The sequence below is a fragment of the Symphalangus syndactylus genome, chromosome 11 (assembly GCF_028878055.3).
Source record: "Symphalangus syndactylus isolate Jambi chromosome 11, NHGRI_mSymSyn1-v2.1_pri, whole genome shotgun sequence".
NCBI classification, from domain to species: Eukaryota; Metazoa; Chordata; class Mammalia; order Primates; family Hylobatidae; genus Symphalangus; species Symphalangus syndactylus.
In genome coordinates, this window is record NC_072433.2 from 54,258,893 (window position 1) to 54,361,419 (window position 102,527).

Here is a 102,527-nt window from a genome sequence, read left to right on the forward strand (position 1 = left end):
CCACTAGGGGGCAGCAGAGCATTCTTTCCCTGGGAACTGGCTCCTGGGCAGGAAGAATCGAGTCCCGGCCCCTGCAAGCTGGGTCCCTGGAGCCAAGCCCTCTGCTGGGACTCAGGGCTGCTCGGGCTGGGGGCAGACAGAGTCCTCTGGGGTTCTGTGAAGCGGAAACGTATCTGGTGGCAGTTAGGGTCTCCGGGGGGAAATTTAACTCATATTCTGATCTCAAAACCTTCAAATACCCTCAGAATAAAAGCCAGACTCCCTGTGTGGCCTGCCAACTACCCCCACTCATCCACACTACAGCATGACCAAACCACCCACCCTCACTGCTGCAGTGCACTACTCACTCGTCTGAGCCTCTATAAGGGCCATTTCTGGCTGGATGCAGTGGCTCACACCTATAATCCCAGCACTTTGGGAGGCTGAGGTGGGAGGATCACCTGAACTCAGAAGTTTGAGACCAGTCTGGCCAACATGGCAAAACCCTAACTCTACTGAAAATACAAAAAATTAGCCGGGCGTGGTGGCACATGCCTGTAATCCCAGCTTCTTGGAAGGCTGAAGCAGGAGAACCACTTGAACCCGGGAGGTGGAGCTTGCAGTGAGCCGAGATCGTGCCACTGCACTCCAGCCTGGGCAACAGAGCGAAACTCTGTCTCAAAACAAAACAAAAAAAATTAGCCAGGTGTAGTGGTGCATGCCTGTAGTCCCAGCTACTCGGGAGGCTGAGGTGGGAGGATCACCTGAGCCCAGGGAAGTCAAGGTTGCAGTGAGCTGTACTGCACTCCAGCTTGGGTGACTGAATGAGACCCTGTCTCAAACAATAACAACAATAATAATAAAAGAGCCATTTCCTCTGCCTGGGTGCATCACCCCACTTCCGACCCCAGACTCCTACTAGTCTCACATAAGCCATCCTTTTACTAACTTTGAGACCTGTGGCCAGTTATCAAACTGCCCTGGGCCTCAGTCTCCTCATCTGTAAAATGGAATAAATGCTACCGACATCATAGAATTGAGGTGCTTAGAACAGTGCCTGGCACACAGAAAATGCTAGGCAAGGGTTACCTATAGTTACTGTTGCTGTTGAACTAACCTGACCTTTCCCCGACCTCTAAATATGAGTTAAGTTCCCACTTCTAGGCTTCATCTTGTACCTGCAGCCATCACATGGGATTCTAACTGTGTGGTTACCCTTCAGTCTAACATCAAGCTCCACAGGGGATCCAAGGACGAAGTTTAATCTCCTGCACCCAGCAGGAAGGCTGGGACAGTAGGCATGACTTTTGTATGATGGAAGCCCAGGCAGTGGGGCAGAAGGATGGGCCAATCCTGAGGTTTTAGATCTGAGATTCTGGGAAAAGTAGGGGCAAGATCCCTGGCTTCTATCTGAGGGAGGCTGGGCCTGGACCAGGTTTGGGGACAGTGGGCCCCAGGGTGTGTGTGACACATACCTCCTTGTTGTCCATGGGGATCTTGAGTTTCACCACCTCATACTTCTCCTCACCCTCATCCTCCTCACCCTTCACCAGCAGCACCATCTCCTCCTGCATCTCTTCCTCCTCCTCTTCCTCTGCCTGCTGTTCACCGGGCATCTTGGTGTCCTGAGGCGGGGAGCTGGATCAGAAGCTCAGGACCCGCCCCCCCACCCCCCCACCGTGGCCCTGGCCCAGCAAGGCGGTGCAGCCGTGGCTTCTCCCGCCCTGCCCTGGTCTCCAAACTTGGTCCTCTCCCGTCCACGCCAGCCCGGCCCCACGCTCTGGCACAGCCCCGCAACCAGCTCCGAGGGCTCCCGTTCACCCCACTCATCCCGGCATTCAAGGCCTTGAACAGTTCGAATCTCCAGCCCCCGCAAGTCGCCACCATCCTTACGCTGAGTCACTCCCCAGCGCCCGGGTCGGCGACCTGGAGCTCTGGGGCACGGGCTGGAGGCGGGATCGGGGCGGAAACCCCGGGGAGGGGGTGCGCACTCACCAGCAGAAGGTTCGGCGCTCGCGGTGCCCCAGGCCTGGGCACCGGGCGGTTGGGCACTCAGCGAGGCCGCGGCTCCGGGGGCGGGGAGGGGGCGGGGCCGCAGGCACGGCCGGTCATTGGTCCGAACATATAGCCCCACCCCCCGGGGCGGAGCCCGAAGGACCCAGGCGTCCGGCCCAAACGGCTCGGAGAGGGCGGCGAGCTCAGACCTGGCGTCCTCCGGAGTCCCCCCGACTCCCAAGCACCTGGAGCCGCCCCAGCCCGGCGTTCAAGGTCCTTGCAGCTGAGTTCCGACCTACCCTCGCGGCCCGTCTCCTGGGGCCGGCGCGGAGGTCTCCGCTGCGCCCAGTGCCTCTGCTCCGCCCGAAATAGGCCACGTGCGCTCCCGCCCCGGCCTGGGCCTCTCGCTGGCGCCCCGCCTGGAGGGCGGACCCTGTTGCCTCCTCACTTCTTCCATTCCTTCTTTATCTCCTCTGCCGTCTTTTCTCTTTCTTTCTTGGCGTCGCCTATTCCGCTGGCCTCTGGGATATCTTGCTTCTTGAATACATCCTAACCAATTCAACATCCACCCAAGCTACCGCTGTCGCGTCATGCGTGGGGTGCTTACCATGCGCCAGCGCTGTTCAGCGTCTGGGTCCTGATCCATTTTACAGATGAGCTCACTAAAGTTCAGGGAGGTAAACTGATTTGCCTAAGTTACACAATAAGGATGTCATAGCATCCCTGACAACCAGTAGCCTAGGTGAACAACAGCCCAAAGCTAAATCCAGTCCACAGGGGTACCTTGTTTGGCCCGTAGGGTATTTTTACTTTTAAAAAATCGTTTCGGACGGGCGCGGTGGCTCACGCCTGTAATCCCAACACTTCAGGAGGCCGAGGCGGGCCGATCACGAGGTCAGGAGATACAGACCATCCTGGCTAACACGGTGAAACCTCGTCTCTACTAAACAAAATACAAAAAATTACCTGGGCGTGGTGGCGGGCGCCTGTAGTGCCAGCTACTCGGGAGGCTGAGGCAGGAGAATGACGTGAACCCGGGAGGCGGATCTTGCAGTGAGCCGAGATCGCGCCACTGCGCTCCAGCCTGGGCGACAGAGCGAGACTCGTCTCAAAAAAAAAAAAAAAAAAAAAAATCGTTTCAAAGCCGGGCGCAGTGGCTTATGCCTGTAATCCCAGCACTTTGAGAGGCGGAGGCCGGTGAATCACTTGAGGTCAGGATTTCGAGACCAGCCTGACCAACATGGTGAAACCCCGTCTCTACTAAAAATACAAAAATTATTCAAGCGTGGTGGTGCACGCCTGTAATCCCAGCTACTCGAGAAGCTGAGGCACGAGAATTGCTGGAACTCGGGAGGCAGTGGTTGCAGTGGGCCGAGATCATGCCATTGCTCTCCAGCCTGGGCAACAAGAGCAAAACTCCATCTCAAGAAAAAAAAAAAATTAAATTGGGATATTTCATATAAAAATAGATTTTTTTAGTGGAATATACAAATGCCACTTCCTTTGAAAAATAGCCGCCTCCCTTGAAAAAGCAGATATCTAATTTTCCCATTTTATGAATGGGGCAACTAAGATTCAGAAATCATGAAGGAAAAGAGAAATAACATTCAGTAAGTGCTTACAAGTCCTATGTTGTCTCTTTACAACAGCCTGTTGGACCAATAATACCTCCATTGGACAAAAGAGGAAACGGAAGCTTAGAGAAGTTAAGTAATTTGCTCCAAGTCACACAGCTGGCAAGCAGCAGATTCAAAGCTTGTGCTCTTCTATTGCACCAAATTACCTCTCAGGAATGAAGTTATAAAATTGGCTCTTTCCCAGAGCTGGGAGAAGGGGTCAAATGCCTGGATACTCACACACAGGATCCCCAAAAGCCACTTTGCATTCATTCTCTGAGGGCTTTTTTTTTTTTTTTTTTTTGAGATAGAGTCTTGCTCTGTCACCCAGGTTGGAGTGCAATGGCGCAGTCTAGGCTCACTGCAACCTCTGCTTCCCATGTTCAAGTGATTCTCCTGCCTCAGCCTCCCAAGTAGCTGGGATTACAGGCACACACCACCACACCTGGCTATTTTTGTATTTTTTGTAGAGACAGGGTTTCACCATGTTGGCCAGGCTGGTCTCAAACCCCTGACCTTGTGATCCACCCACCTTGGCCTCCCAAAGTGCTGGAATTACAGGCTTGAGCCACCATGCCCGGCCTCTCTGGGTATTTATTGAGTCCTATATACCTGTCACCATTCTAGGTATGGGAGATGTAGTAGTGAACAAAACAAATAAAAATATTGGCTCTTGTGGCACTACTAAGGGTGCAAAAAAATGTACACATGTAAAAAGGAAGATAATATCAGATAATGATAGGTGCAACGAGGGAAATCTGACAAGATGATCCAACAGGGAGCAGCTATGGTAACAGGGGCTTCTTTAATGCAGGCAGAGAAGGGGTCTCAGGATATAATTTCTTTTTTTTTTTTTTTCTGAGATGGAGTCTCACTCTATCAACCAGGCTGGAGTGCACTGGCACAATCTTGGCTCACTGCAACCTTCACCTCCTGGGTTCAAGGGATTCTCCTGCCTCATCCTCCTGAGTAGCTGAGATTACAGGTGCGCACCACCACATTCAGCTAATTTTTTTTTTTTTGAGGCGGAGTCTCACTCCGTCTCCCAGGCTGGAGTGCAGTGGCGCGATCTTGGCTCACTGCAAGCTCTGCCTCCCGGGTTCACACCATTCTCCTGCCTCAGCCTCCCGAGTAGCTGGGATTACAGGCGCCCGCCACCACGCCCAGCTAATTTTTTTTGTATTTTTAGTAGAGACAGGGTTTCACCGTGTTAGCCAGGCTGGTCTTGAACTCCTGACCTCAAGTGATCTGCCTGCCTTGGCCTCCCAAAGTGCTGGGATCACAGGCATGAGCCACCATGCCCAGCCTGGATACAATATTTTGTTTGTTTGTTTGTTTGTTTGAGACAGAGTCTCCAACTGTCGCCCTGGCTGGTGGACGGTGGCGCAATCTTGGCTCGTTGCAACCTCTGCCTTCTGGGTTCAATTCTCCAGCCTCAGCCTCCCAAGTAGCTAGGATTACAGGCGCCTGCCACCATGCCTGGCTAATTTTTTGTATTGTCAGCAGAGAAGGGGGTTTCACTATGTGAGCCAGGCTGGTCTGGAACTCCTGACCTCAAGTGATCCACCCGCTTCGGCCTCCCAAAGTGCTGGGATTATAGGCGTGAGCCACCGCGCCCGGCCTGGATACAATATTTGAGATGAACCTTGAATGATGAGAAAGGGTTAACCATTTGAAAATCTGGAAGAAGAGTGTTTGAGACTGAACTGCAGAGGCCTTGAGGCAGAAGCTTGGTGTGTTTGAGGAATAGGAAGAAGACTTGTGTTGCTGGACCTGAGCATCCAAGGGAGTGAACAAGGGGAAATGTAGCAGGGGAGATGGAGGAGAGGTAGGCAGAGGGTAAACTTGGCCAGAACCCAACCTCTAGCGAAAGCAAGGCATCTCGCTCTGATTAAGAGAGAATCAATGAGGAGACTCAGCCAGGAGCCTGTCTCTGGCAGTGAAAGTCCCTACTGGAAGGAGCCTCCTGCTGTTTTAAACAGGAACTTGGAAAAAGAAGGTAAAGGGCTCCATCGATTTGCCCTGCAACCATGTACAGGTGTCTACTTGCAATACAATCTAGTTCATGTTCTTGAGGATCTCATAGTCTAGTAAAGAAGTTTTTGGGCCATGCGCAGTGGTCACGCCTATAATCACAGCACTTTGGGAGGCTGAGGCAGGTGGATCACCTGAGGTCAGGAGTTTGAGACCATCCTGGCCAACACCCCGTCTCTACTAAAAATACAAAAATTAGCCGAGTGTGGTGGCACATGTCTGTAGTCCCAGCTACTTGGGAGGCTGAGGCAGGAGAATCGCTTAAACTCTGTCTCAAAAAAAAAAAAAAAAAAAGAAGTTTTTGGGGCCAGGGGCAAGGGCCCATACCTGTAATACCAACACTTTGGGAGTCCGAAGCGGGTAGTCACTTGAGGTCAGGAGTTCAAGACCAGTCTGGCCAACATGGCGAAACCCTGTCTTTAGTAAAAATACAAAAATTAGCTGGGCATGGTGGCATACGCCTGTAATCCCAGCTACTTGGGAGGCTGAGGCATGAGAATCGCTTTAACCCAGGAGGTGGAGGTTGCAGTAAGCTGAGATCGCGCCACTGAACTCCAGCCTGGGCAATAGAGCAAGACCCTTTCTTAAAAAAAAAAAAAAAAAAGAAGAAGAAGCAGAAGAAGAAGAAGCTTGTGGGCTGGGCGTGGTGGCTCTCACCTGTAATCCTAGCACCTTGGGAGGGTGAGGCAGGTGGACTGCTTGAGCTCAGGAGTTGGAGACGAGCCTGGGAAACGTAGTGAAACCCCGTCTCTACAGAAATCACCAAAAAAAAAAAAAATTAGCTGAGCATAATAGTGCACGTGCCTGTAGTCCCAGATACTTGTGTGGCTGAGGCAGGAGGAGCACTTGAACCTGAGAGGTCGAGGCTGCAGTGAGCCAATATTGCATGCTGGACTCCAGCCTGGGTGACAAAGTGAGACTCTGTCTCAAAAAAAAAAAAGAAGCTTCTAATTTAAAATATATCTCTAAATATACAGTATGAGTGATATACAAAAAGGACAATAGGGTGTTCTGGCAGGAGAAGTGTGGGGTAAGTGAACAACTCTTTCGGGGGTATTAGGTATTTGGTGCTGGTCTCACTGAGAAGGTAACTGTGAAGGACCTTGAAAGATGAGTGGGTGTCAGTTGTGGTGATGCACACCTATGGTCCCAGCTACTTAGGAAGCTGAGGCAGGAGGACTGCTGGAGCCCAGGGGTTCAAGGCTATAGTGCACTATGTGCCTGTGAATAGCTACTGTATTCCAGCCTGGGCAATATAGTGAGACCTCATCTCTAAAAAAACAAACAAAAACTAAAAATGAGTGGGAGTTTGCCAGATTGGCAAGGAGGCAGTAATTTCTGGAAATATATATATATATATCTATATATATAAAATTTTTTTTTTGAGACAGGGTCTCACTCTGTCCCCCAGGCTGGAGTGCAGTGTGCAGTCACAGCTCACTGCAACCTCGACTTCCCAGGCGCAAGCAATCCTCCTGCCTCAAGCCTCCTGAATAGCTGGGACTACAGTATTTTCTGGTGGTGGCGGGGGTTGTTTTTGCTTTTTGGAGACAGGATCTCGCTCTTTTGCCCAGGATGGAGTGCAGTGGCGTGATCATGGCTCACTGCAGCCTCAACTTCCTGGGCCCAAGCGATCCTCCCACGTCAGCCTCCTGAGTTGCTGGGACTACAGGTGCGTTCCACCTAATTTTTGTATTTTTTGTAGAGAGGTCTCACTATGTTGCCCAGGCTGGTCTCGAACTCCTGGCCTCCTGGCCTCCTGCCTCAACCTCCCAAAATGCTGATGACAGGCCTGAGCCACATCTGGCCTGGAAAGGCCTTCAGATCACAGAGGATTCTCTCCCGCCCATAGGTTTGCTGGACGTTTCTCACCTCACTTGTAATTATTTGTTCAATGTCTATCTCCCGCATAAAAACAGGTCAGGGACTTTGTCTTGTTTATCTTTCTATCCCAGTACGTAGCACACAATAGGTGCAGCTGTTGAGTGAGTAACTGTCCTCAAGAAGCTCTTCATGTTTTAGGTGCTCAGAGAGGGGTTGCTTAGAGAAGGGGATTCTAATTAACCCAGGCTGGAGGGTCAGAGTAGGCTTCTTGGAGGAAGTAGTGCTTGAGGTGTTTTGACAGAGGAGATTAACAAGGGGTGGGTAGTGGTGGAGGAGCATTCCAAGTAAAAGAAACGACATTTAAGGAGCCCAGGGCTGAAACTACACAAGTGGGAGGGCTTGAGTGCCAGTGAAAGTTAGGCTTTACGGACAGCATGTGGAGATCCAGTGGGGTTTCAATGGGGGAGTGACATGGCCAGATGTAATTTTAGAAAGCAGGCCAGGCACGATGGCTCATGCCTATAAATCCCAGCACTTTGGGAGGCTGAGGCGGGCAGATCACCTAAGGTCAGGAGTTCGAGACTAGCCTGGCCAACATAGTGAAACCCCTTCTCTACTAAAAATAAAAAAATTGGGCCGGGCGCGGTGGCTCACGCCTGTAATCCCAGCACTTTGGGAGGCCGAGGCGGGCGGATCACGAGGTCAGGATCGAGACCATCCTGGCTAACAGGTGAAACCCCGTCTCTACTAAAAATACAGAAAAATTAGCCGGGCGTAGTGGCGGGCGCCTGTAGTCCCAGCTACTTGGGAGGCTGAGGCAGGAGAATGGCGTGAACCTGGGAGGCGGAGCTTGCAGTGAGCCGAGATGGCGCCACTGCACTCCAGCCTGGGCGACAGAGCGAGACTCCGTCTCAAAAAAAAAAAAAAAAAAAATTAGCCGAGCGCAGTGGCAGACGCCTGTAATCCCAGCTACTAGGGAGGCTGAGGCAGGAGAATCGCTTGAACCCAAGCGGAGGTTGCAGTGAGCCGAAGATCCTGCCACTGCACTCCAGCCTGGGCGACAGAGTGAGACCTTGTCTTGAGAAAAAAAGAAAAAGAAAGAAATCAAGAAAAGAAAGTGGCCAGGCGCGGTGGCTCACGCCTGTAATCCCAGCACTTTGGAAGGCTGAGGCGGGCGGATCACGAAGTCAGGAGTTCGAGACCAGCCTGATAAACACGATGAAACTCCGTCTCTACTAAAAATACAAAAATTAGCCGGGCGTGGTAGCGCGCGCCTGTAATCCCAGCTACTCAGGAGGCTGAGGCAGGAGAATCGCTTGAACCCGGGAGGCGGAGGTTGCAGTGAGCCGAGATCGCGCCACTGCACTCCAGCCTGGGCGACAGAGCGAGACTCCGTCTCAGAAAAAAGAAAAGCAAGTTCACTGCAGGTCGGCTTGAACGGCACACTGGTAGGGAAGGGAGGTAGGAAAACCAGCAAGAAGGAACTTCCAGAAGCCCCAAAGGGCTCCGCTCAGGCCATCAAGAGCCCCAGCCCTGAACGCAGGGTTCTAGGGTTTTGAGAGGGCATTAATTTGGAAGGGGCGGGCGGAGCGGGAGGAGCCGCACCGCAGCCAGCCCTGGTCGGTTTCTAGGGAAGCCAGGCCAGTGCTTAAGATCTCGCGAGAACCCGTCCAGGGATTCTTCCCGCACGGAGATCCGGGAGAGCCGGGGGCGGGAACTTGCGACCCTGTACTTCGTTGCCTTCATTGCTTAGCGGGGAGAACCGCCCTGGACTTCTTTTTTCTTTAATCCCTGGCTGATCAGGCCAGTGGTTGTGAAAACGCTAGGGATTGCAGACCTGCTTCCCAGGCCCCGCGGGGCGCCGGGAAATCCGGCGGGCTTTTCTGGGGGTGAAGGAGCACCCTGTTTGCCCTCCTTTTGGGCCGTGCAGCCGAATGACTCATTTCCCGACGCATAAAAAGGGTCTCGGGTGTCGGGTTTCCCAGGTCCCGGTGGGCGGCGCGCCGGCGTCCGGGCTTTCCACGCCGGTTCCAGACCTGTGGGCCGCCTCCCGCCGACAGCCGTCGCTATAGCAACAGCACCCCCCGCAGGCCCCCTCTTCCTCCTCCTTGCTGCCTTCCCTCTGCAGCGCCGCGCGGTTTTCCTTTTAAGGGTTGCGCTGGATGCTGTGGCGTAGGTGGTGCCTGCGGGCAGCCAGACCTCAGGCCTGGGGCATCGGCTGATGGAGCTGGCGGCCGTTTTTGAACCAGACGTCGGAGCTAGAAAGCCGCTGACTACGCCTAGACAACCTCTTTATTTAACGGGCTCAGAGAGCAAGGGAACCACACAAAATTTACAGTTTGAGTTTTGCCCGCAGAGACCCCTCTCCTCCTTTTTCATGCCTCTGTGTACACACACACACAGTCCAAGCCTCAGACGAGAAGCCGTTTATTGGTAAAGAGACACATGGAAATGTGGCTGCCAGGCCTCAGAGCGTCCTGCCCTTTTCCCAAACAGCTGGCCTCTGCTATCCACCAGGACTTGGGCTTGGCATCCAGGCTGGATACCATGAGAGCACCTTCTGTCTCTGGTCTATTCTGCCAGTGTCTCCGTGTCAGGGTGGGTTGGCTCCCTCCAGGGCACAAAGGTCTGGGCTCTGTCCAAGAGTGCCCCTCCATAGGGGTGGGTACAACCATGCCACACAGCAGCATTTGCCCCATCCAGATGATCAAGATACCCCTGCCTCATCCCGTTACCTTAAATTCCAGAAGCCCCATCACTGCAGCTCAGAAGGTAAACAAACCCTGGTTCAGGCATTGGTCTCCCAGTGCAAGGTTGGGAGGCATCAGTGGTGCAATCAGCTCACTGCAGCCTCAAACTTTTGGGCTCAAGTGATTCTCCCACCTCAGCCTCCCAAAGTGCTGGGATTACAGGTGTGTACTACCTGCCCAGCAAGGGGAAAGTGTCAGTTCTTAACAGATGAGGCAGCAGGAATTTAGGGTTCTTTGAGTCCTCAGGTGAAAGCCAGTTTATTTATTCAACAAATATTGAATGCCTACTGTGTGCTAGGCAGTCTTCTAGAAGCCAGAGGTACAGCCCGTCCTGGCAAGGTCCTGACCAAGCCCAGCCAGGACAGTTTCCTGAGCTTCAAGGTTACTGTCTCCAATCCCTATTTCTATCTATTCTTCCTCCCCTTTCTTCCCTTCCTTCTCCCTCCCACCACCTCCCAGGCCCTTTCTTCTCTGCTAAGCAGCAGAGCCCCTCCCTTTGGTCTCCTGGGCCTCCATCCTCCCTGGACCACGTCATTCCAGTCCTGTTGGTGCCTCCTGCTTGAGGGGCCTTGCCCTACCATCTCCTATCCCAAAGGGCCTCAGGACCAGGTGCCCACGCTGGTGCTTGATGCGGGCAGAACTGTCACCAAAACCCTTGCCACATTCTGCACACTTGTATGGCTTCTCCCCCGTGTGTGTGCGCCTGTGTTTGACCAGATCTGAGCTCCGGGGGAACTCCTTCCCACAGAAGCCACACACGTGGGGCTGGCTGGGTCCAGAAGGCTGGGCCCGAACTCGGGGTCGAGGGGCCATGGGTACTGGGCCAGGTGGGTTATGTGGCCGCAGGAGAGTGGATGGTGGTGGTGGCGGGGCCCGTTCACCACGGTGGGTGCGGAGGTGCTTGACTCGGGCTGAGCTGTCAGCAAAACCCTTGCCGCATTCAGGACAGAGGTAGGGTTTCTCCCCTGTGTGCACACGATGGTGTTTCACCAGGTCAGAGCTTCGGCGGAAGCCCTTGCCACACTCAGGGCACTTGTGGGGCTTGTCTCCCGCCAGTGGTGGGGGTGGCTCCCCAGCCTGTGGGCCCCCAGGCTCTGGCTCCAAGCCAGGCAGGCCAAAAGGCTCACCTGAGTGTGAGGGACTTCGAGGCGTCAGCGGGGGGCTGGTGCCCAGAGGTGGGGGTGGGCTGGGGATCAGAGCGGGTAGGGGATAGCCTGGGAAGCTGAAGTCCTGGGGCTCCATGTGAGTGAGGCGGTGGCGAAGAAGGGTGGAGCTGAGGCTGAAGGTACGGTCGCATTCCGGGCAGGCATGGGGCCTCTCACCACTGTGGGTGCGGAGGTGTTTGACTCGGGCGGAGCTGTCTGCGAAACCCTTGCCGCACTCTGGGCAGAGGTAGGGCTTCTCACCCGTGTGCACCCGCAGGTGCTTCACCAGGTCGGATCCCCGGGCAAACTCCTTTCCACACACATCACAGCCAAAGGGCTTGGGCCCCAAGTGACTGCGCTGGTGACTCAGGAGGCTGCAGCTGAGCACAAACCTCTTGCCGCAATCAGTGCAGATATATGGCTTGTCCTGGGCCTTCGGTCCCTGGGTAGGTGCTGTGGCTGCCCGAGATGGCTGCCGTCGGGACATCACTGGTCGGGGGGGCTGCTCCCCACGGTGTGTCCGCTGGTGCTTGATGCGGGCGGAACTGTCGCCAAAGCCCTTGCCACATATGCCACACTTGTAGGGCTTCTCACCAGTGTGTGTCCGCTGGTGTTTCACCAGGTCAGAACTCTGCCGGAAGCTCTTGCCACATTCACCACAGATAGTGGGGCGCTCACCAGCAGGGATCCGGGACCGAGGAATCTTTGGGGGACCCTGGGCTGGTGGCCGGGCTCTGTAGGGCTTCTCCCCACTATGAGTCCGCTGGTGTTTGATCCGGGCAGAGCTATCCCCAAAGCCCTTGCCACAGACCCCACACTTGTAGGGTTTCTCCCCAGTGTGGGTCCGCTGGTGTTTCACCAGATCTGACATCTGCCTGAAGCTCTTGCCACACTCACCACACACAGCGGCCCGATCACTACTAGCCTGGCCCCAGCGTGGTTCACCCAGGAGCTGGGGGCCTCTGTCCCGAGGCTGAGGCTTTCCTAGACCCTCTCTCTGGACCCATAAGTCATCCCAGTTGTGGATGCCTTCAGGTTTGAGAGAGGCATTTCCTACTTCATGATCTGGAGCCAAATCTTCTTCTTCCTTGAACCCCAAGTCATCTTCCTGTGGGGTATGTTCAAACTCATTCGGCTGAGAAATCACGTTCTCACTCCCTAGACCTGAGGAAAGAAAAGGAAGTTGTAGACCCTCCCCTTTGGCTCAATACTTATCTTTGACAGCAACCTCTCCAGGAAGACTCCCTTGACAATCTGTGGTCACAGGAACCCCATTCTCTCTGTCCTCTCAACCTCTGGTGCACTTACTATCTGTGCCTCTCAATAAAAACTTTTTACTGTGCCCTTAATGTATGTCATTCACCGAACTCAGCATTAGTATTAAATGCTTGCAAACAATACTATAAAACTATGACTATTCCCATATTACAGGCATGGAAAGACTCAGAGAATTTAAGTCCTTTTGCTGGAGGTTATAAAGGTTAGAAAGTAGCAAAGCCAGGCCAGCAAGGTGGCTCACACCAGTAATCCTAGCACTTTGGGAGGCCGAGGTGGGTGGATCACTTAAGCCCAGGAGTTAGAAACCAGCCTGGGCAACATGGTGAGACCCCATCTTTATTAAAAAAATACAAAAATTAGCTGGGCATGGTGGTGCACACCCATGGTCCCAGCTACTGGGAGGCTGAGGTAGGAGGATCACTTGAGCCCAGGAGGTGGAGACTGCAGTGAGCTGTGATTGTGCCACTCTAGCCTGGGTGACACAGTGAGACCCTGTTGCCAAAAAAAAAAAAAAAGTAGCAAAGCCTGGTGTCTAACTAAGGTCTGTCTGACACTCAAGCCCATGTTAATCCCTACATTATATTGTCTATTTGGAAAACCTGGTATTTGCTATTATTATTGTATCTTATTGTATTAGCCCATTCGGTAATTTGTTACATCAGTTATCCTGTGTGTACCTGAGAGGACCCAGGCACACATCCCTTCCTCAAGAAGCTTAGGGTGGGAGGAGAGATAAGATGAAATATCAATGGTTATAATTGTGGGTTCAGAATAACTATGTTGTCACAAGAGAGACAGTAGATAAGGAAATAGGAACCGGCATTACGGCAGAGCGAAGAGAAAATAATGGAGTGGAATGGAAGATAAGGTGTCAAAGGATGTTGGGACTAGCCTGAGCACGCACGGTTTGGATTGGACACTAGCTAAGGCTTTTAATTAGGAGACAGGGGGACGATAGGAAAGGTTTTCCAGAAAAGACACAGGATTATATCTCGACTTAGATCAATCTGGCGGCAGAATGCATCAGTGGAGAGAAAGGGGCAGAGAGGAGGCTACTGCAATTGCCAGAATAAAACAGAATGAAGCCTGAAGTAGGGCAGAGGCAGTGAGGACGAGGAAGGCCGTGAGGGAGGGGACAGAGGCCGTGAAGAGCCCCTCCCGGCCTGGCGCACGGTAGGTGCTCCGAAAGCTCCGCTCCCTCCCTCGGGGTTTGCTCCCCCCCCCATCTCCCCAGAGGCACAGCTCACGTCCGATCTTCCTGGATCTCGGCCGGCCACAGCCAAGCATCGCAGTCCCCACCGGCCGTTACCTGTCCGTGGCGGCGCACGGCCAAGGCCCTCACCTGTGCGGGCGCCTCTCAGTGGCTCCCTCTCCTCCGGGCCGTGGAGATCCGGGCCCCAAGGCTCTACCGCGCGCTCCATCGCCGGCACGCTGCCCTGAGCAAGGGGACAGACAGCATCCCGCGGTCACACAGCCATGTGTGGCCCGCGGCGCCCTGCCGCTGCCCTCTGCCGGCCAGCGCAGGCACCGGGCGGCGTCGGGTCCCAGGTACGGGCGCGGCTCCCGGTGCCCCCCCGCCCACGCCGCCAGCCGCCCCTGCACCTGCTGCTCCTCCCGGAGCGCAGCCGCCGCTCTCACCTTGCCGGCCGCCTCCGGCTCCGCCACCCCGGCGCCCTCCGGAGCTCCTCAGCGGGGTGCAGGCGCCCGAGCCGCCAGCGGCTCCGGGATGCAGGCTCCGCGCCAATCCGGGAGGGGGCTCGGACCCAGGCGTCCCGGGGGCGGCCGCCGGGGGCGGGGACGGGAAGCGGAAGCGCGGGGCGCACGGAGCCGCTCTAGGACCTTGGAGGAGCTGTGCGCCTGTGGGGGTCGCCCGCGTCGGCTGGAGCTCTGTGGCCGGCGGGCGGCAGCGTGCGGCTCAGGGGCTACTCTAAGCCAAGGCCGGCGGCCCGAACTCGGTGGTATTAACCGTGTGCCTCCTGGGCTGCAGCTGGGTGATGAGGCCCGAGGCTCTTCGTAATTGTGGCTGTGTGTCTCCGGCCACCCGCGCCGACCTCCCGGGCCGGCCGACAGCGCCAGCCACTCCAGCCTGCGAGAGACAAAGAAAGAGGGATCCAAAGACGGACCCGGGGAAAGGGGTGGGGGAGAGACCGAGGCAGACAAAGGGCGGCGGAGACCCCAGACGGGGCGGGGCGGGGCGCCGAGACATGGGAAACAAAGCGGGGCTGGTCCGAGAGGCCGAGGGCCCGGGGTGGGGGTGGGGGTGGAATGGGGGCTGGGCTGGGGAGACCGAGGCAGGAGCAGAGGCTAGAGGCAGACACCAGGTAAACGCTGCTGGAGAGATGGAATCAGACCTGGGGCCCGGAACAAAGACCCTGAGCCAGAGACTCACATCAGAGCCCTGAGTCACAGAGGACGCAAGGGCAGAGAGAGACCGAGGGACAGCAGCTGACCAAAAATACGGGGAGCCAAAGATTGGCCGCTAGAGACAAAGAGACGTAGAAACGGATAAGAGATAAAGTCATTGACGCAGAGTCCGAGGAGCAGTAAGAAGAGGCTGGGAGCCTGGAGAGGAACAGGCCCAGGAGCAGAGGAACAAAAGACGACAGTCAGCGAAACGGGCAGAGACAAAGAGAAAGAGACACAAAGAAAGAGGCGGCCAGAACGACTCCGGATAGGTCGGCAGCCCTACAGAGGCCAGGCTCAGGGAGAGGCTGAAGAACAAGCCCTGTTTCCCATCCTGGTGGGGCCCTGGCTGGAGCTGTGTTTCCAGGTTGCCAGGCCCTAGGAGCAAGATCCCAGTATCCGCCCTTTGGGCGTGCTTGGTTTTGGGGTGGAGAGAGTGTCTGGAGGTGTCTTCAGCCCCTCTGCCAATGATGGTGGGGGTAACTGGTTTATGTATTAATTCACATTTATTAGCATCTTAGTGCTAAGCCAAGAGTTGGGGATAAAGAGTTGAAACACCTGCAAGATTTGTCCTTGGAGAGCTACCAGTCCAAAGGAGCAAGTACACAAATCACTGAAATTAGAGAATTTAGCTGGGCCTGGTGGCCTGCCCCTGTAATCCCAGCTGGGAGGATTCCCTGAACCTGGGCATTCAAGATGCAGTGAGCCATGATCGTGCCACTGTACTCCATGCTGGGCAACAGAACGAGACCCTGTCCCTAAAAAAAAAAAAAAAGAGAGAGAGAGTGGGCTGGGCCCAGTGGCTCATGCCTGTAATCCCAGCACTTTGGGAGGCCAAGGTGGGAGGATCACTTGAGGCCAGTAGTTCAAAACCAGCCTAGGCAAAAAAGTGGACCTTGTCTCTACAAAAAAACAAAAATTTGGCAGTGCATGGTAGCACATATCTGTGGTCATGGCTACGCTGGAGACTGAGGCAGGAGGAGCACCTGAGCCTAGGAGGTTGAGGCTGCAGTAAACCATATTTGTGACACTGCCCTTCAGCCTGGGCAATAGAGTGAGACCCCATCTAAAAAAAAAAGAGAAAGAAAGACTTAAGGTAGTTATATGGACCCGGCCAGGTGCAGTGGCTCACACCTGTAATCTCAACACTTTGGGAGGCCGAGGCAGGTGAATCATATGAGGTCAGGAGTTTGGTACCAGTCTGGCCAACATGGTGAAACCCCGTCTCTACTAAAAATACAAAACTTAGCAGGGCGTGGTGGCACGGGCCTGTAATCCCAGCTACTCAGGAGGCTGAGGCAGGAGTATCACTTGAACCTAGGAGGCGGAGGTTGCAAAGAGCCGAGATCACACCACTGCATTCCAGCCTGGGCGACAGAGACAGACTCCCTCTCAAAAAAAGTAATTAATTAATTAAATTAAAAAGACCGGGTGTGATGCCTCACACCTATAATCCCACACTTTGGGAGCCCGAGGCAGGCAGATCACTTGAGGTCAGGAGTTCCAGACCAGCCTGGCCAACATGGTGAAACCCCATCTCTACTAAAAATACAAAAATTAGCAGGGCGTGGTGGCAGGCGCCTGTAATCCCAGCTACTCGGGAGGCTGAGGCAGGAGAATCACTTGAACCCTGGAGGCGGAGTTTGCAGTGAGCTGAGATTGCGCCATTGCACTCCAGCCTGGGGGACAAGAGCGAGACTTCGTCTCAAGAAAAAAAAAAAAGAGTTATATGGACCAATTCACAATAGTGTGGGAGAACAGGAAGGGTTCTAGTTTGTAGTAATGAATCTCTGTGTGCCTGGCATGCATGGATGTTAACACTGACAGAAACAGGGACCACAAATCAACACATACCTACTGATCACCAGCTAATACCTAAACACTGTCCTAGGCCCTGGAAATAAACTCTTCAGGAAGCTCTTGGCCCAATAGGATATGGAGTTGTCAGATGGTGTGACAGGTTCTATATTGACTGTATGGACAAAATTTTATAGGAGTGTAGCACAGAGAGATACCTTCTGTAGAGTTCAGTGGCTGCAGATACTGTCTTTAAAGCCATTTATGCAGAGTATGGTTCTTGGCCTTGTCACTTAATTGCTACTTGACTTTAGGGAAGTTACTTAAGCTTGTTTCCCAAACTGTAAAACAGGGATGATAACAGCTAACTTTGATGGTTGAGGACGAATATGTGTAAAAGCACTTAGCAAAAGTATCAGCTATTACTCTAATTGGTTTGATTTCAGCAAAGTCCAGACTCTGCCTGGAGTGGGGGCTGAATGAACAACTCCAGGCAGTGGGGGCTGAATGAACAGTGGGCCACACACCACCTGAAAACCTAATATGGGCCAGACATGGTGGCTCACACCTGTAATCCCAACACCTTGGGAGGCTGAGGTGGGCAGGTCTCTTGAGTCCAGCAGTTTGAGACCAGCCTGGCCAACATGGCGAAACCCCGTCTCTAAAAAGATACAGGGCCGGAGGCGGTGGCTTACTCCTGTAATCCCAGCACTTTGGGATGCCGAGGTAGGCGGATCACAAGGTCAGGAGATCAAGACCATCCTGGCTAACATGGTGAAACCCCGTCTCTACTAAAAATACAAAAAAATTAGATGAGTGTTGTGGTGGGCGCCTGTAGTCTCAGATACTCAGGAGGCTGAGGCAAGAGAATGGTGTGAACCTGGGAGGCAGAACTTCCAGTGAGCCGAGATCGCGCCACTGCGCTCCAGCCTGGGCAACAGAGCGAGACTCCGCCTCAGGAAAAAATAAAATAAAACAAATAAAAAGATACAAAAAAGTTAGCTGGGAGTGGTGGTACACACCTGTAGTCCCAGCTACTTGGGAGGCTGAGGTGAGAGGATCACTTGGGCCCGGGAGGTGAAAGTTGCAGGGAGCTGAGATCATGCCAGTGCACTCTAGCCTGGGTGACAGAGCAAGACCCTATCCCACCCCCGCCCGGCCAAAAAAAAAAAGAGAAAGAAAAGGAAAGAAAACCTTAGGCTGGAATCAGTGGCTCACGCCTATAATCCCCACACTTTGGGAGGCTGAGGCAGGTGAATCACCTGAGGTCAGGAGTTCGAGACCAGTTTGCCCAACATGGTGAAACCCCATCTCTACTAAAAAATACAAAAATGGCCGGGCGCAGTGGCTCACGCTTGTAATCCCAGCACTTTGGGAGGCTGAGGTGGGCAGATCATGAGGTCAGGAGATCGAGACCACGGTGAAACCCCGTCTCTACTAAAAATACAAAAAATTAGCCGGGCGTGGTGGCGGGCGCCTGTAGTCCCAGCTACTCGGAGAGGCTGAGGCAGGAGAATGGCGTGAACCCGGGAGGCGGAGCTTGCAGTGAGCCAAGATCACGCCACTGCACTCCAACCTGGGTGACAGAGCAAGACTCCATCTCAAAAAAAAAAAAAATACAAAAATTAGCCAGGTGTGGTGGTACACGCCTGTAATCCTAGCTACTTGGGAGGCTGAGGCAGGAGAATCGCTTGAACTCGGGAGCTGGAGGTTGCAGTGAGCTGAGATCACACTACTGCATTTCATTCTGGGCAACAGAACAAAACTCTGTTTAAAAAAAAAAAAAAGAAAAAAGAAAAGAAAAGAAAAAAAACGCCAGGAGCGGTGGCTCACGCCTGTAATCCCAGCACTTTGGTAGGCTGAGGCGGGCGGATCATGAGGTCAGGGGTTTGAGACCAGCCTGACCAACATGGTGAAACCCCGTCTCTACTAAAATTTAAAAAATTAGCTGGGCGTGGTGGCGCTCACCTGTAATCCTAGCTACTCAGGAGGCTGAGGCAGGAGAATCATTTGAACCTGGAGGCAGAGGTTGCAGTGAGCAGAGATCACTGCACTCCAGCCTGGGCGACAGAGTGAGACTCCATCTCAAAAAATAAAAATAAAAGAAAACCTAATGTATGCTAGAAGCTTGAGATCCAAAGATGACTATGGATTATAACCTATCTTCAGAGAGGAAAATAGAGAATAGTTCTGTTTTAATGTGTCGTGAGTTTACATATTAGGAAAGCAGTGAAAGATGAAGATAGAATGTAAGTTTATTCGGCCGGGCAGCTGTAATCCCAGCACTTTGGGAGGTCAAGGTGGGCAGATCACGAGGTCAGGAGATCGAGACCATCCTGGCTAGCACGTTGAAACCCCATCTGTGGCCGGGCGCAGTGGCTCACGCCTGTAATCCCAGCACTTTGGGAGGCTGAGGTGGGCTGATCATGAGGTCAGGAGATCGAGACCATCCTGGCTAACATGGTGAAACCCCGTCTCTACTAAAAATATTTTAAAAAAAATTAGCTGGGGGTGATGGCGGGCGCCTGTAGTCCCAGCTACTTAGGAGGCTGAGGCAGGAGAATGGCATGAACCCAGGAGGCGGAGCTTGCAGCAAGCCGAGATCACACCACTGCACTCCAGCCTGGGCGACAGAGCAAGACTCCATCTCAAAAAAAAAAAAAAAGAAACCCCATCTCTACTAAAAATACAAAAAATTAGCTGGGCATGGTGGCAGGCACCTATAGTCCCAGCTACTCAGGAGGCTGAGGCAGGAGAATCACGTGAACCTGGGAGGGGATGTTGCAGTGAGTCCAGATCGCACCACTGCACTCCAGCCTGGGCGACAGAGAGAGACTCCGACTCAAAAAAAAAAAAAAAAAATGTAAGTTTATTCATTTGTTCCACAAACATTTCCTGGGTATCCATCAGGCACTGGGCATTTGTGCTGGGAAATAGAAGAGGGTATAAATCGTCAGCATGCCTGCCATATTCATTTGCAGAGCTGCCTAACTCTGACTTTGAGAGGACAAATCCTATAGTTATTAGATCTGAACTTGAATCCATGTCTAAAGATATAGAAGTCCCTCCAGGGATGCAAGGGGGAGGGGAAGAGGTAACTATGAAGACATGATGGCAAGATGAAGAAGAACTAATCCAGGCTGGGCATAATGGCTCACACCTGGAATCCCAGTGCTTTGGGAGGCCGAGGCAGGAGAATCATTTGAGGTCAGGAGTTTGGGACCAGCCTGGCCAACATAGTGACCCCATCTCTAAAAAGAAAAAATAATTAGCCAGGGATGGTGGTGCAAAGCTATAGTCCCAGCTACTTGGGAGGCAGAAGTGAGCCCAGGTGTTCAAGGCTGCAATAAGCTATGATAGCACTACTACATTCCAGCCTGGGCAACAGAACAAGACCCTGTTTCTAAAAAAAAAAAAAAAAGAAGAATTAGTCCAAATTACTAAATAATTACTAAATGGGAAGAGAGCTGTCCACTACACACTGCCCTATATGAAACTCAAGGTACTGCCTTCCTTTGTCGAAGCAAACAAGCCCCAAATATCATGTGAATGATTTGCCATAATTAGTTGGAACTAATAAGCACGTAAATGGACTATGGTGTCACTGTTAATTCATATAAACACTACATTTAACACAATGACCAAGCAAGAGTCTTTTTTTTTTTTTTTTTTTGAGACAGAGTCTCACTCTGTTGCCCAGGTTGGAGTGCAGTGGCACGATCTTGGCTCACCACAACCACCGCCTCCCGGGTTGAAGCAATTCTCCTGCCTCAGCCTCCCAAGTAGCTGGGGTTACAGGTGCGCACCACCATGCCCAGCTAATTTTTGTATTATTATTATTATTATTTTTTGAGATGGAGTCTCGCTCTGTTGCCTAGGCTGGGGTGCAGTGGCACAATCTTGGCTCACTGCAAGCTACACCTCCTGGGTTCATGCCATTCTCCTGCCTCAGCCTCCCGAGTAGCTGGGACTACAGGCGCCCACCACCATGCCCAGCTAACTTTTTGTATTTTTAGTAGAGACGGGTTTCACCATGTCAGCCAGGATGATCTTGATCTCCTGACCTCGTGATCCGCCCGCCTCAGTCTCCCAAAGTGCTGGGATTACAGGCATGAACCACCGCGCCCGGCCAATTTTTGTATTTTTAGTAGAGATGGAGTTTCACTTTGTTGGCCAGGCTAGTCTCGAACTTCTGATCTCATGATACACCTCCCTCAGCTTCCCAAAGTGCCGGGATTACAGGCGTGAGGCACCATGCCCGGCCTCAAGAGCCTTTTGTGAGGGGTTGTTTTCTTTTTGTTGTTGTTGTTTTTGTTTTTAATTTAATTTATTTTTATTTTTAATTTTCTTTTGAGATAGAGTCTTACTCTGTCGCCCAGGCTGGAGTGCAGTGGCGCAGTCTCGGCTCACTGCAACCTCTGCCTCCCGAGTTCAAGCAATTCTTCTGCCTCAGCCTCCTGAGTAGCTGAGATTACAGGTGTGTGGCACCACGCCTGGCTAATTTTTGTATTTTTTTTAGTAGAGATGAGGTGTCGCCATGTTGGCCAGGCTGGTCTTGAACTCCTGACCTCAGGTGATCCACCCACGTTGATCTCCCAAAGTGCTGGGATTACAGGCGTGAGCCACTGCGCCCGGACTGTGGTTGCTTTTTTGAGACAGGGTCTCGCTCTGTTGCCACTGCACCTGGCCTGGCATTAATATGTACAAATGCTTAAAATATATAACTTCCTGTGCCAGGTGCAGCAGCTGTAATCCCAGGACTTTGGGAGACCAAGAAGGGAGGATTGTGTGAGTTCAGGAGTTCAAGACCAGCCAGGGCAACATAGCAAGATCTTGTCTTTACTAAAAATCAAAAAGCTTAACTGGGTGTAGTGGTGCACACCTGTAGTCCCAGCTAAAACAAACACAAAAACTAAAACGAAAACAGATAATGTACATGTGCATGTATCATAGAAAGATGTAGAGAACAGGCCTGGCGCGGTGGCTCACACCTGTAATCCCAGCACTTTGGGAGGCTGAGGTGGGTGGATCACCTGAGATTGGGAATTCGAGACCAGCCTGACCAACATTGAGAAACCCCATCTCTACTAAAAATACAAAAAAAAATTAGCCAAGCGTGGTGGTGCATGCCTGTAATCAATCCCAGCTACTTGGGAGGCTGAGGTAGGAGAATCGCTTGAACCCAGGAGGCGGAGGTTGTGGTGAGCCAAGATCGTGCCATTGCACTCTAGCCTGGGCAACAAGAGCAAAACTCCCTCTCGAAAAAAAAAAAAAAGATGTAGAGAACACATGAAGTGACAAAAGCATGTTTCCAAAGTTACAATGTGACCCTATTTTTATAAATATAAACAGTGTGTATACATATATATAGGCGTACAAGAAGGATAAATACTAAAATTGGGTTATAGAAAGATAGTGATTGGGAGGCCAAGATGGGCAGAGCACCTGAGGTCAGAAGTTCGAGATCAGTCTGGACAACATGGTGAAACCCTGTCTCTACTAAAAATACAAAAATTAGTCAGGTATGGTGCCAGGCACCTGTAATCCCAGCTAGTTGGGAGGCTGAGGCAGAAGAATCGCTTGAACCCGGGAGGTGGAGGTTGCGGTGAGCTGAGATCGCGCCATTGTACTCCAGCCTGGGTGACAAGAGCAAAACTGTCTTTTTTTTGTTTTGTTTTGGAGACGAAGTCTTACTCTTGCCCCCCAGGCTGGAGTGCGATGGTGCGATCTCCACTCACTGCAACCTCCGCCTCCCGGGTTCAAGTGATTCTCCTCCTGCCTCAGCCTCCCGAGTAGCTGGGATTACAGGCATGCGCCACCATGCCTGGCTAATTTTTGTATTTTTAATAGAGACAGGATTTCAACATGTTGACCAGGCTGGTCTTGAACTCCTGACCTCAGATGAACCGCCCGCCTCGGCCTCCCAAAGTGCTGGGATTACAGGAGTGAGCCATGACGCCCCGCCGAAACACTGTCTAAAAAAAAAAAAAAAAAAAAAGGCCAGGCGCAGTGGCTCATGCCTGTAATCCCAGCACTTCGGGAGGCCGAGGCGGGTGGATCACGAGGTCAAGAAATTGAGACCATCTTGGCTAACACAGTGAAACCCCGTCTCTACTAAAAATACAAAAAAATTAGCCGGGCGTGGTGGTGGGCACCTGTAGTCCCAGCTACTCAGGAGGCTGAGGCAGGAGAATGGCATGAACCCAGGAGGCGGAGCTTGCAGTGAGCCAAGATCGCGCCACTGCACTCCAGCCTGGGCAACAGAGCAAGACTCTGTCTTGGCCGGGCGCGGTGGCTCACGCTTGTAATCCCAGCACTTTGGGAGGCCGAGGCGGGCGGATCACGAGGTCAGGAGATCGAGACCACTGTGAAACCCCGTCTCTATAGAAAAAATACAAAAAAAAATTAGCCGGGCGTGGTGGCGGGCGCCTGTAGTCCCAGCTACTCGGAGAGGCTGAGGCAGGAGAATGGCGTGAACCCAGGAGGCGGAGCTCGCAGTGAGCCGAGATCGCGCCACTGCACTCCAGCCTGGGCGACAGAGGAGACTCCGTCTCAAAAAAAAAAAAAGACTCTGTCTCAAAAAAAAAAAAGAAAGGCCAGGTGCGGTGGCTCACACCTGTAATCCCAGCACTTTGGAATGCCGGGAGTTCGAGACCAGTCTGACCAACGTGGTGGAACCCCATCTCTACTAAAAATACAAAAATTACGTGGGCGTGGTGGCACATGCCTGTAATCCAAGCCACTCCGGAGGCTGAGGCAGGAAAATCGCTTGAACCCGGGAGGCAGAGGTTGCGGTGAGCCGAGATCACACCATTGCACTCCAGCTTGGACAACAAGAGCGAAACTACAAGAGCGAAACTCCGTCTCAAAAAAAAAAAAAATGGTGATATCACATTAAAAAAAATTTTTTTTTGAGGTAGGGTCTGGCTCTGTCACACAGACTGGACGATCCTCCCACCTCAGCCTTCTGAGTAGCTGGGACCACAGGTGCATGCCACCATGCCCAGATAATTTTTGTATTTTTTGTAGACATGGGGTTTCACCATGTTCCCCAGGCTGGTCTCGAATTCCTGAGCTTAAGCCATCCTCCTGCCTCGGCCTCCCAAAGTGCTGGGATTACAGGCATGAGCCACCACTCCCGGCCCACATTTAAATGTTTATATTTCAATTGCATTTTATAATTTTTCTATGAGACCATGTGTTGGTTGTACAATAAATAGATAAATATATGTCATCTTAAACTTTGTATTTTTTTTGAGACAGGGTCACACTCTGTCACCCATGCTAAAGTGTAGTGACACCACAATGACTCATTGCAGCCTCAAATTCCTGGGCTCAAGTGATCCTCCCGCCTCAACCTCCCAACTAGCTGGGACAACAACAATTGTGCACCACGATGCCCAGCTAATTTTTTTTTTTTTTAAATTTGTAAAGACAGGATCTCACTGTGTTGCTCAGGCTGGTCTCAAAATCCTGGCCTCAAGTGATCCTCCCACCTTGGCCTCCCAAAGTGCTGGGATTACAGACATGAGCCACTGCCTGGCCTACATGTTATCCACTTTTTTATTTATTTTTTTAATACAGATCGGGTCTTGCTATGTTGACCAGACTGGTCTTGAACTCCTAGCCTCAAGCAATCCTCCCACCTCAGCCTCCCAAAGCACTGGGATTACAGGCATGAGCCACCACGCCCAACCTTTTTTTTTTTTTTCCTTTAAACATGTTATTCTGTCAAAGGCTGTTGAATAACTCAGAGAAGAGTTGATCAGGGTCTGAACCCAAAGCAGGTTAATGGTATGGAGAGTGTGGAGAAAACGGAACCAATTTTTCTGAAGGATAGGTGGGAATTGGAAACTCACTGGAAACACTTGTGGGGAATGAGGGTGAGAGGAGTTCAGAATATTTTTTTCCCTTTTTTTTGAGACAGAGTCTTGCTCTGTCGCCAGGCTGGAGTGCAATGGTGCGATCTTGGCTCACTGCAACCTGCGCCTCCTGGGTTCAAGTGATTCTTGTGCCTCAGCCTCCCAAGTAGCTGGGATTACAGGCACATGCCACCACACCCAACTAATTTTTGTATTTTTAGTAGAGACGGGGTTTCACCATGTTGGCCAGGATGGTCTCGATCTCCTGACCTCCTGATCTGCCTGCCTTGGCCTCCCCAAGTCCTGGGATTACAGGCGTGAACCACCATGCCCAGCTGATTTCAGAATTTTAACTAAGACCATAGAGATGCTCAGCCTGGTGAGAGATGCAGGAGGAAGGCCGGTGGTGGAGTGCTGAGAGGTAACATGATCCCTGCCCCTTGCTTATTTATTTATTTATATTATTATTATTATTAGAGAAAGAGTTTTGCTCTTGTCGCCCAGATTGGAGTGCAATGGCACGATCTCAGCTCACCGCAACCTTCGCCTCCCAGGTTCAAGTGATTCTCCTGCTTCAGCTGCCGTGTAGCTGGGATTACAGGCATGCGCCACCACGCCCTGCTAATTTTGTATTTTTAGTAGAGCCAGGGTTTCTCCATGTTGGTCAGGCTGGTCTCGAACTCCTGACCACGGGTGATCCGCCTGACTCGGCCTCCCAAAGTGCTGGGATTACAGGCATGAGCCACGGCGCCCGGCCTATTTATTTATTTTTTTGAGATGGAGTCTCGCCCTGTCGCCCAGGCTGGAGTGCAGTGGCAGGATCTTGGCGCACTGCAACCTATGCCTCTCAGGTTCTAGCAGTTCTCCTGCCTCAGCCTCCCTAGTAGCTGTGATTACAGGCATGCACCACCATGCCTGGCTAATTTTTGTATTCTTAGTAGAGACAGGGTTTTCACCATGTTGGCCAGGCTGGTCTCGAACTCCTGACCTCAAGTGATCCGCCTGCCCCGTCCTCCCAAAGTGCTGGAATTACAGGCATGAGCCACCGCACCCAGCCACCCTTTCCAGATTCTTAACAGTCCCTTGATGGTATTAAGTAGCATTTTTGTTTGTTTGTTTTTTGTTTTTTGAGACAGAGTCTTGCTCTGTCACCAGGTTGGAGTGCAGTGGCGCGATCTTGGCTCACTGCAACCTCCACCTCCTGGGTTCAAGCAATTCTCCTGCTTTAGCCTCCTGAGTAGCTGGGACTACAGGCACATGGCACCAGGCCCAGCTAATTTTTTGTATTTTTAGTAGAGATGGGGTTTCACCACGTTGGCCAAGATGGTCTCAATCTCTTGACCTCGTGATCTGCCCAACTCAGGCTCCCAAAGTGCTGGGATTACAGGTATGAGCCACTGCAGCCGTCCTGAGGTAGATTTGTTTGTTCGTTTGTTTGAGATAGGGTCTTGCTCTGTTGCCCAAGATGGAGTGTAGCGGTGCAATCTTGGCTCACTGCAATCTCCACCTCCTGGGCTCAAGCAATTCTCTTGCCTCAGATTCCCAAGTAGCTGGAATTAAAGGCACGCACCACCACGCCTGGCTAATTTTTGTATTTTTGCTAGACAGGGTCTCGCCATGTTGGCCAGGCTGGTCTTGAACTCCTGGCCTCAAGTGATCCACCCACCTCGCCCTCCCAAAGTGCTGGGATTACAGGCGTGAGCCACCACGCCAGCCAGGTGCTGGGAATCTGAAGGAGGGACAATGACCTTGCCTAGGGTAGGTGGAGAGATCGCATAGAGGCAGAGTCTTTGGAAAGAAACACTTGAAGGATGGGGAAGAGTCTAACTGATTCAGAAAAAGGAAAAGCTCAATGTGAGTAGAGAGCCAAGGATGTTTGGAAGAGTGAGAGATGCGGTGATGAGGTCAGCTGAGGGAGGCTTTGGCGGTCAGGCCAGAATTCAGACTTGACTCTGAGTTACTGGGGAGTTCTTGAAGGATTTTGAGCAGTGGAGTTCCTTGGCCAGGATTCTTAAGGAAAATCTCTCGGGCAGTGGTGTCCAAAGACCTGGAGTCCTTTTATGAATCCATTGTCTGAGCTGGAAAATGGATGGCTTCACCCACTCCCAATCCCATCATGGCTTCTGGTCTACTTAAACCATGAGAACTTTTTTCTTTTTCTTTTTTTGAAACAGGGTTGGCCCCGGCGCAGTGGCTCACGCCTGTAATCCCAGCAGTTGGGGAGGCAGAGGCGGGCGGATCACGAGGTCAGGAGATCGAAACTATCCTGGCTAACACGGGGAAATCCCGTCTCTACTAAAAATCCAGGCGCGGTAGTGGGTGCCTGTAGTCCCAGCTACTCAGGGGGCTGAGGCAGGAGAATGGCAAGAACCCGGGAGGCGGAGCTTGCAGTGAGCCGAGATGGCGCCACTACACTACAGCCTGGGCGACAGAGCGAGACTCTGTCTCAAAAAAAAAAAAAAAAAAAAAAAAAAGAAACAGGGTTTTGCTGTGTTGCTCAGGCTGGAGTGTAGTGGTGTGATCACAGCTCACTGCAGTCTTGATCTTCTGGGCTCATGCAATCCTCCCACCTCAGCCTCCCCAGTAGCTGGGACTACAGGATTGTACCATCATGTCTGGCTAATTTTTTTATGTTTTGTAGAGATGGTAGAGGGGCATGTCCCTCTGTTGCCCAGGCTGGTCTAGAGCTCCTTGACTCAAGCTGTCCTCCCTCCTCCGCCTCCCAGAGTGCTGAGATTACATCCTGGGAACTGTTTTTTAATCAGTTCATCAAAACCTTCATCACCCCTGCTAACAAAGGGAGCCACTTCCTTCCTCTCTGCACATACCCCATGTCTCACCACGATGATGGAGCTACAGTGGGACTTGGAATCCAGATGTGTGAAGGATGCAGGAGTTGAAGATGTGTAGAGAGGTGATGGGCAAAGGGGTCCAGGAGGTGGTAACCCCAGGTGTTCTTGGCCTTGGCCTTCCCCACCTTTCTGGGACTGGGCCAGTTTGAGCATCTCAGCTGCCTCTTCTGCCCGCCCCCTTGTTAGCCACACTCAGCTTCCTGCCCCACCAGAGGAAGTGGGGAGAGACGGCAGGTGCAGTGATGGCTGGCGGAGTCATGGTGAGTCCTTACACCCAGAAACCCGGGCATCTCGGCCCCAGCCCCCATGCCTAGGGTTCCCAGACCCCACTGACTCTTCCTAGCCTGGGAACTCAAGTGATCCTGGGGACCCTGCCTCCCATTGCCAGCAGCCTCATATTGTCCACCCCCATCCACAGGACAAGGAGTACGTGGGTTTTGCTGCCCTCCCCAACCAGCTGCACCGCAAGTCTGTCAAGAAGGGGTTTGACTTCACACTAATGGTGGCAGGTCTGGGGGTTTTGGAGAGGGAACTGCAGAGGGGATGTCCTTAGGAGACCCTGGCTGTCCCCTCCCCTGACCAGTTGGGCCTGTTCTGTCCACAGGGGAGTCAGGCCTAGGGAAATCCACCCTCATCAACAGCCTCTTCCTCACCAACCTCTATGAGGATCGCCAGGTGCCAGAGGCCAGTGGTAAGACCCTCCTCACCCTCTCCAGGCAGTAGCCCCTGTCCCCAGGTTACACCCTTGTTTTTTCCATCTGGGGACTCAGGTAGTTGACTGCTTCTTTCTGAGACTTTCCTCCCCTGGGAAATGGGTGCAGGCAACTGTGATGTTGACAAAGGAAATTAATTCTGCCTCAGAGCCTCCCCGGATCCCTGACCTCTCCCCCATCCCACAGCTCGCTTGACACAGACCCTGGCCATTGAGCGCCGGGGCGTAGAGATCGAGGAAGGGGGTGTGAAAGTGAAGCTGACCCTTGTGGACACACCTGGCTTTGGGGACTCAGTGGACTGCTCTGACTGGTGAGGAAGAGGAAAGGGGACAGAGGCTCAGCCTCTCACAGTGGCGACTCCCTGGAGAGTTACAGGGCTGGTTTGTGCTGGCTCCCTATCCCAAAAGGTGGTGTCTGTTTCAGAGGGTCCCTGTGCTTCTTGATGACTCACCTAGGCCCCCACCAGTTCCCTTAATGTCTTTGGAGGGAGCCAAAGAAATGACGTTCTACTCCCACAGTCCTGGCTAACCTTGCCCCCTGCCCTCTGGCCTTTGATCTCTGACCTCACATCCTCTCTCCACACCCAGCTGGCTTCCGGTGGTGAAATTCATCGAGGAGCAATTTGAGCAGTACCTTAGGGATGAGAGTGGCCTGAACCGGAAGAACATCCAGGACTCCCGAGTCCACTGCTGCCTCTACTTCATCTCACCCTTCGGCCGGGGGTCTGGTGGGGGGATCCTGGGGGCTGGGGCATTTAGGGAGGGCTGGGGGGTCTCTGCCTCCTGAGGCTGGGCAATGACCAATCCCTGGGTGCAGGCTCCGGCCCCTAGATGTGGCCTTCCTCCGGGCAGTACATGAGAAAGTCAACATCATCCCAGTCATTGGCAAAGCGGATGCCCTGATGCCCCAGGAAACCCAGGCCCTCAAGCAGAAGGTGTGAGTGATGACCTCTGACCTTTGACCCCAAGTGAGGCCAAACCTGATTTCAGCTTAGACTTCTTTGATCTTGAAGTGGCCTTTTTGGAGCATGGTGCGTCAGGCTAGATTGTAGGAGAAGCTTCTGAGGAAGGTGGGTGGTAAGCCGCCAGCGTAGCCATGTCTCTGAAGGCTCAAAATAGGCTAGATATGCAGCCCTTGGGCTAGATGCCTGGCTAAGGCCTATTTCAGGGCAGGAGCATAGACGTGAGAACATAGTGACTTCCCTCTGGCCCCCACCCTGTGTCTTCAGAGCCCTTTCCCACTGTTTCTGCTTATATCTCTCTCAGCCTCTCTTTCTCTCTCTTTTTCTTTTTTTATTTTTTTAGATAGAGTCTCAATCTGTGGCCCAGGCTGGAGTACAGTGGCAAGATCATAGCTCACTGCAGCCTCAAACTTGTAGGCACAAGTGATCCTCCTGCCTCATTCTCTTGAGTAGCAGGGCCTACAGATGAATACCACCATGCCTGGCTAACTTAAAAAAATATTTTTTTGGCTGGGCTTGGTGGCAGACACCTGTTAATCCCAGCACTTTGGGAGGCTGAGGTCAGTGGATTGCTTGAGCTGAAGTTTAAGACAAGCCACGGCAACATGGCAAAACCCCATCTCTACAAAAAGTACAAAAATTAGCCAGGTGTGGTGGCGTGCACTTGTAGTCCCAGCTACTCAGGAGGCTGAGATGGGAGGATCACCTGAGCCTGAGAGGTTGAGGCTGCAGTGAACCAAGATAGAGCTACTAGACTCCAGCCTGGGTGATAGAGTGAAATCTTGTTTCAAAATAGATATATATATTTTGTAGAGATGGGATCTAGCTATATTGCCCAGGCTTCTCCTGGTCTCTTAATGTCTGCACCATCTTAGAATCTTGTTTCTCACCATCTATGTCTCTGAGATTTTGTTTTTGTCTTCCTGTACGTCCATCTCTCCCCATCTCTGTCTTTCATGTCTTTCTCTCTGTCTCTGACCACCCAGTATCTCTGTGTCTCACTGTCTCTGGTCATGAAATGTCTGTCATTGTGGCCTGTTTCACACTGTCTCTGTATCTGTTTCCCCTGAGATCCGGGATCAGTTGAAGGAAGAGGAGATCCACATCTACCAGTTCCCCGAATGTGACTCTGACGAAGATGAAGACTTCAAGAGGCAGGATGCAGAGATGAAGGTGTGGGAGACAAAGAAGGAAGGCAGGCCGGGCACGGTGGCTCACGTCTGCAATCCCAGCACTTTGGGAGGCTGAGATGGGCAGATCCCCTGAGGTCAGGAGTTCGAGGCCAGCCTGGGCAACACGGCGAGACCCCGCCTCTACTAAAAATACACAAATTAGCCAGGTGTGGTGGTGGGCGCCTGTAATTCCAGCTACTCGGGAGGCTGAGGCAGGAAAATCACTTGAACACCCCAGCCTGGGCAATGGAGTTAGACCCTGTCTCAAAAAAAAAAAAAAAAAAGAGGAAGGGGCAGGAAGCAGAGGAGGCAGGTGTGGAGATTGAAGCTGGGAAAGAGAAAGTTTCTGCCGTGTGAGCCAGTGGTGACCCTGCCCCTGCCCTCCAGGAAAGCATCCCTTTTGCAGTCGTGGGATCATGCGAGGTGGTGAGGGATGGCGGGAACCGACCGGTGAGGGGACGCCGCTACTCCTGGGGGACCGTGGAGGGTGAGTGAGGCTAGGCAGGGGTCCTAAGGCCAGCAGGGAGCCCGGGGCCTCTGGGTCAGGCGCACTCAACATGTGAAGTTGGGGTGGGCTTTGGTCCCAGGGGATCCTAGGAGGAAAGGGGGGTCGCTGGGCTGCAGACCGCGGACCCTCCGCTACAGTGGCAGCAGGGCTTTCCTGTAGACCCGACCCTACGGGTGGGCTGGACCCGAAACTCCCTGACGTTCGCTGGTCCGCGCCGCGCCCCCTCCAGTGGAGAACCCACATCACTGCGATTTCCTGAACCTGCGACGGATGCTGGTGCAGACACACCTGCAGGACCTGAAAGAGGTGACGCACGATCTGCTCTACGAGGGCTACCGGGCCCGCTGCCTACAGAGCCTGGCCCGGCCTGGGGCTCGCGATCGAGCCAGCCGCAGGTGAGACCCAGTGCCGACAGTCTCCGAGCCTCCAAGGTCCCGCCTCACCCATGACCCCGCCCTGAGGCCCCGTCCCCACCACCTGTGACTCCGCCTTCACCACTCAGACCCCTCTCTCCCTCCTTCTCTCTCCCTCTCTCCCTCCTTCTCTCTCCCTCTCTCCCCACCCTCTTTGCCTCCGGCCCTAACCTCAAGGACCTGGCTCCGCCTCCTAGACCCCAACCTCGCCCCAGGCCCTGCCTCCTGGGCCTCACCCATAACCTCAGGCCCCGCTCCTAATGCCTGTCCCCTTCCCACTGTCCGGCAGTAAGCTTTCCCGCCAGAGCGCCACGGAGATCCCGCTGCCCATGCTGCCTCTGGCGGACACCGAGAAGCTGATCCGCGAGAAAGACGAAGAGGTGAGCACGCACCTCGCTTCCCCCCGACCGATGCCCCAGGTCCCCCTCTGGCCTCGCCATGTCACCGCCTGCAATCTCGCCCTGCACAGCTGCGCCGCATGCAAGAGATGCTGGAGAAGATGCAGGCCCAGATGCAGCAGAGCCAGGCCCAGGGCGAGCAGTCAGACGCCCTCTGAGGCCACGCCCCACCCGGCCTTACCTCGGCTCCGCCTTCAGTCGGCCTCTTGTCCAATCCCCGCGCCCCACACTGCCCAGCGCCCCCCCCCCCCCCCCCGACCTCCGCGGGTGCCGCCCTCGCGCGGGCTAGGGGGAGGTTCTCCCAGCCTGGGCCCGTAGCCCCGCCCGGGCGCTGGTCCTGCCCACCCAGACACCGCCCACTTCCCGGCCCGGGGCCCGCACAGTCTCCGACCGCATCACTGTCTTCCAGGGTCCCCCCTCTTCTCCCAGGCTCTGTCTTCAATAAAAACTGAGCTTCCCGCGGCCACGCGAGCCTTCTCCTTCCTTGCGGAAAAAGGCGGCAGGCGTAGATTGTGGGGCCGCCCCCCGCAGGCCTCCAGGCCGCATCCATTCATTTGTGGGGCGCTCCCACCTGAGGCCCTCGCGCAGACACTCTGAAGGCGCCGCCCATAAGAAACAAAGACCAGTGAAATTTTATTGGGAGCCGGGGTGGAGGTCGGGCCAAACAGAAGCGTCGGCCAGCGGAGGCCCGCGGGGGCCCCTACTCCTGGTCCTTGGCGTCGCCGTGCGTGATGACGTAGCAGATATTTTTGTAGTCGACGTTGCCGCTCACGTCGGGGGGGAAGGCCGCCCACATGTTCTTGATCTGGGGAAAGACGTAGGGGCGTCTCGCACAGGCCCTTAGGCTTCCCGGCCCCAGCCCCTTTGCTGCTCCGGCCCCGCCCCGATCCCCACTCACCTCTTCCTGGGAGAAGCGGTCACACTGCGTGGTCAGCAGCTCCTCCAGGCTGGAGAGAGGTGACACAAGGGGAGTTGCGATTGGGTTCCTGGTTCCTTTCCACTCCCTCGCACCTCATCCCCGTTGCCAGCCCCAGCCGCCCCCGAAAACCCAGGTCACTCTACTTCCTTTATTGGCCTCCCAGACACTCGCTTTTGCCCTCTCCGCCCACATTTGCTGTGAAAATGCAATCTTACCGCCCATTACCACAATCTTAACTACTCCCTTACCTCTGGCAGTGCCTAACCCTTCGTAGGAATTTTTGGGTTTTTGTTCCTTTTGAGACAGGGTCTCGCCCTGTCGCCCAGGCTGGAATGCAGTGGTTTGATCATGGCTCACTGCAAACTGGAACTCCTGGGCTCAAGGGATCTTCCTGCCTCAGCCTCCGGAGTAGCTGGAACTATAGGTGTTTGCCACCACTCCCGCGAATTTTTTTTTTTTTTGGAGACGGAGTTTTGCTATTGTCGCCCAGATTGGAGGGCAGTGGCGTGATCTCGGCTCACTGCAACCTCCGCCTCCAGGGTTCAAGCGATTCTCATGTCCCAGTCTCCCGAGTAGCTGGGACTACAGGTGCCCGCCACCACGCCCAGCTAGTTTTTGTATTTTTAGTAGAGACGGGGTTTCACCGTGTTGGCCAGGCTGGTCTTGAACTCCTGACCTCACATGATCCACCCGCCTTGGCCTCCCAAAGTGCTGGGATTACAGGCATGAGCCACTGCGCCCGGCCAGCCCATGAATTTTTTAGTTAAGTTTTTAGAAACAGGGTCATGCTATGTTACACAGGCTGATCTCAAACTCCTGTCCTCAAGCAAATCCTCCTGCCTCTGCCTCCCAAAGCACTGGGATTATAGGCCTGAGCCACAGGGCCCAGCCTTGGTAGGAATTTAAGGAGGCTGTCAGTGTGGGAGCAGCTGGTGGAGTGGGGGAAGGGTCGGAAGGGTGGGGGAGCCGATGCTTACAACTTCTTCTTGATGGTGCCCTTTCCCTCAGGGTCCAGGACCTTGAAGGCTCCAGTGATCACATCCTCAGGGTCAGCACCTGTGGGAGTCACAGGGCACATGAAGCTGATGGGTCCCTGAAGGGTCTGGGAAAAGGCAGCTGGGGCCTTGGACCCAGGACACTCCACTCACCCTTGAGCTTCTCCCCGAACATGTTCAGGAAGACGGTGAAGTTGATGGGACCGCTGGCTTCCTTCATCATGGCGTCCAACTCCTCATTCTTCACATTGAGGCGGCCTGGAGGGGGTTGGGGGAAGCATGGGCTGGAGCGGGCTCCTGGGGCCGGGCCTGCGCTTCCTACTAATTCAGCTAATCCCATCCGTTTTTCAGCTGGGTAGACTGAGGCCCAAGGTGGAGCTGACAGGGCTGGAACCCAAGGCCACTGAATTTCCTAGACTCTGCATCCTTGAATATTCCCACCTGGGGGTAGGGGACTCACCCATGGCTGCGAAGGTGTCCCGAAGGTCCTCCTTGTCTATAATACCATCACGGTTCTGGTCGATCACGGTGAAGGCCTGGGGAGGTCCGTGGGGGGGAGGGTTAGGTCCCCCATGGCCCAGCCTCAGCATCCCTACCCCAGGCGGATCAGATACTGGCTCTCAGCCAACTGTCCTCTTCTACCCCAAGCAGAGAGGGGAGGAGGGAATTCTAAACCTTTCCCCTCCTTCAAACAGGTGCACATTCCAGGGAGAGGGTTGGGGAGAAGGCCAGCAGGGCTGCTTTTGGTCAGCCTTCCAGTTTCCCCGTCCCCTCACCCACCTCCTTGAACTCCTGGATCTGAGTCTGGTCGAACATGGAGAAGACGCTGGAGCTTCCGCCCTCTACTGTCCTTCTCTTGGCCCTCTTGGGTGCCTGGAGGGTGAGGGTTGAACAAAGGGGCCCATGGACCAGTCCCTCCACCTCTCCAGGGGCAGTGGATTAGATTAAGAATTCTTTGAGTCCCTGTTCCTAAAGCATCCCTTTGCCCTGAAGTCTCCCCTTCCTTGGGACCTCTTTGCTGAGGGGGCTTGCTTTGATTGCATTCCCCAAATTCCCATCTGTGGCTCCTGGGTCTCCAACTCTCCATTCCCCACAATGGGTGGAAGCTTCCTTATCTTCTCAGTGCCCTGAGCCTAGCTCCTCTGAGCCCCAGACTTGCTGTGTGACCCCAGCCACTCATTTGCCCTGTTTGAGCCTCTATTTTTCTTTTTCTTTTTTTTTTTTTTTTGAGACAGAGTCTTGCTCTGTCACCCAGGCTGGAGTGCAGTGCTGCGATCTCGGCTTACCGCAACCTCTGCCTCCCGGGTTCAAGAGATTCTCATGCCCCAGCCAACAGAGTAGCTGGGATTACAGGCATGCACCACCACGCCCAGTTAATTTTTGTATTTTTAGTAGAGACGGGGTTTTGCCATGTTGGCCAGTTGGTCTCGAACTCCTGGCTTCAAGTGATCCAACCACCTTGGCCTCCCAAAGTGCTGGGATTACAGGCGTGAACCACAGCACCTGGCCTGAGCCTCTACTTTCTCATTTGTAAAATGGGATGGGAGTTATTGCCTGGCTGGTGCCAGAGGGCCTTAGGAAGATGGAGTACAGGAACGAATGGATCAGGCTTTGAGAGGGACTGGGCCCCTGTGAGTTGAATGTCTGGGTGGATTATCATTGATTGAATCCTTTAGGCCATCACACAGTCTGTTTTCCATCAGTGATGCCGAGAAAGAGATGAGCATTCTTTTAACTTTTTGTTGGACTGGGAACCAGCTACTTTCTTTCAAAGGGTGAGGCTGCCCTGAGGTCTAAGGGATCTGGGCAGGGGTTGGAGGATTCTCACTCACCATGTCTTCAGTCTCTGGGGGGCAAGGCAGAGGCTCCGGCTGGAAAGAAGCAGGGAGTCAGCATGGAGCAGTCCCTCTGGGGTTATATAGTCCTGCCCCAGGGAGCCCTTAACATACCAAGGTAACCTTAGCCCTGCGGGTGCCCACCCCAGATACCAAAATAGCCCAACTCAGGGCCTCTCCTTTCTTGGAGGGCCGGCAGCAGCTGGAGCCCAGGGGGGAGGAAGGGGGGAGCAGGTCTTGCAATGCATGTCTCACTAGGGCCTGGGCAAGAAGGGATGTTCTTTCTCCCAAAGAGGGGCTAGAATGTGCCAGAGTTTAGAGGGGACCCAACCCAAGGCATCATTCTGGGAGATAAATGAACCAGATCCTGTACCCCGAGTGGGGTGGGCTCAGATTTAAATCCAGTAAACGTCCGGGTGCAGTGGTTCACACCTGTAATCCCAGCACTTTGGGAAGCTGAGGCGGAAGGATTGCTTGAGGCCAGGAGTTCAGGACCAGCCTGGGCAACATAGTGAGACCCCTGTCTCTATTTTTATTTTATTTTATTTTATTTCATTTTATTTTTATTTTTTTTTTTTGAGACGGAGTCTCGCTCTGTCACCCAGGCTGGAGTGCAGTGGCGCAATCTCGGCTCACTGCAAGCTCCGCCTCCCGGGTTCACGCCATTCTCCTGCCTCAGCCTCTCCGAGTAGCTAGGACTACAGGCGCCCGCCACCACGCCCGGCTAATTTTTTGTATTTTTAGTAGAGACGGGGTTTCACCGTGGTCTCGATCTCCTGACCTCGTGATCCGCCTGCCTCGGCCTCCCAAAGTGCTGGGATTACAAGCGTGAGCCACCGCGCCCGGCTTTTTTTTTTTTTTTTTAAGACAGTCTCGCTCTGTCTCCCAGGCTGGAGTGCAGTAGCGTGATCTCGGTTCACTGCAACCTCCACCTCCCCGGTACAAGTGATTCTCCTATCTCGGCCTCCCGAGTAGCTGGGATTATAGGTGTGCCACGAAGTCAGGCTAATTTTTTTTTGTATTTTTAGTAGAGACGGGGTTTCACCATGTCGGCCAGAGTGGTCTCAACTTTCTGACCTCGTGATCCATCCACTTTGGCCTCCCAAAGTGCTGGGATTACAGGTGTGAGCCACTGCGCCTGGCCCCCATCTCTATTTTAAATTAATAAAATAAACCCAGTAAACATGTATTGAACACACACAGTGTGCCACGTGCTAGGCTGGGCTTTGTGGGTGCACTTTGGCAGACACAATCCCTCCACCCCCACATGGTGGAGTTCATAGTCAAGTGTGTGTAAGTGTGAGGGTGGTGAGAAAGAGCCATCTGTGGAAGCTGAGGGATCAGGTGGGTCTCCTACCTCCCTTCAAGGAGAGGGGAATTTTTTTTTTTTTTTGAGATGGAGTCTTGCTCTTGTCGCCCAGGCTGGAGTGCAATGGTGCGATCTCGGCTTATGGTAACCTCTGCCTGCTGGGTTCAAGCGATACTTCTGCCTCAGCCTCCTGAGTAGCTGGAATTCCAGGCACCCGCCACCACGCCCAGCTACTTTTTTTTTTTTTTTTGAGATAAAGTCTCGTTTTGTTACCCAGGCTGGAGTGCAGTGGCGTGATCTTGGCTCACTGCAACCTCCTCCTCCCGGGTTCAAGTGATTCTCCTGCTTCAGCCTCCCGAGTAACTGAGACTACAGGCGCGTGTCACCACGCCCGCCTAATTTTTTTGTATTTTCAGTAGAGATGGGGTTTCCCTCTGTTAGCCAAGATGGTCTCGATATCCTGACCTTGTGATCCGCCTGCCTCGGCCTCCCAAAGTGCTGAGATTACAGGTCTGAGCCAACGCGCCCGGCATCTAATTTTTTGTATTTTTAGTAGAGATGGGGTTTCACCATGTTGGCCAGGCTGGTCTCGAACACTGACTTCAGATGATCCACCCGTCTCGGCCTCCCAAAGTGCTCAAAGTGGCGGATTACAGGCATGAGCCACCGTGCCTAGCCGAGAGGGATTTTTTGAGGTGAGATGCTTTGTGGTCTCAGATTTTGTGCTGGGCCTTGATGTCCCCTCTGTAAAAGGGAGATGTAGTTCCCATCCCACAGAACTTGCCTTATAACTAATAATTATCCCTGCCCTGGTGGAACTTACAGTCTAGCCATAGAGACAGGAATGAATGCAGAAACTGACATAACAGGGCTGGTCAGGAGCGCAGAAGTGGAGGGCGTGGCAGCCCTGTCAAGGTGTATGGGAGTGGCTTCACAAGGGCCAGGAAGTCAGGTGCAGGTGGAGGAGCAGGTGTGCTGGGCGGAGGGCATGGCCTGAGCAAAGGCCTGGAGAGTGGAAGATCAGAGGTGTTCAGGTTGCCAGAATTGTGATGGGGCTGGTGACCAGCCCCTGAGGGGCCTTCAAGACCAGGCACAGGACGGAGACCCTGGGGAACCTTGGAAAGGTTTCATGCAGAAGAAGGACATGATCTAGTATGAGTCTAGAATATTTTCTCTGGGTACTGGTGTGGAGGCTGGAACTCAGGAGGGGAGGCAAAGACCCTAAGAGGATAGCCAGCTGGTCACTTTCTGTGAGGTGCCTTGATGGCCAGTGGCAGCTCACTTCATTCTGGCCAAGAGCCAGCTTGGCTGATTGTGTGACTTTGATGTACCCTCTCTTCTCCCTCTGGGCCTCAGTGACCCAGTCCCCTCCATGCAGCAGAAGTCTGGAAAAATAGTGGCTGAGGAAGCCCCGAGTTGGCAAGGACAACCATCTCCTTCTCCTCCTGCTCCCTCTAGGACCCGACGACGTCCTGAGGAAGATGCCTCTCCCTCCCCCCTCCCCCCTCCTCCAGGCCCATGCCGATACCTCTAAGACATTTTCTTTTCTGGGCACTGAGGCCCAGCCACCTGTTGTCTCTAAGAGAGAAGGAGCCACCCTAAACTTAGCAGCTGCCCTTAGCCTCCCACACCAGCCCCTCCCTGCCTCAGACGGCAGCTGCCTCGCCTTATAGGGTTACCATGGGGGTCCAGGCCAGGGAGGAGCCCACTTATTACTGGGTTTTGGGAGAGGAGGAGGACTCCAAAAAGGGGAATGGGAGGAGTGCTCAGGAAGCTTGGGTCAAATGGGAGATGGGGAAGGTGAGGAGAAGGAGATCAGATACTGAATGGGAATTGACAGGACTTGGGGCTGAGTTGGGAGTGAAGGACCTTAGAGAACTCAGAAACCAAGGAGGAGCTGAGAAGTCGGGAGCTAGGTCTCAGTGGAATTCCAGGATGGTGGATGCTATATGGAAATCGGAATATGGGGGTCAGAGAAAGAAAAGGGTATTTAGAAGTTGGAAGGTTGGAGCTCATAACGTCAGGTCTTTATGCTTGTGATCTAAGGACAACCTGGGGCGCTCATGAGATTGAGGTCGGGGTTCTCAGTGGAACATGAGGAGCACAGAGGGATGTGGCAGTGAGGGGAGAGGAGTTGACGGGACTGGGGCCTTGGATCCCCAAAAGAATAGTAACACACATATGGGGAGTTCATGGTATTGGAGATTCATGGATTTGGGGTTTGAGATCCCCACTAGAAGAAATGGTGCGGGTAATCAGAGGGATAAGGTCTGAGGAATTGGAGCCTGGGTTCTGGGGAGGAGCTCAGATAGATGGGAACTGAGGAGAGGGACTTGGAGGTTGGGATTCCCGCAGGAAATGGGTGAAGCAGAGATATGGGTTGCTTATAGGATCTGGGGGCTCTGGCTATTGCCACCCGGGCCTGGAATGTTGGGGTTAGTTGGGGGCCGGGATCGGAGAATTAGAGTAAAGGCTGAGAGTACTGGGTCAGGGCACTGGATCTGTGGTGGGGTTTAGGGTCCCACAGACCCCCAGAGTGGGGGGCTCAGGAGCTGAACGAAGAATAGGGACCTGGAAAGGACTCGAGAAGGGCAGCGCGGCACTCATTGTTTGAGGGCTGCACTAATGCCCCCGCCCCTTCTCCGTGCTGTCCCCAGCTGTCACCCTCCTGTAAGGCTTGTCTCCGGTTGTCACCGACTATCCCTGGGCAGGCACCGCCTGCTGGCAGCATCTTTGCCCTTTGGATGCTCCCATTGGCTGAGACAGCTATTTTCCTGTCCTGTGGCCAAAGTGGGAGAACACGATCATTGGCTGACGAGGCGAATTAATCTCTAGCTTGCCCCGCCTCCTTCTCGCTGTCATTCCTTACTGACCATTTTGGGAGACCTAAAGAATTCCTCAGCCCTTCCTATTGACTGCGGATGCTGTCTGTCACCGCCTAAACAGACATCACTGCCTGTCAATTTGACCACCACCTACTCCCCTTTTCATTGGCTCCCTTTTTACCGTTCCTATTGGTCAAGAAGCCTCCAGGCCCCACTTCTTACTCGCACAGCCCCTGCCTCCTCCTCCGCCCTTCCGCGGTCGTTCACTCTTCAGTCATATTCATTGGCCAGGAGGTTCAGGCAACTGCGTTTCTATTGGTTATTCCTTTCGTCCCACCTCCCCCTGCCTTTCCTCGTCCTCTGACTGGTCTTACAGCCCTACGCCTTCTCCGTTTCCTCTTTGCAGATGATGACCCACCCCCTTTTCGCCTCGAGCCTCGCCCACGATTCCAACGATTGGCAGAAGCCCAGGTCTCTCTCTCCCACTATTCGTCCAAATCCTCTGACTAGGCGGGAGAAAAAAGGAGCGCGATGGGCCAGTCCGCGCGCAGGCGTGGAACGCCGAGACGCTAGCCGCGGAGCCGGCTCTGCGGCGTGTGCGCAGGCGCGAGGTCGGCGGCTCGCCCCAAGCGGGAGGGAGGGGGCGGTGGCGAGAGCGCGCGAGGGGGGTGAGAGGGTACGAGAGAGACCCCGGCGCGCGGCGCCCCCCGACCCCTGCCCCGCCTCTGCGCGCCCAGCGGCCGCCCCGCCCCCGGCGCGCGCCGAGCCGCGCCCTTCGCCCTCTCCCCTTTCTCGGCTTGCCTCGCCGGGAGGCCCGAGGGGCGGCGCCTTCTGCGGCCTCCCCGGCGGGGGGATGTGAGGGGCGGCCCGCGGCCATGGAGACGGGCCCGGCGCCCCTGGTGGCCCCGCCGCGCCGTCATGGCGCCCCCGCGGCCCCCTCGCCGCCGCCCCGGGGTTCCCGGGCCGGGCCCGTAGTGGTGGTGGCTCCGGGACCTCCAGTGACTACGGCCACTTCGGCCCCCGTCACCCTGGTGGCCCCCGGGGAGGCGCGGCCCGCCTGGGTCCCGGGGTCGGCCCAGACCTCTGCTCCGGCTCCGGCCCCAGCCCCGGCTGTCACGGGCAGCACGGTGGTGGTGCTGACCCTGGAGGCCTCGCCCGAAGCCCCAAAGCCGCAGGTCCCCTCCGGCCCGGAACCCCCAGAGCCCGCGGCGGTGGCTGGAGTTGAGACGTCGAGGGCTCTGGCCGCAGGGGCAGACTCTCCGAAGACAGAGGAGGCTCGACCCTCACCCGCCCCAGGACCAGGGACCCCTACCAGGACCCCTTCCAGAACGGCTTCTGGGGCCCTGACCGCCAAGCCCCCGCTTGCCCCCAAGCCGGGAACCACAGTGGCCTCAGGAGTGACTGCACAGAGTGCATCAGGACAAGTGACAGGTGGGCATGGAGCTGCCGCAGCAACGTCAGCATCAGCAGGACAGGCTCCTGAGGACCCCTCAGGCCCTGGCACAGGCCCCTCTGGGACTTGTGAGGCTCCGGTAGCTGTCGTGACCGTGACCCCAGCTCCGGAACCTGCTGAAAACTCTCAAGACCTGGGCTCCACGTCCAGCCTGGGACCTGGCATCTCTGGGCCTCGAGGGCAGGCCCCGGACACGCTGAGTTACTTGGACTCCGTGAGCCTCATGTCTGGGACCTTGGAGTCCTTGGCAGATGATGTGAGCTCCATGGGCTCAGACTCAGAGATAAACGGGCTGGCCCTGCGCAAGACGGACAAGTATGGCTTCCTTGGGGGCAGCCAGTACTCGGGCAGCCTGTGAGTACCAGTGGGCACCCAGCGGGACTGCCTCGGGGAAGCAGAGGTTGGGGGAGGGCGAAACGATACACTTTGCCCAGACTCTGGCAGCCCAGCCTCCTCTGAGGATCCATGGGGTGATCAGCGCGAGCTGCCGTGTCTTGAGCATCCTGAGGTGCCTGTGACATTGGCATGTTAGTGGAGTTTCAGACCAGGGGTCAAGAGGTCTGGGTTTAAGCCTTGCCTTTGATGGGTTGTGTGCCCTTGAGCTAGTGGCTTCCCCATTTCCGTGCCTCAGTTTCTTCCTCTATAAAGTGGATTGAATGAGATGATACCTGAGGTCATCCCAGCTCTTTGATGGGGAACTCCAGCTACATGCCGGATATTCTGGAGGGTTGGTTGGGCGAGGGTTCTGGTAGAGACCCTTGGTCCCTTAGGGGTGGATAGCTTGGGAGGGGTGCAGGCACCTCCCTTCCCCCATAGCCCTAGGTTCCAGGGATGGAATAGAGAGGTGGAGAAGTCTGGCTGATGGGAGACCGTGCAGTCAGGACCCCGCTGTGAAACAGGGCAGTCTCGTTTCTGCACTGAAGTAAATGGGGTGGGAGAGGCCTCTTCCCCATTTCCTCATCTCCCCAGCTGGGCTGACTCTTTCCCAGTTCTCTCCGGGGCCTGAGTCACTCCTGAGGTAGGGGGTGATTGCCTCTGACTTCTTCCTTCCCCCTCTCTGGATCCTGCCCGTTGTTCCTGTGCCCCTTTGACCTGCTGGGCCAGTCAGCCTACAGCATCGCCTGGGCCCCCAGGTGTCAGGTCCCAGGTGCTAAGGATAAAATAGTCCTTTCAAGGAGCCAATCATCTGGAGAGAAAAACAAGTACTTAAACAGTTGGTTTCAGTAGAAGACCTCGGGTTTAGCGTAGAGATCCCCAGAGGGTTTCCTGAGCGCACCTAGAGCAGGGAGTCAGCTGAACCTGCCCTGAATCCTGGAGAGTAAGTAGGATTGATTTAGTCTTGGCTATGTGTGCAGGGATGGGGGAAAGCCCTGTGGAAGAGTTTTCCAGGAGGGTTCATGAGCCAACCAAAATCAGAAAGCCTTTGATTGGGTACCAACATTCAGGGTCTTACACGGGAAAGCAACTGAGGTTTGACCCTGGTGCTTTCTAGGCACGAGGACTCGGTTTGTAGATGAAGAAACAATTAATGCAGTTGAGTGAATTGTCCCCCTCAAATAATCTGGGTCTGTGTGACCAGTGGCTCTCTCCTCAATAGCAGGCTGTCCTGTGGAACTCAGGCTGAATTCAGTTTGGGGGAGTCCCTCTTGTGTGCCAGGCGCTGTGCCGGGTGCTGTTTCTCTGCTTTGTAGCTTTGTCCCTCTAAGATCAGCTTCCATGCCAGAGAACTCTACCTCTTGGGCAAGACTGACTGTAATCCACGTTACTTTCGCAGCGTTCAGCGGCTCGCTGCTGTCCACAGGATGAAGTTCAGGCTCTTTGGCCTGCGCACAGCCTTTCTGGTCACCTTTGCCACCTCTCCTCACCGGGTGCTTTGCGCTGTGGTCCTGCTGAACTAGTTGTAGTCCTTTCCCCTTCATATTCAGGCTGTGCACCTGCCAGGAGGGCTCTTCTCCCCTTTCTTTGCCTGCTAAGTTCTACTCATTTCTTCATGGCTTACCTCAGATGTCTCCTCCTCCAGGAAGCCTTCCCTGATACCCACTGCCCCCACTCAAATTAGATGTGTCTTTGGTGCATCTTTGTCATTGCATTTCCCATACTGTATTACAGTTATCGCTCCTCTTAGGCCATAACCTTCTTGAGGGCCAGAATGTATCTTACTCTTCCCAGCCCTTGGTAGAGTTTGTAACTGACTTATGATAGAAATTAATGAGAGATAGTCTCTCTGTTTAAGACGCTTCTAGAACAAAGGTAACTAACATTTAATGAGTCCCTTCTATTTAACAGTTGTTTATATGCAGTTTCTCAATAGTCGTCTCATAACTTTGTGATGTAGGTGGTGGTGGTGGTTTTTTTTTTGAGACGGAGTTTTGCTCTTGTTGCCCAGGCTGGAGTGCAATAGTGCGATCTTGGCTTACTGCAACCTCCGCCTCCCAGGTTCAAGCGATTCTCCTGCCTCAGCCTCCTGAGTATCTGGGATTGAAGGCATGTGCCACCATACCTGGCTGAGTTTGTATTTTTAGCAGAGACAGGGTTTCACCATGTTGGCCAGGCTGGTCTTGAACTCTCGACCTCAGGTGATCCGCTTCTCACTTCTGACACCTGGGCCTCCCAAAGTGCTGGGATTACAGGCATGAGCCACCATGCCCGGCCTGGTGGTGTCTTTTTATAATTGAGTAAGGGACTCAGGTCATCCCTTGCCAAGGCTCCCCATTGTCTCAGAGACAGAACTGAAATTTGAACTTAGGTGGGTTTGATTCTTAAGACCCGAGCTTTCTTCTGTTCCACTCACCTCCTAGTACTGGCTCCTACAAGTAACTGTTTGAAGAATGATGGGGGCACCATGAGTATGAACCTCTGACAGAACAGTGAGTAAATAGGGCAGGGAGTCCTTTATTTGCCTGGGGTGATTTCAGGGAGGAGGAGGTAGAGTAAATTGCAGGTGACCCAAGGGATCGCAAACGTTTGATAGGACAAAACTCAGATGGTTGCGTCTAAAGAGACAGAAGTACATTTGTTCCGTATTTTATTTTATTATTATTATTTTTTGAGATGGAGTCTCGCTCTGTCATCCAGACTGGAGTGCAGTGGCACAATCTCGACTCACTGCACCCTCTGTCTCCCGGGTTCAAGCGATTCTCATGCCTCAGCTTCGCGAATAGCTGGGATTTCAAGCACGTGCCACCATGCCTGGCTAATTTTTGTATTTATAGTAGAGACAGGGTTTTACCATGTTGTCCAGGCTGGTCTCAAACTCCTGACCTCAAGTCATCCGCCTGCCTCGGCCTCCCAAAGTGCTGGGATTACAGGCGGGAGCCACCATGCCCGGCCTATTTTATTATTTTATTTTTATTTTTTGTAGAGACAGAATCTTGTTATGTTGCCCAGGCTGGCCTTGAACTCCTGGCCTCAAGTGATCCTCCTGCCTCTGCTTCCCAAAGTGCTGGGATTACAGGCCTGGCCCTCTAGGGTATTTTATTTTATGGATAGTAAGGTATTACTTAATGGGCACTTCGCTGTGTGTTATTTCGTATAAACTCTCAACAGACCCCCTCGGGTAGATATTGTTACTTTCTCCACCTTACAGATGAGGAAATTGGGCTTAGCAAAATTAAGTGATTTGCCCAAGGTCACACAATGAATAAATGGTAAAGCTATTTTATAGATCCATTTATATAAATGGATCCAGATCTAATGCAAAATGTGGCTTTAAAATACTCCATACTCTCTCCCCAGATTTGGATGTGTCAGAAGTGAGATTTAAATATGACTTCTGAATAGAGATGCATTAGGGAAGGAAGCCCTTTCAGTGTGCCTTGGGATGCCCAAGTGGCCAGACATCCTGATGTTTGGTAGCTCACAGACTATCCAGTTTCTTGTTTGAGCTTGGGGAGGTGGCTTGCCTCAGTTCCCCCTGCAATGCAGGTTTTACACTATTGCTACTGACCCCTTCCGTGCTCCCCCCACCCTGCAGAGAGAGCTCCATTCCCGTGGACGTGGCTCGGCAGCGGGAGCTCAAATGGCTGGACATGTTCAGTAACTGGGATAAGTGGCTGTCACGGCGATTCCAGAAGGTTTGAGGGCTGAATGGTGGGGCAGGGCAATGCACAAGTTGGGAGGGGCAGCATGTGCTCCAGGGAAGCCCAGGAAGCCGATAATATCTGCCCTCTGGACCACACTGGGGATAGATGGGCCCTGGCGGGGGAATGGCTTTAAAAATAGAAGTCCAGGCCAGGTCCAGTGGAATCAAGCCTATGGGATGTGGGGGGAGTATCCAGGGAGTTTGTGGACTGCTGGGGAAAGCTTGGAGGCTGTGCCGGCCCTTGAAGCTGTCCTCCTCCTGCCACTTTGCCTTAGGTGAAGCTGCGCTGCCGGAAGGGGATCCCCTCCTCTCTCAGAGCCAAGGCCTGGCAGTACCTGTCTAATAGCAAGGAACTTCTGGAGCAGAACCCAGGAAAGTTTGAGGTGCGTGCAGCTCCAAGGTGTGGGGACATGTGGCCCTGTCTGTGCAAGGGGTATCAGTTCCCCCAGATGCTGAGGTAATCCCCACTGTCCCACTGCAGGAGCTGGAACGGGCTCCTGGGGACCCCAAGTGGCTGGATGTGATTGAGAAGGACCTGCACCGCCAGTTCCCTTTCCACGAGATGTTTGCTGCTCGAGGGGGGCATGGGTAAGGTGGCCAGACCATGGGGATCAGTCAGCAAACATTGGCTGGAGGATCCACCTTTTATCTAGGTGGATACAAGACTGAGTTGAAAGTGGTTTTTGCCCTTCAGGACTTGTAGAAGAGCGATCTGTAATGGACTAAGTGTCAAGCCATGTCAAAGGAACTGTCCTGGGAAGGAGACTTGACTCGGGTTGTGTGTGGGGGCACATCCCAGGCTCCTTTGAAGAGCTTGCATTTGGGCTGGGTTTTGGAGGGGTGGGAACTACAGCAGTGGGGCAGGGTTTTCCTGCCTGGGCGTTATGGAAAAGATCACCAGGGACCCTTAAATGCTATGCCAAAGCATTTGGAATTTTGTTCTATAGACCAAGCTTCCTCCAGATGTCAGTATATACTGTTCCCTAGTAGTATACAAGATGATCATCTTAGGGAGTTCTCTGATGGACTTTTTTTTGTTTTGTTTTTTGAGATGGAGGCTCCGTTTGTTGCCCAGGCTGGAATGCAGTGGTGTGATCTCAGCCCACTGCAACCTCTGCCTCCCAGGTTCAAGCAATTCTCATGCCTCAGCCTCCTGAGTAGCTGGGATTATAGGTGCACACCATCGTGCCCGGCTCATTTTTGTGTTTTTAGCAGAGACGGGGTTTCACCATGTTGGCCAGACTGGTCTTGAACTCCCGAACTCAAGTGATCTGCTTGCCTCGGCCTCCCAAAATGCTGGGATTACAGGTGTGAGCCACTATGCCTGGCCAGATGGATTTTTTATTCTTTTTTTTTTTTTTTTTGAGATGGAATTTTGCTCTTGTCGCCAAGGTAGGAGTACAGTGGCATGATCTTGGCTCACTGCAACCTCTGCCTCCTGGATTCAGGTGATTCTCCTGCCTCAGCCTCCCAAGTAGCTGGGATTACAGGTGCGCGCCACCACACCCAGCTAATTTTTATATTATTAGTAGAGACAGGGTTTCACCATGTTGGCCAGGCTGGTCTCGAACTCCTGCCCTTAGGTGATCCACCTGCCTCGGCCTCCCAAAGTGCTAGGATTATAGGCGTGAGCCACCACGGTCAGCCGGACAATTTTTTTAATCAATAATTCATCCTTTAGCAAATATTTATTGAGCATCTGTTATCTGCCAGGCACGGTCTAGTCACAAATGATTGCAGTGAACAAAAAACCAAAAACTCCTCTCATGGTGTTTATATTTTAGTAGGGACAAACAATAAATCAGGGAAAGGAAAGTATGTTGTATGTGAAATGATGGTAAGCATTAAAGAGGAGGTTATTTTTATTTTTACTTTTATTTGTTTTTTTGATAGAGATGGGTTTTCATCATGTTGCCCAAGCTGGTCTTGAACTCCTGGGCTCAAGCGATCCGCCCGCCTCAGCCTCCTTAAGTGCTGGGATTACAGGCGTGAGCCACTGTGCCTGGGCCTAAAGAGGAGTTTAAAGCAAGAGGGAAATAGAGAATGTGAGTGGGGATGGGGTTACAAATGACTTGATCCTGCTTATGTTTTAAAAGGGTCATTCTGGCTACCATGCTGAGAACAGACTATAGGGAGACAAGGACAGAAATGGACCAGTTAGGAGACTTCCTGTAATCCAGGAAAGGGGTAAGAGCTAGACCAGCATGGTAGCAGCGGGAGTATGGGGAGAAGTGGTTGGATTCTAGATATATTTTGAAGGTTGAGTCAAAGGGATTTGCCAATGGATTAGACATGCAGTGTGAGAGGAGAGAGGGGAGTAGGGTTTTTGGCCTGAGAAATGAGAAGAATGGAGTTGCTGTTTACTAACACAGATGGGCTAAAGGTAGCTGTGGGGGGCATATCAGGAGCTCAGTTTTGGAACGTTTATTTTTTATTTTTATTTTTTGAGGCAGAGTCTCGCTCTGTCGCCCAGACTGGAATGCAGTGGCACCACCTCGGGTCACTGCAACCTCCGCCTCGTGGGTTCAAGCAATTCTCCTGCCTCAGGCTCCTGAGTAGCTGGAATTACAGGCGCCCGCTACCATGCCCAGCTAAGTTTTGTATTTTTAGTAGAGATGGGTTTTGCCATGTTGGCCAGGCTGGTCTTGAACTCCTGACCTCAAGTGACCTGCTCACCTCGGCCTCCCAAAGTGCTGGGATTACATGTATGAGTCTCCATGCCCGGCAGGGAACATTAAGTTTAAAATGCTTATTGGACTTCTAGATGGAGATGTAAGTTCAGTGTACAGTATACATAAACCTGGATTTCAGGGCAGACGTTTAAACTGGAGATAAATTGGAAATTAAGAGTCGTCAACTTATAGAGGGACTAAATCTTACCCACGAGACTGGATGAAGTCACAAAGGCAACAAATGTAGATACAAAAGGAATTGATGCGAAATGTCCAACAATTGAGCCCTGCAGCTCCAATAGTTTGAGAATGGGAAGATGAGAAAGAGCTGGTAAAGGAGACTGGAATGAGAAGCTAGAGGTAGGAGGAGGACCAGGAGCATGTGACTGGGAGCAAAGTGAAGCGAGGTTTCAAGCATCAGCTGTGTGAAATGCTGCTGAAGGGTCCAATAAAGTCCAGCCCGAAAATTGACCTCTGGATTAAACACTGGAGAAGTCATTAGTGACCATGTTAAAAACAGTTTTGTGGCTAGGTGCAGTGGCTCATGCCTATAATCCCAGCACTTTGGGAGGCCAAGGCGGACAGATCATCTGAGGTTAGGAGTTCAAGACCAGCCTGGCCAACATGGTGAAACCCCATCTCTACCAAAAATATTTTTAAAAGGCCAGGCGTGGTGGCTCACACCTGTAATCCCAGCACTTTGGGAGGCTGAGGCGGGCAGATCATGAGGTCAGGAGTTCGAGACCATCCTGGCTAACACGGTGAAACCCCCGTCTCTACTAAAAAAATACAAAAAATTAGCCAGGCATGGTGGCGGGCGCCTATAGTCCCAGCTACTTGGGAGGCTGAGGCAGGAGAATGGTGTGAACCTGGGAGGCAGAGCTTGCAGTGAGCCGAAATCGCGCCACTGCAGTCCAGCTTGGGTGACAGAGGAGATTCTGTCTCAAAAAAAAGAAAAAAATTAGCTTGGTGTGGTGGCAGGTGCCTGTAATCCCAGTTACTCGGGAGGCTGAGGCAGAGGTTTCAGTGAGCCGAGATCGTGCCATTGCACTCCAGCCTGGGCAACAAGAGCGAAACTCCGTCTCAAAGGGGAAAAAAAAAAGTTTTGTGGCTGGGCGCGGTGGCTCACGCCTGTAATCCCAGCACTTTGGGAGGCTGAGGCAGGCGGATCACCTGAGGTCAGGAGTTCGAGACCAGCCTGACAAACATGGAGAAACCCCGTCTCTACTAAAAATACAAAATTAACTGGGCATGGTCGGGAGGCTGAGGCAGGAGAATTGCGTGACTGGGAGACAGAGGTTGCGGTGGGCCGAGATCACACCATTGCACTCCAGCCTGGGCAATGAGAGTGAAACTCCGTCTCAAACAAAAACAGTTTTGTGTGGAGCAGTGGGTGAAACCCTGACTGGAGAATGGGAGGAAAGAAATTGAAGACAGTGAGTCTATAGGTAAGGAAAGAAACAGTGTGGTATTTGGAGGGAAGAGAGGAGTAAAGAGACCTTTTTTTTTTTTTTTTTTTTTTTTTTTTTGAGACAGAGCTGGACTGTCGCCCAGGCTAGAGTGCAGTGGTGTGATCTTGGCTCACTGCAATCTCTGCCTCCCAGATTCCCAGATTCGAGTGTTTCTCCACCTCAGCCTCCCAAGTACCTGGGATCACAGGTGCCCACCACCACACCTGGCTAATTTTTGTATTTTTAGTAGAGACGGGGTTTTGCCATGTTGGCCAGGCTGATCTCGAACTCCTGACCTCAGGTGATCCGCCCACCTTGGCCTCCCAAAGTGCTAGGATTATAGGCGTGAGCTACTGCGCCTGGTGAAGAGACTTTTTTTTTTTTTGAAACTCAAATAAATAACAGCATGTGGGTATGCTTGTGGGAATGGTGGAGAGAGAAATTGATAGTGCAGGAGGAAGGGGAGGGTTGTTGGAGTGGTGGCCTGTACACGCGAGAGGGGATGGGATCCTGGGCCCGAGTGGAAAGGAAGTGCTTGCCAGGATCACACTCTTCACCCATAGCAACAGGGAGAAGGCAGGGACACGGAATCAGGCAGGTGGGTGATGGGCGTGGGTGCTTGTGGAAGTTACATATTTATTTTAATATGCATTAGGTAAAATAACCATATCAAACCTGTCATTTCGTGGATGGTTTTGCAAAGTGGAGAAAAAATGTCAAGTAAATAATAGTAGGGTGGTATGCAGATAAAATACAGATGAAGATCACACTTGAATGCCTGGAGTTTTGGGAAAAGCTATTCTGGGAAGTGGTCAGGAGGAGGATGTGTCAGACTGGAGGCAGGGAGAGGATCTGGGAGGTCATTTTTTATGGGCAAGAAATGGAGGTCTGAATTGCAAATGGCTGTGGAGGTGGAGAGGAGCAGGCAGGAATGGAGTTCAGGGTGCAGCGCTGCTTAGGCTTGGAGGAAGGAGCTCTTTTCTGATGTGGGGCTAAGTGAATAGAAGTCCTGGACACAGCAGTGGGGCACCCTCAAGAGGAGCAGGTCTAGGGTACAGATTTTATTCTTTTGGATGCAGAGACAAAAGAAAGGGCTGAGGCACAGCTGGCTTGCAAACTTTCCCCAAGAACCATGAAATCCAGTGAGACTGATAAGGCAGGCCCTGCCCTGGGGAGCTCCTGCTTTGGGGTGACAAAGACATTTAGTGCTAGAGGAGGGCTGATGCTGCGGCTGTGGAAACCTTCCTGGAGAAAATGACCTGGAAGGTTTCTGGGATGTGGCAGAGGAAGGAGGGCGAGGGTGCAGCCTGTGCTGGGATGGCCTGGAGCATGTGGAATATGTAGCCAAAGGCGGAGCCCTGGGGCCTGGAGTGCTCTGCTGTGGGCTGAGCCTTTAGCTGAAGCTCACTCAGCAGGACTGGGCAGATGGATGGAGGAGCCTGGTGGTAAAGTTCTGGGACGAATCTGGAACTGGGTTTGGGGACAGAGCTCTCAGCCCCTGTGACTGCCCTCACAGTCTTCCCCAACCCCCACAGGCAACAGGACCTGTACCGAATCCTGAAGGCCTACACCATCTACCGGCCTGACGAGGGTTACTGCCAGGCCCAGGCCCCTGTGGCCGCGGTCCTGCTCATGCACATGCCTGCGGAGGTCAGCGCCCTGGTCCTGGGCCGGGAGGGGCAGGGGGGATCTCAGCCTACAGTGGTGATGGGGGAGCTCCCTGCTTCTCAGGCCCCACCCCTCCTCCTTGTTCTTGCTCTTCTCAGCAAGCCTTTTGGTGCCTGGTGCAGATCTGCGACAAGTACCTCCCAGGTTACTACAGTGCAGGGCTGGTGAGTGTCTGGAGGCTGGGTGCATCTGGGGCTGTGGCATTTCCTCCAGGCTGCAGGGAGGTCCCTGCCTTGCCCCACCCTGGCCTTCCCGGCCTCTGCCCACAGGGCTGGCCAGTTCTCCCCTGATGGGGGCACAGCTGACTTGGCCCTCTTCTCATGGCTTGTCCCACCTGCAGGAGGCCATTCAGCTGGACGGGGAGATCTTTTTTGCGCTCCTGCGCCGGGCCTCCCCCCTGGCACATCGCCACCTGCGGCGGCAGCGCATCGACCCTGTGCTCTACATGACGGAGTGGTTCATGTGCATCTTTGCCCGCACCCTGCCCTGGGCGTCAGTGCTGCGTGTCTGGGACATGTTTTTCTGTGAAGGTACTTCTGTGGCCCTCCAGGCCATGCGGGGCTGGGGTTTCTATGGTGGCTACCAGGGATTCTGTCGTATTTCTGGTGGTCCATGGACAAAAGGTACTTGTTGGGTGGAAGTTTCACCATAAGCAGTTGAGGGCTGGAGAAACAGGCCTGATTTTAGTTCTGCCATCAACCTAGAGCCTGCTCTCCCTGCCAAGATACTGAGACTGATAGCAGCTCTTGTCCTTTCACAGGGCCTCAGTTTCCTCATCTGAGATTGGCAGTAGATGGGGATGGGGGCTGTGAGTCTGTCCTGATCAGGACAGGCTGAGATCCTGGGTCTGACCACCCCATGCTCTCTACTCTCCACCCCTGCAGGCGTTAAGATCATCTTCCGGGTGGCCCTGGTCCTGCTGCGCCACACGCTGGGCTCAGTGGAGAAGCTGCGCTCCTGCCAAGGCATGTATGAGACCATGGAGCAGCTGCGTAACCTGCCCCAGCAGTGCATGCAGGAGGACTTCCTGGTGCATGAGGTAGGCCTGTGCCCTCAACACAGCCCCTGCCTGCCTCAGCCCGCTCCCACCCTCAGCTCCGTTCTGGTACGCATTTCCTCTCTGTCCAGGTGACCAATCTGCCGGTGACAGAAGCACTGATTGAGCGGGAGAATGCAGCCCAGCTCAAGAAGTGGCGGGAAACGCGGGGGGAGCTGCAGTATCGGCCCTCACGGCGACTGCATGGGTCCCGGGCCATCCACGAGGAGCGCCGGCGGCAGCAGCCACCCCTGGGCCCCTCCTCCAGCCTCCTCAGCCTCCCTGGCCTCAAGAGCCGAGGCTCCCGGGCAGCTGGAGGGGCTCCATCCCCGCCGCCCCCCGTCCGCAGAGCCAGTGCTGGGCCTGCCCCAGGGCCTGTGGTCACTGCTGAGGGACTGCATCCATCCCTTCCCTCACCCACTGGCAATAGCACCCCCTTGGGTTCCAGCAAGGAGACCCGGAAGCAGGAGAAGGAGCGGCAGAAACAGGAGAAGGAGCGGCAGAAACAGGAGAAGGAGCGGGAGAAGGAGCGGCAGAAGCAGGAGAAAGAGCGAGAGAAGCAGGAAAAGGAGCGAGAGAAGCAGGAGAAGGAGCGGCAGAAGCAGGAGAAGAAGGCTCAAGGCCGGAAGCTTTCGCTGCGTCGAAAGGCAGATGGGCCCCCAGGCCCCCAAGATGGTGGGGACAGGCCCTCAGCAGCCGAGGCCCGGCAGGACGCTTACTTCTGACCTCTGCCCTGGGGCTGGACTGCATGGCCCCCCTCTTTCCCTCAGCCAAGAACAGGCCTGGCCCGAGGTGCCACCCCCTAGCCCCTTGTCAGGCTGTCCCTCGCTGGGGAAAGTGGCTTGGTTCCCCATCTCCTCGCCAGCTGCTGATCCCTACACGGGCAGGACAGATGGGCAGCTGCAAATGAGTCTGGAGCCTCTCACCTCCCATGAGCCTCAGCTGGGGTCTCTGCCGCTCCTGCCCCAGTTCCCTCTGGGTCCCCTCCTAGGTGCTGTCCTGAATGGCCCGTTGTCATCCCAGGGGTGACTCCTGGTGATGGGAGTCAGCAGTTTCAGATTCTTACACTCCATGGCTCCCCTTACGATGAGGTGGAGCTGGCTTCCTTTTCCCTGTCTTCAGCCCTCCCTGTCTCGCCCCCTTCCTGGCCAGGGCTCTCCTTCTGGACCTTTCTGTGTTGTAATTATGTACAGAGGATGGGGTTGGCCTGGGGTGGGGGTGCTCGCTTTGTCTTCTGTCCTTTGGTTCTCCTTCTATAATGCTCCTGTACCCAGTTTATTTAAGGGGACATGCACTGGAATAGGAAATGTCCCCCATCTCTCTTCCTGCACCCTGCTGTGCTCCCTCCAAACCCACCTTGCTCTGTGTTCTCAGGCCCCCCTGCTTTGTCTCACCAGGACCCATACCTTTCACCTTGTTCCCTTCCACCCTCCAGTTAGTCCCTATCTGGGTAAGGGTCTTCCCTTGAGCTCCAGGGGGTGGAACCCAATGTTTACATTCTCTTCTGTCTCTGCCCCCACCCCACGCAGCGCTTTGAGGAATCGGAAAAGAACCTGCTGTTGTACCTGGGCCTGTCTCCTACCTTGTTATTTGATGAGGGGGGGATGGGGTAAGGACGAGGGAGGGAGGGACAGAGCCAGGACCTGGGTCTCTGTTGAAGCAGTCTGCTGTCTTGGCAAGTAGGTACCTCTTGGCTTTGGGTCCATCTCTTAATCACTCATCAGACACTGGTTGAGCTCCTACTCCATCTTTGCTTGGGATCTGCTGTCTCCATTGTCACTGGCTGCCTGGAGCTCTCTGTACCACCTGCAGCACCCGGATCTCCTTCCCAAAGTGCTCATGCAACTCCTGGAAGCTGGAGGGGGTACTCACAGTGGCTAGAAAGCCACTGTCCTCTGGGGATGAGATGGGCTCTTGGCCAGCTGCCTGGCACAGCTCCCAGTATTGGGTCTTGGTTGGGCGGGGGCAGCAGCCCAGCCAGCCACCTCCAGCTCACGCCAGCCAGTGCCCACAGCCAAGTCTCCAGCTCTTCCTGGGTTTCTGCAGCCAGCTTGTAGGCCCGCCCACCTGTGCCCTCCACACCAGGGGTCAGGATGGTAAAGGCATAGGGTTCTGCGGCCTTAAGGTGTGGCTCCACCTGGCAGTTCTCTTAACAGGATGAGGCCCAGGGGTGCATGGTCGGTCTAGTAGGTAGAAGAGGAGGTTTTCTCAGAGGATGAACCATCGGCGCTGGTAGCTGCGGTTTCGGGTCCCCTTCTTTAGCAAGGTACCTTCCTGGTCTGGGGCTTGTGTTCTGTAACCATGGAAGAAACTGAGCACGGACTTTCTGTGCGGTTTCATCATGATCTAATATGGGAGGAAACCCCTAGGGGGAGAGAATTGGCCCATCTAGTTGCCTGGGGGAAGAGTAGGGGAACTCATGCTATCCTCGTCTGGCTCCAGCAGGTGCTGCCTGGGCACAGTCTTGGCTTAGGGGGATGCAGCCTCCGAGTGTCAAGAGCTAGGGGTCCCAGCGCAAGGGCTGACCCCCACTACCTCCCCAATTCCCCCTTCTGCTTGGGCCACATTCCGTTACTTGGGCAGGAGTTGCTAGGCCGTATTTGCTCAGGGGGGCTTCATGCTGCAGAGAGGCACTGTTGCCCTTTTCCAGGCCTACCTGAGAGCAGGGCATAAGGGGCTTCTGGCCTGGGTACTGGTGCCAATGCCACCTCTCCAGTGATGGCTCTGCCACCTCTCCAGTGATGGCTCTACCACCTCAGAAACCAGGAACTCGCCCAGGGTATGGGCGTGGGACAAATTACTTCCCCTGGGTCCTAAAGGGAGCTGTGTTCAGAAAGTGCCCCGAGAGCCGTCCAGGGGCTCCAGGCTGGCCATCGGGAGAGCCAGGCTTCTCCTCGGGGAGGGCAAGGCTGCACCTCTCAGACTAGGAGGGCTGACCACTGGACCATAGGAGTGGGAAGTCAGGATTTCTAACGAGACGGTAGGGGCGTTGAGCCCTTAGCCCTGGGGTAAGGGTGACTTGAACCCAGGACAGGAAAACGGGGCAGCAACCCGCTGGCCCTGCTCGGACTTTGCCCCTCCATCCTGACCCGGGGCGGCCCTTTAAGCAGATGCGCTCCAGTTTTTCTCCAGAGCTTCTACTGCTTGAATGAGGGAATGGAAGCTACTTCCGGCCATTTCTCACGCCCGGTCAGAGTCTAGGCATTCTTAGGTTCCCTCTTCTCACCATTGTCCTCCCACGCGACTGACGTCACTTCTGGCGGGAGAGAGGGTGGAGGCGTCTTCCCTCGCTCATCGCGTACTTCCGCCCGCTCTTCCAGTTAGTTCCCTAACCCGAGTGAAGCCACTTCCGGGCTTCCCGAGCGCCTTCTGCAGTCCTCTTCCGGGTGATGGCGGCCGGGTGCCCCGGATGTAGCCCTGGCGCAAGCATCTCTTCTTTTCTCCACCTCGCCTCCTGCGGGTTCACAGGTGAGCGCGCGAGGGTGGGACCGCCGGAATCCCCGTGGCCCTCTAAGTTGTACACAGCCCGGGACAGTTGGGGCACACCACACGGAATTGGGAGTTCGGAGCAGGGAGGAACGGGGTGGCGAGAGCGCCAGGTCCTGGGTCTGCCTGGGCCCGGCGAGCTCCGAGAGAGCCAGGGTAGAGGGCGGGGGTCAGCCCGTGGAGCCGGTGGCGCGCAGACTGCGGGGGCTGGAGTTGGGGGCGGTGACGTGGTGAAGCCTGTCTCATTTCGGCCAGGGTCCGGGGATCTAGAGGGTCCGCCCCTTCGTCCCCGCCCCATTTAACTCGCGGATGCTAGACCCAAGTTTTGGAGGCCTCCTGGCTGCCAGCTTCCTTTCGGCCCCTGCTTTTGTGCTCCCTCCGCTCCCAAACTGTACCGGTCACAGACCAGGAAAAATGTTTGCTATGCTGGGTCCTCTGGCGGCGAGTCCCCTCCTCACCCCGTTCCCTTCCTCTGCATCCTTTCCTCAGCTTGAGAAACACCTGTTTGCCCCGTCATGCCAAAGAGGAAAGTGACCTTCCAAGGTGTGGGAGATGAGGAGGATGAGGATGAAATCATTGTCCCCAAGAAGAAGGTGAGGGGGCCAGACTGCTTTGTGTGGGGGAAAGAGGAGCTAGAAGCCTGAGGAGGAAGAAAGCTGGCGGGAGCGGGGCGGGGCGGGGCGGGCAGGCAGAGAAAAGCCTAGTTTTTTCAGGTTCTCTGAGGAATGGGTTGGGAGTGTCTTCAGTGTGGGTCCTGAAATATTTGGGGAAGTAGTCGAGATCCTGAAATATTTGGGGAATATTTGGGTCCAGATTCGGAAGTATTTGGGGAGGTAGCCAGTAACCTGCATTTCTCGACTTCCTGGCTCCTGCTCACAGCTGGTGGACCCTGTGGCTGGGTCAGGGGGTCCTGGGAGCCGCTTCAAAGGCAAACACTCTTTGGATAGCGATGAGGAGGATGATGATGATGATGGGGGGTCCAGCAAATATGACATCTTGGCCTCAGAGGATGTAGAAGGTAAGCTGTACCCAAGAATACACTCTGCTAGAGAAACAAGTAGGGGCCTCTGGTGGTGTGGAGCGAGGGAGGCTCCGGTCTCTTTTTTCCATGCCTAGAAAAGGGCACCTGTGTCTTTGGTGCAGGTCAGGAGGCAGCCACACTCCCCAGCGAGGGGGGTGTTCGGATCACACCCTTTAACCTGCAGGAGGAGATGGAGGAAGGCCACTTTGATGCCGATGGCAACTACTTCCTGAACCGGGATGCTCAGATCCGAGACAGCTGGCTGGACAACATTGACTGGGTGCGGCCCAGGGGCTGGCGTGGCTGGGGACTGGGAGTGGCAGATGCCGGGCCTGCTCCCATGGCAGTTGGTGGGAAATCACTCCATCTTCCCATTACAGGTGAAGATCCGGGAGCGGCCACCTGGCCAGCACCAGGCCTCAGACTCGGAGGAGGAGGACAGCTTGGGCCAGACCCCAATGAGTGCCCAAGCCCTCTTGGAGGGACTTTTGGAGCTCCTATTGCCTAGAGAGACAGTGGCTGGGGCACTGAGGCGTCTGGGGGCCCGAGGAGGAGGCAAAGGGAGCAAGGGGCCTGGGCGACCCAGTTCCCCTCAGCGCCTGGACCGGCTCTCCGGGTTGGCCGACCAGATGGTGGCCCGGGGCAACCTTGGCGTGTACCAGGAAACGAGGGAACGGTTGGCTATGCGTCTGAAGGGTTTGGGGTGTCAGACGCTGGGACCCCACAATCCCACACCCCCACCCTCCCTGGACATGTTTGCTGAGGAGGTGGCGGAGGAGGAACTGGAGACCCCAACCCCTACCCAGAGAGGAGGTGAGCTTGGAGGACAGAGGAGGGGGCAGTGGGTAGGAAGTGAGACACTGGAGGCCAAATGGCTTTGCCTGTTATTTTAGAAGCAGAGTCGTTGGGAGATGGTCTGGTGGACGTGATGTGGGAATATAAGTGGGAGAACACGGGGGATGCCGAGCTGTATGGGCCCTTCACCAGCGCCCAGATGCAGGTGAGCTGCTTTCTCCCTCCTTCTGCCTTGTCCCTTCTTCCCCCGACCCTGTCAGTTCCCCAGCTCTGCCCTCTCCTTGCAGACCTGGGTGAGTGAAGGCTACTTCCCGGACGGTGTTTATTGCCGGAAGCTGGACTCCGCTGGTGGTCAGTTCTACAACTCTAAACGCATTGACTTTGATCTCTACACCTGAGCTTGCTGGGGGCCCAGTTTGGTAGGCCCGTCTTTCGTGGACTTTGTGGAGGAGGCACCAAGTGTCTCAGGCAGTGAGGAAATTGGAGGCCATTTTTCAGTCAATTTCCCTTTCCCAATAAAAGCCTTTAGTTGTGTACTGGGGCCTTGGCTGTGCTGATGGCCAGAAGCCCAGGGGCCTTCTCCACAGTCCCTTTGGACTTGTCTTGGTCCCTGAGTGCTCCCATGAAGATCCTCCTTGGAGGTGCCTGTCAGGTGTCCTGTGGCCTCCCTGCCTGGACTCTGCTTGCGGTGTAAACACCCCCAACTGCGCTACTCTGTGCTCCTCTCCCAGGTTTCTTATTCAGTTCCTCTTAGGTCTTTGGCTTTCAGGACCTCAGATTCTTTGTCCTTGCAGCCACCAGAGGATAGAGCCCCAGAAGTGGAGCTTTTATGCCCGGAAGGACCAGGGCATCGATAAGACATTGGGACCCTGTTGGGGGTGAGCATGGAACCCTCTTACTCTTGCTCCACCCTCTCAAGCTCCTTAGATGCTGGGCAGAAGTGGGATGAGTGGCTCAAGACCGAGATCCCTAAGGTTCTGAGAGCCAGTGTCTTCCCTAATCTGGCTTTCCTCTATCCTTGCCATCGTTCCCACAGCCCTTTAGTGAAGTGCAAACTCAATGGTCAAGTGTGGGCCAAGCGTGCATTGTACTGGCACAGAGAGGGGCAGTGACTCACTGGAGGTCACAGGAATCAAAGGGCTGGCCCAGACCCAGTGGGTTCCTTTCCCAGACCTTTCTTGGCACGAAGCCTTTGCTGCCTGGCCTTTGAGGCCCTGCGGCCTACATTCTCTGGGCCCCACTGTGTGCCTGGCACAGGGCTAGTGCCTTGAGGAAACTGAGGTAGCTGGGTTGGTCCCCTTCCAGGAATTCAGAGTGGTGGCAGAGGCATGGGAGATAGACAGATGTAATTCTGTAGCCTGGGCATGGCACCCTCCACCCCCACGCCCCACCATCATTGCCTTACACCTCCCTTGCACCACGTTAGATGGTTTCTTCCGGTTTTCCACTCTGGCTGCCCCTTGGAGTCTCCTGGGGAGCTGTAATACCTCTTTGGAGTTTCGGATTGAGCTGGTCTAGGTTGTGGCCCAGGCATTGGGTATTTCGGAAGCCCCCAGGTGTTTTCAGCTTACAGCCAGGCCGAGAGAGAGCCCCTGGGTCAGACCCCCATGGTTTAGGCACACCTAGCGGGAGGGGTGGCTCCTGGACCCCACCATGGTTGTGGAGCTGAGCATGTGTGTGGCTTTAGTGGGGTCTGTTAGTTACGGGGGTCTGGGCACTGGAGCTGCAGGGCACTTGGGATCCCAGGGCAGAAAGGGCCAGATGAGCAACTAGGAAAGACTTGGGGGCCAGGGCGGAGTGGGGTTTCCTGACACTCTTGTGAGGCCCATTCTAGTGCCTGCTCACACCGGAATTTCATTCACTCCAAGAAGCCATCAGTAAGATACCTTCCTCTAAATGTCACTAAGAAAGAAGAGGCCTGCCGGTGACACAGTAAAATGCCATTGGTCTAAAGATGCGTCTTGATTTCAGAAAGGTTCGGAAGTAGAAAGCAGGTGTCAGGGCTGCTGAAGTACAGGGTTCTCCTATAGGCCCCAGAGATGGTCTCTCAGGGGTGCTGAGTGAGTGCGTGGTAAATGGATGGAGCCCGGGGCACCTCCTGCCAGTGTCCTCCAGGCACTCAAACCTAGCCCTTCCGAAGCCGACCTCACGTGACCTCACAGCCCCTCCTGAAGGCGCCTCACTGATGACGATGGTGGGTGGAATAACAGCCCCGAAAGATGTCCAGGTTTGGAACCCCAGGACCTGGGAAAGTGTTACCTTGTGTGGCAAAAGGGACCCGGCACCTGTGCTTCAGTTCAGGATTTCATGGTGGGGAGATGACCGTGGATGGTTGAGGTGGGCCCCGAGTAATCATGGGGGCCCTTATAAGGGAAAGGGAGTCAGGAGGGTCTGCACATGAAGCAAGGAAGCTTCTGGCTGTGAAGATGGCAAGAAGGCCTGGGGCCAGGCGATGAGGTGGCCCCTGGAGGAGCTGGAAAAGGCACTGAATTCTGCCCCAGAGCCTCCGTGGAGAAACAAAGCCGCACTGACACGACTTCAGCCCGGTGAAAACCATTTTGGACTCCTGACCTCTAGAACTGTAAGATAATAAATTGGTGTGGTTTTCAGCCTCTCAGTTTGTGGTAATTTGTTAACAGCCCTAATAGGAAACAACTACTCATGCATCCAGGGGACACCTCATGAACCACCCGATCTCACTAAGTTCTCCCTGTGACCACATTGCTATTTCAGGTCCCTGTCAGCACTTACAAATGTGGCTGCCTCTTGCTAGGGTGGCCTTTATGGCACATCTGAAATGGCACTCCTTGGCTTTTTGTTTGTTTTGTTTTTAGGGACAGGGCCTTACTGTCACCCAGGCTGGAGTACAGTGGTGTGATCATAGCTCACTGCAGCCTTGAACTCCTGGGTTCAAGTGATCCTCCCACCTCAGCCTCCTAAGTAGCTGGGTCTGCAGGAGTGCACCACTTCACCTGGCTAATTAAGAAACTTTTTTTTGTAGTGACAGGGTCTTGCTATGTTGCCCAGGCTAGTCTCAAACTCCTCCACTCAACCAATCCTCCCAGATCAGCCTCCCAAAGTGCTGGGGTTACAGATGTGGGCCACTGTGCTCAGCATGCTTTTCTTTTTTAGTTGTATGTGTGTATATATGCAGTTTATATGTATACAGTTTATAAGATATATCTATATATATATAGATATAAACTTTTTGTTTGAGTAAGCTTTTTTTTTTTCTTTTGAGATGGAGTTTCACTCTTGTTGCCAGGCTGGAGTGCAAATGGCACGATCTCAGCTCACTGCAACCTCTGCCTCCTGGGTTCAAGGGATCGTCATGCCTCAGTCTCCCAAGTAGCTGGGGCTACAGGCACCTGCCACCACGCTTCAGTACCCTTCAGTGGTTTTTTGTATATTCACAGGGTTGTGCAACCATCACCACAGTCTAATTTTAAAACCTTTTTTTCCTACCATGAAAGAAACCTGACCCATGAGTAGCCCCTCCCCACTAACTCCCCACCTTTCCTCACCCCCCAGCCCTGGCAACCACCCATCTACTTCCTGCCTCCAGACTTGCCTCTTCTGGGCATTGAAGATAAATGGAATCATATATGTGGTCTTCTGGGTCTGGCTTCTACTTGGCCCTATGCTTTCAAGTTCAACCATGTGGATATCTTCATCTATGTTTTTTGTTTTTTTTTTTTTTTTTTTTTGAGACGGAGTCTTGTCTGTCACCCAGGCTGGAGTGCAGTAGCACGATCTTGGCTCACTGCAACCTCTGCTTGCCGGGTTCAAGCGATTCTGCTTCAACCTCCCAAGTAGCTGGGATTACAGGCCTGTGCTACCACACCTAGCTAGTTTTTGTATTTTAAGTAGAGACTAGGTCTCACCATGTTGGCCAGGCTGGTCTCGAACCCCTGACCTCAGGTGATCCGCTCCCCTTGGCTTCCCAAAGTGCTGCAATTACAGGCGTGAACCACTGTGCCCAGTCCTCATGTTTATTGTTGAATAACAGTGTATTGTATGGATGTATGGTATATTACTACTGATTCAACTTCACCCTTTTTTAAAATTTTTCTTACTAATTCAACTTCACACTTTTTTTTTAATTTTTCTAGTTTTCCCCTAATGTCCTTTTCTGCTTCAGGATCCCTTGTGACACCACATTATATTTAGTTGTCACATCTACTTAGCTTCCTCAGCCTGACAGCTTCTCAGGCTTCACCTTTGTTGACCTTGACAGTTTCAAGGAGTGCTGGTTATGTATTTTGTAGAATATTCCTTTTTTTTTTTGGCAGTGTGGCGGGGACGGAGTCTCTTTTTGTCACCCAGGCTGGAGTGCAATGGTGCGATCTCTGCTCACTGCAACCTCCACCTCCCGGGTTCAAGTGATTCTCCTGCCTCAGCCTCCCGAGTTGCTGGGATTATAGGCGCGTGCCACCACACCCGGCTAATTTTTGTATTTTTAGTAGAGATGGGGTTTCACCACGTTGGTCAGGCTGGTCTCAAACTCCTGACCTCAGGTGATCCACCCGCCTCGGCCTCCCAAAGTGCTGGGATTACAGGTGTGTGCCACCGCACCTGGCCTCAGAATATTCTTTTTAAAAACAACTTTTTAAATTAAAAAAAAAAAAAAATATATATATATATATATATATATATATATATATTTTTTTTTTTTTCCAGAGACGAGGTCTCACTGTTGCCCAGGCTGTTCTTGAACTCCCAGGCTCAAGCGATCCTCTCGCCTCAGCCTCTTACAGTGCTGAGATTACAGGTGTGAGCCTCCACACCCAGTTGAATATTCCTAAAATTTGGGTTTGTCTGATCCTTTTTCTCATGAATAGGCTTGGATTATGGAGTTTAGGGAGGAAGACCACAGAGGTGAAGTTCTTTGCTTTTCACTTAAAACTTTTTTTTGAGACCGGGTCTTGCTCTGCCGAGCCGGGTAGAGTGCAATGGTGCAATCATGGCTCAGTGCGGCCTCGAGCTTCTGGGCTCAAGTAATCCTGCCTTGGCCTCCCTAGTAGCTGGAGCAAGAGACGCATGGCGCCATTCCTGGCTAAATTTTTGCAATTTTTTTTTGTAGAGATGGGATTTTACCATGTTGCCCAGGCTGGTCTCGAACTCCTGACCTCAGGTGATCCACCCACCTCAGCCTTCCAAAGTGCTGGGATTACAGGCGTGAGCCATGGCGCCCAGGCCTGAATGCAGCCTCTTGCCTTGGCCAGATTATTCTTCAGAGAAGTAGCAGGAGTTGGGGAAGGAAGTCTCGGCACTCTTGGCAGAGGCCTGGGGCGTCAGACTCTGTCCTGGGCACCTGCTGTGGCCCTGTGAGAGACAAGGCCCGCACAGGAGTCCAGCAGGGTTCAAATAAGCGAAGGCTCCAGCTCCTCATGCCGGAGGAATGAGGGCTCTTCATGTCTCTGTCACATCTGCCACCCCTTCCCATGAGGAGTGGCTAGTTACCCAGACCCTAGAGCTGCAGTGCGGCCAGCTTGATGACCTGCTGCTAGTCGTTTCACCCAGGCTCCCAGGCAGGGGGTCAGGCTGAGCTACTTGCCTTCCGTTCTGCTCCCAGCAGGAACCAAGCCAGAGACCTGGACATGCCCAGCTCCTCCTGATGCCGAGACCTGAGAGGAGTTTCTCCCAAGGATGGCTTTCAAGGCAGATGTTTTGTGTGGGGCCCAAGTAACAACAGTGCTCCGTGGAGTCAGCATACTCTGAACTCCCTGTAGAGCCCAGTCCCCAGCTGCCGGGCACCCTTGGGGGTATGCTCCACAGGGGAGAGTTCAGTGGCCCCTGACCACCTACAACCCCTGCGGTGGGCCACACCTGCCATCTCCAGTTGGCCGCTGCAGGTGGCTGCAACCCTGCCCCCACTAGGCCCCTGTTCCCTGGGAGGCTTCTCTGTCCCTTTATGTAAGATCTCAGCTTCCCAGCTGCCCATGCAGATGTGGCACATGACCTGCCTGTAAAAGTCAGCAGCAGGCGCTGGCAGCCTCTGGTTTCCCTGTTCTTATTTGTATTTATTTTTTATTTTTATTTTATTTATTTATTTATTTATTTATTTATTTATTTATTGAGATGGAGTTTTGCTCTTGTCCAGGCTGGAGTGCAGTGGTGCGATCTCGGCTCACTGCAACCTCTGCCTCCCGGGTTCAAGCAATTCTCCTTCTTCAGCCTCCTGAGTAGCTAGGATTACAGGTGTCAGCCACCACGCCTAGCTAATATTTTTGTATTTTTAGTAGAAATGTTGGCCAGGCTGGTCTTGAACTCCTGACCTCAGCGATCCACCTGCCTCAGCCTCCCAAAGTGCTGGGTTTACAGGCGTGAGCCACCGCGCCCGGCCCTTTAATTTTTTTTTTTTTTTTACTTTTTTCTTGAGACAGAGTCTTGCTCTGTCACCCAGGCTGGAGTGCAGTGGTCACTGCAACCACTGTCTCCCGGGTTCAAGCGATTCTCCTGCCTCAGCCTTCTGAGTAACTGGGATTACAGGCGCCCGCCACCACGCCCAGCAAAGTTTTGTAGTTTTAGTAGAGATGGGGTTTCGCCATGTTGGCCAGGGTAGTCTCGAGCTCCTGACCTCAAGTGATCCACCTGCCTTGGCCTCCCAAAGTGCTGGGATTGCAGGTGTGAGCCACCACACTCTGCCATTTAGTTTTAGAGACAGCGCCTTGCTGTGTCGCCCAGGCTGGAGTGCAGTGGTGTGATCATAGCTCACTGCAGGCTGGACCTCCAGAGCTCAAGTAATCCTCCCACTTCAGCCGCTTTATTTTTATTTTTTATAGACATGATGTCTCACTATGTTGACCAGGCTGATCTCAAACTCCTGGCCTCAAATGATCCTCCTGCCTGGGTCTCCCAAAGTGTTGGGATTACAGGCATGAGCTGCCGTGCCCAGCCCAGTTTCTCCATTCGGATGCCATCACACTTGCTCTTACCTTCCCGATACCCCACCCATCCCTATTCCCTCCCCATACAGCTGCCCTGCAGCTCTCGGTGGCTTCAGACCTCATAGCTCCAGTACACTGTTTGGGACACATTTTTCTGTCTTGAACACTTCACATTCCTTTGGATACAATGTGGGCATTTGCCTTCTGGCCTCAGACATTGAGGCCTCTTACCTGGCCCAGCCTTCCCAGGCTTACACACTAAGCCTGTTCTCTGCCAGGCATGTAATCTCAGCTGAGGTGGGCAGATGGCTTGAGCCCAGGAGTTTGAAACCAGCTGGGCAATATAGCGAGACTCCATCTCTACACACACAAAAAGTGTATATATACACACACACACACATATATATACATCCTCTATTTGACAGGGGAAGAGGGTGTCTGGCATTTATTAGGGACCTAAATAAGTTCAGAAAATTATGTTTAATCTCCTTGACTACCTATTTAGTTACGTATCTCTCCCACTTTGCTGATGAGAAAATCAAGGCTCAGAGAGGTGACATTCAACGTCACATAGCCTGAGGGTGGTAAAGCCAGGATTTTAACCCAGGTCTGTGGGACTCTAAAGTCCAGTCAAAATTTTTGGTGAAGTGTCTGCTCATATTTTTTGCCTGTTTTAAAAACTGAATTGTCTTCTGATTGACTTGTAAGAGACCTTGATCATTATATATTCCAGATAATGAGTCCTTTGTCAGATTCTGTTTTGTGAATATTTTCTTTATCCATGACTTGTCTTTTTTTTTTTTTTTTTCCCGTCGTCATCTTTTGAAGAACAAAAGTTTTAAATCTGGTTAAAATTTAATTTGCTGATTTTTTTTTGAGACAGAATCTTGCTCTGTCGCCCAGGCTGGGGTGCAGTGGTGCAATCTCACCTCAGTGCAACCTCCGCCTCCTGGGTTCAAGCAATTCTCCTGCCTCAGCTTCCCAAGTAGCTGGCATTAGAGGCGCACACCACCATGCCTGGCTAATTTTTGTATTTTTAGTAGAGATGGGGGAGGTGGGGTTTCACCATGTTGGCCAGGCTGATCTTTTTTTTTTTTTTTTTTTTTTTTTTTTTGAGACAGAGTCTCACTATGGGTCTAGGCTGGAGTGCAGTGGCGCAATCTCGGCTCACTGCAACCTCTGCCATCTGGGTTCAAGGGATTCTTGTGCCTCAGCCTCTTGAGTAGGTGGGACTACAGGCTGCCACACCCAGCTAATTTTTGTATTTTTAGTAGAGAAGGGGTTTCACCATGTTGGCCAGGCTGGTCTCGAACTCCTGACCTCAAGTGACTGGCCCGCTTCAGCCTCCCAGAGTGCTGGGATTACAGGCGTGAGTCGCTGCGCCTGGCTTAATTTGTTGATTAAAAAAAAATCATTTGTGCTTTTTGTGTCCTATTTAAGAAATCTTTGAGCCAGGTATAGTGGCTCATGCCTGTAATTCCAGCATTTTGGGAGGGTGAGGCAGGAGGCTCAATTGAGTCCAGGAGTTGGAGACCAGCCTAGGCAACATAGCAAGACCCTGTCTTTACAAAAATTTAAAAAATTAGTCAGGCATGGTGGCTCGAGCCTGCAGTTCCAGGTACTCCAGAGGCTGAGGCAGGAGGATCCCTTGACCCTAGGAGTTTGAGGCTGCAGTGAGCTATGATTGTGCCACTGCACTCCATTCTGGGTGACAGACCAAGACTTTGTCTCTAAAGAAATGAAATAAAATAAAACAAAACAAAATAAAACGCATTTTAAAAATTAAAAAAAAGAGCCAAGCACGGTGGCTCACGCCTGTAATCCCAGCACTTTGGGAGGCCTAGATGGGCAGATCACCTGAGGTCAGGAGTTTGAGACCAGCCTGGACAACATGGTGAAACCCCGCCTATACTAAAAATACAAAACTTAGCTGGGCATGGTGGCTTATGCCTGTAATCCCAGCTACTCAGGAGGCTGAGACAGGAGAATCGCTTGAACCCGGGAGGCGGAGGTTGCAGTGAGTCGAGATTGAGCCACTGCACTCCAGCCCGGGCAACAGAGCGAGACTCTGTTTCAAAAAAAGAAAAAAATTGAAAAGAGCACTTCTGGGAGTGAAAAAGAAAAACCTTGCTCTTGATGCCTAGAGAGCTGTGCTAGTTGCAAAGATAAAGCTTTTACTTTAGGCACCGACCTCAAATTAATCTTGTAGGAAAGTTTTTTGTTTTGTTTTTGTTTTTGTTTTTTGTTTTTTGAGACAGAGTTTTGCTCTTGTTGCCCAGGCTGGAGTGCAATGGGCAATTTTGGCTTACTGCAACCTCCGCCTCCCAGGTTCAAAGGATTCTCTTGCCTCAGCCTCCTGAGTAGCTGGGATTACAGGTGCCGGACACCATGCCTGGCTAATTTTTGTATTTTTAGTAGAGATGGGGTTTCACCATGTTGGTCAGGCTGGTCTCAAACTCCTGACCTTGTGATCTGCCCGCCTTGGCCTCCCAAAGTGCTGGGATTACAGGAGTGAGCCACTGCACCCAGCCTTATTAATTATATTTAAGGCTATTCAAGTTTTCTTTTCTTTCTTTCTTTTTTTTTTGAGACAGAATTTCACTCTGTTGCCCAGGCTGGAGTGCACCGGTGTGAACTTGGCTCACTGCAGCCTCCACCTCCCAGGTTCAAGTGAGTCTCCTGCCTCAGCCTCCCCAGTAGTTGGGACTACAGGCACACATCACCACACCCAGCTAATTTTTGTATTTTTACTAGAGACGGGTTTTGTCCTGTTTTCCAGGTTGGTCTTGCACTACTCCTGGCCTCATGTGATCCACCTGCCTCGGCCTCCTGGGATTAGCACTTTGGGAGGCCGAGGTGGATGGTTCACCTGAGGTCAGGAGTTCAAGACCAGCCTGTCCAACATGGTGAAACCCTGTCTCTACTAAAAATACAAAAAATTAGCCAGTTGTGGTGGCAGGTGCCTGCAATCCCCGCTACTCGGGAGGCTGAGGCAAGAAAATTGCTTGAACCTGGGAGGCAGAGGTTGCAGTGAGCCGAGATTGCACAATTGTACTTCAGCCTGGGTAACAAGAGCAAAACTCCATCTCAGACAAAACAAAAAGAGAAAAAAAAAACACACACACAAAGTGCCGGGATTACAGGTGTGAGCCACTGTGCCCGGCGTATTCAAGTTTTCTATTTCTTCTTTTTTTTTTTTTTGAGACAGAGTCTCGCTCTATCTCCCAGGCTGGAGTGCAGTGGCGCGATTTCGGCTCACTGCAAGTTCCGCCTCCCAGGTTCACGCCATTCTCCTGCCTCAGCCTCCCGAGTAGCTGGGACTATAGGCACCCACCACCATGCCCTGCTAATTTTTTGTATTTTTAGTAGAGACGGGGTTTCACTGTGTTAGCCAGGATGGTCTCGATCTCCTGACCTCGTGATCCGCTCGCCTCACCTCCCAAAGTGCTGGGATTACATGTGTGAGCCACCGTGCCCGGCCTTCTATTTCTTCTTGAGTGAGCTTTGGTGGTTTATTATTTTTAAGAAACTTGTCCATTTTGTCTGTGTTGTTGAATTTACTGGCATAAAGTCGTCCATGAAATTTCCATGAAAAATTTTACTGTTGATGGGTTCGTTGTACTTTGAACGTGTCATTGGACTGCCTTCTGGCTTCTATTGTTTCAGATAAGAAGTCACTGAGCCACTGCTGGTCAGGTGCAGTGGCTCATGCCTGTAATCTCAGCACTTTGGGAGGCTGAGGCAGGAGGACTGTTTGAGGCCAGAAGTTTGAGACCAGCCTGGGCAACATAGTGAGACCTCCCATCTCTACAAAATAAAAGTTAAAAAAAGCCAGCTCCTTGTCAATATTGATGCTTCCCTACACGTGATGAGTTTTCTCAATTGCTGCTTTTATGATTTTCTCTTTGTCTTTGAACAGTTTATGATGTAGCTGGCTATGGATCTTATATGTATTTATCCTTTGTGGCATTCACTGAGCTTCTTGGATGTGTAGATTACTGTATTTTTTTAAAAAAAATCAAATTTGGAAAGTTTTTTTTGCCATCATTTCATCAAATATTTTTTTCTGCCCCTCTCTCTTTCCTTTCCTCCTGGAACTCCTTATTTTTTATTTTTATTTTTTGTCTTTTTTTCCTTCCTTTTTGTGGAGAATGGGGTCTTGCTATATTGCCCAGGCAGGTCTCGAACTCCTGGGCTCAAGCTGTCCTCCTGTCTCTGCCTCCCTGAGAGCTGGGATTACAGGCGTGAGCCAGCATGCCCGGCCTCCTCCTGGAACTCCTATATGCTTGTTGTGTCTCCCACAGTTCTCTCAGTCTTCTTCTTTCTTCTTCTTCTTCTTCTTCTTCTTCTTCTTCTTCTTCTTCTTCTTCTTCTTCTTCTTCTTCTTCTTCTTCTTCTTCTTCTTCTTCTTCTTCTTCCTCTTCTTCTTCTTCTCCTTTTTCTTCTTCTCCTTCTTCTTCTTCTTCTTCTTCTTCTTCTTCTTCTTCTTCTTCTTCTTCTTCTTCTTCTTCTTCTTCTTCTTCTTCTTCTTCCTTCCTCTTCTTCCTCCTCCTCCTCTTCTTCTTCTTCTTTCTTCCTCCTCTTCCTCTTCCTCTTCTTCTTCGTCATCGTCGTTGTCTTCGTCTTCGTCTTTCTTCGTCCTTCTTCCTCTTCTTCTTCTTCCTCTTCTTCTTTCTTCTTCTTCTTCTCCTTCTCCTTCTCCTCCTCCTCCTCCTCCTCCTCCTCCTTCTCCTCCTTCTCCTCCTTCCTCTTCCTCCTCCTTCTTCTTCTTTCTTCCTTCTTCCTCCTCTTCCTCTTCCCCTCCTTCTCCTTCCTCTCCCCTTCTCCTCTTCTTTTTCTTCTTTCCTCCTCCTCTTCCTCCTCCTCCTCCTCTTTCTCCTCCTCCTCTTCTTTCTCCTCCTTTCCCTCCTCCCTCTTCTTTTTTCTCTCTTTTTTTTGGAGGCAGGGTCTTGCTCTGTTGCTCAGGCTGGAGTGCAATGGTGAAATCTCAGCTCACTGCAACCTCCGCCTCTTGGGTGGTCCTCCCACCGCAGCCTCCTGAGTAGCTAGGACTACAGGTGTGCACCACCACTCCTGGATAATTTTTGTATTTTTTGTAGAGACAGGGATTCACCATGTTGGCCAGGCTGGTCTCAAACTTCTGAGCTCAAGCAATCTGCCCACCTCAGCCTTCCAAAGTGCTATTCATTTTTCTTTGCCTTTTCTCCTCTCTCTTCCTTAGTTTGGATGGGATGATTGTTGTTCTTTCCTTTACTTTTTTTTTTCTTTTGAGATGGAGTTTCGCTCTTGTTGCCCAGGCTGGAGTACAATGGCACCATCTCTGCTCATCGCAACCTCCGCCTCCCGGGTTCAAGTGATTCTCCTGCCTCAGCCTCCTGAGTAGCTGGGATTACAGACATGCATCACCACGCCTGGCTAATTTTGTATTTTTAGTAGAGACAGCGTTTCACCATGTTGGTTAGGCTGGTCTCGAACTCCTGACCTTAGGTGATCCACCTGCCTCAGCCTCCCAAAGTGCTGAGATTACAGTAGTGAGCCACTGCACCAGCCCCCACTTTTTTTTTTTTTTTTTTTTTTGGTGACAGAGTCTTGCTCTGTTGCCCATGCTAGAGTGCAGTGCAGGGGTGCAATCTCAGCTCATTGCAACCCCGCTTCCTGGATTCAAGTGATCCTCCCACCATACCCTCCTCAATAGCTGGGACTACAGGTGCACACCACCATGCCTGGCCAATTTTTGTATTTTTTTTTTTTTTTGAGATGAAGTCTTGCTCTTGTCCCCCAGGCTGGAGTGCAATGGCGAGATCTCAGCTCACTGCAACCTCCACCTCCCGGATTCAAGCGATTCTCCTACCTCAGCCTCCCGAGTAGCTGGGATTACAGGTGCCTGCCACCACACCTGGCTAATTTGTGTATTTTTGGTAGAGACGGGGTTTCACCATGTTGTCCAGGCTGGTCTCCAACTCCTGACCTCAGGTGATCTTCCCGCCTCGGGCCCTCCCAAAGTGCTGGGATTACAGGTGTGAGCCACTGCACCCGGCCAATTTTTGTATTTTTTGTAGGGACAGGGTTTCACCACGTTGGCTAGGCTGGTCTCAAATTCCTGAGCTCAAGCAATCTGCCCACCTCAGCATTCCAAAGTGCTATTCATTTTTCTTTGCTGTTTCTCCTGTCTCTTTTTTAGTTTGAATGGTTGTTTTTCTTTCCTTTCCTTTTTCTTTTTTTTTTTTGAGACAAGGTCTTGCCCTGCTGCCTAGGCTAGAGTGCGGTGGTGCATTCATGGCTCACTGTAGCCTCAATCTTCTGTGCTCAAGCCATTCTCCCACCTCAGCCTCCCAAGTAGCTGAGACTACAGGTGTGCACCACCACACTTGGCTGAGCTTATTTATGTTTTTGTTTGTTTGTTTGTTTTTGTAGAGATGGGGTCTTGCTATGTTGCAGAAGCTGGTCTCAAACTCTTGGGCTCAGGGGATCCTCCTACCTCGGCCTCCCAAATCACTGGCATTACAGGCATGAGCTGCTGCACCTGGCCCAGCTTGACTAGTTTCTGTTGATCTTCAAGGTCACCAATTCTGTCTTCTGTCACCTCAAGTCTATTGTTAAGTTCCTATAGTGAATTTTTCATTTCAGTTACTGTTCTTTTCAACTCTGGAATTCCCTTCCCTTTTTCTTTTTTTATAACCAGTCAAACTGTATATTATAGTTTTTTTTTTTTCTTTTTGAGATGGAGTCTGCTGTGTCGCCCAGGCTGGAGCGCAGTGGCATGATCTCAGCTTACTGCAACCTCCGCCTCCCGGGTTCAAGCAATTTTCTGCACCATGCCTGGCTAATTTTTTTGTATTTTTAGTTGAGACGGGGTTTCACCATCTTGTTCAGGCTGGTATTGAACTCCTGACCTCGTGATCCACCTGCCTGGGCCTCCCAAAGTGCTGGTGTTACAGGCGTAAGCCACCGCGCCCAGCCTCCAGTCAAACCATATGTAAGTGTACAGTTCACTGACATTAAGTACATTCACAATGTTGTGCAACCCTCATAACTATCCATTTGCAGAACTACTTTTTCATCATTTCAAACAGAAACTCTACCTATTAAACAATAATTCCCCATTCCCCCCTCCCCAGCTTCTGGTAACCTCTATTCTTCCTGTCTCTGAATTTTCCTACTCTAGGTACCTCATATAAGTGGAATCATACACTATTTGTCTTTTTGTGTCTGGTTTATTTCACTTAACATAATGTTTTCAAGGTTCATCCATTATTGTAGCATGTATTAGAATTTCATTCCTTTTTAAAAAAATAACTTATGGCTGGGTGCAGCTCACACCTGTAGTCCCAGCACTTTGGGAGGCTGAGGCGGGAGGATCACCTGAGTCTAGGAATTCAAGATCAGCCGCGGCAACCCCCATCTTTACAAAAAAATATACAGATTAGCTGAGCGTCATGGCACACACTTGTAGTCTCAGCTACTTGGGAGGCTGAGGTGGGAGGATCACCTGAGCTTGGGGAGGTTGAGGCTGCAGTGAGCTATGATTGCACCACTACACCCCCGCCTGGTTGACAGTGAGACCTTGTCTCAAAACAATAAAATAAAATAATTTCTACCCCCTTATCAAGAGTCTCTATTTTTTATTCATTGTCGTCACACTTTCCTTTTGAGTCTTTAAACATAGTTTACTTTAGTTCTATGAATGTGTTTTTATTATTTTTTATTTTAATTTTAATTTTTTATTTTATTTATTTATTATTATTATTTTTTTGAGACGGAGTCTCGCTCTGTCACCCAGGCTGGAGTGCAGTGGCGCGATCTCGGCTCACTGCAAGCTCCGCCTTCTGGGTTCACGCCATTCTCCTGCCTCAGCCTCCCGAGTAGCTGGGACTACAGGCGCCTGCCACCACGCCCGGCTAATTTTTTTTGTATTTTTAGTAAAGACGGGTTTTCACCGTGTTAGCCAGGATGGTCTCGATTTCCTGACCTCGTGATCTGCCCGCCTCCATCTCCCAAAGTGTTGGTATTACAGGCGTGAGCCACCGCACCCGGCTTATTTTATTTTATTTTTGAGATGAAGTCTCACTCTTGTCCCCCAGACTGGAGTGCAGTGGCGCGATCTCGGCTCACTGCAACCTCTGCCTCCCGGGTTCAAGCGATTCTCTCCTGCCTTAGCCTCCTTAGTAGCTGGGATTGTAAGCACGTGCCACCATGCCTGGCTAATTTTTGTATTTTTAGTAGAGACGGGTTTTCACCTTGTTGATTAGTATGGTCTTGAACTCCTGACCTCATGATCCGCCTACCTCGGCCTCCCAAAGTGCTGGGATTACAGGTGTGAGCCACCGCTCCTGGCTATTTTTATTTTTATTTTTGAGATGGAGTCACGCTCTGTTACCCAGGCTGGTGTGAAGTGGCACTATTTCAGTTCACTGCAGCCTCTACCTCTCAGTTCAAGCAGTTCTCCTGCCTTAGCCTCCCGAGTAGCTGGAATTACAGGCATGTGCCACCACGCCCAGCTAATTTTTTTTTTTTTTTTTGAGACGGAGTCTTGCTCTGTCACCCAGGCTGGAGTGCAGTGGCGTGATCTCGGCTCACTGCAAGCTCCGCCTCCCGGGTTCATGCCATTCTCCTGCCTCAGCCTCCTGAGTAGCTGGGACTACAGGCGCCCGCCACCACACCCGGCTAATTTTTTGTATTTTTAGTACAGACAGGGTTTCACCATGTTAGCCAGGGTGGTCTTGATCTCATGACCTAGTGATCCGCCCGCCTCAGCCTCCCAAAGTGCTGGGATTATAGGTGTGAGTCACCGCATCTGGCCATGAATGTGTTAACAGCTGCTCAGTCTTTGTCTTACTATATGCAACATCTGGGGATGGTCAGAGACTTTCCACTGCTTTTTTCCCCTTGCGTTTGAACTGGATTCTAATGCCCCCCAAAGGCGGTTGTTGTCATTGCTTTGTGTTTGTTTTATAGTTTGCCATGGTGTGTGGCCACTGGTGTCTCTATCTCATTTTAAAAAATTCTTGTTTTTGTTTTCAAGTTTGAATTTCTAGGAATACCCCTGTGTCTGTGTAGCCTTAGGTCAGCCAGATAGAGGCTGGGCTCAGTCACCTTGAGCCAAGGAGAGTTTTGTCCTCTGCCAGTGGATCTGGGTATGGGTGGGAGAGCACAAAGTTCAGGCTGTTTTTCAGTCTGCCAGGCCTGGCCCTTTGGGATCTTTTCTGTGCTTGCAGCCTTAGGGTCAGCCTAGAGCATATGGGTAGCTTGGGCTGTCTCTGCTTCCTGCTGCAAATGGAACTAATATGTGTGCCCCAATTGCAAATACATCAGGTTCCTACTCGCTTGCCACTAAGACTGTCACTTGCACTGACATTGCTGGGCATGGGTATCGTCCACTTCTCCCAATCAAATGAGCTCCCTTCGGCAGTAAAGCTGCCAGACATTAAGGTGTGTCCACCGTGGCAGAACCTCTGCAGCTACCCAGCTGGGAATGGGGAGAGGGGGAGCCATCCTGGCAAGTACACCACAGATCCCCAGTGTTCTCACTCAGAGATGAGCAGTTTTCAAGCATATATATATGCCTCTCAGATTGCTATAGGCCTTTCTTTGTTTTTCTAAAACGTAATTACTTTTGTGTGTGTGTGTGTGTGTGTGGAGACAGGGTCTCACTATGTTGCCCAGGCTGGTCTCAAACTCCTGGCCTCAAGCGATCCTCCTGCCTTGGCCTCCCAAAGTGCTAGGATTACAGGCGTGCACCCCATGCCTGGCCTAAGGGCTTTCTTTTCACCTTTGTTAGTCATGACCAGAATTGCCCCTAGTCTGGTTTGGCCCCAAAACTGAGCAGCCTGCTTCCGAGTCCTCTACAGGATGCCTCTATGCTCGGTGGTCTTTCTTTCTTTTTTTTTTTTTTTTTGAGACAGAGTCTCACTCTGTCGCCCAGGCTGGAGTGCAGTGGTATGATCTTAGCTCACTGCAACCTCCGCCTCCTGGGTTCAAGCTATTCTCCTTCCTCAGTCTCTCGAGTAGCTGGGACTACAGGTGTGTACCACCACACCTGGCTAATTTTTTTTTTTTTTTTGTATTTTCAGTAGAGATGGGGTTTTGCCACATTGGACAGCCTGGTCTTGAACTCCTGACCTTGTGATCACCCGCCTCGGCCTCCCAAAGTGTTGGGATTACAGGCGTGAGCCACTGTGCCCGGCCAAGAGAAGGGAAAAATGCATTACCATGAAATGTCTGAAATCGCAATAGGAAGAAAACATGCTCCAGGTGAGGGTCGAACTCACAACCTTGGCATCACCTGGACATATACTGCTGTATAAGTACTAAGAGCTAACCGATTGTGCCACTGGAGCACGTGGTGGTCTTTCCACTCTGGTTGGTGAACCCCATGCTAGCCTTGCCCAGTCTGATCCCTGGGATTGTCCTGCCTCCTCTTTTCCGGTGGTCATTCTGCGGACTCCCACACGGGCCGCTCAGTGCTCAGCTGGACTGTGGCCCCTCTGCAGATGGCTAGAGCTCTCCATGCATTCCATATTACTTTGCCTTGCGAATCCCACCTGCCTTGGCCTCTCTGAAATCCAGACTCTATCTCCTCCACTCGGGGAGACTGCTGGACCCTGTGAGTCCCTTTCCTGTGATACTGCCTGGAAATTCTCTCCAGACAGGAAACCGGGCAGTCCTAGGATTCATCTCTGTGGTTTCTCATTTCTCAGTGCTCACTGCCCTGTGCTGCTGGTGTGCAGTGTCTGAAAGGCCAAGATTTTGTGTGGGTTTTTACTTGTTTAAGATAGGTAGGTATATCTGGCCAGCGTTAACTTCTTTCTGGTTGGAAGACCCCACTTAGACTTTTTTTTTTTTTTTTTTTTTGAGACAGAGTCTCGCTCTGTCACCCAGGCTGGAGTGCAGTGGCGCAATCTTGGCTCACAGCAACCTCTGCCTCCCAGGTTCAAGTGATTCTCCTGCCTCAGCCTTCCGAGTAGCTGGGATTACAGGTGTGTGCCACCATGCCCAGCTAATTTTTGTATTTTTAGTACAGATGGAGTTTCACCATGCTGGCCAGGCTGGTCTCAAACTCCTGACCTCGTGATCTGCCTGCCTTGGCCTCCCAGAGTGCTAGGATTACAAGCGTGAGCCACCATTCCTGGCCTTTTTTTTTTTTTTTTTAAAGTAGAGACAGGGTCTCCCTGTTTTGCCCAGGCTGGTCTTGAACTCCTGGGCCCAAACAAGCCTCCTAAAGTGTTGGGATTATAGGCATGAGCCCCCGCACCTGGTCTTAGACTTTTCTTTCTTTTTTTTTTGAGACGGAGTCTTGCTCTGTTGCTCAGGCTGGAGTGCAATGGCGCGATCTCAGCTTACTGCAACCTCTGCCTCCTGGGTTCAAGTGATTCTCCAGCCTCAGCCTCCTGAATAGCTGGGACCACAGGTGCCCATCACCATGCTCGGCTAATTTTTGTATGTTTTAAAATTTCTTTTCTTTCCTTTTTTTTTTTTTTTTTTTTGAGACAAAGTGTAGCTCTGTTGCCCAGGCTGGAGTGCAGTGACACAATCTTGGCTCACTGCAACCTCAGCCTCCCAGGTTCAAGTGATTCTCCTACCTCAGCCTCCTGAGTAGCTGGGATTATAGGCACCCACCACCATGCCCGGTTAATTTTTGTATTTTTAGTAGAGACGCGGTTTTGCCATGTTGGCCAAGCTGGTCTCAAACTCCTGACCTCAAGTGATCCGCCCACCTCAGCCTCTCAAAGTGCTGCGATTACAGGTGTGAGCCACCGAGCCCAGCCTAGACTTTTCGAGTACACTATGCTGTGTCCCATCCCAGCCCAACCCCGCCTGGTGCCCCAGCATCCCTGGCAGCAGAGAAGGTTCAAAGAGAAGCTTCTGATTTTCCACAAATCTCACTGAAGTTCTTCAGGGAGGTCAGCAGGGGGCACCATTCTCTGTGCTCACGCACTCGTGTGCAATGCGGACTAGCAGCAGGTGTGAGGAAGCGCGGGGATGGAGCCTGGCCTTGAATATCACAGCCATGGGCATTCTGTGACCCCACTGCCACCAACTAGTCTGGTATCCATGAGGAGGCAGGACATGTGACACCTACCTGGGTCCCCTGGAATGTTTGTCTTCTGAGGCTTTGGTCTGATTGTTCCTGAAGTTGCCTTTGGTATAATAACAACATCTAACATTTAGTAAATATGAAAAATGTGCACTAGGCTAGGTTTCGTATATACTAGTCCTTGTGATGTGATTGTCATGCAGGTGTAGACCCTTTAGTAGCTGGAATGTGGGGCCTTCTGGGGTTTCCTGAAGGAGTGGCCAGGGTAACCAGGGTGGGAGGGTTTGGGGGAGTTCCTTGGGCCACTGGCTAATTACCAATAGGCACAGAAGGATTTCAATATTTTAGCAACTGGGAGGCTGGGCAAGGTGGCTCATGCCTGTAATCCCAGCACTTTGGGAGGCCAAGGCAGGAGGATCACTTGAGTCCAGAAGTTTGAGACCAGCCTAGGCAACATAGTGAGACCTCCGTCTATTCAAAAAATTTCAGAAAGTGGCACACGCTGTAGTCCCAGCTGCTCTGGAGGCTGAGGCAGGAGAATCAATTGAGCCCAGGAGTTCAAGGCTGAAGTGAAGTGGTGATTTCAGTTGTACTGAGGATTTTTTTTTTCCTTTTCAGCAAGCGCCTTTTTGAAAGTATTTATTTTGGCCGGGCGCGGTGGCTCATGCCTATAATACTAGCACTTTGAGAGGCTGAGGCGGGCGGATCACGAGGTCAGGAGATCGAGACCAGCCTGGCTAACATGGTGAAACCCCCGTCTCTACTAAAAATACAAAAAATTAGCCGGGCGTGGTGGTGCGCACATGTAATCCCAGCTACTTGGGAGGCTGAGGCTGGAGAATCACTTGAACCTGGGAGGCAGAGCTTGCAGTGAGCCGAGATTACGCCACTGTACTCCAGCCTGGGCAACAGTGCAAGATTCCATCTCAAAAACAAACAAACAAACACACAAACAAAAATTTCTCAGTTTTAGGCCAGGCACCGTGGCTCACACCTGTAATCCCAGCACTTTCGGAGGCCGAGGTGGGCAGATTGCTTGAGCCCAGGAGTTAAAGACCAGCCTGGGCAACATAGCGAGACCTTGTCTCTAGAAAAAAAAAAAAAAATTAACCAGGTGTGGTGGTGTGTGCCTGTGGTCCCAGCTACTCAGGAGGCTGAGGTGGGAGGATTGCTTGAGCCCAGGAGGTTGAGGCTACAGTGAGCCCTGATTTCGCCACTGCATTCCAGCCTAGGCAACAGAGTGGGACCATCTTTTCTTTTTTCTTTTCTTTTCTTTTCTTTTTTTTTTTAAGATGGAGTCTCACTCTGTTGCCCAGGCTGGAATGCAGTGGCATGATCTCGGCTCACTGCAACTTCCACCTCCCGGGTTCAAGCAATTCTCCTGCCTCAGCCTCTTGAGTAGCTGGGATTATAGGTGCCTGCCACCATGCCAGCTAATTTTTTGTATTTTTAGTAGAGACGGGGTTTCACCATGTTGACCAGGCTGGTCTTGAACTCCTGACCTCAGGTGATCCGCCCACCTCTGCCTCCCAAAGTGCTGGGATTATAAGCGTGAACCACTGTGACCGGTCTTTTTCTGGACATTTTATATAAGTAGACAAGATCCTTTGTGACTGGATTCTTTTTTTTTTTCTTGAAATGGAGTGTCTGTCACCCAGGCTGGAGTGCAGTGGTGCGATCTCGGCTCACTGCAAGCTCTGCCTCCTGGGTTCAAGCAATTCTCCTGCCTCAGCCTCCCGAGTAGCAGAGATTACAGGCATGTACCACCACGCCCATCTAATTTTTGTATTTTTAATAGAGATGGGTTTTCACCAAGTTGGCCAGGCTGGTCTCGAACTCCTGACCTCAAATGCTCCACCCGCCTTGGCCTCCCAAAGTGCTGGGATTACAGGTGTGAGGCACTGTGCCTGGCAAAGTCTACTCTTACTCTTAAAAAAAGAAAAGGCCGGGCGTGGTGGCTCACGCCTGTAATCTCAGCACTTTGGGAGGCCAAGGCAGGCGGATCACGAGGTCAGGAGATCGAGACCATTCTGGCTAACACGGTGAAACCCCGTCTCTACTAAAAAATACAAAAAATTAGCCAGGCATGGTGGCGGGCGCCTGTAATCCCAGCTACCCGGGAGGCTGAGGCAGGAGAATGGCCTGAACCCGGGAGGCAGAGCTTGCAGTGAGCTGAGATCATACCACCGCACTCCAGCCTGGGCGACAGAGCGAGACTCGGTCTCGAGAGAAAAAAAAAAAAGAGGCCAGGCGCGGTGGCTCACACTTGTAATCCCAGAACTTTGGGAGGCTGAGGCGGGTGGATCACAAGGTCAGGAGGTCAAGATCAGCCTGGCCAACACGGTAAAACCCCATCTCTACTAAAAATACAAAAAATTAGCTGGATGTGGTGGCAGGCACCTGTAATCCCAGCTACTCAGGAGGCTGAGGCAGGAGAATTGCTTGAACCTAGGAGGTGGAGGTTGCAGTGAGCCAAGATTGCACCACTACTCTCCAGCCTGGGCAACAGAGTGAGACCCCGTCTCAAAAATAAATAAATAAGGCCGGGCGCAGTGGCTCACGCCTGTAATCCCAACACTTTGGGAGGCCGAGGTGGGCGGATCACCTGAGGTCAGGAGTTCGAGATCAGCCTGGCCAACATAATGAAACCCCATCTCTACTAAAAATAAAAAATTAACTGGGTGTGGTGGCATGCACTTGTAGTCCCTGCTACTCAGGAGGCTGAGGCAGGAGAATTGCTTGAACATAGGAGGCGAAGGTTGCATTGAGCCAAGATCGTGCCACTGCACTCTACCCTGGGCAATAGAGTGAAACTCCGTCTCAAAAAATAATAATAATAAATAATAAATAAATAAAATAAAATAAAGTCTACTCTTACTCTTAAAAAAAAAAAAAAAAGGAAAAAAGGCCGGGCATGGTGGCTCACGCCTGTAATCCCAGCACTTTGGGAGGCCAGGGCGGGCAAATCACGAGGTCAGGAGATTGAGACCATTCTGGCCAACATGGTGAAACCCTGTCTCGCTGGGTGTGATGGCTCATGCCTGTAATCCCAGCACTTTGGGAGGCCGAGGCAGGTGGATCATGAGGTCAGGAGTTCGAGACCAGCCTGGCCAAGATGGTGAAACCCCGTCTCTACTAAAAATACAAAAATTAGCCAGGCGTGGTGGCACACACCTGTAGTCCCAGCTACTTGGGAGGCTGAGGCAGGAGAATCGCTTGAACCTGGGAGGCAGAGGTTGCAGTGAGCCGAGATCATGCCACTGCACTCCAGCCTGGGCGACAAGAGCAAAACTCCGTCTGAAAAAAAAAAAAAAAAAGAAATCCTGTCTCTACTAAAAATACAAAAATTAGCTGGGCATGGTGGTGCGTGCCTGTAATCCCAGCTACTCAGGAGGCTGAGGCAGGAGAATCGCTTGAACCAGGGGAGTTGGAGGTTGCGGTGAGCCGAGATCGCGCCATTGCACTCCAGCCTGGCGAAAGAGCGAGACTCCATCTCAAAAAAAAAAAAAAAAAAAAAAGAGGCCAAGCGCAGTGGCTCAGGCCTGTAATCCCAACACTTTGGGAGGCCAAGGCTGGCGGATCACGAGGTCAGGAGATTGAGACCATCCTGGCCAACATGGTGAAACCCCGTCTCTACTAAAAATACCAAAATTAGCTGGGCATGGTGGTACGTGCCTGTAATCCCAGCTACTCGGGAGGCTGAGGCAGGAAAATTGCTTGAACCAGGGAGTCAGAGGTTGCGGTGGGCTGAGATTGCTTCATTGCACTCCATCCTGGCAACAGAGCGAGACTCTGTCTCAAAAAAAAAAAGGAAATCCTCCTGCCTCAGCTCCTGAGTAGCTGGGATTTCAGATGTAAGTTACCACATCTGGCTCTAATTTAAATATCCACATGTGGCTAGTGGTTATCTATTGGAACAGGCAGTTCTAGAGGTTTTAACATAGGGACTCCTTATGGAGAAATGGATATGGTTAAAGGAGGCTATAAGGAACGCTGAAGCCCTAAGAGACTAGCAACTATTGGAGCCTGTTACTGCTTCTAGGACTGATGGGGTAACAGGCAGAAACTGTGTTACCGAAACTCATTAAAACCTAGGGATGTAGAAGAAGGGGCCACCTGACAGGTGCTGCAGATGTGGGGTGGGGAGATGAGGCCACTGCCAGAGAGGCACAGCAGAAAAGGAGCAGAATAGAAATGTCCTGACTGGCCGGGCGCGGTGGCTCACGCTTGTAATCCCAGCACTTTGGGAGGCCGAGGCAGGCGGATCACGAGGTCAGGAGATCAAGGCCACAGTGAAACCCCGTCTCTACTAAAAAATACAAAAACTTAGCCGGGCGTGGTGGCGGGTGCCTGTAGTCCCAGCTACTCGGAGATGCTGAGGCAGGAGAATGGCGTGAACCCGGGAGGCGGAGCTTGCAGTGAGCCGAGACTGTGCTACTGCACTCCAGCCTGGGCCATAGAGCGAGATTCTGTCTTAAAAAAAAAAAAAAAGAAATGTCCTGACTGTCCCCCTTGGAGCGCCAGCCAGTCCTCCCTTTAGCTAAACTCAAATGAAATCCAGGCCGGGTGCGGTGGCTCACCCCTGTAATCCCAGCACTTTGGGAGGCCCAGGCGGGGAGTTCGAGACCAGCCTGGCCAACATGGCAAAACCCTGTCTCTATTTAAAAATACAAAAAAATTAGTTGGGCGTGGTGGAGGGCACCTATAATCCCAGCTATTTGAGAGGCTGAGACAGAAGAATTACTTGAACCGGGGAGGCGGAGGTTGCAGTGAGCCAAGATCCCACCACTGCACTCCAGCCTGGGGGACAGATCCTGACTCCATCTCAAAACAAAACAAAACAAAACAAAACAAAAAACAGAGGGTGGGGGAACCTCCAGGGCAGAGGGTAGGGCTGAGAATAGGTCTGGGAGTGAGGGTAGATGATGACCAGCCCAGAGCCACAAACCCCAAAACATCACCTCTGAACCCCAGGGCTCTGAGGAACCCTGTCTGAAACCACTTCCTAGGTGGGACACATCCAACTGAACGGAAACGGAACTGAACAGATACTAGGGTGGGGGAATCCCTGGAGGTCCCTTCTGAGGGATCTTTGCTTAGTTCTGTTCTGTTCCTTTCTTTTTTCTTTTCTTTTCTTCTTTCCTTTTCCTTTCCTTTTCTTTCTTTCTTTCTCTTTCTCTCTCTCTTCCTTTCCTCTTTCTTTCCTTTTTTTTTTTGACCGAGTCTCGCTCTGCCACCCAGGCTGGAGAGTACAGTGGCATGATCTCGGCTCGCTGCAACCTCCGCCTCCTGGGTTCAAATGATTCTCCTGCCTCAGCCTCCCGAGTAGCTGGGATTACAGGTGCCTGCCACCACGTCCAGCTAATTTTTGCATTTTTAGTAGAGAGGGCTTTGCCAAGTTGGCAAGGCTGGTCTCGAACTCCTGACCTCAGGTGATCCGCCCACCTCGGCCTCCCAAAGTGCTGGGATTACAGGCGTAAGCCACCGCGCCCGGCCTTTGCTGAGTTCTTAAAGGCTGAGACGGAAAAAGAAAAGCAGTAAACTCTGTGCCAAGCTTTGTCGTGAGCTGGGTAAATTCACTATTTTCTTGTTTAACTTTATGACTGTCCTGGAGAGGGCAGCATCATTACCTTTAATTTAGAGCTGGGACAGGGACAGTCCGTGACACCTATCTTGACATTGAGGAATGAAGTCAGTCCTCCAATGGAGGGAGGCCAATTGAGGTGTGATACTGAGTGTCCCATCAGTTGTTCAAGGGCTGGGGCAGATCTAATATTGTGTCTGTACCGGCCGATACTTAGGTGACCAGGGCCCCAACTTTGGAAACCTGTGATGGCTGCTACCACCTCTGGATTTGCTAGGTGCACACATCTGCCCAGACTCAATGTATTGCAAACCCATGCAACCTCCAGGCCCACACTGAGAATCAAGAATTGTGGACTCTTGATTCTCCAGATCTTCTCAAAAGCCCAGCTGCTGGCTGGATACAGTGGCTCACATCTGTAATCCCAGCACTTTGGGAAGACGAGGCGGGCGGATCACTTGAGGTTAGGAGTTCGAGACTAGCATGGCCAATGTGGTGAAACCCCAAGTCTACTAAAAATACAAAAATTACCTGGGCGTGGTGGCAGGCACCTGTAGTCCCAGCTACTCGGAAGGCTGAGGCAGGAGAATCGCTTGAACCCGAGAGACAGAGCTTGCAGTGAACCGAGATCATACCACTGCACTCCAGCCTTGGTGACAGAGCGAGACTCTCTCTCAAGGCTTGAGGGCTGAGTGAACACTCCTTAACTATTTCCAGTTATAGCCATGGGTCGACTTAGATCAACAGAAGTCTACATGGATTACTCTAGTAGAGTGCAAAAAGATCTGAACTGGGACCTCATTTTGAATTCTGATTCTACCCCTTACCAGCTGTGTGACCCTGGGCAAGACACAGAATCTCTGAGCTGTCACTGCCCTCTCTATAAATGAAGTGGCACCCACTTATGTCTGTGTTGGTCTTCTTCTCCTAATTGACACTCACTCTTTTTTTTTTTTTTTTTTTTTTTTGAGGTGGAGTCTCACTCTGTCACCCAGGCTGGAGTGCAGTGGTGCGATCTCAGCTCACTGCAAGCTCCGCCACCCGGGTTCACACCATTCTCCTGCCTCAGCCTCCTGAGTAGCTGGGACTACAGGTGCCCGCCACCACGCCCGGCTAATTGTTTGTATTTTTAGTAGAGACGGGGTTTCACCATGTTAGCCAGGATGATCTCGATCTCCTGACCTTGTGATCCGCCCGACTCAGCCTCCCAAAGTGCTGGGATTACAGGTGTGAGCCACAGCACCCGGCCGGTTTTTTTTTTTTTTTAATTTTGAGATCGAATCTTGTTCTGTCGCCCAGGTTGAAGTGCAGTGGCGTAATCGTATCTCACCCCAAACTCAAACTCCTGGGCTCAAGCAATCCTCCCACTTCAGCCTCCCAAGTAGCTGGGACCACAGGCACGTGCCCCCCTGCCTGGCTAATTTTAAAAATTTTAAGTAGAGATAGGGTCTCACCATGTTGCCTAGCTGGTCTCAAACTCCTGGACTCAAGTGATCCTCCCACCTTGGCCTCCAAAAGTGTTAGGGTTACAGGCATGAGCCATGGTGCCTGGTGACATTCACTCTTGAGTTGAGCTCACACAGACCCTCGGCTTTAAATATCATCCAAATGTTGATGTCCCCCAAGTTTTCATCTTTACTGCCGACCTCTTCTGTGAGCTTCAGAACTGCTCACTTGAAACTTCCCCTTGGGTATCTGACAGGCAACACAAACTTAACATGTCCCAACATGAACTTTTTTTTTTTTTTTGAGACAGAATCTTGCTCTATTGCCCAGTCTGGAGTGCAGTGGCCTGATCTTGGCTCACTGCAACCTCCACCTCCCAGGTTCAAGTGATTCTCCTGCCTCAGCCTCCCGAGTAGCTGGGATTACAGGCACGTGCCACCACACCCGGCTAATTTTTTGTATTTTTAGTACAGACAGGGTTTCACCATGTTGGCCAGGCTGGTCTCAAACTCCTGAGCTCAAGCAATCTGCCCGCCTCTGCCTCCCAAAGTGGTGGAATTACAAGTGTGAGCCACCGTGCCCAGGCCCAAAACAAACTCTTTATCTTCTCCCCCGTACCTGCTCCTCCTGCAGCCTTCCCGTATCAGAATACAACAATTCTATTCTTACAGTTGGTGTGGCCGAAAACCTTGATGTTGTCCTCAATTCTCTCTCACACATCCCCAAATCCAATCTGTCAAGAAACCCTGGTGATCACTTGAGCCCAGGAGTTTGAGACCAACCTGAGCAACATAGCAAGAGCCGGTCTCTACAAAAAATACAAAAATTAGTGGCAGGGCGTGGTGGCTTACTCCTGTAATCCCAGCACTTTGAGAGGCTGAGGCAGGCAGATCACGAGGTGAAGAGATCGAGACAATCCTGGCCAACATGGTGAAACCCTGTCTCTACTAAAAATACAAAAATTAACTGGGCGTGGTGGCATGTGCCTGTAGTCTCAGCTACTTGGGAGGCTGAGGCAGGAGAATTGCTTGAACCAGGGTGGCGGAGGTTGCAGTGAGCCGAGATCGTGCCACTACACTCCAGCCTGGTGACAGAGCGAGACTCTGTATCAAAAAAAAAAAAAAAAAAAAAAAAAAAATAGCTGGGCATGATGGCACACACCTGTGGTCCCAGCCACTCAGGAGGCTAAGGTGAGAGAGTCGCTTGAGCCCAGAAGTTGGAGGCCGCAGTGAGCCATAATTGCACCAGTGTACTCCAGTCTGGGCCACAGAATAAAACTCTGTCTCTAGAAAACAGAACAAAACAAAGTTGAAGCTCTCTAAATTCTCCACGCTGACTCAGAGTGAAAGTGCTAATAATGACCTAAAGCCATGCCCTATGGCCCCCTTTCCTCTCTGACTTCGCTTTTCATGCACTCTGCTCCAGCCATACTGGCCTCCTTGGGCTTCCCAGAACACGCCAAGCAGGACCCAGTTTAGGGCCTTTGAACTGGCTTTGTTTGTCCGTGGGATTCCCCATGAACTTCGCATGGCTGGAGGGGAGCCTCAGATGTCCCCTTCTCAGAGACATCAGCCTGTATAAAGGAGCACTTCCTTCCCCCACTTTCCTGCGTGATGTTTCTCCATGATGCCTGCTTCCTACATATGCAGAGTCTGTCTCACTCCGGAGAAGGCTATCTCCAAGAGGACAGGTGACTGGCCCTTGATTTCATTAATTGTCACAATCCTGTGCCGGACACATGGTTGGTGTTCAACAAATATTTGCGGAATTAAAGAACAAATTAATAATGTTGTGAGATAAATACTCTATGCCCATTTTTCTTTACTTTTAAATATATTTTTTAAATCTAGAGAGAAAGGGTCTCCCTATGGTCCCCAGGATGGCCTCAAAACTCCTCCTGCCTTGGCCTCCTTGGCTATTAAGCTGGGATTACCAGACTACTACTACACCACCATGCCTGGCTCTTCTTTTTCTTTCACTATGCGCATTTTAAAGGTGAGGAAAACTGAGACTCAGAAATGTTCCCAAGGGCACACAGCGCGTGGTGGCTGCCTTCAGTTTGGTCTGTCTGACTCCAGTGCCCAAGCCTTTACTCAGGAGTGGTGTGTTGCCCATCAGTCATTATATCCATGACATCAACTGGCATGAGATATGTTCTTATATGAAAATTAATTTTAGAAGTGAGTGTCACGAAATATTGACCTTCTCTGAGGAACTAGTTCTTATAGTCAAAAAGGAGGAACTTATGTAAATTTTCCCTTTCAGGGCCAGCCCCAAGAAGTTCAGAGCCTAATGTGGTGTTCATTCTATTAATTTTTTCTTACCCTGGGATTTTTTTCTTTCTTTCATTTATGTTAACCTAATCACCAGCTGGTTCCTGTTCCTTAGGAAACAGCTAAGTCATACATGACACTTTAGGGGTTCCAGTGTGCCCGGCATGGGTTTTCTTTCATTGGGCAGGCACTAGGTGGGCTTTTCAGCCTGAAGACGCATGTTTTTCATCAGAGTGAGAATGATCTCTGATCATTCTCCTTCTTCCATTTCCTGGGTTCTCTCTTCCTGGCACTCCTATTGGTTGGCTTTTGGGCCTCTTGGATTGCTCGGCTGTGTCTCTGTGGCGAAGACTACTCATTATCCAAAATCCAATGAGCCCTTCTTCCCCAAGAACATGGCGGAACTGCATGTCCCAGCCTCCCTTGCAGTAGGCATGGTCATGTGACTAAGTTTCCACCAATAGAATGTGAGGATGTGATGTATGTGACTTCTGGTCTTTGGCCTTAGGAAGTAAGCCAGCTTCATACTCTCCCTTCCTGCTGGCTGGAGATCCCCACAACACATTCAAATGTGCAGGTGACAAACGGTGCCCTACCGATGGCAGAACAGTGATGAGGAAGGGCCTTGGTCCCTGAACAATGAGAGAAGCAGAGCTGCCTCCCTACCACCATTTCACTTGAACATGTCCCTTCTTTTGTTTATTTATTTATTTGTTTTTTGCAGACACGTCTCTTTTTTTTTTTTTTGAGACAGAGTCTCACTCTGTCCCAGGCTGGAGTGCTGTGGAGTGATCTCGGCTCACTGCAATCTCTGCCTCCTGGGTTCAAGCGATTCTCCTGCCTCAGCCTCCCGAGTAGCTGGGATTACAGGCACTCGCCACCATGCCTGGCTAATTTTTGTATTTTTAGTAGAGCTGGGGTTGGTCAGGATGGTCTCGAACTCCTGACCTTATGATTCACCTACCTTGGCCTCCCAAAGTGCTGGGATTACAGGTGTGAGCCACCGTGCCTGGTCGACACATCTCTTCTTTAAGCCGCCACTTATTGGATCTCTATTGGATCTCTATGTTAGAGCGGCAGTCTCACATATTTTCTCTCATATTTTCTTCTCCACCCCTACACTTTCTGGGAGTTCTATTTTCTGGGATAATTAATTAATTAATTTTTGAGAAAGAGTCTCACTCTGTCCCAGGTTGGAGTGCAGTGGAGTGATCTCGGCTCACTGCAACACTCTGCCTCCTGGGTTCAAGCTATTCTCCTGCCTCAGCTTCCTGTCTTGAACTCCTGACCTCGTGATCCACCTGCCTTGGCCTCCCAAAGTGCTGGGATTACAGGTGTGAGCCACCGTGCCCAGCTTTATTTATTTTTTAAATTTTTTATTCTTGAGACAGAGTCTCACTCTGTCACCCAGGGTGGAGTGCAGTGGCACAATCTTGGCTCATGGCAACCTCTGCCTCCCGGGTTCAAATGATTTTCCTGCCTCAGCCTCCCAAGTAGCTGGGATTACAGACGCCTACCACCACACCTGGCTAATTTTTGTATTTTTAGTAGATGGGGTTTGGCTATGTTGGCCAGGCTGATCTCGAACTCCTGACCTCAGCTGATCCGCCTGCCTTGGTCTCCCAAAGTGCTGGGATTACAGGCGTGATCCACCACACCTGGCAGTTTTCTGGGATAATTTATTAACTTTTTATTACAACACTTCCTGTTTGTGTTTGTACAGATGAGGCCTTGCTATATTACCCAGGCTGGTCTTGAACTTCTGGCCTCAAGCCATTCTCCTTGGCCTCCCAAACTGCAGGGATTACGGGAGTGAGCTACTATGCCCAGCTTCTTTATCCTAATGCTTTTAGTAATTCAGTATCATAGCTTCAATTTCTAAGAATTCAGTCTTTGCTCTATTTATTTATTTATTTGAGATGGAGTCTCACTCTATCGCCCAGGCTGGAGTGCAGTGGCGTGATCTTGGCTCACTGCAACCTCCTCCTCCTGGGTTCAAGCGATCCTCCTGCCTCAGCACCCAGAATAGCTGGGACTACAGGTGCCTGCCACCACACCCGGCTAAATTTTTTTTTTTTGTATTTTTAGTAGAGACGGGGTTTCACCTTGTTGGTCAGGCTGGTCTTGAACTCCTGTCCTTAGGTGATCCACCTGCCTCAGCCTCCCAAAGTGCTGGGATTACAGGCATGAGCCACTGCACCTGGCCTCTATTTCTTTTTTATAGCACCCTGTTTTTATTGTAACATAGCATAGCAATTTTTTTTTTCTTTGAGATGGAGTCTTGCTCTGTCACCCAGCTGGAGTGCAGTGGTGGATCTCGGTTTAACTGCAACGTCCGCCTCCTGGGCTCAAATGATTCTCCTGCCTCAGCCTCCCGAGGAGCTGGGATTATAGGCACCTGCCACTGTGCCCAGTTAATTTTTGTATTTTTAGTAGAGATGGGGATTCACCATGTTGGCCAGGCTGGTCTCGAACCCCTGACCCCAGGTAATCAGCCCACCTCGGCCTCCAAAATGCTGGGATTACAGGTGTGAGCCACTGCACCTGGCCAGCAATATCTTTTTTTTTTTTTTTTTTTTTTTTTTAGAAAGAGTCTCGCTCTGTCGCCCAGGCTGGAGTGCAGTGGTGCAATCTCGGCTCACTGCAAGCTCTGCCTCACGGGTTCACACCATTCTCCTGCCTCAGCCTCCCGAGTAGCTGGGACTACAGGCCCCTGCTACCATGCCCGGCTAATTTTTTTGTATTTTTAGTAGAGATGGGGTTTCACCATGTTAGCCAGAATGGACTCGATCTCCTGACCTCGTGATCCGCCTGCCTCTGCCTCCCAAAGTGCTGGGATTACAGGCGTGAGTGACAGCACCCAGCCTCTTTTTCTTTACATAAATTATTTCCTCAAGGATTACTTTTGTTTTTTTTCTTTATTTTTAATTTTTAAAAATATACTTAGGATGCATTTGGTTACAAATAACTAAACATCCGACTTATAGGAAGCTCACAGAAGGAGGTGGCTGGGATTCAGGGTCGGTTGATCAGGTATTTGCGATGCCTTGGGATCCCATGCTCTTCCTCCTCCTCCTCCTCCTCCTCTGCAATCCTGCAATGTTTCCGTCCTGGGGCCAGTTCCTCTCAGAGTTATAGGATGTATCCTTAATCATGGCTTGTGGGAGGCAGAAGTCACTGCTCCCAGGTTCTCTTTTAATTAAAAGGAAGAAGCCTTTCTAAGAAGCCTCCCTTCCTTTTATCTTAGTGGCTAGAATTGGGGCATGTACCCTTTCCTAATGCAATCGTGGGCAGAAGGGGAGTGGTTACTTTAGGTTGGTCAGACTTTGCTGGAGCTGAAGAAGGAAGGGGTCCAGTGTCCAGGATGTGTATGGGGGCGGGCACCTGAACAAATTGGGGTACTTTTAGGAAAGAAGGAGGCAGAATGGATGATGGGGTTGGTTTATCTTGGTGCTTTCCTTTCATGTTGCAGGGTTTCTTTGAATGTTGTTGATATTTCTTCCAGGCGTGATGGCTCATGCCTGTAATCCCAGCAGTTTGGGAGGCCGAGGTGGGTGGAATCTCTTGCCCTCAGGAGTTCCAGACCAGCCTGGGCAATATAGGGAGACCTCCGTCTCTACAAAAATTAGCCAGGCATAGCGGTGTGCACCTCCCAGTTTTGCTGGGAGGATTACTTGAGCCCGGGAAGTTGAGTTGAGGCTGTAGTGAGCTGTGGTCTCATCACTGTATTCCAGCCTGGGTGACAGAGTAAAACTCTGTCTCAAAAAAAAAAAAAGTTGGTATTTCTTTCAAGTCCCGTCATACTTCAGAGTGAGCCAATAAAAGGCTGACTGGGGCTTTTGGTACTAGAGTAGAGCTTTCCAACTTGAGGGCTGGACTTTCATATCAAGTGTGAGAATAAACTAAAGATCTATTTAGGTGCAAGATTACTTTGGGCACGGTGGCTCACACCTGTAATCCCAGCACTTTGGGAGGCCAAGGGGCGACTATCACCTGAGGTCAGTAGTTCGAGACCAGCCTGGCCAACACGGTGAAACCCCGTCTCTACTAAAAATACAAAAATTAGCCGGGCATGGTGGCGCGTGCCTGTAATCCCAGCTACTAGGGAGGCTGAGGTAGGAGGATCGCTTGAACCTGGGAGGCAGAGTTTGCAGTGAGCCGATATTGCCCCACTGCACCCCAGCCTGGGTGACAGAGTGAGATCCTGTCTCAAAACAAAAACAAAAACAAAAACAAAGGTTCACCTTTTTATTAGGGAGCTTTCTTTGGATGTGACTTGAAAATGTGCTTCTGCAAAATTAAGGGGGTAAAGCACAAAAGACTTGGGTGCAGACTACAGGAAATAGGAGATCCACCCAAGAGAGAAATGACCACTGGTCCCAAGATGTAGCAGTGTAGCAACAGGGAGTGGGAGGAGAGAAGGTAGGTCACACTGGAGCAAGGAATTAGCAAAGCAATTAGAAACTCTAGGTAAAATTAAAAGAGATATGTCATAGTAAATTTTTGGCTGTGCACTGAACAATAGTTACATAATGCTTTTTTTTTTTTTTTTTTGAGGCAGCATCTTTCTCTGTTGCCCAGGCTGGAGTACAGTGGCACGATCTCGGCTCACTGCAACCTCCACCTCCTGGGTTCAAGAGATCCTCCTGCCTCAGCCCCCCTAGTAGCTGGGATTAGAGGCACGCGCCACCATGCCCAGCTAATTTTCATATTTTTAGTAGAGATGGGGTTTCGCCATGTTGGCCAGGCTGGTCTCGAACTCCTGACCTCAGGTGATCCACCCGCCTCGGCCTCCCAAAGTGCTGTTATTACAGACGTGAGCCACTGTGCTTGGCTTTTTTTTTTTTTTTTTTGAGACATGGTCTCCCTTTGTCACCCAGGCTGCAGTGCAGTGGCATCATCATAGCTCACTGCAGTCTTGAACTTCTGGGCTCAAGTGATTGTCCCATCTCAGCCTCCTGAGTAGCTGGAAGTACAGGAATGCGCCACCATGCCTGGCTCCTTTTTTTTTTTTTCTGTACAGATGACACCTTGCTATGTTGCCCCGGCTGGTCTCGAACTCCTGACCTCAAGTGATCTTCCTGCCTTGGACTCTCAAAGTGCTGGGATTACAGACATGAGGCACCACATCCAGCCCCATAATCTTAAAAACAAAGAAAATTAATAGTTTTCCATTTTAGACTCAAACTCTGGACCAGACAGCACTGATCTTGACTATCTGAGGTGATAGAAATATCCTTTTTCTGTGTTATTCGATTTGATAGCTACTAGCCACATGTGGTTTCTGAGCACACTTGAAATGTAACTAGCTAGTTGCAACTGAGGGAACTCGGTTTTAAATCTCATTAAATTTTAATTAAGTTAAAGTAGTCTCCTGTGGCCAGTGGCTTCTACATTAGGCAATGCAGCTCTAAGCAAGGTGAAAGACAGAATGCCAATATTATCTACATTTAGCAACATAAAAGTAAATGTACAGGTAACAGAAATGAGCAGAAGAGAGACAAAGGAAAGCCACTATCTTCATGTCACAAAGTGATAAGAATTTAGGCCAGAAGCTGTGGCTCACGCCTGTAATCTCAGTACTTTTGGAGGCCGAGGCAAGGAGGATCGCTTGAGCCCAGGAGTTCACGACCAGCCTGGGCAACTCTTTTGTAGAGATCCCTGTCTCTACAAAAAAATTTAAAAATTAGCTGGGCATGATGGTGCACACCTGTAGTCCCAGCTACTCGGGAGGCTGAGGTAGGATTGCTTGGGCCCAGGAGTTCAAGGGTGCTCATCTCTTTAAAAATAAATAAATAAGTCAGGTGAGGTGGCTCATGCCTATAATCCCAGCACTTTGAGAGGCCAAGGTGGGCGGATTGCTTGAGCCCAGGAACTTGATCCCAGCCTGGGCAACATAGCGAAACAATGTCTCTACAATAAATATAAAAAGTAACCAGGTGCATGCCGGCTGTGGTGGCTCACGCCTGTAATCCCAGCACTTTGGGAGGCCGAGGCCGGGTGGATCACGAGGTCAGGAGATCGAGACCATCCTGGCGAACACGGTGAAACCTTGTCTCTACTAAAAATACAAAAAATTAGCTGGGCATGGTGGCAGGTGCTTGTAGTCCCAGCTACTCGGGAGGCTGAGGCAGGAGAATGGTGTGAACCTGGGAGGCGGAGCTTGCAGTGAGCTGAGATAGCGCCACTGCACTCCAGCCTGGGTGACAGAGCTAGACTCTGTCTCAAGAAAAAAAAAGTAACCAGGTGCGGTGGCACACACCTGTAGTTCCAGCTACTCGGAGGATCACTGGTGATCAAGAAGTTCAAGACTGCAGTGAGCTATGATGATGCCACTGCACTGCAGCCTGGGTGACAAAGGGAGACCATGTCTCAAAAAAAAAAAGCCAAGCACAGTGGCTCACGTCTGTAATAACAGCACTTTGGGAGGCCGAGGCGGGTGGATCACCTGAGGTCAGGAGTTCGAGACCAGCCTGGCCAACATGGCGAAACCCCATCTCTACTAAAAATACGAAAATTAGCTGGGCATGGTGGCGCGTGCCTGTAATCCCAGCTACTAGGGGGGCTGAGGCAGGAGGATCTCTTGAACCCAGGAGGTGGAGGTTGCAGTGAGCCGAGATCGTGCCAAGGTGGGAGGATCACTGGTGCCCAAGGTTGCAGGAAGCTGAGATCAGGCCACTGCACTCTAGCCTGGGCGAAAGAGTGAGACCCTGTCTCAAAACAAAACAACAACAACAGCAACAAAATCCATACATAACTAACTACATAAATAAAGTTACAAAAGCAACTTTAGTTCGTTACAAAGGACCTGAAGAGAGGGATTTAACTGACCTGCAAGGTGGAATGGGGCTGGAGCAGGGCCAGTGGGTCAGACACTCACCTATGATTATGCCAGGCAAAATGGACACATGAAGAAATAAAATTATAGCATCTCCATGTAGTAATAGAAAAAAAAAGGAATAACAGAATTAGCACACTTTTTAGGAATGTGGACCCACCAGTAGAATTGAGACTAGAAAAAGTTAAAAGTATTAAAAGTGGTCTCTTTCTGAGACCATGACTTGTTGGGGAAAGGGAAGACTTACTGTTCATGACAAACACTTCTGTGCTTATAACATGCATTAGCTTAGGAAACAGCACTTATCTTTTTTTCTTTCTTCCTTTTTTTTTTTTTTTTTTTGAGACAAGGTCTTGCTCTGTTGCCCAGGCTGGAATGCATGTTGCGATCTCGGCTCACTGCAACCTCTGCCTCCTGGGCTCAAGCGATCCTTCCACCTTGGCCTCCCAAGGCACTAGGCGCTGGGATTACAGGCATGGGCCACCGTGCCCGGCCTGGTGCTTTTCAGTGAATAAATAAGTATGTAAACTTCTCTTTTCTGACTAGACGGAAATTCCCCAGAGGACAAGGGTGGTGTGACTTGTCAGTCCTTTTCATTGACAGCGCTGTGGATGGGAAGAAAGGGCCCCTGGCCCCAAGCAAGCCCCAGTCCTGTGGCCCTGGAGGATCAGAAGGGTAATTAAGTGTCAAAGGAAAACATAGCCAGACATTAGTTACAGTGGTGAAAACAGATTTTATTCAGTAACTACTCGCAGCAGGGGAAAGAGCTGAGCTCCGTTCTGATTTGTGCAGAGGTGATTTAGGCATTTAATTAGTTAATTAGTTTTTGTGGGACAGGGTCTCGATCTGTTGCCCAGGCTTGTGATTGTGCCTGTTGCTCAGATTGTGCAGTGGCACAATCATGGCTCACTGCAGCCTCGAACTCCCAGGCTCAAGTGATCCACCTACCTCAGCCTCCTGAGTTAGCTGGGACCCACAGGCATATGCTACTGCACCTGGCTTTTTTTTTTTTTTTTTGAGACAGAGTCTCGCTCTGTTGCCCAGGCTGGAATGCAGTGGTGCAATCTTGGCTCACTGCAACCACCACCTCCTGGGTTCAAGTAATTCTCCTGCCTCAGTCTCCTGAGTAGCTGGGATTACAGGAGCTTGCCACAATACCCAGCTAGTTTTAGTTTGTTTTTTATTTTATTTTTTTTAGTAGGAACGAGGTTTCACCATGTTGGCCAGGCTGGTCTCGAACTCCTGACCTTAGTTGATCCACCCACCTTGGCCTCCCAAAATGCTGGGATTACAGGCGTGAGCCACCGTGCCTGGCCCTGGCTAATTTTTTAATTTTTTTTTGTAGAGACAGGGTCTCCCCAGTTTGCTCAGATGGATGTCAAACTCCTGGCCTCAAGCAATCCTCCCGCCTCAGCCTCCCATAGTGCTGGGATTCCAGGCATGAGCCACCGCACCAGTGTCCCTCTCTTATAACACCAGCTAGTCCTTATCAGGCTTTGACTGTGGGCCCCTCACCTGTCTAACTTATCCTTCCCAGGAACTTTGAAGAATACTATTATTATTCCTATTTTGCAAATAAAGAAACTGAGGCAGAGATTAAATGCCTGACCCAAGGCCATCCAGACGGCAGGCAATGCAGGCAGGAGTCAAGCTCAGGTACCCCTCCCCTTCTATGGCTTCCCTGCCTCCAGGCTTCTGCCAGCCTCTGTCTACCTTGGTGTAGGAACGGCCCCTCAAAGACCTGCAGGGAGCCGGGCACGGTGGCTCACGCCTATAATCTCAGCACTTTGGGAGGCTGAGGTGGGTGTATCATGAGGTCAGGAGTTCGAGACCGGCCTGGCCAACATGGTGAAACCCTGTCTCTACTAAAAATACAGAAATTAGCCGGGTGTGGTGGCGGGCACCTATGATCCCAGCTACTCAGAAGGCTGAGGCAGGAGGAACGCTTGAGAACCCCAGAGGCGGAGGTTGCAGTGAGCCAAGATCGAGCCACTGCACTCCAGCCTGGATGACAGAAAGAGACTCCATCTCAAAAAAACAAAACAAAACAAAACAAAACAAAACAACAACAAAAAAACCTGTAGGGGGAAGGGGGAACTGGGGCCTGGAGAGGGCAGAGCTATTATCTCAGGAGAAGCAGGCAAAACTCTGGTGACCTCTGATGACCTCAAGGCGGGGTGGGCAGGGCCTTCACAACAGCTCCAGGCACACCCAGCCTCCCGTCTCTGGCCTCATCACTCCTCTCTCTGCCCTCCACCCTTTGGCCTCCTTGCCTTTGTCTGCAGTTCTGCAGCCTGATACCCTCTTCCTTGTCTCAACCAGAGAAGTCGTCAGTCAATAAACGTCATCCAGTGCCTACTGTGTACCAAGCACTTCCTGGGTGCTAGGGCACTGTGCAAGCACACACGCACAGCTGTGAGGCCATGGGGCTGGCATTCCAGTGTGGGGAGAGCGACAGAAGTAAAATAAGAAAGTCCATTACATGGCGCATTCGAAGGCGAGAAGTGCTATGGGGAGAAAGCAAGGACGGGGTTACAGTCCAGAGGGAGGGGGTGCGATTTTTTTTTTTTTTTTTTTTTTTTTTTTTGAGACAGAGCCTTGCTCTGTCACCCAGGCTGGAGTGCAGTGGCGTGATCTTGGCTCACTGCAACCTCCGCCTCCTGGGTTCAATCGATTCTTCTGCCTCAGCCTCCTGAGTAGCTGGGACTACAGGTACATGCCACCACGTCTGGCTAATTTTTTGTATTTTTAGTAGAGACGGGGTTTCACTGTGTTAGTCAGGATGGTCTCGATCTCCTGACCTCTTGATCCACCCGCCTCAGCCTCCCAAAGTGCTGGGATTATAGGCGTGAGCCACCGTGCCCACCCGGGGGTGAGATTTTAAATACGGTGGCCAGCTGGGCTCGGTGGCTCACGCCTGTAATTCCAGCACTTTGGGAGATCGAGGTGGGAGGCTCACTTGAGCCTAGGAGTTTGAAACAAGCCTGGGCAATAAAGCAAGATCTCATCTGTATAAAAAATTTAAAAATTAGGCCGGGCATGGTGGCTCATGCCTGTAATCCCAGCACTTTGGGAGGCTGAGGAGGGCGGATCACTTCAGCTTAGGAGTTCGAGACCAGCCTGGCCAACATGGTGAAACACTGTCTCTACTAAAAATACAAAAAATTGCTGGGTGTGGTGGCTCACCCTTGTAATCCCAGCACTTTGGGAGGCCGAGGCAGGCAGATCACCTGAGGTCAGGAGTTCAAGACCAGTCTGGCCAACATGGTGAAACCCTGTCTCTACTAAAATAGAAAATTAGATGGCCTTGGTGGTGGGCACCTGTATTCCCAGCTACTCAGGAGGCTGAGGCAGGAGAATAGTTTAAATCCAGGAGGCGGAGGTTGCGGTGAGCCAAGATCGTGCCATTGTGCTCCAGCCTGGGCAACAAGAGTGTGAAACTCTATCTCAAAAATACAAATACAAATAAAAATACAAATACAAATAAAAATACAAAAAATTAGCCGGGCATGGTGGCGTGCACCTGTAATCCCAGCTACTCGGGAGACTGAGGTGGGAGAATCGCTGGAACTCGGGAGGCGGAGGTTGCAGTGAGCCAAGATTGTGCCACTGCACTCCAGCCTGGGAGACAGAGCGAGACTCCATCTCAAAAAAATAAAAAATTAAAATTAAAAGTTAGACTGGTGTGGTGGCATGTGCCTGTAGTCCCAGCCACTTGGGAGGCAAAGGCAGGAGGATCTCTTGAGCCCAGGAGGTCGAGGCTGCAGTGAGTCATGATTGTGCCAATGCACTCAAGCCTGGGTGACAGAGTGAGACCTTGTGTCTAAAACAAACAAATAAGTAAGTAAATAGATTGGCCAGGCAAAGCCATCCTGAGAAGGTGACATTTGAGCAAAGACTGAGAAAGGAGCCAAGCAACATCTGGGCGGGGAGCCCTGGGGCAGCCACCACAGATGGCATAAAGGCCCTGGGCTTGCCTTCTCCAGGGACACATCAGAGGTCCGAGTGGCAAAGGCGTGGATGGCAGGGCCATGGGTGGAGGGGCAGAAGCAACGTGGGTAAGAGAGGTAGGCAGGGGTCAGATTGGATGTGGCCAACTTGGCTTCTACCCTGAGTGGGGTGGGAGTGGTCTCAGGGCTCTGAGCAGAGGAGGGGTGGGGTCAGATGTTTCATCTGGGTCCCTCTGGCTGCTGTGTGGAAAACAGCCCGGAGGAGGATGAGATCTCACACAGGGAGACCAGAGCTGAGATGACTGCACCAGTCCAGGCCAGGCAAGATAGAGGCTCAGGCCAGCAGGCAGCAATGAAGGGGCAAAGAGCGATCAGATTCTGGATCTCTCTCTCTCTCTCTTTTTTTTTTTGTTACAGACAAGGTATCACTTTGTCACCCAGGGTGGAGTACAGTGGTGAAATCATAGCTCACTGCAGCCTTGAACTCCTGAACTCAAGCGATCCTTTCTCCTGGGTCTCCCAAAGTCCTGGGATTACAGGAGTGAGCCACTGTGCCCAGGGCAGGTTATACATTTTTTGGGGGGAACACCACAGAAGAAGCCAGGCACAGTGGCTCATGCCTGTAATCCCAGGACTTCTGGAGGCCAAGATGAGAGGATTGCTTGAGCCCAGGAATTCAAGACCAGTCTGGGCAACACAGCAAGAACCCATCTCTAAAAAAAAGGAATACTGCTGGGCACGGTGGCTCATGCCTGTAATCCCAGCACTTTGGGAGGCTGAGGTGGGTGGATCACCTGAGATTAGGAGTACGAGACCAGCCTGGCTAACATGGCGAAACCCCATCCTTAATAAAAATACAAAAATTAGCTGGGCGTGGTGGCGGGGGGCCTGTAATCCCAGCTACTCAGGAGGCTGAGGCAGGAGAATTGCTTGAACCTGGGAGGCGGAGGTTGCAGTGAGCCGAGATCACATCACTGCACTCCAGCCAGGGCGACCATGCCTGGCCAACTATGTAAATATCCTACACTCACACACTCTTCTGATTTCACCAGTGGTTTTAACACTCACTCTTACCTGAATCCATTATTATTATATTGGTTATGTTTATCATTTTTTAAATTCTACATTCCTTTTACAATTATTAGCTTTCCTGCAGTAAAATAACTTTCCAGTGGCCGGGCGCAGTGGCTCATGCCTGTAATCCCAGCACTTTGGGAGGCTGAGGAAGGCAAATCACCAGGTCAGGAGCTTGAGACCAGCCTGGCCAACATGGTGAAACCACGTCTCTACTAATAATGTAAAAATTAGCCAGGCGTGGTGGTGTGCACCTGTAATCCTAGCTACTTGGGAGGCTGAGGCAGGAGAGTTGCTTGAAACTAGGAGGTGGATGTTGCAGTGAGCCGAGATTGCATCATTGCACTCCAGCCTGGGCAACAGAGCAAGACTACATCTCAGAAAAAATAAAACAAAAACAAAAAAAAGTTCCATACTGTCTACCTCCTTTCCACACTCCCTCCCTCCTTCTCTTTGTCTCTCTTTAATATTTTCAGAATCAGTATGAACTCATTTTCTTTTCTTTTTTTTTCCAAGACAAAGTCTCACTCTTGTGCTGAGGCTGGAGTGCAGTGGCATGATCTCAGCTCATTGCAACCTCTGCCTCCTGGGTTCAAGCGATTCTCCTGCCTCAGCCTCCCGAATAGCTGGGACTACCGGCGCCCATCACCACACCTGGCTAATTTTTTGGTATTTTTAGTAGAGACGGAGTTTCACCATGTTAGTCAGGCTGGTCTCGAACTCCTGACCTCAGGTGATCCTCCCATCTCGATCTCCCAGAGTGCTGGGATTACAGGCGTGAGTCACTGCACCCAGCCTCTTTTTTCTTTTAATTAAAACAATAAAATAGAGATGGGGTTCTCTGTCCGTTGCCCAAGTTGGTCTTCAACTCCTGGGCTCAAGCAATCCTCCTGTCTCGGGCTCCGGAAGTGCTGGGATTACAGGAGTGAGCCACCATGCCCAGCCTACGTATTGCTCTTCTGTGATGATTTGCAGGCAACAATCACCTCTTATTCATATTTTCATTATCTTTCCCTCCACCCCAAGCCTATAATCTGTCTTGGTCAGACCCCGTTTCTTGAGTGCGTCAGGCTGGAGTTTGGACCCATCCACATCCTCACAGCTCTCCTCAGAGTTGGGGCCCAACATCTGGCCTGGGGAATAGACAGCTTTGCCAATAGCAGTAACAATTTGGTTGAAATGATAACTTTGTCAAAAATGAATTTTGCCTCAGTGTTTTTTTAAAGGTTGAGAATCTTGTACATTCTTACAACATTTCTGTCTATTTTCTACAATTAAAAAACTGTAGGCTGGGTGCAGTGACTCACTCCTGTAATCCTAGCACTTTGGGAGGCCAAGGTGGGTGGATTGCTTGAGTCCAAGGGTTCGAGACCAGCTAGGGAACATAGCAAAATATTAGCTGGGTGTGGTAGCTACTCAGGAGGTTGAGGCAGGAGAATTGCTTGAACCCAGGAGGAAGAGGTTGCAGTGAGCCGAGATCATGCCACTGCACTCCAGCCCGGGCAAGAGAGCTAGACTGCCTCAAAAAAAAAAAAAAAAAAGTAAGTTCCAATTACTTTGCAGCCAATTATTCTTGCTCTTCTATTTGCAATAGCAGAAGATTGAAATAGCCTCCTAGATGTCTGACAGTGGAATGGGTTCTTTTCTTTTTCTTTTTTGGTAGAGACAAGGGTCTCACTATGTGCCAGGCAAGATTTGAACTCCTAGCCTCAAGTGATCCTCCTACCTCTGGAGGCAGGAGGTAGGGTACAGTCCCAGACTCAAAGCACTGGGATTACAGGAGTGAACCACTGCGTGAGCCTGGTTTCTTTTCTTTCTCCTTCCTTCCTTCCTTCCTTCCTTCCTTCCTTCCTTCCTTCCTTCCCTCCCTCCCTCCCTCCCTCCCTCCCTCCCTCCCTCCTTCCTTCCTTCCTTCCTTCCTTCCTTCCTTCCTTCCTTCTCTTTCACTCTACCTTTCTTTTCTTCTTTTTTCTGTCTTGTTATAACAGAAATACATAATAATTATAGTAAAATAAACTAGGGTATTTACTGCAGCAGTTAGTAATAATGAAATGTTGGAAAACAATCTAATGTTCATCTGTAGGGAATATTTAAAATATAGTGTATTTCGGCCAGGCGCGGTGGCTCACGCCTGTAATCCCAGCACTTTGGGAGGCTGAGGCAGGTGGATCACGAGATCAGGAGATCGAGACCACGGTGAAACTCTGTCTCTACTAAAAATACAAAAAAAAAAAAAAAGTTAGCCGGGCATGGTGGCGGGCGCCTGTAGTCCCAGCTATTCGGGAGGCTGAGGCAGGAGAATGGCTTGAACCTGGGAGGCAGAGCTTGCAGTGAGCAGAGATCGCGCCACTGCACTCCAGCCTGGGTGACACTGTGAGACTCCGTCTCAAAAAAAAATTAATTAAAAAAACTAAAAATAAATAAAGTATAGCGTATTTCTGGCCGGGTGCAGTGGCTCACACCTGTAATCCCAGCACTTTGGGATGCTGAGGCGGGCGGATCACAAGATCAGGAGATTGAGACCATCCTGGCTAACGCGGTGAAACCCTGTCTCTATTAAAAATACAGAAATTAGCTGGGCGTAGTGGCATGTGCCTGTAGTCCCAGCTACTTGCGAGGCTGAGGCAGGAGAATCGCTTGAACCTGGGAGGTGGAGGTTGCAGTGAGCTGGGATCAAGACACTACGCTCCAGCCTGGGTGACAGAGCACGACTCTGTCTCAAAAAAAAAAAAATTATAGTGTATGCCATGGAATATTATGCAACTGTTATATATGTGTGTGTGTTCCCAAAGCATTGTTCAGTAACAAAGGAAAAGTGCAAAACACTAAAATGGATGAATACATGCTCGTGTAGACACAGACACTGTCAGGAATGTTTGTCTGGAGGTGGAGGTGATGGGTATGGAGCCTTTTTGTCTGATATATCAGGTGTATCAAGAATGCCAGGTCCAGGCCAGGCGCGGTGGCTCACGCCTGTAAGCCCAGCACTTTGGGAGGCCGAGGCGGGCGGATCACGAGGTCAGGAGATCGAGACCATCCTGGCTAACACGGTGAAACCCCGTCTCTACTAAAAAATACAAAAAAATTAGCCGGGCGAGGTGGCGGGCGCCTGTAGTCCCAGCTACGCGGGAGGCTGAGGCCGGAGAACGGCGTGAACCCCGGGGGATGGAGCCTGCAGTGAGCCGAGATCGCGCCACTGCACTCCAGCCTGGGTGAAAGAGCGAGACTCCTTCTCAAAAAAAAAAAAAGAATGCCAGGTCCTGAGTTTTTTTTTTTTTTTTTTTTTTTTTGAGTGGGAGTCTCACTCTGTTGCCCAGGTTGGTGTGCAGTGGCACAATCTCTGCTCACCGCAACCTCCGCCTCCTGGGTTGAAGCAATTCTTGTGCCTCAGCCTCCCGAGTAGCTAGGATTATAGGCGCCCGCCACCATGCCCAGCTAATTTTTGTATTTTTAGTAGAGACAGGGTTTCACCATGTTGGCCAAGCTGGTCTCGAACTCCTGACCTCAGGTGATCCGCCTGCCTCGGTCTTCCAAAGTGCTGGGCTTACGGCATGGGCCACTGTGCCCAGCCGTTTATATGTATTAACTCTTAATCATCAAAACAAACTATGTAGTATTATTACCATAATTATCCCCATTTTATACAAAGCAACAGAGGGATAAGGAGGTTAAGGCACTTGCCCAAGTGCAAAAGGTAGGACAGGAACCCAGAGTCCTGTGCTGGTAGCTGCTTTTCTGTGCACTTAACATTGTCTCATTTAATCCTTGCAGTCACTTGATGAAGAAGGTGGAGGTCCTAGGGCATTGGAGAAGTTATGTGACTTGTTCAAGGTCATGCAGCTGGAAGATGGTGGTGGTAGGACAGGAAGTCTGTTGGGCCTGATTCTGCTGCCCTCTAGTCTATACTCCTTTGCTCCTGAGTCCCTCATCCCCCTTGCAGAATGGGCACCCCGTTACTTTTCTGAGCCACTGTGTACAGAAAAGAGAGCGTGTTGGCTAAGCTGATCTCGAACTCCTGACCTCAAGTGATCAGCCTGCCTTAGCCTCCCAAAGTCCTGGGATTACAGGCATGAGCCACCATGCCCAGCCTCTGAACACTTTGTACTCAAGCCATTTTCCAGTGCTGTGTTTGCAGTGAGCACCCCCGAGGGATGAAGACATGTCTCCGTGTGGGAAACTGGGCTTACCAGGGGCCCTAGAAGAGGAGAATCTCTCAAGCTCAGAGCTCTATGGCTGCGGTGCAGGCCCACTGTGTGTGCGGTGTCAGTCTGGGCCCTTCCATGTTGCCCCCGTGGGACTTGGGGTAAGGGGAACTGACGCAAACATCACGCTGCTGTTGCTTGGTGTGAGCAATTAATTCCTGGGGCTCTCACCCAGGAGTCTCATGTCTTTGGGTCAGAGAAACTCATCAGCTTGTAGAAAGGGCACAGTCCCACGGGCCTGTTAGAATCTTCTATTGTGCACATGTTGCTCTTAAAATATACAAATCAGTTTTGATTTAAAAAAATTCTTTCTTTCTTTTTTTAGTGATAGGAGTTTTGCTATGTTGCCCAGGAGTTTTGCTATGTTGCCCAGGCTGGTTTCAAACTCTTGGGCTCAGGAGGTCCTACCACTTTGGCTGGGACTGCTAGCATAGTGTATCACCACACCCAGGACTGATTTTCGTTTTTCAAGAACAAAAACCAAAAACATACACAAACCAAGAGTCAAAGCTTGCTAATTAGAGGAAAGTCAGGAAATGGGAACCATTCAAAGAAGAAAATACCCCCACCTCCTACTCTCACCTATCCAAAGACAATTAGGTGAATCCCTTAGTAGATATCTTTCCAGACGGTTTTCCATATAGATTCCCACATCTGGCCAGGCGCGGTGGCTCATGCCTGTAATTCTAGCGCTTGGGGAGGCTGAGGCAGATGGATCACCTGAGGTCAGGAGTTCGAGACCAGCCTGACCAACATGGAGAAACCTCGTCTCTATTAAAAATACAAAATTAGCCGGGCACAGTGGTGCATGCCTGTAATCCCAGCTACTCGGGAGGCCGAGGCAGGAGAATCGCTTGAATCTGGGAGGCAGAGGTTGCGCTGAGCTGAGCCAAGATCGTGCCATTGCACTAAACTCCGCCTCAAAAAAAAAAAAAAAAAAAAGAGATTCCCACATCTTTACTAGTTTGCAGAAATAAGATCCTAGCATAT

General features: G+C 51.7%; 6 protein-coding genes across 13 annotated transcripts in view; 3 read left to right on the top strand and 3 right to left on the bottom strand.

The window, feature by feature from the left end:
- Window positions 1-2,506, bottom strand: part of ZNF771 (zinc finger protein 771) — an 11,690-nt gene extending 9,184 nt beyond the window's left edge. Inside the window, exons 1-2 of one of the 3 annotated variants that reach the window (XM_055298869.2) lie at window positions 2,274-2,506; window positions 1,455-1,604 (exon numbers count right to left, since the gene is read on the bottom strand). In XM_055298869.2, the coding sequence (XP_055154844.1) occupies window positions 1,455-1,595 (141 nt within the window). In that variant the 5' untranslated portion in view covers window positions 1,596-1,604; window positions 2,274-2,506. Of the gene's footprint in view, window positions 1-1,454; window positions 1,618-1,974 lie in introns of all 3 variants that reach the window. The other 2 variants (XM_055298868.2, XM_063611951.1) reach the window with 2 other exon arrangements.
- A 7,353-nt stretch (window positions 2,507-9,859) lies between these two features.
- Window positions 9,860-27,651, bottom strand: ZNF48 (zinc finger protein 48). The gene is made up of 4 exons (XM_055298829.2): window positions 27,524-27,651; window positions 14,260-14,707; window positions 13,964-14,057; window positions 9,860-12,507 (listed from the first exon to the last, which is right to left on the bottom strand). The coding sequence occupies exons 3-4, from the start codon at window positions 14,040-14,042 to the stop codon at window positions 10,730-10,732; spliced, it is 1,857 nt and encodes a 618-aa protein (XP_055154804.1). The 5' UTR covers window positions 14,043-14,057; window positions 14,260-14,707; window positions 27,524-27,651; the 3' UTR covers window positions 9,860-10,729.
- A 78-nt stretch (window positions 27,652-27,729) lies between these two features.
- Window positions 27,730-32,164, top strand: SEPTIN1 (septin 1). 3 transcript variants are annotated; one of them, XM_055298859.2, is made up of 11 exons: window positions 27,730-27,795; window positions 27,954-28,044; window positions 28,140-28,226; window positions 28,435-28,558; window positions 28,836-28,970; window positions 29,065-29,182; window positions 30,281-30,382; window positions 30,769-30,868; window positions 31,119-31,284; window positions 31,592-31,682; window positions 31,772-32,164. In XM_055298859.2, exons 1-11 carry the CDS (start codon window positions 27,778-27,780, stop codon window positions 31,856-31,858), a joined length of 1,119 nt encoding a protein of 372 aa, XP_055154834.1. In that variant the 5' UTR covers window positions 27,730-27,777; the 3' UTR covers window positions 31,859-32,164. The 3 variants fall into 3 exon arrangements, with proteins under 3 accessions (XP_055154834.1, XP_055154835.1, XP_063468009.1); XM_055298860.2 differs by having other exon boundaries at window positions 27,745-27,795; window positions 31,049-31,284; window positions 31,592-32,164; XM_063611939.1 differs by having other exon boundaries at window positions 27,745-27,795; window positions 31,592-32,164.
- A 145-nt stretch (window positions 32,165-32,309) lies between these two features.
- On the bottom strand, window positions 32,310-39,983 carry MYL11 (myosin light chain 11). Of its 2 annotated transcripts, none has more exons than XM_055298900.2 (8): window positions 39,821-39,983; window positions 35,447-35,485; window positions 34,395-34,487; window positions 34,075-34,150; window positions 33,768-33,872; window positions 33,597-33,675; window positions 32,599-32,647; window positions 32,310-32,505 (listed from the first exon to the last, which is right to left on the bottom strand). In XM_055298900.2, exons 2-8 carry the CDS (start codon window positions 35,447-35,449, stop codon window positions 32,401-32,403), a joined length of 510 nt encoding a protein of 169 aa, XP_055154875.1. In that variant the 5' UTR covers window positions 35,450-35,485; window positions 39,821-39,983; the 3' UTR covers window positions 32,310-32,400. The 2 variants fall into 2 exon arrangements, with proteins under 2 accessions (XP_055154875.1, XP_063468024.1); XM_063611954.1 differs by having other exon boundaries at window positions 39,765-39,850.
- A 162-nt stretch (window positions 39,984-40,145) lies between these two features.
- TBC1D10B (TBC1 domain family member 10B) lies at window positions 40,146-59,863 on the top strand. Of its 3 annotated transcripts, none has more exons than XM_063611935.1 (11): window positions 40,146-41,390; window positions 45,010-45,109; window positions 45,393-45,500; window positions 45,599-45,705; window positions 50,776-50,890; window positions 51,007-51,072; window positions 51,249-51,438; window positions 51,793-51,947; window positions 52,037-54,924; window positions 55,265-55,412; window positions 55,920-59,863. In XM_063611935.1, the coding sequence occupies exons 1-9, from the start codon at window positions 40,459-40,461 to the stop codon at window positions 52,667-52,669; spliced, it is 2,406 nt and encodes an 801-aa protein (XP_063468005.1). In that variant the 5' UTR covers window positions 40,146-40,458; the 3' UTR covers window positions 52,670-54,924; window positions 55,265-55,412; window positions 55,920-59,863. The 3 variants fall into 3 exon arrangements, with proteins under 3 accessions (XP_063468005.1, XP_063468006.1, XP_055154785.1); XM_063611936.1 differs by having other exon boundaries at window positions 52,037-54,210; XM_055298810.2 differs by having other exon boundaries at window positions 52,037-55,412.
- Window positions 55,316-59,863, top strand: CD2BP2 (CD2 cytoplasmic tail binding protein 2). Its single transcript, XM_055298861.2, has 7 exons — window positions 55,316-55,412; window positions 55,920-56,023; window positions 56,310-56,448; window positions 56,574-56,731; window positions 56,832-57,264; window positions 57,345-57,451; window positions 57,534-59,863. The coding sequence occupies exons 2-7, from the start codon at window positions 55,946-55,948 to the stop codon at window positions 57,642-57,644; spliced, it is 1,026 nt and encodes a 341-aa protein (XP_055154836.1). The 5' UTR covers window positions 55,316-55,412; window positions 55,920-55,945; the 3' UTR covers window positions 57,645-59,863.
- Window positions 59,864-102,527: the final 42,664 nt, after the last annotated feature.

Excerpts from the sequence above, each read along its gene's own strand:
- ZNF48 (XM_055298829.2), bottom strand. The coding sequence starts at position 14,042 with ATGGAGCGCGCGGTAGAGCCTTGGGGCCCGGATCTCCACGGCCCGGAG. Across the intron at positions 12,508-13,963 it reads ACTGAGAGGCGCCCGCACAG|GTCTAGGGAGTGAGAACGTG; the intron begins GTGAGGGCCTTG and ends TTCTTTCCTCAG.
- SEPTIN1 (XM_063611939.1), top strand. Across the intron at positions 28,227-28,434 it reads CCAGGTGCCAGAGGCCAGTG|CTCGCTTGACACAGACCCTG; the intron begins GTAAGACCCTCC and ends CCCATCCCACAG. Across the intron at positions 28,971-29,064 it reads ATCTCACCCTTCGGCCGGGG|GCTCCGGCCCCTAGATGTGG; the intron begins GTCTGGTGGGGG and ends CCCTGGGTGCAG.
- MYL11 (XM_055298900.2), bottom strand. Across the intron at positions 34,151-34,394 it reads AGATCCAGGAGTTCAAGGAG|GCCTTCACCGTGATCGACCA; the intron begins GTGGGTGAGGGG and ends GGACCTCCCCAG. Across the intron at positions 33,676-33,767 it reads GTTCGGGGAGAAGCTCAAGG|GTGCTGACCCTGAGGATGTG; the intron begins GTGAGTGGAGTG and ends TGACTCCCACAG.
- TBC1D10B (XM_055298810.2), top strand. The coding sequence starts at position 40,459 with ATGGAGACGGGCCCGGCGCCCCTGGTGGCCCCGCCGCGCCGTCATGGC. Across the intron at positions 45,110-45,392 it reads TGTCACGGCGATTCCAGAAG|GTGAAGCTGCGCTGCCGGAA; the intron begins GTTTGAGGGCTG and ends ACTTTGCCTTAG. Across the intron at positions 45,706-50,775 it reads GCTGCTCGAGGGGGGCATGG|GCAACAGGACCTGTACCGAA; the intron begins GTAAGGTGGCCA and ends CAACCCCCACAG.
- CD2BP2 (XM_055298861.2), top strand. The coding sequence starts at position 55,946 with ATGCCAAAGAGGAAAGTGACCTTCCAAGGTGTGGGAGATGAGGAGGAT. Across the intron at positions 56,449-56,573 it reads GGCCTCAGAGGATGTAGAAG|GTCAGGAGGCAGCCACACTC; the intron begins GTAAGCTGTACC and ends TCTTTGGTGCAG. Across the intron at positions 57,265-57,344 it reads AACCCCTACCCAGAGAGGAG|AAGCAGAGTCGTTGGGAGAT; the intron begins GTGAGCTTGGAG and ends CTGTTATTTTAG.